Source organism: Mchenga conophoros, linkage group LG23 (genome assembly GCF_057382185.1).
Source record: "Mchenga conophoros isolate Kocher_MC1m ecotype Shallow Benthic linkage group LG23, M_conophoros_male_GT1.1, whole genome shotgun sequence".
NCBI classification, from domain to species: Eukaryota; Metazoa; Chordata; class Actinopteri; order Cichliformes; family Cichlidae; genus Mchenga; species Mchenga conophoros.
In genome coordinates, this window is record NC_140547.1 from 10,955,348 (window position 1) to 11,097,848 (window position 142,501).

Genomic DNA, 142,501 nt, shown 5'->3' on the forward strand with positions numbered 1-142,501 from the left:
GTTTTAAGCATTGTGTGTTCAATTTATAATGCAGTGCATCTTTTCATTGAATCAGTTAAAAGTAGAAATGCTTGCTGTGTTTTTTGTCTTTAATGCCATTTTTGACAGTATTGCTTTTCCTTTAGATCAAGACGGAACACAGAAGCTGGGGACAATTCTTGCCTTCGCCACTGGAGCCAACACTGTTCCACCAATTGGCTTCTCTCCACAACCGTCCATTGAATTTCTTCACCAAGAGCCTGATGCACAAACCATGTCTAAACTACCCATTGCAAACACGTGCATCAATTGTTTAAAGTTACCACTTCATACCTCTTACAAAGACTTTCAGGAGAATATGGACTTTGCATTAGGTAATACACATGGTTTTGGAATAGCTTAATTCCTGGTCAGGTTAGTATGCTAATCTGAGTTTTGCACTCAGTTAAATTAATGAGTGTCGACCATTAAGTAATTCTAAGGGTGGGGGTGGGGTGGTTGTTTTGAATATCATTGCATTTTCTTTCCCAGAAATCAAACAAATGTTCAAAATGTTCCACCTAAAACACCAATTAACACACTTGAGACCAAGCTGAATTTACTTTATGTTGCCATATTTCATATTTCACCCACCTATTTTGTGATTGGAGGCTCTGTTTTTGCATTGACCTTTTAACAAATGTTCATTTGCTTCAAGTCTTTTTGCTTGTTAGGGTACCATTCTACAAGTATACAATAGTTATATATACTAACATAATTCAATAATAATTTTTTCATTGCATTAATTTATGTGCATTGTGATTATTTTTGTTTTCTAGCTTTGTACTTGTTTGTTGCTTTTATTCTCTGGTGTTCTTCAATATTGTTTATCTGACACTTCTATTCTATTTGATCAGTGATCCATGTTTGATGTATTTACTGACTGTATTAATGTTAATGTTATCAGTTTGAGTCATCTTGTTCCAAGACAATACATCTGGTGATTGTGATGACCAAAAACCTCAATAAAATGTGGTTGCACAAATTTATTTTTTCTTTTAACAAGGTGTTTTAAAACAAAACATGGTTGTAAAATCTCAACACACTCACATAATACAACTCATAAATTCTTTAAAATTGTATACAAACCGTCAACATGCATGTAAAGGTTGATAGTAGCATTCTTGAAATTTAAAGCTGTGACTAAACTTCTAATAATACTGAACTAACAACAGTCTTGGCACTGTATTCTTTTTAAGCTGCACAACCACAATTACAGTAAATGAAATTTCTCCAGAGGCCTTATTGATATTTTAGGATTGTCTCTCAAGAAAACGAACAAGGTTGCAAAATAAATCTATACCGTTATTGCCATCATCTTCAAATGGATCAAAGGTCTGTTGAAGTGTAACCATCATGGTGTCACTGATGGAAATGTTAATTGATGGAACAACGATATTATTGTTTGTCTCCAGCTCTGGCAGTGGTCTGCATTCATCAATACCAAAGTCATTTTCACAAATACCATTCATATTTGGGTTATGTATTCCTGCATCGTTGATAATGCCCCTTTGCCACAGCTGAAGAGGGGTTTGCCCTCCTTGTGTTGAAAGTCCATGGTTATTCCACTGGTTCTGAAATTCTGTGGCAGCTCTTTGAATACGTGGCAAATATATATAATGAAGACAAAATAAATGGACCTCATTAAGTGAATCTAATACACCATGCTCCTCCATAAAATTGAAAAGATTAACAAAATGATATGAGACCACTCGATTTAATTTTTAATTAAATTTAATTTGTTCCACTTTTAACAGTAATACACAAAACTCTGGACTCGGACCTCTCTCTCCCACAGTCAACACAATACCCGTCATAATCACAAACAGAGAGCAACAGAATTATCATAAATCCAGTAACTCCAAAAACATTAATAACCTCCGGCCTCTTCAAAAATATCAACATCCATTCAACTCTATTGTCAATAATCCACCAGTCTCAATCAGTATGGCACTTTTAAATGTCCGCTCTCTGTCGAACAAGTCTTTTATTATTAATGATTTAATTTTAGATAATAAACTTGACTGTTTATTTTTAACTGAAACATGGCTGGGTTCGGATGCACCAGTTGTTCTCACTGAGGCCTCCCCACCAAATTTTAATTTCTCTTTTTCTATTAGAAGTGGTAAGAGAGGTGGTGGGACTGCATCTTTAGCCAACAACACACTCACCACCAAACAAATTTTATTTGATAATTTTACCACTTTTGAATTCCACGCTATTGTTTTCAGCAGCCCTCCAGTTTTATCTGTCACAATTTATAGACCACCTAAAGACAGCGCTGCTTTTATCAAGGAATTCTCAGAATTTTTAACAAACATACATTCAAAATATAATATGATAATTTTAACCGGTGATTTTAACCTGCACATAGATAATCCTTCTGACCCTGCAACAAAAGAATTCTTAAACGTTCTTCACTGTTTGGATTTTATCCAGCACGTCACGCAGCCGACTCACAACAGAGGACACACTCTGGACCTGGTCTTCACCCATGGGCTGTCCACCAGCGTGTCCTCTGTTGTTGACTTGGCTGTCTCTGACCACTACTGTGTGTTTTTTAACATCACCGGTTTTATTCAGCGGGAGACCTCGGTGCGAACTGTGAGGAGGCGCTATCTAACCTCTGAAGTGGCTGCAAATTTTACCAGGGTTTTAGTCAAATGCCCCCCTGTGATTTTACCTGCACCCTGCGATTTGATTTTTAGTTATTTTAACAGCAAACTGAAGAAAAGCCTTGACTCCGTTGCTCCACTCACCACCAAAAAGATTAACGTAAAACATGCATCACCCTGGAGAAACGAAGAAGTCAAAAAACTCAAAAGAAATTGCAGGGCAGCAGAAAGGAGATGGAGGAAAAATAAAAATAATATCAACCATCAAATATTTTCCGAGCAACTTAAAATGTACAATAATACATTAAGGAAGTCAAGAAATTCATACTTCGCCAAAATAATCAGTATTAACAAAAATAATCCCAAGGTCCTCTTTTCCACCATAGATCATTTATTTAACCCTGATTTTAAAAGCTCCAAAAGAACCCCCACAGACTCACTCTGTGAGCAGTTTGCAGACCACTTCAGGGGAAAGATCAGCGCCATCAGATCTGATATTTTATCTAATCGCGATATGATTGTAAACACATCTGAGGGCTCGATTGTACCTGAGGAGACACTGGACAGCTTTGTCCTGGTTAATGCTGAGAACCTTCAGAAAGTTTTCTCCACAGTGAGACCCACCACATGTCTTTTAGATCCAATTCCTTCTTCACTCTTTAAAACACTTTATGGATTTTTTGAGGCTGAGCTTTTATACATGATGAATTGCTCTCTTCAGTTGGGTGTCTTCCCTGCTGCCTTTAAAACGGCGTGTGTGAGGCCCCTTCTGAAGAAGAGCAATTTGGATTGTAATGATTTTAATAACTACAGACCTGTATCCAACTTACCATTTTTAAGTAAAGTCTTAGAAAAACTTGTTTTTACTCAGATTACTGATTTTCTGAATGATAGACAGATCCTGGAGATATTCCAGTCTGGATTTAGGGAGAACCACAGCACAGAGACTGCTCTCCTAAAGGTTTTAAATGATCTTAGATGTAACTGGGACGCCCAAAAGCTCTCAGTCCTGGTGCTACTGGATCTAAGCGCAGCCTTTGATACAGTAGACCACGCTATTCTTTTAAACAGACTAAAACACATGGTGGGCCTCTCTGGTGCTGTACACAACTGGTTCACTTCCTATCTCTCTGACAGATCTTTTATGGTGAGTATGGATACATGCTCCTCTAAGATCCATAAAATGACATGTGGTGTGCCTCAAGGGTCGGTTCTAGGCCCTGTACTTTTTAATTTGTATATGTTGCCTCTCGGCAGTGTCATCAGGAGGCATGGAGTGAACTTCCACAGTTACGCTGATGACACGCAGCTGTACATCTCCGTGTCTCCTGATGACACCAAACCAATGGATGCCCTTTTTAACTGTATCTTGGATATAAGATCTTGGATGGCAGAAAACTTTTTACAGCTTAACCAGGACAAAACTGAAGTTTTAATTGTCGGTCCTGAGGCTCAGAGAGAGAAACTTTTTTCTAAATTAGAGGCATTTTCACTATGTCCTTCGCTACAAGTGAAAAACCTGGGTGTTATTTTTGACTCTGAGCTTGGTTTTATCCCACATGTTAAACATGTAACCAAAATTGGATTTTATCATCTAAAAAATATAGCCAGAGTCCGCCCTATTCTCTCTCGGGCCAACACGGAGATGCTGATGCATGCTTTTATTACCAGTCGCATTGATTACTGTAATGCCCTGCTCTCTGGTCTTCCTAAGAAGAATATTTCAACTTTACAACTCTTGCAAAACTCGGCAGCTCGTGTGCTGACGAAGACCAGAGGGCGGGACCACATTACACCGGTTTTAGAATCGCTGCCCATAATCGCTCAATTCTTTGATTTTTCACAGACCTGCCAGTGATAACACTATGCCTGTTCAGTCCTTGCCTGTAAAGCATGAAACGGGCAACACCAGTGTTTTCTAGTCCATGATCACATCTCACGCTGGATGGCATTCCAAAGTTCTGAACACCAACCATGAACAGTGACAAAACACTTGATGCCCTGTTGTTATCTAAACACGCAAGGTAGATGATGGTTCTACTGAAACCATCCACACAGCCATGGAACACCATCCTCCATCTCACAAGTTTGTGGTTTCCATCTATATGCCTATAGAAAAACGAAATAAGTATAAGTTATGTATGGGGAAACTATGACATGGTCAAGGATATGCACACGTTTGAGTAAATAAAACAATGAGTTATTTTGCTTTAGATAATCCATTTCGCTATAGACTTAGAATCAGGACTGTTTTTCTGTTAGAATTTTCTCACCATAACTGATTGGGGAAAGGAACACTGTACAGTCGTCGACGTATTGCATTGCGTCTTCTGAGGGAACGTCCAAAGGGGTCAATTTCTTGTAGACTTTGTCTTACACGCCACCTTTGGATTTGTAACCCACGTGATCTCAAGCTGCCATGCACATATCGTTCACCTGCATTTGTGGTATACTGAAGAATTTCCCTAACAACCCTGTTCAGGTTTTCATCGGATAATGTTGCATAAGTCAGTGGCTCAATGCCAAGGTCCTCTCTGTGCCTGTACAGAGTACGGGAGCTAACCCCTAAGCATGTTGCAATGCTTTGCCAGTTCATTCCAAGAGATACTAAATGAGATATTTGCTCTCTTGAAATGCTGTATCGCGGTCGACCTTGAGAGCAAGTCATGAGAGGTGGAGGTAGCAAGACAAGTCTGTTCTCAGATGTAGTTCCTTGTCTGGTTTCATAAGCAGTCAGTAAAAAAATTAGCCATCCATTTAAGGACTGTAATGTATTCACTGCTTCTCTATTTCTTGTATCGTCAACAAATCTTGAGTGTATTTATGCAAGGGTAAAGGATAAACACTGGGATTGTATGTATATATAGGAGTACAAATATATATGTGTTGAAAGGTAAAGGGTATGTATATATATGTATGACTAGAAAGGGCTGCACCTGCAAGGAGAATAAATATATGTCAGCATAAAAATATGTAGCATTAAGAAAAATAGAATACATGTGTGTGAAAGGAAGATTAATGGATTTATGTGAGAGTGAATATACATGGATATGAAATAAGAATAAAGGTGTGCGAGATGACAATATATGTATGTGAGAGTGAAAATATATGTATGTATGTGAGAGTGACAATACATGTGCCTGAAAGAAGAATATATGTATGTGAGAGTGACAATACATGTGCCTGAAAGAAGAATATATGTATGTGAGAGTGAAAGTATATGTGTGTGAAAGAAGAAAATATATATGTGAGAGTGAAAGTATATGTGTGTGAAAGAAGAAAATATGTATGTGAGAGTGAAAGTATAAATTTTGGCTTGTACGGCCCCTCATAAGTTTGCCTAAAGATTTTGGAAGTTGTGCGGGTAGTTTACCCACAGCCATTTCAATGACGTTTTCTAAAATGGCAAAAATGTTGACCTGCTTTGTTGCTGTGCCTGTCTTTAAGGCGACCATGTTGTTCAGCCTAACAAGAAACTGAATTATAAAGTTTCTTTCTTTAGTTTCTTGTGTCCTTTGCCCTGGACTGGGGATCTGTTCTTCAGACGTTTCAGCAGGACTGGTCTGATTTTCCCAAACAACAGAACCCTTTATCCGTTTCTCCTTTACCTTATTGATCTCTGATATTAAAATTCTTGTGACATTTTCTGCAAATGTTGACTGACGAAATACAATCAAAAATCGTAGCAAGTCCTTGGAGTTGTACATCTTCTGCAGTCCATGGAAAACAGACTTAACCACCCTGTTTATAGATGTTGGCAGTTCTGCAGGTAATTTTCCTGCAGTTTTTTCTGTGACTGTTTTGATGAGTGAAAACATGTCGATGGGTTTTATGACTAATTTAGTTTTTGTTGCAATGGTGTTTGAAAGCTTTACAACAAACTGAACGATAAAGTTTTTTTCATCCATTTCTCGTCTCTCTGCCTGTGTACGGGTCATAAAGACGGATTTGAAGAGAAGTGTCTGCATCTCCTCTTCAGATATTTCTATGGGCCTGGTTTCCTGTGGACTGTCTGCTTTAAAGGAATCCATTTGAGTTTTTTTCTGTGCTGTTCTCTGATCCCGTTACTAGTGTCTGTAATAACTTTTGTTTCTAATGTCTCTGCAAAGCAAACCGTCGGTGTTGAATTGTGCTATACAAATAAACTTGCCTTGCCTCCGCCCCTATTTATGAGCTGGTAGGACCAGATCAAAGCTGAAAATGTATCACGTGACACCGACGTCTGCTCTGGAGTGTGATGTCACTGGAGAGGGTGTAGCGACTGTTTTTATGTGTTGTCATTAGCAACAAGGACGGTAAAACCATCGTGTACGCTTGTTTATTTCCCTTTCACAATAAAGCTCAAGATCCTGTTGAGACTTTTCAAAATAAACTGAATGACGTGAAAGAGTGTTTACGGATGAGTATGGGCTCAAATTGTGGTCATAAATATGTTGTACTTGTAAAAAAGATTTGTATGTGTAAAAAAGATTTGTGTGTGGACTTAGCCAAAAAGTACATGTGAAACTGGAACCGGCAACCTTCCGATTACAAGGCGAACTCCCAACTCTTGAACCACGACCGCCCCACAAATAAATATCAAAATATTTATGACCACAATTTGAGCCCATAGATGAGAGCAAAAAAGAGCCGCCAGGTGCTAAAAATAAACCTTAGACTCAAACGTTAGAACAGGCCTTTCCCCGCAGCACGCCGTTGAATAAATACTCACGAAGAAAACGGCGGCCGTTACAACTTATGTATTGTTTCATGCATCGGTTAAAACACTCAACTCCAGGTACACGATGCCCAGCTGAGTCGAGCTGCCCGAGATTCACAGAATTTACAGAAAATGTTACATTTTTGTGATTTCTATCGTTATCGGGGCTATCCGGTTGTTCAGTGATGACGCGACGAATCCTACTTCCGGGTCTAAAGTAGTCTGCGTTTAATATGGCTTTTGTGTTGTTAACATGTTTAATGTTATGTATTTTCTTCTATTTAATCTCAAAAAGCTCCTAAAACAGTCAGTGATCCCTGTTGACCTCCCTCGGCTTTTATTACCGCTAATCATTTATTTAAGCTCAGTTTTTAAAACCTTAGGATGTAACTACAGCCCAGCCCATGCAGCAGTATATGAATGACTAACCTCGTATTGTGGATGGATTATCTCAGTTGTTCTCCTGGCTGAAGTTTGGTCCTTTTACAGCATCCTGCCATGCGATTACATTTGTTCCTGACCACCGAGAACACTCACGTTAACTTTTATCGAGTGGAAAAAAAGTTAGCTTGTTTATATTATGCTAACATAGCTGTGTCGCTAGCGGTCACGTAGCACATCATTATATACCAGCTAGCCCAACTTCAGTAACCCTACAAACGTCACTGCTGTCTTCATTTATGCTGGAAGTGATAGCAGAGCTGTACGTTTTAATTTGTTTCCAAAACCCCGCAGTCAGGACATGCTATATTGTATTTAGATAGAAGCTAGCGAGCTAACCCCCTGCTAACTTCTAACTCCGTTAAATGTCATAAATTCCGTTTTCATGGATGCCTGGATGTTAAACTCAATTGTTACACCTGGTAGAGCAGAACGCTGATCATTTTATTAAAGATGAAAGACTTTAGACAGTTTTTCAACTCTCAGTAATGCTATAGTGATCGTTTGATATATGGACCTGCAGCGGAGTTTAGACCCAGACACGGCTAGTGACGTCAGACTGAACAACCGGATAGATGCTTATATTGGGATATGTTAGTGATGGGTCGTTCGCGAACGAAATGGCTCTTAGAGCCGATCTTTGACGTGAACGATGCGAGCCGGCTCCTTATTGCGAGCCGGCACGTGGGTTTTTTTTTTTTTCTCTCACTCTCTCGCACTTTTTTCCACTTCACTCTGCACGGGAGCCTTGTGCTTTACGCTGGGCAGAGGGGGGAGGGGCGGTAGTTACACTCAGTAGCACAGGAACAGAGCCAGAGGGAAAGGAGAGAGAAAGAGAGCCAGGGACAACAACGTCACATTAGAAAGGTATAGTAATCATTCACAACTATTTTCAGTTGCAGATGATAAAGGATTCAGAAAGTTTATTCATGCAGGCCCATATGACAGAGAATATGCATGTTCTTTTTGTTTTCATATTATAATTTATATTTAATTGTGTTGTGGTTTGCAGTGTTTTGTGTTGTTTTCACTTTAAATTTGTAAAAGGAAAAAGCTGAAAATTTAAATAGTTAAAAGTTGAAATGTGAATAGTTGATTTTTGTATTATATGATTTATTTATTACATTTTATGTGGAGTGAATAAATAAAAGTATATTTACAGTGGCCCCTAGAGACAAAGCACATACAAACTTCAAATCACGTACGAACTCTGAAGCATGTACAAACTTCAAATCACGTACGAACTCTGAAGCATGTACAAACTCCAAAACACGTAAAAACACGTACAAACTCCGAAGCACATAAAAATTCCGAAGCACATAAAAACTCAAAACACGTACAAAAGACAACAGAAGTGCTCCAGGATGCTGGGCGCAGTGTTGAGCTTTTGTTATCTTGTGGCTACACAAGCCAGCAAGTACCAACGACCGGATTTGGTGTGTGGTAGTAACAGGTAAATGAACTTTCTTTTTAAATTATTTGAATATATATGAGTGCCTGTGTATAAATACACAAACAACACACATATGCTTTCAATTGTGTAATTTAAGTGATCTAGTAGCTCTGATTTGGAAGTTCAGTTCATGCTAGAAATGTGTTTTGGAGTTTGTACGTGTTTTGTCTCTAGGGGCCACCGCATATATTTTTATATAAACATATATAAATAAAACCACTTTTTTTTTTTTACGTTAGTAATTCCTTTTGTGCATAATTTTATATTATTGTTAATAATAAATGAATTAAAGCAACAAAACAACCTGAAGAGCCGGTTCGGAGCCGAAAGAGCCGGCACTTTTTAGCGAGCCAAACCGAAAGAGCCGGATCTCTAAAAAGAGCCAGAAATCCCATCACTAGGATATGTGATTTTGGTCACATCGCACATCCCTACTCTGAGGTCATAGCAAATTAAAACAAATGAAATATTTCACTGGAGCTTTAGATCCCTCTCTGTCCACAACAGAGGAAAAACAAGGCACCAGTGAAGGATCACTCTGCTGTGCTCTGGTCATATTCAAGCTCTGATTAATGTCCTCAGGAATCATTTCAGGGACGTCACATGTGGAGATTTTTTACAGAATCAATGGGTGACACGAAAGAGTCGTCTTCATCAAGCATAGCCATAAACGACCCCAACAAATCCACAATCTCACCCATTTTACGAGCCTGAGCACGAGTAATTGCGCACGCAGGAAACATCTCTGAAGCAGTGGAGCCTGAGTCAGCAGCAAGGGCAGGAACATCAACAACTTCTGGCGGGGGAAAAACATGCCCACCAGCTAGATCATTACGAAGAATGAAGGAAACTCCTTCGATTGGTAATCGCTGGCACACGGCGACTTTAACGTAGCCCGACACTAACAGCGAATGCACGTGTACCATATGCAGAGGGGCTTTGGTGACACTCATTTTTATTCCCCACACTACTATGTTGGAACCACAGGATGTTTTTTCAGACAAAGGCAGCACAGATTCTAGTAAGAATGAGTGGTACGCACCCGTATCTCTAAGAACCGTGACTGGCACTTTATCATTTTCTTCACCCGTCAATGAAACAAAGCCGCATGACACAACTGCGGATCAATGTCAGTTTTCGGGTTTTGTTCAGCCTCCGCGTGCACCTTTGGCTAGCAAGCGGTTTTAATCAAACCCACGCCTGCGGGGAATTTAGTGCCCCTCGCTTCTTTTCTTTTTAATACTGGACACGCAGCAATCAAATGTCCTGAGTCGTGACAATAAAAACATTCTCGACCGTTTGATCTAGCAATGAACGCTGATACATTTTTACGCACTGCTCGTGGTGACTTTTTTCGTTCAGAGAAATTTTCCTGAAACGAATTCTGTGCACAGAACACACTTTTGTGCGTTAAAACAAACTCGTCAGCCAGGAGTGCCGCGTTAGTGAGAGACGACACCTTTTGTTCGTTTAAATAAGTCACGATGCGTTCCGGCAAACACTTTTTAAACTCCTCCAGCAAAATAAGAGTTTAACTCTTCCACGGTTTTAACTTTACATGAACAACACCATTTCTCAAACAACACATTCTTTTCTCGCGCAAACTCAACAAAAGTCTGGTTAGCAGTTTTATTAAGATTCCTAAATTTCTGCCGATATGCTTCAGGGACAAGTTCACACGCCTGCAGCACAGTTTTCTTAAGAGTTTCATAATCTAAACTCTGCTCAATAGACAGGCTTGAACACACTTCTTGGGCTTTTTCCACAAGCTTACATTGGAGTACGAGGGACCAAAACTCTTTCGGCCACTACCTATAACTATAACTAAACTAAAACACAAGCGGTTCATTAAAAGACATGAGGTTTTTTTTTTAAACTTTATTATTGCTCAGTAATAAGACAAAAGTATTTATTACCTGAGTACGAGATTCATAAAAATACACCATAGCCATGCATTAGTTTAGTTTGTTTATTTTTAGCAAATGCATTTTGCAATTTAGAATAAATCTGCATTCATGTGCAAAATGTAGCATTTCCCAATGAGATTGAGAACATGCAGTGCCCTCACAGAAAGGGCCAAACAATTTCAACAACAGTGAGAGGTTCTGAATCGAGGTGTTTTAAATTGTAAGGTAAAAACCTTACAAAATTAAAGCTCCAACCCAAACAATCCCCCACGAGCAAGCACTTGGCAACAGTGGGGAGGAAAAACTCCCTTTCAACAGGAAGAAACCTCCAGCAGAACCAGGCTCAGAGAGGGTCAGCCATCTGCCGCGACCTGTTTGGATGGGGCTGATGCGAGACAGAACCAACACTGTAGGATTTTAAAATTGTTGAAATCTTGTGAATTGTATATATCATAGTCGAAATCATAGCCTGATTTCGACTATGATTTTGTAGGGAAACAATGTTTTCAGAAATTTCCCAAAAGAACAACAGTTCCTAGTGGTGTTTGAAGAGGATTGTTCAGATGAATTGTTGTTATTCTCCTTAACAACAAAAACCTTAATCCTCTTCTCCTTCATCCTGTTCACTTCAGATATCAACATTCTTGCTACATTATCTTCAAAGTTTAACTGCCTGAATTCCATGGCAGTCTGTACCATCATTTTAGACTTATATGTCTTCTTTAGACTCTTATAAACGGCTCTAACAAGTTTGTCTAAAGATTTTGGAAGTTGTGCGGGTAGTTTACCCACAGCCATTTCAATGACGTTTTCTAAAATGGCAAAAATGTTGACCTGCTTTGTTGCTGTGCCTGTCTTTAAGGTGATCATGTTGTTCAGCCTAACAAGAAACTGAATTATAAAGTTTCTTTCTTTAGTTTCTTGTGTCCTTTGCCCTGGACTGGGGATCTGTTCTTCAGACGTTTCAGCAGGACTGGTTTGATTTTCCCAAACAACAGAACCCTTTATCCTTTTCTCCTTTACCTTATTGATCTCTGATATTAAAATTCTTGTGACATTTTCTTCAAATGTTGACTGACGAAATACAATCAAAAATTGTAGCAAGTCCTTGGAGTTGTACATCTTCTGCAGTCCATGGAAAACAGACTTAACCACCCTGTTTATAGATGTTGGCAGTTCTGCAGGTAATTTTCCTGCAGTTTTTTCTGTGACTGTTTTGATGAGTGAAAACATGTCGATGGGTTTTATGACTAATTTAGTTTTTGTTGTAATGGTGTTTGAAAGCTTTACAACAAACTGAACGATAAAGTTTTTTTCATCCATTTCTCGTCTCTTTGCCTGTGTACGGGTCATAAAGACGGATTTGAAGAGAAGTGTCTGCATCTCCTCTTCAGATATTTCTATGGGCCTGGTTTCCTGTGGACAGTCTCCTTTAAAGGAATCCATTTGAGTTTTTTCTGTGCTGTTCTCTGATCCCGTTACTAGTGTCTGTAATAACTTTTGTTTCTAATGTCTCTGCAAAGCAAACCCTCGGTGTTGAATTGTGCTATACAAATAAACTTGCCTTGCCTCCGCCCCTATTTATGAGCTGGTAGGACCAGATCAAAGCTGAAAATGTATCACGTGACACCGACGTCTGCTCTGGAGTGTGATGTCACTGGAGAGGGTGTAGCGACTGTTTTTAGGTGTTGTCGTTAGCAACAAGGACGGTAAAACCATCGTGTCTGCTTGTTTATTTCCCTTTCACAATAAAGCTCAAGATCCTGTTGAGACTTTTCAACAGTGGCGTGTCTAGAAAATTTTTGTTGGGGGGGCCAGGTAGGGGCACAGATTTGGAGAAGCGTGGCAGATGTAATTGGCAGATAATGTTAAAAACAATTCTACCAACCGTTAACCATAATTCAATAACCCTATAAACCTAATAACCGAATGCACTTTTAACTCTTATTAGAATGAGATTTTAACCACTACGGTGCAAAGTTTTTAGATACTGCGTTGATAAAGTACAAGAGATACAATCAGTCAGTGTTTATTCAGTATTCAAGGACATCAATATTTGCATAGTATTTTTACTGACATGTAGTGCACATATGTTTTGGGCAAAAACATTTTTAACATACAATTGGCAATGTCAATGCAAAACCAATGCCTGTTAAAAAAAAGAAGATAATCTTCTCACAAACTGGTGTTTGATTTTGAAACAGGAAAAAAGTGGGGAAACAACTGAAAAGACTAACATTTGAATAAAACCTGAAAGCAAGTAAATACTTTATATGCTGCCTCATGGTAAACTTTGGTAATATTGATGTATAAAGAACAGCACTGGCTGATGATGAAATACAGTCAGCTGGCACGGTGACACTGCCAGTATTAACCTGCAGGGCTGGACTGGGACAAAAAATCGGGCATTTTGACTACAGACCGGCCCACCAGGTATTAAAGCCATAAACCCTTTGAATGAAAACAAATGTTGCTGTGACAGTGATGTACAGTCTTTTTGGTATATGTATGATTTCTATACATTTTACGTCAGATAAAAACTTTGTTCGCAAGATTCAGATAATTATTTAATAAAAGCTAAATATTTGAATTGGGAATAAAAAAGAAAAGTATTTCTTTGTGCCCCCCTCTCCCTGTTAATGCCCTACCTGGGCCCCTCGCAACACTTTGCTAGACCCGCTCCTGCACAGTTACCAGCTGTCAGCTACTTAGAAAAGGATCCTGGTGTTATTTGTCTCTCAGAAACAGTTCATAACTTCAACTCATTCATGTCACCTAAAAGGTAAAGCTGTTTCTCCATCACCTGTTCAGCTCCTGGTTTCATCTTCATGTTTCCCTCTCACCAGATAACCAAACAGATATCATGACCACCAGCTTTACGGTTGATACTAGAAATTAATATTAAATAAATTCTAACAACAGCTGATCAAGCTTAAACATGCTGCTGTTGTTTAGCGCGACATCCGCTGGTTTCCTGTTTCTGGCGCAAAGTGGGCGATAAACAAACAAGAGAGATGATCAGCTGATCATTGATCAGTTTCATGATTGAAGTAGCAATAGAAGAGGCAGCTGTAAAGACAGAATAACTCCAGCTTTGTGTCTTTTTCCATCCTAGCTGAAGTACGGGACAAACTGTGTCTCTTCTCAGCTCAATACGAAACGCGTAATATTTTCTCTAAATGAGGGACCATTGCATTTTTTAAGGAGCTGTTGGCAACTCTACTAACTAAACTTATGAATAAAATAAAGTTCACTATCAGTAACATAGCAACCGAACAGCTGTATAAACTCATCATGCTAGCTCACGCAGTACGAGTTATTGTAACTGACTGTAAAAACTCAGCACAACGAAAATAAACTCCACCTAAACTTGGTTTATATCTGACCCAGATAGACTGCAGGTCATAACTTCTTACCTGAAGTTCAGTTCACCTGACACTCGGACCGGCAGCCGCCTCGGGTCTCTCCTCCTGCCTCACCTTCCCTCATCCACCTGTTGCCTCTGTGGAAGCTCCGCCATAGCCACCACCTCTCATTGTTCATGCCATTACAAAAAAAAAAAAAAAAAAGTCATCAGCCCACCATGCAAACGTCCAATGGCTAGTCCAGCTATGTTAACTTGTTAATCTTTCGCAGAAAAAATGTTTTCTGCGGTGCCGTCTTTCGTGCTTGGCTCTCCTACCTTTGCTAACATGATGAGCATAGTGCAGAAGCCGGTGCTGCATTCACTTACCCTCGGATATCTGAGCTTCACTGTGAAACCATAATCGTACATTTGATATTTCATTAAATTTTATTGTTTTAGCTTCGGGGTGGCACCTGGGGTGGCCAGTCTGGTTGGAGGGGTGGCCTGTGCCCCCCCAGGCCACCCCGCTGGACACACCACTGCTTTTCAAAATAAACTGAATGACGTGAAAGAGTGTTTACGGATGAGTATGGGCTCAAATTGTGGTCATAAATATGTTGTACTTGTAAAAAAGATTTGTATGTGTAAAAAAGATTTGTGTGTGGACTTAGCCAAGAAGTACATGTGAAACTCGAACAGGCAATCTTCCGATTACAAGGCGAACTCCCAACTCTTGAACCACGACCGCCCCACAAATAAATAACAAAATATTTATGACCACAATTTGAGCCCATAGATGAGAGCAAAAAAGAGCCGCCAGGTGCTAAAAATAAACCTTAGACTCAAACGTTAGAACAGGCCTTTCCCCGCAGCACGCCGTTGAATAAATACTCACGAAGAAAACGGCAGCCGTTACAACTTATGTATCGTTTCATGCATTGGTTAAAACACTCACTCTATTTATAGAGTTGCTAATTGTTTTTCATTATTGCAGGCCAACCAGCCTATGCAATGGATGGCACAAATCCTGACTGGGTTCCAATGCTACATATGGGGCACTATGAAATCCCTGCTTCAAACTACACGCTACATAGCATACCACTATGCCAATCAGATTAGTTCTTCCATGTGAGGGTGAAGAGGTGACCCTTTTGGATAAGATAGTGAAGGTTTCTGCGTTTTGGTGAATGAGTGAGTGGTAGTAAAACCAGGGGAAAATGCTCTTGTTAAATACTCTTAAAAGTCTTGTGCTGTGTATGTACTTATAAGTTTTCAAAAGAGACAGGAAATTACAGAACGCTAATAGTGCGTGATATTATTTAAATGTTGTCATGATTTTATGTGAACATTTTGTCATTTGTAAACTATACATTGATTCTACATTGTAACTGATGTGATATTCTACAAAGTGGTTTTAATTAAAAGGCAAAAATAATTTTGTTTCTTTATTCAACTTTTTGAACAGTGTTACTTAGTAAGCACATATACAGTAAATGCAAATTATTTACATGGCAATGCGCTTCAGACACAAATGTAGACCCCCTAAATAAAACATTATGGGTTATTCAGAACAGAACTATGCTTGGAGAAATTCTTGCTTTTCAAGGCACTCAAAGCGCTTTACAATACCACTATTCATTCACTCTCACATTCACACACTGGTGGAGGCAGCTACAGTTGTAGCCACAGCTGCCCTGGGGCAGACTGACAGAAGCGAGGCTGCCCCTCTGGCCAACACCAGTAGGCGGTAGGGTAAAGTGTCTTGCCCAAGGACACAACGACCCGGACAGAGAGCCCACGGATCGAACCGGCGACCTTCCGGTTACAGATGCGATTCCCAACCCCCTGAGCCACAGTCGCGTTATTTATATTTCTTCATACATTTCTTCATACATTCTTATATTGTGCAGTGTTGGGTAAGTTAGTTTAAAATAGTAACTTAGTTACATTACTAGTTACTTCTCTCAAAAGTAACTCAGTTACTTCAAGTTACTCGTTACTTTCAAAGTAACTAGTTACTAGGGAAAGTAACTTTGGTTTTACTCAGAATTTTCTTGTTAATGTGTTGCTTCCATAACTTTGCCAGTCTTCTAGCTTGCTTACTTGCCACAAGTGCACTGTGCCACCTACCAATAGAAAGAAAAAGATAATGTGCATATTTCCACGAGAGAAATCCCACGCCTGGACCGTCATTGACTGCTGCCATGATTCTAGCCTACATCACAGCGTCATGTGCGCCTTTTACATCCAACACAAAATCTGCAGTCGTGGTGCTTTCGATTGTACTCAGAACTCGGAAATTCTGCCTTCTGAATAGGAAGATGTAGGTAACACCAGACTGCAGATGAGCTGCATACAGGGCTGGACTGGGACAAAAAAATCGTCCTGGGCATTTTGACTAGAGACTGGCCCACCATTATAGGAAAAATCATAAAGCCTTTGAATGAAAACAAACGCTGTTGTTATAGTGATGTACACTGTTTTGATGGTATATATGCATCAATCTATCAATCGTTTGTTGTAAGATTCAGATAATTATTTTTTAAAAGCTAGACATTTTAAATGAGAATAAGAAAGAAAAGTATTTCTTTGTGCCCACCTCTCCCTGTTAATGCCCTACCTGGCCCACCTGGCAACACTTTGCTAGACCCGCCCCTGCACAGTTACCAGCTGTCAGCTACCTAAAAAAGGATCCTGGGGTTATTTGTCTCTCAGAAACAGTTCATAACTTCCCTTCAACTCATTCATGTCACCTAAAAGGTTAACCTGTTTCTCCATCACCTGTTCAGCTCTGATGATCCAGTAAGGACATCTCCTGGTTTCATCTTCATGTTTCCCTCTCACCAGATAACCAAACCATATCATGACCAGCAGCTTTTTTGCAGCTGTGGCTCCAGCAAACATCAGCTGATACTAGAAATTAATATTAAATAAATTCTAACAATAGCTGATCAAGCTTAAACGTGCTGCTGTTGTTTAGTGCAACATCCGCTGGTTTCCTCTTTCGGCGCAAAGTGAGCGATAAACTCCGTGATAGCCACCACACGAAGTAACGAGTAACGACCCTATCTAAATCCCAGTAACAAGTAATGCGTTCCTAGTTTTGGCATAATAACTAGTTACCGTGCTCGTTACCACAATAATAACGTAGTTACTGTAACGCGTTACTTAATAACGCGTTAGTCCCAACACTGATATTGTGTATTTTGTTGTATAGTTATTTTATTTTCAACTTTAATTTATATATTTTATCTTATTCTTTCCCAGTTTAATTTACCCTTCATTCTAATTTGTGTTGTACAGTTATTTCCTTTTTAACCTTAATTTATATTTTATTCCTTCCTAGTTAAATTTACCCTTTTTAATTTTTCATATTTATTTCCTATCTTATTCATAGCCTTTTCCTTTTTTGTTTTCCTTAGGTCACGAGCAGTTGTCCAAGCATTTCACTACATATCGTACTGTGTATGACTGTGTACGTGACAAATAAAATTTGAATTTGAATTTGATTTGAATTTAGCAGGTGGAATTTTTCTTTTCTGAGGATGGCTTCTTTTACCTGTCACTACAGATGGTCTGTTTGTGTTTTGATTGAGAGCCTTTTTCGGGGCAGCTGAAGAGAAGTCTGTCTTATGGCCAACCTCTGACTGTATCATGGTCATATTGCCCAGCAAAACCCAGTATGCGTATGCAGGTTCATCTGTAACCGTCCTTGTGCCACGGATCAACACTGTTGCTTCTACATTAAACAGAAGAGGGGTGACATGGCTGCAGGCATCCGCGACTCCGGGCACACAGGTGCAGTGGGCGGTTTCAACCTTCCCTGTGATGCTCACAATGACCCATGCCTGCAATGCTGGTTCATTCAGTGCCGTGCACCTGAAACACACACAAAGTTAATTTAAAGACAATACATGTAATTTAAAAAAAATCTTTTTATGTATTTGTTAAGAAATATATTCTAAAACACTTCTTCAGTAAAGACTCAGAGAAGAGAAACACACAGAACTTCTTGCTAGCAAGGGCAGCCTCCAGACTGAGAGACTCGCGCTGAGAAACTGCCCCGGTCTTTTATTTATACTTCAGTGGGTGCTTGTGTGTGTGTGTGTGTGTGTGTGTGTGTGGGGTCAGAGTGTGACCCCATAAAGACTTCCCTAAACCTGCTGGTCTCGAAGTCCAGCAGTTCATCAAACCAAAAGGCACTTAGACTAAAACAGATATAGCTACGTTAATCCTACCGTAAAACAATAAGACAAGGTACGACCTCTCCCATGCTCCTAGGATGTGGGGGTGAACACCCTAGAATGTTACAGACCTCCTAGGATGAGACATTCTTTCAATATGCCACCAACCATATACTTCTACACACAAATAATTACATGCAGCATTCTACCATATGCAAACTTATATCATTAAAAGATTATACTGACTACTAAGTACAATTTTCCTATTAACAGTATCCATCTATAGAATGTTGCATGTTATATTCTAAATCTGCCTGTTTTGTTTTTGTTTTTTTAATCTGCCAGCAAAAAATGAACCTAAATTATGTAATGCAAGGATGTAATCACTTTCAAGAGGGAGAAAGCATAAAGTTCGACTTTAAGTGACAAATATGAATCACTTAATATGATAAGGAGATTCTGCAGGTCATTAATCAATGTATAAAACAAAAAAAGAATGTATTTTAGTGACACAGGACATAAACACGGAAGCAAGATGTATAATTAGGATTATTTATAATAAATATGAATTAATGATTGCAATTTCTTTAACCATAGAGAATGACTAAATGCTTCAGGACAATGTCACATCAATGCACTGAACTCACTATGTTATCCATCTAACAGAGCCTCCACATGTTCTCACTGTAATTTCCCCCTCATTAATGAATTGATGCTTGCACTAATCTGAAAATACGGGGGAAATTAAATGCATTTTACTTGCAGTACTCAAGCTGACTTACCTTTGTTTGAATGACGGCGTATTGACTAAATCCTCCTTCTCTGGTGCTGTTTTGTAGCAGTGTATACACCTGAGACTGTCACCTGTCTGTCTGTCCTGCACTTTCTCTCTGTTTCTTTCTCTCTGATTGTGGAATAAAAGTATGAACATGTATTTATAAGTTACACTTGTGTTTGAATCCTGCAGCTTATCACACATTTGATTTCCATGTGTGACAACAGCAAGTGTCCCGAGTGAGGACAGACTGAGGGACCCACTGCTGCACATCATCTGTGAGGCTTTGCACCCCTGATGATCCACCAGGACAAACTCAGCAGTGTGTGAGGAAGAGGAGGAGGAAGAGCCCGCAGCAGCTGACAGATGAAGAGAATAGACAGACTGTTCCCTGTTTGTGAAGGACTGCTAGAAAAGTTTAAACTAACTGTCTGTCCTGAATCAGTCTTATTAGGCAATGTTCCCATAATTTTATCATTCAAGTGTTTTCAGTGTGGGAGAAAGTACTCAGGGCTCTGAATTGGGATACAGCCTGTTTGCTTTGATTCGTGGCCTGCCATGTACAGATCATTAAAAAAGCTGATGTATAAAATCACATATAAAAGCAAGTGGAAACCTACAACAGCGCAAGTTATTAGTAAGTTACTACATCTTTCTTCAAAAATAGATAAACAGACCAAATTTATTCTCCACATGAGATGGTATTATAGTCCGTGTGCAGATGGGTGACTGCACTCCAGAGGAGATCCTACCTTTTATACAAACTGCTGTTTACATTCTTTATTGTGCTGGTCTCTAAAATCTATATAAAACACAAACCTGACTTCAGTCTTTCTTTCCCTGCTTTGTCTCAGTCTGGCGTGAACAAGCAGATGCAATCAAGTTTTAATTCACTGCACAGTCTCAGTGTTTCTGGCCACCATCCATTAAGCTGTGCTTGCATGAAGCTCACCATGTTTATTAACCGAGGCGATTGATTGAGAGATCATTTATTTCAAGCATATACGTACATACATACAAAATAGAGCATATATACGAAAAGGAAAATACTGTCCTGTAGTACAACCAGTGTTCAAAAAGCAGTGGGAAGAAGTAACACACGTGTTACCACCGCCTTCACATATTTATAGCTCAGTCATGTAATTGTGCAGCTGCTTCCAAATGTTGTATAACCATGAGAATTTATTACATTGGACTGCATGAAAACCATACCTTTATACATTGATTTAAATTTCTGAATATATTTGTCTTGTCAATTAATTTTAAATTTAAATGTAAAAATTATTTTCAATAAAGACACTAATGTGTTTGTCTTATAGAGGTTTAAGTTGCAGAGAAATGCCGTTACTGTTTGTTCAACTATTGCAGGACAACCACTGTTTAAGTGAAAAGATAAATGTTATGACATTAAATTTTAATGCACATGTGGTAAAACATATTTTTGTTGTAAATCTACACCAACTACCGAGTGAAAGGGTTTTCTGTACTCATTCATGTGCTTTCTATTATTTTATGCATCGCCTTTCTATGGCCACATAAGCCTCTAATTTTGGAGATTTTTAATCCAAGTTTTTACCCATTATAATTATTTAATTACCCTTTTCAGTAAATGAATCATTTAAAGTCCAGTTTGTTTCTCAGTTTCGTGTATCTGGTTTAGTCACACATGTGGAAATGTTCTTGCGTCTCTCATTATTTTTGTAATAATCAGGAAGTGCAGATTGCTGTCACCATTTCCTCTGTCTGATGTGAATCTGCAGTTTATCACCGGAAGGTTTCTCTCGCTGTTTGAGCTGTTTTTTTCTTTTTAAGTAAAAGGACACATACATTACACAATTTGATGACCACAGTTGAGTCCATGTTGATTTTTAAATGCACCTCATGTTGTTTGAAGATTGAAGGATTCCAGCGATTACTATTTTCATTGTTGACAGTTAGTTTCCTGATCAGTTGAGCTTTGTTTTGTGTTTAACTTAATAAACAATGACAAAAAAATGCTCGGAACCAAAGCCTCTGTAATGTTCTCCAGCCGTCTAAAACCCAAAAATATTCCCTTTGCTGTAATCTGTGGAAAATCACATATCTGACAAACTATCAAATGTTCTGTTCATCAGAACAGCTGATTTAATTTCTGTTAATTACCATGTATTATTAGACTAATCAGCATCTCTAACACAAATATGATGTTCCTTAGAAACAGGAATGATGGTTACTGTATCGGTTGTCGGAGAATGTAACTTTCCCTTATGTTCTTTGATGGAGTCTCTGTGGTCAGGTATCTTAGTATAACCCTGAATTGTTGAGCCATCTGGGTTTGGTATGCCGGCGGATATCACCCCATATGCCTTTCCATCTTCACAGACTAATGGACCACCAGCGTCTCCCTGGAAGTATTCAGTATTTACACAGTATTTAGTGATTGCTTTGGAAGAGAATTTCCGTTGTTGACCAAAGTTTTTTTCTCGATGTTAGTGTACAAAAATACACTTACCTGACCAGGTTCTCTCTCACCCTCAGAGCAGTACATGTTTGTGTTAGCACACAGCTCATTGTCAGTCAGGGTCACATTTACTTCCAGGAGTTTGACAGACATATATTTGCTGTTTTCTGTGCTTCCCCAACCAGAAATGACACATGCTTTTGGCAGAGATCCATCATCACGGTCAGCAAGAGCGATGGGTTTCACTTTGTCGTTCAACTTTGCCTTGGTGCTCAACTTAAGGAAGAGAGAGAGAAAACCCTTTAAAAGATATTAGCACTGTTAACTACAGTCTGTTTTAGTGCTGTATTCAGTTGGGCTCAATTTCAGTAAATCGAAGAGGGAAAAAAGTAAAATAAAAATCAGTATGTACAGGATTTCAGTACAACTTGAATGAACAGAGCAACAGCCAAAAAAAAAGAGAAAAAAATTTGGAGATTCTGAAAAAAAGACTAAATTAGAGCAATATGGTGAACTTCAAAAGTACAATCATATTTGTTATATATATACATACCTTAAGAAGCATCATATCATTTTTAATATTAACTGGATCGTAGCCTTTCATTGGAAATACATTTCTCCCAGGCACATTAACATGCTGTACACCATTCTGATCATGATAATTATGAAGTCCCAGAAAAACTTTGTAGGACCTAAAAAAAAAAAAAAAAAAAAAAGTGTATTATTTGTTTGATAAAAATAATGAGTTTTTGGTCTTGTGTTCACAAGATAAAATATTTTTGGGTCATTTTATCTAATAACCATGAAGCTGCATAAAAACAGATTTCCTCCTCTCAATATGTGACTTGACTTTAATCTTGAGATTACAGATTCCACAGGAGGCCCCTAAACACTAAACAGGTAAAAAAAAACAAAAAACATAACAGTGTGTTAGACTCACTCGGCTTGGCAGTGTGTAGCAGTCATCACAAAATCTTCATTGAGAAGGAAGCCAGCACAGTGGGCTCTTTGACCACCTGCGCTGTTCATCTGCAAAAGCACCATGTAAGGTCTGCTGTGAGGCACAGCCTCGTGACCTCCAATGATCGCATGGCCTGAGACAAAAGTGAAATAAAGTATATACATACAAAATCAAATGTGTGCGTAAAATATGTAAAGATCTTTACCTTGTTGATGAAAGCTCAGTACCAGTGTCAGTAATGTCAGTTTATAGTAAATAATCATGGTGCGATCACAGTCGAGAGTTCAGCTGAGATACTGAAGAGAAATAATAATCTCTGATCATTTTCACCCTGAAATGTTTCCTATATATTTGTGCTATTTGCATACGCATGCTCAGTGATGTGGCTTTGAACCACATTCTTAAGGAAGGTAAATATCGCCTTACTATTTTACATGAAAAATGTCTAAAAATATGATCCTGTGAACTCATTAACGTCACTCCTAAGTCCATTGAGTTTGCACCAAATTGTTTTTATGGTAAATTAAATTTCATTTTAAACAATAAAATGTTAAAATGAATTTAAATTCCGTTTAAATTCCAGGATTCAATAAAGCATCACCATCTGACAAATTCAAGCCTTAATTTATTTTGATAATATTTTGACTCTTGCGGGATTCCAACTAACGTGTGCTGTCATGAGCACCTTTCTCTATAGCGACCAGAAAAACAGTTTACATGTAAAAACAAAGAGAGTAAATCACACCTCATAAACAAGTACAAAGAAATTCAGGAAGATCTTGATGCACGTGACGGGACCGAACTGAACTGGAAACAGACAAACAGAATCAAAAATGACAAAGACGATGAACTGGAGGAAACTCAGGACTTAAATACTCAGGATGATGATGATGATTATAAACAAAGGTCAGGAGAAAAAAGGAGAGCCTGTATTAAGCTTCAAGCCCACAAAAGGCCAGAACATCTAATAATAACAATTAATGGAAATAATGTGTCCCTCTCAGTGACTGTGAGGACTGCTGCTGGCTGAATGACTGTGATTGTTTACACCTGTGTTTGCCGAGTGTCTCGGACAATTTGCGGTTTGATTGTTATTTATACTCATTTTAGGGTTTTTATTACTGTATTCTTCTTTTTTTATTTTTTTTTTATTTTTTTTACTGATTATTACACTACAGAATACAATAATCAATCAAGAATATTTTGTTTCAGCCTGTGTGTTTCTGTAGATACTTTGAGAAATCACAATGAAATCTTCTTGAATTTTAAATCTTCAATAAGGCAGAGACAGCAATAAGACTGAGAATTGCAAATACAGGAGAGAGAGAGTCGACATTACCGCTGACGGCCAACAGAGAAGAGAGCGTGCAGTAATGCAGAGAGTAGGCAAAGGACAGGAGAAAGAAGGGAAAACCTGTGTCAAGGATCAATGTAGTTTGCAGAGGTCAGAAAAGAAAAAAGCGAGAACCTCTATGCCTTTACTTTTTCACTTTTACTTAAATAAAGTATAATAAGTACTTCTACTTTTACTGTAGTATTTTTTAACACTAGTATCTGTACTTTTTCTTAAGTACAGAATGTCTGTACATGTTAACTCGCCCAGTGTCTGTCTTCAACATTCCTGTGGTGTAGCGAGATAACTTAGATAACTTATGGTGCTCAGCTCAGCCAACGTATTGACAGTTAACCACGTCACACAGTGAACAAGCCTTTTAATCATTTTGTTGTTATTATATTGAAATCTTTACTAAAAGCAACAAACTCAGCTGATTTCAGAATGCTTATGTCAATGTAGAAAAAACAATGAGACTTAGCATTTTTAGCAGATACAGTTTTGACTTGCTATACTGCCACGAAGAGAGCATGGGAACCTTTTGATTAGAGTGCACCCAGCTGCTGCTGACTACGATAAACCCTCGACCTCTGACATCTGATATAATTTCTCTTTGTGGTTCCTTATCTTCTCTTGCATGTCACTACAGGGAGTGCAGAATTATTAGGCAAGTTGTATTTTTGAGGAATAACTTTATTATTGAACAACAACCATGTTGTCAATGAATCCAAAAAACTCATTAATATCAAAGCTGAATGTTTTTGGAAATAGTTTTTAGTTTGTTTTTAGTTTTAGCTATTTTAGGGGGATATCTGTGTGTGCAGGTGACTATTACTGTGCATAATTATTAGGCAACTTAACAAAAAACAAATATATACCCATTTCAATTATTTATTTTTACCAGTGAAACCAATATAACATCTCCACATTCACAAATATACATTTCTGACATTCAAAAACAAAACAAAAACAAATCAGCGACCAATATAGCCACCTTTCTTTGCAAGGACACTCAAAAGCCTGCCATCCATGGATTCTGTCAGTGTTTTGATCTGTTCACCATCAACATTGCGTGCAGCAGCAACCACAGCCTCCCAGACACTGTTCAGAGAGGTGTACTGTTTTCCCTCCTTGTAAATCTCACATTTGATGATGGACCACAGGTTCTCAATGGGGTTCAGATCAGGTGAACAAGGTGGCCATGTCATTAGCATTATTACTGCATTTATTACTTCCAGGCTGGACTACTGTAATTCATTATTATCAGGATGTCCAAAAAACTCACTGAAAAGCCTTCAGCTAATCCAAAATGCTGCAGCAAGAGTCCTGACAGGGACTAGAAAGAGAGAGCATATTTCTCCTGTTTTGGCTTCCCTTCATTGGCTTCCTGTTAAATCCAGAATTGAATTCAAAATCCTGCTCCTCACATACAAGGTCTTAAATAATCAGGCCCCATCTTATCTTAATGACCTTGTAGTACCATATCACCCTATTAGAGCGCTCCGCTCTCGCTCTGCAGGCCTACTTGTTGTTCCTAGAGTATTTAAAAGTAGAATGGGAGGGAGAGCCTTCAGTTTTCAGGCCCCTCTTCTGTGGAACCAGCTTCCAGTTTGGATTCGGGAGACAGACACTATCTCTACTTTTAAGATTAGGCTTAAAACTTTCCTTTTTTCTAAAGCATATAGTTAGGGCTGGACCAGGTGACCCTGAATCCTCCCTTTGTTATGCTGCAATAGATGTAGGCTGCCGGGGGATTCCCATGATGCATTGAGTTTTTCCTTTCCAGTCACCTTTCTCACTCACTATGTATTAATAGACCTCTCTGCATTGAATCATATCTGTTATTAACCTCTGTCTCTCTTCCACAGCATGTCTTTATCCTGTCTTCCTTCTCTCACCCCAACCGGTCGCAGCAGATGGCCGCCCCTCCCTGAGCCTGGTTCTGCCGGAGGTTTCTTCCTGTTAAAAGGGAGTTTTTCCTTCCCACTGTCGCCAAAGTGCTTGCTCATAGGGGGTCATATGATTGTTGGGTTTTTCTCTGTATCTATGAAGCGCCTTGAGGCGACTTTTGTTGTGATTTGGCGCTATATAAATAAAATTGAATTGAATTGAATTGAATTAGTTTTTCTTCTTTTATACCCTTTCTTGCCAGCCACGCTGTGGAGTACTTGGACGCGTGTGATGGAGCATTGTCCTGCATGAAAATCATGTTTTTCTTGAAGGATGCAGACTTCTTCCTGTACCACTGCTTGAAGAAGGTGTCTTCCAGAAACTGGCAGTAGGACTGGGAGTTGAGCTTGACTCCATCCTCAACCTGAAAAGGCCCCACAAGCTCATCTTTGATGATACCAGCCCAAACCAGTACTCCACCTCCACCTTGCTGGCGTCTGAGTCGGACTGGAGCTCTCTGCCCTTTACCAATCCAGCCACGGGCCCATCCATCTGGCCCATCAAGACTCACTCTCATTTCATCAGTCCATAAAACCTTAGAAAAATCAGTCTTGAGATATTTCTTGGCCCAGTCTTGACGTTTCAGCTTGTGTGTCTTGTTCAGTGGTGGTCGTCTTTCAGCCTTTCTTACCTTGGCCATGTCTCTGAGTATTGCACACCTTGTGCTTTTGGGCACTCCAGTGATGTTGCAGCTCTGAAATATGGCCAAACTGGTGGCAAGTGGCATCTTGGCAGCTGCACGCTTGACTTTTCTCAGTTCATGGGCAGTTATTTGGCGCCTTGGTTTTTCCACATGCTTCTTGCGACCCTGTTGACTATTTTGAATGAAACGCTTGATTGTTCGATGATCACGCTTCAGAAGCTTTGCAATTTTGAGACTGCTGCATCCCTCTGCAAGATATCTCACTATTTTTGACTTTTCTGAGCCTGTCAAGTCCTTCTTTTGACCCATTTTGCCAAAGGAAAGGACGTTGCCTAATAATTATGCACACCTGATATAGGGTGTTGATGTCATTAGACCACACCCCTTCTCATTACAGAGATGCACATCCCCTAATATGCTTAATTGGTAGTAGGCTTTCGAGCCTATACAGCTTGGAGTAAGACAAGATGCATGAAGAGGATGATGTGGACAAAATACTCATTTGCCTAATAATTCTGCACTCCCTGTAGTGTACTCGAGCCAGCTTCAGTGAAGCACCTCTGCAAACATCCCTGCACTGAAGAGCATAACACCAGGAAGCCTTTGTTACACTGATCCACTGTTTATCACAGCAGTTTTACAGAAAACCATGTCTTCTGTAGATATTTGTAAAAATATTACATTCCCACTAAACACTGGACATCGGGTAGACGTGCAGATCATGTCTGTCTTGAGTCTGTTGGTCTTAAAACTTGAAATTTGGACTGGGTAATATTTTTGGACGTCATGTGGACATCTATGACAGGTGCAGGAAATGTACATAATTAATACATTTGTTTATTTACAAATATTAAGCTTGTTGTTATCAATATGATATATATGAATACAGATATTTATAAACAAACCTGATTTATTATGTGTTAGCCTGCTGAGCACTCTGCACACCTCCACACATAACTGTTTCTGTCCTCCACCCTCTGGAAACACGGGACTACAGAGCCTCTAGAAGCAGTATAAAATCAACATCTATAATGAGTTGGAGTTTGACTCTGAAAAGACGTGAACAATGACCATATTTGGACTATAAATAGCCCGTGCATGGAGGCCCTAATGATGTCAACACTAGAAGTTTAATAGGCGATGAAATAAAGATCACGTCTATGTCGGCTCATGGTTGGATGTCCAGAATTGGTTAGGGCCTTTGTCTGAGCACAAAAAGAAGTGCTCATTAGTCCATCTGGAGTCATAATTGTCAGCCTGTACAGAATTTCCATAACCTGTATGGACTTTTTCATCTATTTTTATTACTTTTGGATTATTATAAATTTTTGGGGGCTCTATGTGTGTGTGTGTGTGTGTGTGTGTGTGTGTGTGTGTGTGTGTGTGTGTGTGTGTGTGTGAATCTGAGTCGCAACAGAGATGATCAGAAATGACAGAGTCAGATTGTGCAAAGTACGTGACTGAAGCAAAGAACTGATTTATATCGCACTTTCAGAACAACTCCCAGCTGAAGACAAAGTGCTGTACACTTGACCTGCCAAATATGATACATTGAATAAGTAAAAAAAATTAATACAAAAATAGAAATACTTCAGTATTACTGTAGTAATACAAGCAGTACAAATGTAAGAATGCAAAGTTATCCGTGGCTTATTGCTGAGTCTTTTTTTTTTAATGGTGTGTTATAAAAAAGTGAACATTTTCCATTATTCTTTAGACTCTGTTCAATTTAAATTGAAAAAGTAAATACAAACAGTCACAAAGAAGTCATTATACAAATGATTCTAATTAATGCTGAACAGAGAAATGTATAAACAGGTACGAAAGGTTTATTTTTAGACAATATGAGATAAAACAACATTAGAGGATCTTATTTTCTCATTAGATTGAAGAATCTCTTTAAAACATATGAAGACGGAACAATAATGACATAAAATATTAAATTCACTGAACAAAATTCAGATTTCAGACGTCTGCAGATATGAAATCAGTTGTAAAGCCCCAGAACTATCCAAAAAAGTAATGCAGCAAGAGATTATTAATTTAATTGTTAGTAAACCTGAGAATCAATGCTTTATTTTAGATTATAGATTTTTTCTTAATTTTGCATTAAGACGTGGTACTTCTTAGATTGTTCTCATTTCTGCAACTTCCACATTAACTGACTAATCAGCAGGTCTAATACAAACATGATGCTGTGTTTCAGTGGATTCAGGAATTTTAGTGAATCTAATGATGTCTGGGCCACCTGAGTGTGGAGTAACTGCACTGGATATCACACCGTATGCCTTTCCATCTTCACAGACCAATGGACCACCAGCATCTCCCTGGAAGTAAATATTCAGCATGTGAAGCAGTGATGCTTCAAAAGTGAGTTAACTGAACGAAGTCAGTTCACTTTATTTTATAAAGATGTACATACCACACTTGGACCAGTGTCTCCCTGAGAGCAGTAGAAGTTTTCCATGGCGCAGTTCTTATTGTCAACCAGTGTTATGCTAGTTTCCATGAGTGTGGGAGACAAATATTTATTATTCCTGTCTGTTCGTCCCCAGCCAGAGAGTATACATGATTTTGGCAAAGTACCATCATCATGACTCGCCAGAGGAATAAGCTTCACATTCTCACTGAACTTTGCCTTGGAGCTCAACTGGAGGAAAAAACAAACAAATAAAATAAAATTAAAAATGTAAACTGAACTTTTTTTTTCAAACTCGAATTCAAGGGAGCATTTAAAAATAATAATGTGGGACTCAATATTTTCATTATATTGTACTTTCTGTGCAGGGATACTCTTACCTTCAGAAGCATTACATCATTTTTTAAAGAGGTTTGGTTGAAGTTTTTATGTGGAAATGGTTGTTCCGCAGATATGCGCTGTATTTCGCTATTACTATTCACATTGTGAACTCCTAGTAAGGCAGTGTAAGACCTGAAATGACACAAAATTATGTGAAATAATCATCTAAGAATACAATGATTAGTGTTTCTGTGAGAATGTAGAACTCCTGCACCTACAGAGACTATTTATTCATGTATTTAAACTTTCAGTGCATCAGTCTAAAAAAACATCATAGAAAAATATGAAGTTACTTAAACTCACTCGGCTTGGCAGTGTGCAGCAGTCATCACAAAATCCTCATTGAGAAGGAAGCCAGCACAGTGGGCTCTTTGACCACCTGCGCTGTTCATCTGCAAAAGCACCATGTAAGGTCTGCTGTGAGGCACAGCCTCGTGACCTCCAATGATCGCATGGCCTGAGACAAAAGTGAAATAAAGTATATACATACAAAATCAAATGTGTGCGTAAAATATGTAAAGATCTTTACCTTGTTGATGAAAGCTCAGTACCAGTGTCAGTAATGTCAGTTTATAGTAAATAATCATGGTGCGATCACAGTCGAGAGTTCAGCTGAGATACTGAAGAGAAATAATAATCTCTGATCATTTTCACCCTGAAATGTTTCCTATATATTTGTGCTATTTGCATACGCATGCTCAGTGATGTGGCTTTGAACCACATTCTTAAGGAAGGTAAATATCGCCTTACTATTTTACATGAAAAATGTCTAAAAATATGATCCTGTGAACTCATTAACGTCACTCCTAAGTCCATTGAGTTTGCACCAAATTGTTTTTATGGTAAATTAAATTTCATTTTAAACAATAAAATGTTAAAATGAATTTAAATTCAGTTTAAATTCCAGGATTCAATAAAGCATCACCATCTGACAAATTCAAGCCTTAATTTATTTTGATAATATTTTGACTCTTGCGGGATTCCAACTAATGTGTGCTGTCATGAGCACCTTTCTCTATAGCGACCAGAAAAACAGTTTACATGTAAAAACAAAGAGAGTAAATCATACCTCATAAACAAGTACAAAGAAATTCAGGAAGATCTTGATGCACGTGACGGGACCGAACTGAACTGGAAACAGACAAACAGAATCAAAAATGACAAAGACGATGAACTGGAGGAAACTCAGGACTTAAATACACAGGATGATGATGATGATTATAAACAAAGGTCAGGAGAAAAAAGGAGAGCCTGTATTAAGCTTCAAGCCCACAAAAGGCCAGAACATCTAATAATAACAATTAATGGAAATAATGTGTCCCTCTCAGTGACTGTGAGGACTGCTGCTGGCTGAATGACTGTGATTGTTTACACCTGTGTTTGCCGAGTGTCTCGGACAATTTGCGGTTTGATTGTTATTTATACTCATTTTAGGGTTTTTATTACTGTATTCTTCTTTTTTTATTTTTTATTTATTTTTTTTACTGATTATTACACTACAGAATACAATAATCAATCAAGAATATTTTGTTTCAGCCTGTGTGTTTCTGTAGATACTTTGAGAAATCACAATTAAACCTTCTTGAATTTTAAATCTTCAATAAGGCAGAGACAGCAATAAGACTGAGAATTGCAAATACAGGAGAGAGAGAGTCGACATTACCGCTGACGGCCAACAGAGAAGAGAGCGTGCAGTAATGCAGAGAGTAGGCAAAGGACAGGAGAAAGAAGGGAAAACCTGTGTCAAGGATCAATGTCGTTTGCAGAGGTCAGAAAAGAGAAAAGCGAGAACCTCTATGCTGGAGCTTGGAAAGAAAAGCGTCTGGACTTCTTTAAGTTGCTTGAAGACATTTCACCTCTCATTGAGAAGCTTCCTCAGTTCTTCAGTTCTAGCTGAAGAACTGAGGAAGCTTCTCGGATGAGAGGACGAGAGGTGAAATGTCTTCAAGCAACTTAAAGAAGTCCAGACGCTTTTCTTTCCAAGCTCCTTAGACTACAATGAGCTGGATGACTGAGAACCTTCACAGACTCTGTACTTTTTCCCTTTTACGTGAACAAAGTACTTCTACTTTTACTGTAGTATTTTTTAACACTAGTATCTGTACTTTTTCTTAAGTACAGAATGTCTGTACATGTTAACTCGCCTAGTGTCTGCAGTAAACAGCAATGTCTTCAACATTCCTGTGGTGTAGCGAGATAACTTAGATAACTTATGGTGCTCAGCTCAGCCAACGTATTGACAGTTAACCACGTCACACAGTGAACAAGCCTTTTAATCATTTTGTTGTTATTATATTGAAATCTTTACTAAAAGCAACAAACTCGGCTGATTTCAGAATGCTTATGTCAATGTAGAAAAAACAATGAGACTTAGCATTTTTAGCAGATACAGTTTTGACTTGCTATACTGCCACGAAGAGAGCATGGGAACCTTTTGATGAGAGTGCACCCAGCTGCTGCTGACTACGATAAACCCTCGACCTCTGATATAATTTCTCTTTGTGGTTCCTTATCTTCTCTTGCATGTCACTAGTGTACTCGAGCCAGCTTCAGTGAAGCACCTCTGCAAACATCCCTGCACTGAAGAGCATAACACCAGGAAGCCTTTGTTACACTGATCCACTGTTTATCACAGCAGTTTTACAGAAAACCAGGTTTTCTGTAGATATTTGTAAAAATATTACATTCCCACTAAACACTGGACGTCGGGTAGACGTGCAGATCATGTCTGTCTTGAGTCTGTTGGTCTTAAAACTTGAACTTTGGACTGAGTAATATTTTTGGATGTCATGTGGACATCTATGACAGGTGCAGGAAATGTACATGATTAATACATTTGTTTATTTACAAACATTGATTGATTGATTGGTAATTTATTTCAACATGTGAACAATATACAAGTACATTTAGAAAAGAAAATAAGAGAGAAAAAAATACTATACAAATTACATACAAAAACCCCCCCAAAAAACCCCGTTCTGATTAATTTACATGTTGAAAGGGAGTGGGAAGAAGTAAACACTTATTTAATCCCACCCCTTTGCCATAAATTATCAGTTAATATTTAGTCAGCTTCCTTACTGATATAATTTGTAATAAAAATAGTGAACAGATTACTGATATATTATATACTATAATATCACATCATGAGTTTTATGTTTGTTTTTAAATAGAGACATTCACTTAATTTAAATATTTTCCTTTAACATTAACATTGTTGTTATAAATATGATATATATGAATACAGATATTTATAAACAAACCTGATTTATTATGTGTTAGCCTGCTGAGCACTCTGCACACCTTCACACATAACTGTTTCTGTCCTCCACCCTCTGGAAACACGGGACTACAGAGCCTCTAGAAGCAGTATAAAATCAACATCTATAATGAGTTGGAGTTTGACTCTGAAAAGACGTGAACAATGACCATATTTGGACTATAAATAGCCCGTGCATGGAGGCCCTAATGATGTCAACGCTAGAAGTTTAATAGGCGATGAAATAAAGATGACGTCTATGTCGGCTCATGGTTGGATGACCAAATTGTGGACCTAGTTTGGATGTCCAGAATTGGTTAGGGCCTTTGCACAAAAAGAAGTGCTCATTAGTCCATCTGGAGTCATATATGTCAGCCTGTACAGAATTTCCATAACCTGTATGGACTTTTTCATCTATTTTTATTACTTTTGGATTATTATAAATTTTTGGGGGCTCTATGTGTGTGTGTGTGTGTGTGTGTGTGTGTGTGTGTGTGTGTGTGTGTGTGTGTGTGTGTGTGTGTGTGTGTGTGTGAATCTGAGTCGCAACAGAGATGATCAGAAATGACAGAGTCAGATTGTGCAAAGTACGTGACTGAAGCAAGGAATTTATTTATATCGCACTTTCAGAACAACTCCCAGCTGAAGACAAAGTGCTGTACACTTGACCTGCCAAAAATGATACATTGAATAAGTAAAAAAAATTAAGATAAAGGTTTCTTTTTAGACAATATGAGATAAAACAACGTTAGAGGATCTTATTTTCTCATTAGATTGAAGAATCTCTTTAATACATATGAAGACGGAACAATAATGACATATAATATTAAATCTACTGAACAAAATTCAGATTTCAGACGTCTGCAGATATGAAATCAGTTGTAAAGCCCCAGAACTATCCAAAAACTGTAGAAAGTAATGGAACAAGAGATTATTAATTTAATTGTTAGTAAACCTGAGAATCAATGCTTTATTTTAGATTATAGATTTTTTCTTAATTTTGCATTAAGACGTGGTACTTCTTAGATTGTTCTCATTTCTGCAACTTCCACATTAACTGACTAATCAGCAGGTCTAATACAAACATGATGCTGTGTTTCAGTGGATTCAGGAATTTTAGTGAATCTAATGATGTCTGGGCCACCTGAGTGTGGAGTAACTGCACTGGATATCACACCGTATGCCTTTCCATCTTCACAGACCAATGGACCACCAGCATCTCCCTGGAAGTAAATATTCAGCATGTGAAGCAGTGATGCTTCAAAAGTGAGTTAACTGAACGAAGTCAGTTCACTGTATTTTATAAAGATGTACGTACCTCGCTTGGAGCAGTGTCTCCCTGAGAGCAGTAGAAGTTTTCCATGGCGCAGTTCTTATTGTCAACCAGTGTTATGCTAGTTTCCATGAGTGTGGGAGACATATATTTATTATTCCTGTCTGTTCGTCCCCAGCCAGAGAGTATACATGATTTTGGCAAAGTACCATCATCATGACTCGCCAGAGGAATAGGCTTCACATTCTCACTGAACTTTGCCTTGGAGCTCAACTGGAGGAAAAACAAACAAATAAAATAAAATTAAAAATGTAAACTGAACTTTTTTTTCAAACTCGAATTCAAGGGAGCATCTAAAAATAATAATGTGGGACTCAATTTTCATTATATTGTACTTTCTGTGCAGGTATACTCTTACCTTCAGAAGCATTACATCATTTTTTAAAGAGGTTTGGTTGAAGTGTTTATGTGGAAATGGTTGTTCCGCAGATATGCGCTGTATTTCGCTATTACTATTCACATTGTGAACTCCTAGTAAGGCAGTGTAAGACCTGAAATGACACAAAATTATGCCAAAAAAATCATCTAAGAATACAATGATTAGTGTTTCTGTGAGAATGTAGAACTCGTGCACCTACAGAGACTATTTATTCATGCATTTAAATTTTCAGTGCATCAGTCTAGAAAAACATCATAGAAGAACATGAAGTTACTTAAACTCACTCGGCTTGGCAGTGTGCAGCAGTCATCACAAAATCCTCATTGAGAAGGAAGCCAGCACAGTGGGCTCTTTGACCATCTAACATGTGCCTCTGCAAAAGCACCATGTATGGTCTGCTATGTGGCACAGCCTCATGGCCTCCAAGGATTGTATAAACTGGAAATATACATACATAATTTGCTATATTATCATTATATTCAGTAAAGTAAAACTGCAGAAAATGTAACTTACCATGACGATCAAGGGTCAGCACAAATATCAGTGTTGCCAGGTTACAGTGGATGAACATGATAGGTTCCCAGTGATAGGTCTGAAAAGAAGTGACACACATCTGCTGTGAAGCTGCAATATGTTTGTGCGATATGCACACGTGTGGTTTTTCACAACATGCTGATTATGATCAGAAAAAGAGAAACTGTGGAGTGAACTGAAACATCAACACACACGACAAACTGAAGTTCTACATTCTCACAGAAACACTAATCATTGTATTCTTAGATGATTTTTTTGGCATAATTTTGTGTCATTTCAGGTCTTAAAAAAAAAGAGTGATTCTGACCTCAAGTCTAAACTTTAACCAATATCAAGGAGCTGAGACTGTGAACTGTGATGTTTAGTGTGTGTTGGCTCCCCTGCACGTGTTGCATACTTTATTTTAAAAATTCCACAATGTCAGAATAAATTGTTAAATTTTGTCATTGTTGTTCTTAAATATGTAAACCGTGACTTAAACTGCATGATTAGATATTCGTCTGTTCCTCGCCTACACATCTATGATTCTGGGGGAGGTAATTAGCTGCAGCTGTTTAACTGCAGGCACATCCCATGTGAGAGTCTGGGTTCCTCGTCTTCTGAGGGATGTCCACCCCCTGGCATTTAGGGGCTCGCGTATGCTTGCACATGGTGAACCATTAGAGTTAAGCCGTATATGCGTGTGGGGAGATGACCTTTGGATAACCAGGAAATGTGGTTAAACAGTTGTAAGCATATTGTGTTCCGCCGGTTCCGTCGTTGTTTTGCTTTCTTCTTGAGTGATGAGTCTCTGAACTAGCGGGTCTGCTGAAGCGCAGATCCAACACACAACACATGCTCAGTGGATAATGAGACTTCTATAGGCCCAGTACAGGACTAGTAATGATAGCTCCTGTTGTCACAGCCCACAGTTTGCTTTTATATATGATACAGCTATAAAAGCGTTTGCGAAGAGGAAGAGAAAAAGTGCTAATGGGTGATATTTTCAGACCAGAAATGAAACTAGATAAAAAGGCTGACTTGCCCATCTATTAAAAGCCTAGAAGAACTGCCAGATACACTTTATGACTAAAACTACATTGCACTGATAAATATTAGCTGCAACTTTGCACTGTGATACAGACACACTTAGACACTGGAAGAAGAGACATGTTTGAACTGGCCTAACACATTTTAAAGTCCTAAAACTTATCTTCAAATTAGTTGCACTTATAAGACTAGATGTGCTCCCTACGATCCCGGGGCGATCGCGGCTGAAGAGTTGGCAGTTTGTCTTGTAATTGGAAGGTTGCCAGTTCGAGCCCCGGCTCTGACAGTCTCGGTTGTTGTGTCCTTGGGCAAGACACTTCATCCCTTACCTACTGGTGGTGGTCAGAGGGCCTGGTGGTACCAGTGTCCGCCAGCCTCGCCTGTCAATGTGTCCCAGGGCAGCTGTGGCTACAATGTAGCTTGCCATCACCAGTGTCTGAATGGGTGGATGACTGAATGTAGTGTAAAGCGCTTTGGGGTCCTTAGGGACTAAGTAAAGCGCTATACAAATACAGGCCATTTACTCAAATCAACAACTGATATGAAACGATGCAGATGAAGTGCAGACTCTCAGCTTTAGAAAAAGATTGCATAATAATTTGAGGAACGAAAGATTTTTAACACAATCCCTTCATTTCAAGGGCTCAAAGTAATCGGACAAATTAAATAACCAAAAAAAAAAGGTTCATTTCTAATGTTGGTTGAAAACCCTTTGCTAGGTTTGCTGACAGCCTGAAGTCTTGAACTCATGGACATCACCAGACGCTGGCTTTCTTCCTTTTAATGCTCTACCAGCCTTTACTGCAGCAGCTTTCAGTTCCTGTGTGTTTGTGGGTCTTTATGTCCAAGGTTTAGTCTTCAACAAGTGATATGCTCAGTTGGGATAACTGACTTGGTCATTCAAGAATATTCTGCTTCTTTGCTTTCATAAACTCCTGGGTTGCTTTGGGTCAGTGTCCATCTGTATTATGTCCAATCTATCCTATCTGTTCTTGAGGCTTATGAGTGACTTACACTGTAACAGCCACTATGGTGTGGTGTCCCATTAAGACACCCAAGTCGAGGGTTGATGGTGTCATCAGTTTGTGCCACTGCTCTCTCTCTCTCTCTCTGTGATTGTGTGGACATGTGCTTGCACGCTAGTGCATGAGGAGGGACGGATTTTATGTTTTACCTCTCCAGACACCTTTGTTTGCAACATTATGGGTTGTACGAACACTGTGCGCTATGTTTGTTAAGCTGCAGCCGTTCAACCGGGCTTATATGGTTGATGAAGAGAAGGTATATTAAAGAACACACTGTGGAATTCCCAACGCCAGCGTGAGTGTGTATTTTTTTGGCTACCCTGCTAAGTGTTTTGCTGCCTCCTCTCAACCACTAAACGCAACCCGATGTTACAACACCTTGCAGTGAACCCTCTGTATTTACTTTCATTGAGTCTTCTCTTTATGGTAGACTTGGATATCGATACTCCTACCATGGAAATGATTCTGAGATCTTCCACCAATGTCGCCTTCCTTGGACGTCCAGGTCTTTTTGCATTGCTCAGTTCACCAGTGCTTTCTTTCTTTCTTTCTTTCTTTCTTTCTTTCTTTCTTTCTTTCTCAGGGTGTACCAAACCGTAGAATTTGCCACTCCTAATATTGTAGCAATTTCTGTTTTTGTTTTTTTCTGTTTTGGCAGCCTAACGATGGCTTGTTTCACCTGCATGGAGAGCTCCTTTGACCACATGTTGTCTGATCACAGCAAAATTTTCCAAATGCGCCACGCATCAAATCAACTTCAGGCCTTTTATTTGCTTAATTGATAATGCCATAACAAAGGAATTCCCCACCGGGAGTCCTGGAGTCAATTGTCCAATTACTTTTGCTTCTTTTAAAAAGACTGAAAGCTGAGAGTCTACACATCATATCCATGTCCATATAACTATAATTGGAATATGTTTCAGTGAACAATTAAAAAACAAAACTTGTGTTAGTGTCCAAATATATATGGATCTAACAGTATATCTCCTATCACATCTGCCTGGCACATGTTGGGTTGACGTGTTCATCAGAGTAAGCCACAACCAGTAACTACTGCCCAGCTGCACTCATCCAAGCATGGAGAAACTGTAGATACATGAAACTCAAAAGTATTACTGTATTTATTTGTTCTGCAAAATGTGTAACAACATGAAACAGAAGTATAACTTTAGGAACAGATCATGTACAGATCCAATATCTGATTAAAAAACTCTGATCAGCTGGCGATATAAATCTATAGTTAATCAAATGTGATTTACTGAAAAGTTATTTTATTTGAAAATAATCTCTTGTCGTCATTTTTTTAAATCTTTGAGTGTTGCACGCGAATGTCTTGGAAATACAGCAACTGTACATTTAGCATGTTTGATGAGCAAATAAGCCAGTAGCAGGGGTGTCATTTTCTAAGTGCCAAACAAGTAGTGATGAGAGGGAAATGGTGACAGAGATGGTTAAAGAACATTTTACTCTTGAGTAAATAAGCTATTTAGCTAAGAGTCTTGAGGATGAAGCAGTTTCTTTCATCTTTGTCATTGAGAGCAGCATTCTGGCACATGTACACCACAAGTCTTTGATTTTCCGGTCTGAGCTGGAAGTGCAGCTTGTCGCTAACTAAGCGACAGAGCCTTCTACTGGACACTACTCATAAGTATACAACTTATACCAATAAACAAAAACGGACCTTTACACCTCTGAACCTGAGGTGAAGAGAGAACTGTGGGGTTTTCAGTAGTGAGAGTGAAATGATTTGCCTTCAGTAGGTTGGATTTAGTGCCAATAAGGATTTCAGTTTAAACCTCACTGAGCTTCAAAATTAGCACTGAACCAGGATTTTAATTTAGATAAGCATTCTGTAAGAGAAGAAGGTGGGAGGGAGGTATCAGGCCTGCAGGAGAGCTATAACTGGATGTCATCGGCAAAACAGTGAAAGTGAAGATCAAATTTACTGAAAAAATGGTATCAAGAGGGAGGATGTATAATATGAAGAGAAGAGGGCCTAAGACTGAAACTTAGGGTACACCAGAAGTGACTGGCAATAGACAAGAGCGGAATGATTTAAGTTGAATAAACTGGGAGCAAAAGATCATTAGTGACTTTAAGTAAAATTGTATATAAAACGGTATATACATATATATATTAGGGGTGCAACAATACTCGTATCGATATTGATACGATAAAGTGCTTTCGGTTCGGTACGCATATGTATCGAACAATACAAAATTTTTTAATTTATTTTATCAACTTTTCTTCTGACGATGCTGTCTGTGTTGAGCGCTCAGTGGATCTGCGTTCGACTACTCCGCCTAGGCAAATAATAAAAAATAAAAAAAAGGGTTGTTTACCTGTTACTACCACACACCAAATCCAGTCATTGGTACTTCCTGGCTTGTGTAGCCACTAGGTAACAAAAGCTCAACACTGCGCCCAGCATCCTGGAGCACTTCTGTTGTCTTTTGTACGTATTTTGAAGTTTGTACATGCTTTGTCTGTAGGGGCCACCGTAAATATATTTTTATTTATTGACTCCACATAAAACGTAATAAATAAATCATATAATACAAAAACCAACTATTCACATTTCAACTTTTAAATATTTAAATTTCAGCTTTTTCCTTTTAAACAAATTTAAAGTGAAACAACACAAAACACTGCAAACCACAACACAATTAAATATAAATTAAAATATGGAAAACAAAAAGAAAAAAAAAGAACGCCCAGATCTTTAATTAAGGGAAAGTTGGCATTTAGAAATATTAATATCACACTCAACTGACCGTGTTTTATTTTCCCATTGCACTGATGGGTGGACAGTTCTCAGGTGCCTGTGCATGTTGTTTGAGGAGCCGGCTCTATATGATATCCTTTTCTTGCAGACTCTACACTCTGCCTTTGTTTTGTCAATAAGATTGAAATGTATGAGGTGCCGTAAGGGACATTATTACTGAAACGCTCTCACACACACTTATAAAATGTGTTCAATGTGCTGCCCATTGTGTTGGATTGTCAATGCAACCCTCTTCTCCCACTCTTCACACACTGATAGCAAGACCACAGGAGAAATGCCAGCACAGGCATCCAGTATCCGTAGTTTCAGGTGCTGCACATCTCGTATCTTCATACCATAGACAATTGCCTTCAGATGACCCCAAAGATAAAAGTCTAAGGGGATCAGATCGGGAGACCTTGGGGGCCATTCAACTGGCCCACTACGACCAATCCACTTTCCAGGAAACTTTTCATCTAGGAATGCTCGGACCTGGCACCCTGGCACCCTGTTACTGCGTTCACCAGATATCAACACAATTTCGATCCGCTCCTCATGTGTTAACCTCTTCGACATGTCAATGGCTGTGAACAAAGAGAAACTTGTAAATAACTCATGAAAGAATAAAGTCACGTTGAAACCAAGCACACCATTGTTTTTCTTGTGACATTACCAATAAGTTTGATGTGTCACATGATCCTCTTCCTATTGAAAAAACAAAAGTTGTATCCAAGATGGCCGACTTCTAAATGGCCACCATGGTCACCACCCATCTTGAGGAGTTTGCCCCCTCACGTATACTAATGTGCCACAAACAGGACTTTAATATCACCAACCATTCCCATGTTATTACGGTGTATCCATATAAATGGCCCACTTTGTACTATTTGTGGTTGGAGCTTTAGTCAGTTTTGATTTGGTGTCTATTAAAATAAATTCTGTTTTATTGCCATTAAGTTTAAGAAAGTTGTGAGTAAACCAGGGATGGAAACAGAGACTCTGTGGAAAAACGCCACGCTCACCCGGACCATGACAGGTTACATATTCCATATGTAATAATTATAATAATAATACATTTTATTTATAGGCCCCTTTAAGATCCTCAAGTTCATCCTATAATAGTCTCTGTGCATCTCCACACCTGCTGGCAATTGGGCCGTACATACTTAAGACCAGCACTCGCCACTACTCTCCGCCAAGCTTCAGTTTAACTACAGTTAGTGCTGGTGATCACAGAGCTGACTGCGAAAGAGTATTTTTGTTCTTAGAGAGATTAATCTTGTGCTTTCAACCCATAGTCATTACCTCTGCTGGCCAAACTCACCATCATCTGGACGCTGGTCGGTACAAGACAGCTCAGCGCACCTGGCTGCCCATCTGTTACAGCACCCATGTAGCCCACCACCTGGAATCAGCGCCGGTTCACCTCTTTCCCCCTCTCGTGCGTATAAGCCTCAACCTGCCAAGTAAGACAAGATCCGTTTATACATTTTCGTCATGGCTCCTTGGACACCGCTTTTAACTCTGTCCTCCTGTCGTTCTAGTTCCCTGTGACACCTTGCTGGATCACCTGTTCCAAGGCCCTTGAACATTGCCCCCTGCCACTGAATTATTCTAGTTGCCCAAGTGTTTCGTGTTGTTCATAGTTACTTGTGTACTCACAGTCTGAATCGTTATTAGTTGTTCTTGTAAAAAGAGTTCTGTTTCTCATGCTCACTTGTGCCTCCGTGTGTGGTCTGCATTTCGACACTTTTGCCCAGGTCGGCCCGGCTGTGACATAACCGAATGGAGAGATAGTCTCGATATGTTAGAGAACATAATTAACCCTTAGTGAAACCACATATAAGTTATGGTAACTGGTAAATATTTATGTTCAATATGTTGTGTTATATTTTTATCAGTTTTAGGTTTTGTGCAACTGTGTAAACCATCAGTAAAACCACATATTAATCATGGTTCTGTATCTAATAATCACAGTTTTTAAAAAAAATTTGTCTCAGTATCATGTGTAAGAAGAGCTGGAGACAGTTCTTATCTCCCTGCATTCCTCCAGACACACACAGCTGTCAGCTGAGATCAGCTCCAGTCCTCCCACAGCCTTGAACTGGATAAGTGGCTTAGAAAGTGGATGGACATGTGGATGTTATTATTAGCATTATGGCTAAATAAAAATATTTTATATGATAATAAAAGAAAAATATTAATGGCAAATCAACATCTATTTTAGCTGTGATGGATTTTCACTGTGTTCACGAAAGAAGTCGCATTGAAGTGTTTATGTGGAAATGCTTATGCCACATAAGTGAACTTCATCACTCAAATGTACACCGTGAGCTCCTATTTAGACTGAATAAGACCTGAAATGACAAAAATATATGTGAAAAACTCCCATGATTACAGATTACTGTTTCTGTGACACAGTTGTATCCACAAAACAAATCTATCAGCCATAATAGTTGACATCAACACGACACATATTTTTTCATGCATTTTGAACATTTCAGTGCGTCATGGTTGATTTTATTATGTATGATAAATTAGGTCAGGACCATCACACTTTGTGGCATCATTGGTCCACAGCCTGAGTGGGCAGCAGTCGTCACAAAATTCTCATTCAGAAGGAAAACACCACAAAACTTTTTTCATCTTCTTCATTTTTCTTTTTCATTTTTCTCTCTTGAAGCACTGTGTATGGCTTGCTGTGGGATTTAGCCTCATGACCATCAAAGATTTTCCCTGAGTTAACGACAAGAAGAAAAGAAAATGCCAGTTAAACAGATCCATCCTCATTCATCGTCTGTGAAATGGTGTAAAATGCAACACGTACATGCAACAGTGTAAAACACATTATGTAATAAAAAAAGTTACAGTGATAAAAACATCATTATACTTACCTTGATCACCCAGAGTCAGCACTAGTGTGAGTATGGTCAGTTACAGTGGATAGATGGTGAGTTCAGCTGAAGAGCAGTGGCACAAGTCACGCACACTTTCTGTCTTTAAATTCTTCCTGCAATCAGAGAGAGCAGGACAGCAGATCAGTGTTTACACATACTGTAATTCAATATCATCATGTCGTATGGCTGTAGGACACTAATTATTTTTCACAGCATGTGAAGTGATCATATTTAAGTTAAAGGAAATTGTGACTGTGAACAGTTTCTTTCTAGTTTCTAAACGCACACACTTCCATTAGATTTAAAGCTCTTGAACAAAAAAAAGAGCCATGGTCTTGCCTAGGATGCAATCTCTCCACAGGGAGGCAGTGCTGTCTTTATATTTGTGTTCATTCATGCCTGAAACGGAGGACAGCACATACACAGCGAGAGAACGCAACACTTTGTAAAAATATATTACAGAGCAAATTTAAACACAAATGTTCTCATGTTTATGTTATATAAAGGGAATTAATCAAAGGTTTCTGAAATTTGAACCTTACATCACTAACCTCATCCAGTCTTGGGGAAAACTAAGATCAATTGTATTGGCTCATTGTGGGGAAAAGAATTACAGGTCATGGTCATTTCTGTTGAGAGCTCCAGTAAATTTTCTTAGTGTACAGGCTGTGATCAGCTGACCTGCTGCTCTTTGTGGATGTACACAACTGAATTTAACCAGATGTCAGCAGATGTTTCACAGCTATCTTGGTTGATTTCCATCCTCTACACTGACCAGGGGTCTTAAACTCGCACCCGGGGGCCACTTGCAGCACATGTCAGCCCGTATATTGACGTGAAGAAATGTAATGCAATTTGACCTTTGAAGTGACTGTTTTTTGTCACTCCCGATCCTTTGATTCTGACCTGGTAGGACACACACGACTCGAGACAGAATACTTCACTTCCCATGTTCCTTTTTATTTACCCATGCGCATGGGGAGATGTGCACAGCACAAAGCCTCCTGCAAATCTGAAGGGTACTCCTTCAGCCTGTTAGATTTATACTCTAAGTCACACAATACATTTAAACACTTTGATCTCCCCCCACATGTGACTGTGATCATCGAATCCATATACTTCATCCCATGACCATTGACATGTGCAGCTGTCTTGTCTCTTACCTACATATATCCTGGCTCCAAATTCCTCCTGCTATTCTCAGACATGAAAAATGTCAGATTGCCCTGTTTCTTTCCTCCTCCTTATTTCCTACTTAAGGACAGGTCAGAGAGTGGTCACAGTGCAGATACATATGGACAATTTCTGGCACCTCTCTTCATACATTGTCTACCCCCACAGTTTCACATGAGCCATAGTTTCACATGATTTCACCCCCATGCTCAAACTATTCATCTTCTGCTGCATTTCTGCAAACAGAGCCCTCTCATCTTTATCATGCAAGCCCTATATATTTAATTATTTGTGCGTCTCCAAAAATTAATTTCTGTCCACTTTAAGACTGAGGAGAACATCACTAGCTTGATACCTGCAGGCCTGACAACAAGAGGTGTATCACTCCTCCGGTTTTCCACCTGGACTTAGTATTAACACTGCAATCTGCCTTTGGTGGCTTTTTGGCAGCACCTGTGACATTCAGCAGTCACATCATTGTTCTGACACACAAAACAAAACTATCCACTACACTAAACACTAACTACACATTAACTGTACACTCCAAACACACTAAACGTCACAAATCTCTCACATCTCAAAACTCGCTCTCTTTCGCTTTCTCACTGCCATCACTCCTAAAACGTTCCCCTCTTCCTAAGCAACCAAATCGCACATGTTGCCATATAATTTTTGGTTGGTCCACATGATACATTTTTCCACCAATACAAATGGGGTGTTTTTTGTTTTGTTTTTGTTTTGGTCGTAAGCAGAGAGTGCTTGCTACTGCTGTTCTTAGACAGTAAATGTGATGATAGTATTCAGGAAAAAAACAGTTTTTTAATCATGACTCTGGTTTTACGTGGCCTTTCAACACAATTTAAGAAACTGGTATATAGCTTCTTGTTACTGTCATCTTGAAGTAGTCATGTGATTGGTTTACCACAACTACTTTAGTCTTTCTCAGCCAATCAGCAGCATGATTGTTTTGCCCCCCTAGTTCCTGGCAAGCCAAACCAATGAAGAAGAAGATAGCGCCACTTCTAACGGTCCAGACTCCACTCAGCAAGGAAGCCCAGCAGCACCCTGCACTGAACCAACAACCTTCTCTTTCAATGTAAGTATATCATTAGACTTGAAACGTATATCAGCTTTAACCATAGTTTATATCAGCTTTAACCTGGCATTTTCTTGTTAGTAATGGTAACTGCGTTGTAACGATAGAAATAGTAATTAGTTAGATTACTTGTTACTGAAAAAAGTAACGCCTTTAGTAACGCCGTTACTCCAATCACTGGATGTGACATCTTATGAGACCATTATTTCATTTGCCTCCATAATGACGTCTCTCACCTTCTCAACAAATTCCAAGGTGTTGTGATTGCAGCCATTGCCCAACTCTCTGTGAATGGTACTCATAGCCATTGATCAGTGGTTGTTGATCAATTATCATGTCATCTTTCATATTAATGATTAAGGAACTGACCTCACAGCCCATTGTTTATTCAGTGGGCTGGTGGGAAATTTATAGACACCAAATTGAGATGCAATATATTGTCCACTTTTGAGCATTTTTTCACTTTAATTTGTTGATGCTGTTTTGACTGGATGCAGAATGAGAAATACAATATGTTCTGGTTGAAGGGGGTGTAATTTTTAACTAGAGTCTGAATATGTTTTGCGAAACCTTATATACCAACATCAGAAACATAAATATGGATCATGTCAGAAGCAAAGACTTTCCGCATTTTAGGAGGACAAAATTATACAAACACTATGAGTCAAGGAATTCTGCTGGATGCAAAAGTTAAAAACAGAAATGTTTAAAATAAACATTCATGTGTTTATTTCAGGAACATCCTGACATTTATTACTGTAAAGACAGATGGCCAAAATCAAGTGCATATATCCATCAAGCAAGATGTTCAAGTTTCGAGAAAGACCTAAATTATGATGATGATACATAAGACTTGTTTGTTGTTTACCTGTAAATAATTTTCAAAATTTACACATTTTTCTATTTTATTATTCAGAGCTTAGAAAACATTTATCAATAATATAAATCTCTTTGACTCTACAGTCAAATAATTGTGTCAAAAAACTGAACTGATTGTAATTCTAATAAGATGACTGATGGGAACAATGTTTTTCAAATGAAAAGTAACAATAAACTTTATATTCCTTACATAATTACAACATGCTGTTCCAAATGACCACTCAATCTTTTCATACCAGAACCAAAACTATCTGAAAAGCATTAAATTAAATAAACAGACTAAATTTATATACAATTATATATGGATAGTCCATAAATGTACTGCAGCAGTGCCAGTTTACCTTTACAGTTTTTCTTACTGTCTCTTCCTACATGTTCTTTTACAAGTTGATTTTTAACAGCAACACATTGGCGGTTAACCACATTTCATTTCAGTTTTTTGGCTCACTTGTTGCATTTTTAATGTCTCCTTCCTAGTTTTCATATTTAATATCATATGCAATTGGTCCGTTAATTGCAAATCCAAGGTAGAAAGACACTTTTTCTGTGCTGAAGCCACTTCTGATTCCACTTATGCGAGCTGGACGCACTGGAATCTTCTGTTTACCATAGTTTGCATACACGTCTTCTTGCTCAATGGTTCCACTAACCCTATGTAGGCGGCTGATGATTGCTTTTTTCTTAAATATGTCTCCGTTCCTCCAAAGTTGTGCCAAGGTGTCACGAGAAATCTTTGGCAGAAAGCTCTCATCTAGTGTGGGTTTGGAGACAAGCCTCTTTAGTCCTTCCTCTTTTGTTAAATAAAAGTAAGCAATGGTGCTTCTCTTGTGCAATAACTTGGACAGGTGTTTGTGGGAGGACTTTCGAATAGCTGTCACATATTTCCCGATTTCTGTGTTTTCCTCAGTAGGACTGGGCCAGAATAACAGCAGAGCCAGATAATAAGCATCTGGGAGATGATGATATAGTCCTATATCCTGCAGAGTTTCTAAAAGGAGAGCAGAAAGGAATCTGTAACTCTTGACATGTTTAGATTTTGGTTTCAGATGACAAAGTACAATGTTTGATATGATGTAATTAATTTTCATTTGTACGTTTTTTTGGCTGACAGCTTTGTGCAGAAATGCGTAGCATTCTGTGATCTTCTCCATCTCTTCAGCAGACTTGTCCAAATGTTGAAGTATTCCTGAGAAAGTGTCTGCTTGGTTCTTTTCAAGAAACACTTTGCGTTCCTCGATATCCAATTTCAAATTGAGGTTGGACTTGTTTTCTTTTTCTTTCTTCATTTCTTCTGGTGTTGTACAGAAAAGCTGCACATACTTCTTAAAATGTTCAGAGACTGTTCTATGATTCAATGCATCAAATTCAGAGTTCACTTTTATGTAGGCAAAGTAACAGTCAAGAAAATCAAATATCTCTTTGACTTCAGATTTCAGTTTGACAAGAAACCTCTCATGCTCGTTGATGATCTCAACACATCTGTTGTTGATCTCATTGTCCTCTTTGTGAACACTTGTCATCCTAATTTTTCCTCTAAGAAAGCTCTGGAGGTACTTTTTCTTAATTGGGTTGTGTTCCCAAAAGAAAGGCAACTTGCTCAGTATGTCAAAGACCAAGAAAGCCATTTCTAGCATGCTCACATACCCATAAACATTATATGACGTTCTGGGGTAGTCCTCTGAGTTATCATCAGCTGTTTCTTCTTGTGGTTCGTCTGCAAGCTCTGCCAGCTCTTGGGCTCTTTGGAAAGCTTTCATACCATTAATGGCTATTTTAATGTTTGTGTGCAAGTCTTCTGGGTTGTGTGATTTCTCCTGCTTTTCTTTGTCCATGTTATACTTTAAATTGCTTTTGTAAATTTGTCCAATTGTGTCAAAGTTGTAAGGATTTTCTTTAATGTCTTTGGCTTTTTCTGCCCACTTCAGAGCCTCTGGGTAGTCACGCTCATTGATGTACAAATATCTCGCCAGTGCCTGAGGAATAGATGCACTTGTCACAAATCTGGATGAGGCTTTCACAAAGATTTCTTGGACGGTTTGTTTCCCCTGCTGGTTATGGATTTTGTGTATGAGAGGAGAAAATTGTTCTCTCTCATCTCCATCTTTCTTACGTTGCCTTTCAATCAACATTCGTTTAATTGAGAGCATCAGTCGGTGTTTAATGACTCCAGCACTGAAGAACAGATCATAATGGAGCATGTGCATAGTGATATCACTGACTTTTTTGTAGCAGCTTGTCTCCAACTCAGCCAGACAGGCAGATGCTATGGTATGATGAAGTATTCTGAGTCCTTTGTATCCACCCCATTCTTCAACTCTGTCTATGATGAGAAAGTTTGAATACCGATTCATTTTTTCCAAAACACTGTCCTCTGTCCAGCGAATCATTTTCATCCCAAAAAAATCCTCACAGAGAGAGAGAGATATTTCTGATTCTTCCACGTAAGTGTTCAGTAAAGCTAGAAAGGCAAACAGCTGGGACTCCTTTGTGCTGAAATCAAAATTCTCCATTGTGTTATGTGCAAGGCCATTAATATATGTTTTATCAAAGTTTCTCTTCAATATCATGAAGCTATAAAAGTTTTCAGGTTTTTCATGAGTTTCTTCAAGCTCTTTGAGTTTCTTTTCAAAATCTTTCTGCTCTTGTGGGGTCAAAGAAGCAGTTATGAACTGATTCTGTGTTTGATTGTGCTGTCTGTATTGCTCCCTTGGACTATGGGAACGAACACAGTTAAGGATGATAACTTTGCAGTTTGGTGGATCACCCAAACTTAGATTTAAGTTTTCATCTACTGCTATTTTACGTATGCGGGTTACAAGGTCATAAGGTTTCTCAGTCTCTTTTGAATCATCAACTAAGAGCAGAACTGGAGACGGTTTGTCACTTTCAAGTTTCATTAGTTTAATAACTTGGATGGCAACTTCTGTTTTGGGTATGGAGTTGTCTTTCAGCACGGCACATCTGAATTCATGACGGAGGTCCCACATCACATGCATTGCTAAGGTGGTGGCGCCACAGCCAGGATGGTGAAACAGGTTGAGCAGAACACACATGTCGTTTGAATCTCTCCACTGAGATCTGATCAGCTTCATCACATTCTCATACTTGTCTCTCTTGATAAATGGCTTCTCTTTGTCTTTGTCACAGAAGTAGAAGTTCCACCATTTCACTTTGCCACCTCTGTAGAATTCTTCTTCAACACTGATTCTAAATTCATGAAACTCTGAACTGTTTTCATCATTATATACGCTTTCACATTGGTTCGTACACAGAACATCTAGAGCTGTCAATAAATCTTCATCCTTCTGTGTTAGGACAACAGTACTGGAACCAGAAGAGGGAAGTAGCCGTACAGGTGACTGACTGAATGGTCCCATCTTCATTATGGTGCCATTGATCTCACTCAGGGTTAGTTCATTTATGGACAAATGCTCAATGTCAAAGTCACACTTCTCCTTGATCAGCTCCCTCCATTTCAGATATGTGCTCTGAGACTCACATACGCTGATGATGTTTTCCTCCTTTATGTGCTTTATGAATGCCTTGTAGATATCAAAGACTGGGTCTTTCTCAGTGTCCACAGGTGAAAGTAGGAGGAAGATGATCAGATATCTTCCATGGAGGAGAACTTCAGGGTTGCAGATGAATGAAACTACCTGTTCTACATCTTTACAGGATTTCCTGAGCCAGTTCTTATAATCCAGCTCCAAGTTTGAGTCACTGTTCAAGTTCAGGCCATTACAGAACACCCAGCTGGTCTGTTTGTAGAGGTTGAGGTTCTTTGTCACTGACTCAGTCTGTCCTTGAAATTGTGGTGGTGTATGCAGGTTGGCCCACCTTAACTCTCTGTATGAGTGACACAATCCACCTGAGGCAGCAGAATTGGGGTCAAAGTCTAACACGCAGAACAGTTTCAACTTCGTCAGAAACTGAAGATAATCTAGTTGTTCTGGATTGCTCTTGTTTACAACAACAACAAATTTGTCATAGTTATCAAGTGAGTTTCCACCACAACTTAACAAAGTCTTCAGCTTTTCTCCCTGGTTTGCTTCTTTCCTCACAGATTCTTTTGATAGAGTCATCTGCATCAGCTGACCTGTATGAACAGAAAAATAAATCAAAGTAAAAAGAAAGTGTTAGAGTGTATGTTAAATGTTGCCATTGTGGTACTTAAATTTGTAAACCTTGTCCTACATGGCATGTTTAGATATTTTTCTGTTCCTCCACTGTCTCTAGGTGGGGGATGCAATAGCTACAAGTGTTTAACTGCAGGCACATTGCATGTGAGGTTCTAGGTGTCCTTTTTTAGTAAGGATGTTTTCTTCCTGCCCTTTATGGCCTCACCTATGCTTGTGTATGGTGAACCTTTAAAGGAATTAATCCATATACAGGATGAGGGGAGATGGCCCTTTGTGATCAGCAGGAAGTCACACACACACACTCGCACATTCTCTCTCACACACACTCGCACATTCTCTCTCTCTCTCTCTCTCACACACACACACACACACACACACACACACACACACACACACACACACACACACACAGTGCCTTAATTTTATGATGCACCACAGGTTTTTTTTGGTTTTTTACAATGGGTGGTGCTTGTATTCACTGAATAAAAGGCTGCAGGGAAAGCGTTTTCTTTGAAGTTGGCTGAGAAACAGGTGAAGAGCGTTCAGCTCCAAGAGCCTGGTTCTAACCAGACTTCCCTTGCAAGTTAAAATGGATCGCTGTTTATCTTGCTTTGTTTATAGGTGATAAGTCTCTGAACCAGCAGGACCTGCAAGCGCAGACCCAAAAGAAAGCATAAACAGGATCACTCTGAAGGTTAACAGTTCAGCTTGATGTATTTTATATATTATTGTGATTTTCATAAAATCATAAGAGAAATAAAAATTAACGATATCTGTCACTCAAAACTTTGAATTTTCCAGTATATAGAATACAAGTATGTCCTGACAAGTACTTTCTATGGTAATTTAAACTGGGGCTGCAACAATTCAATGAGTAATTTGAATAATTTTATTATTAAAAATAAGACAAATTATTTGATTTTAAAGTTTCCTTTTAATGCGCAGCTCTGTAGTGCTCAGTTGTCACCATGTAAATGCGAGTGTTTCACCCATATTTGGAACTTAAAATAGACCTGCAGTGGAAACGTATCTAGGAGCAAAGTGTGAACAGAAAGTAGGACAACATTAAGCAGCCATCAGTTTTTAATCAAAAACACTGATGACTCAATAACAGCACCAAAGGGTCAACTTGGGAAAATAAATCTGTTCTGAATTTATTTTGGCCTTCAGACAATAATTCTGATTGCTACATTGCTGGACATAACAGACAACCAGAAATCCTGGATGACCACATAGGTGCGCTCACAGCTGACAGCCTGAGATGTGGCTTTCAGGACAGGGGATCAGAGTGCTCCTTGCTGGGCCAGGTCTGCACTCTAATAAAGGAATAAAGGCTGCAAAATGCACTTATGCAGAGAGAATCCAGGGACACCTCTGTGAGACAGGAAATACCAAGCGAATGTGACAGGGAGTAAAGGCACTGACAAATTACAAACCTAGACAGGGGGTCAAGAATGATGAGACTACTTCACCAGTGTGTGAATGTGTGTGTGAATGGGTGGATGACTGGTTGTGTAAAGCACGTTGGGGTCCTTAGGGACTAGTAAAAGCGCTATACAAATACAGGCCATTTACCATTTACTTTCCCAGACAGGCTGAATAACTAGTTTATTTTGCGACACCATGAAACAAACAATAGCGTAATATGAAACAGTAGACATTTTCATACCGTCATCCAACATATATTGTTATAGTACTTCTACAGGAGTGCAGTTGGTTATACTCTAAACCACATCCCAAAGCTCTCAGGAATTTATAGCTTATACCTAAGTTGCACATTTTATTATTTGAATGCATTCTTACTAGGAACAGGCTTCAGCCACTACATAACCATGAAATGAAGAGTTAGTTGATTCTTACTTACTTATTCTTTCTTCCAGCTGACAGGCAAGTTTCAGCTGATTTATCTCTTTTAGAGTTTGTATTGCGACCTGTGGAGCTTCCTTGCTTCCATAGTGGTCAGTCATTAATTTAGCAATATCCATGCTGTCCTTATCCTCCAGTTTACTCTGACAAATAGGTTTACGTTTGGATTCAGTGTGTAATCTTAAACGAAAAATAAATGTTTTAAGATCCACTTTCAAAAGGTCATCAAGGATGTTCTTGATCTCCACAGTAATCCTGGATGCATCGGGTGACACTGTGGTCTGCTGGAAGAAAGCAATATTTAAGAATCCAACAGCTTTATTGATTTTTATTTTTTCATTTTCATTTGTATAAAGCTATATTAATATGTATATAATATTTGATGTAGTGTGGTGTATAAATAATAACAGAAACTTTACCACAACAGTTCCTTTGTTCCAGACCCCTGTGTTCTGTGGCTTTGGTTGTTGAATTTCTTTTTTCTCTGAAGTTTTATCAAATGGTAACTGAATCTGTTTGGAGTCTTTTTCCACTATCCCATCTCTTTTGGATTCAGTGTTTTCATATGATTCTGGACGGTTTATTTCTTTGGCCTGAGCATTTCCTGGTTCAGTGGGTTTGGCAGCTTCTTTTTGGTCTGTAATAGGTTGCAGAGTTGGCTCCGGTTTCTGGTTCAGTTGTTTGAGTGCTGAAATAATTCTTACAGCAGGACCACCTTTTACATCTAGATCCACTAAATCTTGCTTCCTGAAGCAAACAAGGCAATCTCCAGACACATCTTCCTCTTGGAGTCGTTCTGCATATTTTCTGTATACATTCACATGCTGCTCTAACCACTGGCTCACCTGCTCTTTGGTCCATTTTTCCACATATTCTGGGAACTCTGATTGATGCTTACATGCTTTTTTCAGACTTTCCAGATAAGCTGTGATTTTCACAGCAGGACCGTGTTTTATTCCCAAGTCCAAAATGTCTGTTTTATTGAAGGAAACTAAACATGCCCCCGACACTTCCTCTTCAGTAAATCTGTCTGCACAACTCTGTTGAACTTTGACCTCTGCCGTCAGCCACTGGTGAACATCCTCTGTGGTCCACTTTTCAATCAGAGGTGGTTTTCTTGTTGTTGACTGGTTCATTTTGGATCACCTAAATTTGAGAAAAAAAACCACATCATCTCTATGTGTCCATATTTCACTCCTTCATGGCTCAATATTCCACCCGTTCCAGCCTGCAGCAATTATTTATCTTTTATCCAAGTACAGTCTGTTAGCTGCTACGTTAATAATAATAATAAAAAATGGCTGATGTGGCTATCAGATAACTAATAATAATTAAATGGCAAATATTAATGTGTGCACTGGCTATTCTTTTTTACTTTGTCTTTACATATTATTTAGAATGTTAGTTTGTTTTAATAGCTTTCTCTTAAACATGTGGGTTGAGAGAGTTTTTGTTCTCCTTGTTGCCATGGAACTGTTACTTTTATTGAGGAATTGGACCTCAGTGCAGCAGCTACACAATGCAGGTGTTCTTTAATCCAGAGATCAGCTGATTAGCCTGGTCCTGGCTGGCTTGTCAGCCAGACTGATGGACTGACTGATGGATGTAGAGGTGAGGGACACAGGAGGAGAAAGAGGGAGAGTGTGAGACAGCGGAGGCTTGAAGAGAGAAGGTACAAACAAACGAATAGTTATGTCTATAACTTCTGTTCCCTGAAGGAGAGGAACGAGGTTCAGCACATAAGTATGGGACATATATACACGCAGAACAGAGCAGCCACCGAACCAGAATTGGACCACCACATCCTTAGTGAGTGGTAGACCCAGCAGAAAGGACAGTTTGAGCCAAGGGAGGCTGTAATGTCCAACCGATAACACCGCACAAAAGTGTGCGGTGATGCCCAACTAGCTGCCGCATAAATCTGACAACACAAATGATGTTGTGCAGTGTAGATGATATAAGTTGCCATGCCTTTGCCATTTGATTTTGAGGAACATTGTTTCTGAAGTATTCCACAATCTTTGTACACACTCTCTGGGGAGAGTCTCTGCCCATCTTTAATTCTGAGAGACTCTGCCTCTCCAAGACATTCCTTTTATAGCTAATCACATTACAGACCTGATATCAATTAATTTCAATTACTTGCTAAATGTTCTTCCAACTGAATCTTTTTAACTTTGTTGCTTTTTCAACCATCTGTAGGAAGCATAAAATTAGGAAATTTCTCAGTTTAAACATGTTATTTTATCTATGTTCTAGTGTGAATAAAATATTGGCTCATATGATTTGAAAGTCTTAGTTTTCATTTTGTTAAAATTTAAAGAATGTCTCAACTTTTCTGGAATTTGGGTTGTACACTATAAAATTTGTCTCTGTGCAAAAGTTTGCAATTAATCAAGCCCCACAAATTAAACGACAAGAAGACCACAGTGCATTGAAACAGGAACAGGAAGTAATACGATGCTGCAGTAATGCTGTCTATTTGCCTCAGAAGTCCAAGGTTGGAGCTGGGAGTGCCATCACTCGAGTTGATAATGTTCCAACAGTAAAGCTGGAAAAGCAAGGTTTAACTACCACATGAAAACCATACCCTCCACTGAGTGTTGTACCCTTCTGTCCTGTTGTGTACCAGTATAAATACTGTGCCTTTTCAGTGGTTCAGGGTCGGCTTATCTTATCTATCTTTCTTTTAATTTTTACCACACATTTATGTTTTATCTTTTATACTACAAAGATATGCATTGATAGTAGAATTATACACACTGACACTAACAGACAGAGAGAATTTGTAGGGGGGGGTTCTAATACCTGCAAGAAAACAAAGCTATAAATATGGCGTGTTTGTTAGAGGGAAGCATCCCCCCCCCTGGTGTCTCATAATAAAAGTGTTTACTGCTTGGGTGTGGCATTCTTGTCTCTCCAGTCCCTTTAAAGACAGCTTAAAAACTGAGTTGAAATTCTAACTGTGTGATAATAAATTTTCAAGATTTAAACTTTGAGCATATTCGTCTTCTCTCTCATACAAAGAACCCAACAATAGTCTGGTCAGTGCTCAGCATATGGCTCATTTAGTGAGTTTTATCTTGGATTGTAATGTTGGAGTTGTAGGGGCTTCTTGGACTTTTTAGATTGGAAGTCCGACCTAAGGGAGTATTTTCAACAAGCACTCTTGAGTGTACTTGGCTGAGATTAATGTTAAACTTCATAATTGGATTTTTTCGTTTACTTTAATGTCTTACTGGAGCTGTCGGTATATTTTTAATTGAATATTTAGTTTGAACCTTAGTTCAGGTTAGTATATTTTGTAGAAATGTGTTATACTAGTTTTAAAAAAAAATCTCAGATTTGATTAAAACTAACTTCGAAGATTTTTTTAATCCAGGGAGAAAAGCAAGAGCATTTTCATCATTTTTGGACCAGCAATGAATCAAGCTCATTATGAATAAACCTGTTCCCTGTTAGCAGTTAACCATTTCACAAACTGCGCAAATCTTTTAATTCACTTGTCATGTTTTTGTTATCAATATATTTTACAAACATGGTTATACAGAATATGATGCTGGACATTAAACAGAATTTAGTATTTAAAATGGGTTCAAACGTAAACATCTAGCAGTAATATCGATCTATACAATAAAGATGAAATTTTCGTGCAGAGTATTTTACTTTTTGTTCATTTATTTATAATTTTCCAGTTATACAGTTTTATATGTAGTGGGGCGTTTTCAAAGTGTTTTATTGCTTCTTTTACTAAAGGAATGGTTCTAAAAAAAATCCTCCACCACTCCTCATTACTAATAGGAAATATTTTTTTGCAATACAGTATATTTATTTAACAATACAAGTAGTACAAGTAATATTATTTAATTATTCTTCAGCCAGGAATGAATACAGAAAGGTGAAGATATGGATGTTGAAGGATCCTCTCTGCTTGCCTTTCTGTAAAAGTCACTGAACACCAAGGGATTAAATTATGTATTTTTTTAATACTTCTTAAAACGTATCATAAATACAGACTGTCTATTGTAATTTTCAGAATTGTAAAAGATAAAAATAAAATCATTTTCAAATCTGAACGCTTTGTTTGTGTTCAACAAGCAGAATGAGCTGCATGCATGCATGTCGTTATTAAAACAGGTGAAGTCTGTCTTTCAGTCATGTAGGGACTGCTGTTGCTCAACAGTATTATGCTTGACACTATGAGACACTATGAAACACATCACATAAATATTAGGGGTGGGGGAAAAAATCGATACTGTGTAGTATCGTGATATTTTGTTTTCTAATAATGTATCGATACAGGGACAGCAGAAATCGATATTTTATTACAAAAAAAGTTTTTGTGGACTGGAACATGCTCTGACTTCAGAGCATGTTGGTCAGCTCTTTTTTCTGAGCAAGAATCCTGACATTCCTTCACTGTCCAAATGTGTTTAACTTGTTTTTTGGCAGCAATAAACATGACAGTTTACTTATTTTAATTTAAGACATGTTTTATTTAATTTAATTTAATTAAGTTTAAAACTTTTTTATTTAATGTAAAATTATATTTTGTTTTAATTTACTTTCAAATTCTTCAGTTGCTGAATCGGCTGCATAGTTTTCATAAATTGCATAGTTCAGAATAGCTATAATTGTACCAGATGGTTGCATTCAGTTAAGTTGGACTAGACTGTAATACAAACCGTTCAGTTTGTCAACAATAAAACTGACTGAAATGAGAGAAAGACTGAGTGCGAGACTTTGATATTAGATAAAATGAATATTGATAAAGTTTACCTTTATGTACAGAATCTGAATATCGCAAAATATTTTTTAAAATTGCAATAATATCGTATCGTGCGTTAAGTATTGTGATAATATCGTATCGTGGGATGTATGTTGATTCCCACCTCTAATAAATATCTGGATGTTGGAAGACAATTAATAAAGGTCATGAATAAGACTAAAGATATGGAGGTGTTCTTTAGATCTACAGATGAAATTCATATAATTGTAGTTGGCAGCTTTAGAATTAAAATATAGTTTCTACATCAGAAACCTATTTCAGTATAGTAGTTTCCAGTTCTTAACCAGTTCTAAGTTGACAATGTAAATTAATGCACAAGTCAGTCTAGAGTAAACTGAAATTTTCCCAAATTGTTTTGCCAAAGTCCTTAGAATACATTTTTTTTAAATAAAAACAAGCAAGCAAGCAAGCAAACAAACAAACAAAGGAAAAAACAAACAAAGAAAAACCCGTGGGAATTAGATTTATCGAGCAGCCATTGTAAAAGGGTAGTGAGTAAAGAAAAAACTGGAGCTGAGCTGTGTTCTCGGAAACTGAAAGTGAACTGGGCAAGTTCGAACTTGTTTGCACCAAGTTTGCATATACAAATGACTAAATGTAGCCTACTTGGTATTGAAAAACTCCCCAAGTGAACAATATTTCGGTGTTGAATTACCGTTTCAGTGTGTTTAAAGACTTTCCTTTGGAATCTAATATAAGAAACTTTGGAAGTTCAGCTGTATGTCGGATCTGGCTGGAATGCTGCTGTCAGCATAAGATTTGCACAGCCCCTCCCTAATAATAAGACAATCCGTCGAGTCGTAGCTCGGTTTAAAGTTAAAGAGCACACGCTCACATTAAAAACGATACTTTTAACAATTTCTAAACATTAAAACTTTGCACAATCATATCTACTAACTCATTCTTGAATGATTCTCTTTGCCTCTACTTAAACATTTAGCCGATTTACAGGAACATAGAAAAAAGAAAAAAATTCATAAACAAAATTCTCACCTCAGGCTTCGTTTTGGCAGTCGACTTAGTGAATATGAAATATGATGGCGTCTACTGTGTGCACAAATATAGGTGCACGGTCATTATAACGGAGGTACTATGTAGCCTACATTCTGTTTTCCTTCAAATGGTCAAAGCGTCTGCGTGAAAGAGCTTCCTTTCACAGGAAGTCATGTGAGGTGCAGTTTCAAATCATAGTCGCACCCACCCACAGGTGGTTTAACATGGTTTTGTTTTAGCAATGTGTGTGCGCATTTTGGTCTGCGTGGAAATAAATGTGTACATGTTGAAATCCATTTGTGTGTAACCAGATTTGTAAATGTGTCAAATCTGTGAGCATGCGTAGATATTAATGGCTGAAAAGTCTTAAATCTTAGCCTGAAAACACACTGCGTTCCAAATTATTATGTAAATAATATAGTTGATACAAATGGCAGTCTGTATAATTTTCAAGTCATCAGCCATTAGAGCACAATTCAAATTGCATTATTCAAAACCTCCCAATGATATCTACGTTTTTGCAAAAAAGAAAAAAAAAACTCAAAATGCACTGTTCCAAATTATTATGCACAACAGAGTTTAAAAACATTTTATTGGTTGTAAAGAATTGAAAGCTGTTATTTCTTGAATTTGCTGCATTAGGGTGGCCATACTTACTGAAACCAAACGCTATTTAAATCAAAAACATCTTAACAGGTCAAATTACATGCTAATATAGGACCCCTTCTTTGATATAAACTTCACATTTCTTGCACCCATTGAATTTGTGAATATTTAAAAAGTTTATGCTTGAATTTCTTTGTAAGATGTCCGAATAGCCTCCCACAACTGCTGTTTGGATGTGAACTGCCTCATAGATCTTTTTCTTGAGGATGCTCCACAGGTTCTTAATAAGGGTAAGGTCAGGGGAAGATGGGGGCCACAGCATTAGTTTTTCTCCCATAGCAGCCAATGGCACCGAGGTATTCTTTCCAGCATGAGATGGTGCATTGTCATGCATGAAGATAATTTTGCTACAGAATGCACACTTCCTTTTGTACCATAAATAAAGTGTTCAGTCAGAAACTCTATATAATTGACCATTTTTACACCTTCCAGGACCCAAAAGGGGCCTAGCAGCTCTCTCCCCGTGATTCCAGCCCAGAACATGACTCCCCCACCTCCTTGCTGATGTTGCACTCAAGTTGGGACATGGTTGCCATCCACTACTCATCAGTGAACAAGACTGTTTGAAAATTAATCTTGATGCATTTCTGGGCCCACTGCAACTGCTTCTGCTTGTGGGTATTGGTTAGGGATGGCTGAATGGCAGGTTTATGCACAACTGCAAGCCTCTGAAGGATCTTACACCGCGACTTCAAATACACTATAAAGTCTAATTAGTTCCCAGAACTAGTAATGTTTACTTAAGATAACTATGTTAGAACAACTTATTCATTGCAAGTATACAGTACCAAGAATAATTTGACTGACTGTGTCATACTAATTGTTTACCCACTGATTAAAATTTCAAGTTCTACTAAATTAAAAATCAATTTGTGGTAACTTAATGTGATTAAAAAACAGTTTTATTATCCTTGAAATGTCTAGTACAACGCTTATACTAATGTTATACTGTATGCAAGTATGATTCAAAAATAATAATTAACAACACTTCCTGTAATGGTATTAAAATCAGCCCAACTTTTATTTTCAAATGCAAAAAAGTATATCAGCAAACATACTGGACTCTGCTGAACAACAAACAATTACATTGCCATCATTGTAATAATATTACAATGAAAAAAAGTCTCAGATTTAGTTATTCTGAATCCAAGTTTAGGCTTTCCACAACTTTGTTTTGCAAGTTACATTACTTATATAATCAGTATAAATGTATTTATTGTCTTTGGATCAAACAAAACATTTGTTTTGCGTTCAAACACAGAAGCTTGGTATGTTGTAATATTTTAAGGATTGCTTGGTTCCAGGCCTGGTATTACTGCCTGAATGACTGTCATGGATTTAGGTGTTCCACATGCAAGTGCAGAAGAAAGTCTTTAACATTGTCCCAACTACCCTTAGGTACAGTGGCAGTGGATGTGGATTAGAGATGTAATGGCCTTAAAAGTGCAGGTGACCATCCTCACTGACCATACTATCTGTGACGGAGGACTCATCTGTCCTGGTGGTCCACAAGCAAACAATCATATTTTTTAGAAAACCAACTTATTTCCTTTCTTAACAATTTTTTTTCCTGCATTTGCTATAGAACAGACCTCAATTTAGACAATCTCAGGCTCCCTCCCCACCGGAAAGGTGACACTCAATGTCCCACTTGTCAGTCTGGATAGCCCTGACCACCGACACACAATAATGTCATGAAAACAAGTTTTTTAAAAAGGGATATGCAAACATGGACAATAATTTTTCATTGTGATGATCTGCAGAAGCAAATTTCCCTGTTCAAAAACTTGCAGACTTCACTATATACAGTGTAGACAATGTGGACCCTCTAAACTAAGTTTGTGAGATATAATCTTTTAAGAAATTCAGACCAAACTGTTGTCGTATTTACTTACACAGCATGTCTTATAGAATTGACTGGCGTGAACAGCAACAACATAGAGCAGTCATATCTCAAGTCTAATAACAGAAGAGAGGAAAGGATCAGTAAAGAAACAACTTCCCAAACCAAAGCACAAATGAAACAATAAGTAAAACAGGTTGATCTAAAGTATGATTAAAGTTCAGCCTGATTAATATAAATGCCACTGACAATTACTTATATATTGGAAAATCAAAATACTATAATCAATATAATGTTATACTCATAAGACCAAACATTTTAGTGCATAATCACCTGTCACTGCCATTTAAAACCCTAAATTGAAGTATCTCATATGCATGTGTGTTAATTACTTCAAGCTGTCCTGCTTACATTCAGAAGTATTAGGTGTTTATTCTCTGCCCCTGTGTTTTCTATTTGTATATGTGTATCTATGCCTGTGGTGCTTACATCACTGCTGCAATACCCGTGCACAGGATTTAGTGAGCTCCATTGTCAGAAACAGAAAAATCTGTCACAGGGTACCCATCTTTCAGCCCCGTTTAAAACATCCGTCTCTCTTACCGTTTACTACCAAAAGCAGATCACCCACAGAACTTTACCATAGCACTGGTGTACTATATGATTATGAAATCATGCTATTTTAATTACATGGTTACCTGACCCTTAAAATAAGGTAAAATGTGTTAAAAGTATAGTTTTTGTTTATCTTCCTAAAGATGCTTATTAAAGCTTTTATTTCTTATAATTGCAAGTCCTTATTCGCTTGTCTACAACATCACTGGTCATGTAGAATTGAACTCATTTTTCTTTAAAGAATTTTTAACTGCTGTCTTGCAAACTTCAAAGGAAAGACGAAATACTTGTGGAACAGTCACTAAGGGATCATTGTGTTGTGTTCATCCATGTGTCCAGTTTTTGTATTGCTTTTTGTTTTTTGGTTGATGCATTAGGTGGGTTGCTCAGTTTTGTTTTACTAAATGTTTGAGCTCATACACGTGTTTTAAACAAGTTGTATGTACATTTAACTCGGTACTACTTGGACTCAATGGGTATTTATGTATTATCATCTGGCTCGCCTTTTTCCTAGGACCAGTCCTGTATTTGCATTTGGGCCCTTTTTTCTGAAACGCCATCTACGCTTGCTAATCCACATAATGACAGGTAAACACACCTGTCGGGCTTAAGATCACAAACACACGTTTGTATTATGACTTCAAGTAGCTGTATTCCTCAAAGTTAAAGTGTACTTTACGATGTCAGTCTTAGTTTTACTGTTTTTTAGCTAACTTTATTTTTACTTTGATTTGGGGTTTTTTCACTGTTGTATATATATATCTATATATGTATATATAGATATATATATGTAGAGAGAGAGAGAGAGATAGATATAGATATATATACATATATATCTATATATATGTGCCACATATATGTGGCACTTTTTTCAAACGTAACGCACAGCAGTGCAGGAAAAAACGCAATGCAAATTCATCTCCGACTGGTTAGAGAAGTGTTTGTGCTGCTCAAGGACATTTAGTCCACTGCATTGAAATGGAGCTGTGACCCTCTGAGGTGATCAGGCTGAGTCCATTGTCTGATTATATTAACAGTAAACTTAAGTAATGAGATTGTTGCATTTGGCGCCTTTTTAAAAAGGTTATCAGACTAACTAAATAACTAATAAAACAACGAATCAAATACGGTGATAAATGTGTGGACTACTGGGGATAAAAAGGCGAGAAAGAAGAAACAGTTCTCCTGTGCGTCCTTTCACATTATCCAAGCATATGTTAAGCTTAACACTGCATGTACTCCCACTCATTTAAGCTCATATTCTAGCTAAGAGTTATTTTTATTAGTGGTTATTCCAATTTCTAAACTGCAGGATTCCAAAAATCTGAGGATTTATTATAGTTTTTATAGTCAGTGATATTAAGGGAGGTCAATGATTGCCTTTTTTGTCTGCTTTATTTCTGATTTCTTTCCAAATGAAAACAAGAAGTTGGAGATGAAATATGAAATGTCTTTAAATGTTTTATTACTGAAGGACAAACTGAAGCATGGAGTGAGCATAACAGGAAGAACACGTGTGTGTTTACAAATAAAATAATGACTTTATTGATACCACAGCCCTGAGTCATCACGCTGCATTCATGTCTTGTGGGAAAAATCATTATTTCACAGTTGAAAGCTACAAGGAGGGGAATTTCATCGGACCCATGAAGGTGCCATGATTGTAGTTTTTCTGGACTCTTTGTCCAAAACTGACCTGAAATCTGATTCTCAGAGCATATTAGTTCCCACAAGAAGTGAATGTAGCACTGTTGTAACCAATCACAGAGAGGAAAAGGACACAGCAGAAACATGACCAATCAGTAGGCGTTTCACTTTTATGGGGTGTAGCCTAGTTGATGATTTTGTGGTAGGGGTTGAGGGGGAGGGAGGAGGTGAAAGCTCTGATGTCGGTGATGAGCGTGGTGTCCTGAAGAGATGGCGACGAGGTCGGCACAAATGTCAGCTCGCTCACTTCACCGTAGGCCGAGGACGAGGTAGCAGAATCTGGGCTGCAGGCGGTGCTCTGATCACCTTCCTCCACGCCGAAGCCGACCACCTGAGTGCAAACAGGAACAGGAAGGAAAATAAAGAGTGTGACTTTAACAACTCAACTTTACTGAAACAGCTTGTTTCTTACAAACGCAGCTCAGAGAGAAATACTGCTTCCTGTTTACTCACATGCACGCTGAGCTTCCTGCTGCTGTTGTTTCTGTGCTCCAGGAACCAGGAGACCAGCTCCTGTTGGGTGAACGTCTTCAGAACCTCAATCTGCAACGCAAACCACAGTCGGTCATCAACTGGGACCAGAACCAGCAACACAGCCTCTCAGCATCAAATTCCCGGGACAAACTCGCAATAGATCCATCCATCCCTTTCCTTTCTCCAGTTCAGAGTTTCAGGGAAGGAGGAGCCCATCCCAGCTGTAAGAGTGAGTGGTCGGTAGGCCATTCACCAGCACTGGCACGGTCACTGGCTGGTTTGGTTAAACCTGAGCCTGTAGAACGTGCTGAGAGAAAACTTCATAGCATGACTTCTGGTAAGATTCACATTCATCCATCTCAACTTAGCTGGGATAGGCTCCACCTCCACTGCAACCCTGAATTACATAAACAGAAAAGAGACTAGGTGGATGGATGGGTGGATGTTGGTAAAGTAACATGCAGATGCAGAAACATGAGCGTCACCTCCTTGTTGAGCCGGTCGAAGACGTACTGCTGCGTGACCACCTCGAACCAGTTGCGGTCCACCTCCTCCCCCAGGTGTGCGTCCTCGCACTCCTTCAGCTTGATGAGCGCCGTCACCTGAGTCCCAAAGGCCTCGTCGCTCAGACCCGACAGACACTCACCGAAACTCACCAGGAACTCCTCGATCTTTGCCTCGACGAACTCGGAGCTGTGAGGAGGACCAATAGAAGCATTAAACTGGCTCACCTGAAAACCTCAGCTAAATTCACACAGGTATCCTCACCTGAATTTTGTGGCTTGAGTTTCCACGGTGACGGAGAATCCAAGCACACCTGACGTGTTCCTGCAGGTGGGGTACACCTGGTACCTGGAAGTCAGAGGTCAGCAAGTTAAAAACTCAGTGATGATGTGGGGAGTTCTGCGTTTTAGCGCCCCCTGCTGTTTCTTTGAATGTAAAAGCAGCTCACACTCCAGTCTGTGTGACACAGATATGAACACGTGATCGTTTGTTATTAAAGGTTTCTGATTTTATTCAGCTGACGTTAAGGTGGGATCTCCTTTCCTGTTGGCTCAGGGTGGAGAGTTGTTCGCTGATGGAGGTTCTCATTATCAGTGATTGTGTTGCTATGGAAACCTGTTTCAGGAAACCTGCTTTATCAACATGATGATTATTATTATTAACCTTTATTTAACCAGGAAAAGTCCCATTGAGATTAAAAACCTCTTTTTCAAGGGAGTCCTGGCCAAGAGGCGACAACATGTTGAAATTACAAAGCTACATACATATTATAAATAACAATTACATTTTAAAAACATTTTTCTCTGGCTCTCTCAATCTGGACTTAAAAGCATTTAATGAAATAAGATCTGCTATCTTCCAGTCTTTTTGCATCATGCGCCATGTGAAAGGGGCAGCATAAGTAAAAGCCCTCTTTCCCAGTTCAGTTCTTGCAAATGGAACATTGAGCAAAAAAAGATCGCTTGAACGCAGGCTGTAAGAAACAGTACTCCTCCGTGTGAGCAGATCGCAAATGTAGGTGGGCATTTGTCCAAGCAGGGCCTTATAAATAAAGATGCACCAGTGAACAAACCTCCTGGAGGACAACGAAGGCCATCCCACTCGAGCGTACAGATCACAACAATGGGTCAAGGCCCATTGATGCTGTGGTTTGAATCAGTGTGACAGTTAACCGGAAGAACACTCACCCCAGCGTCTCCTTCGTCCTCAGGAAGTCGAAGCAGGGCTCCTCCATGTGCATCTGTGAACACACACATAAACTTCAAACAGGAAGCTGTAATGAGTTCACTTCCTGTAGTTTCAGTCAGAATACGTACCAGTGAACAGGTGTTAGCTTGATAAAATTAATGTGTATGAGGTGTGATCTAAAAGCTTCATCACTTCACCCAGATTTAAAAACCCCACTTGCTTAAACCTGGATGATCTTTCCTTGAAGGCGGTCTCTTCTGAACCTTTTAAATATCTTCCTGTTAGTCCTGTGCTGACCGCCCCTTCCTCACCAGAGCAGAGGCTCGTGTTTGCTCTGCGAACGTGTTTGAGGTCAAATCACAGGGTGAGTGGTCAGAGCAGGTGTACAGGGAGACGACCTTAGAGGGGTGATCGTCCATCTTTACATCGGCTACAGGTTCTTATGGGTGGAGTCACAGAACTTTGTGAACCTGAACGATCTGGATTTATTCAATTTGCTTCTAAATGTTAAACTTGTGTTCAGTGTTTGAGGCGACACTCACCACCATCAGCTCCATGAGAGCGTGCTCTCTGAGCTTCTTCAGCCCGGACTGCAACACACACACACACACACACACACACACACACACACACACACACACACACACACACACACACACACACAGAATTAAAGCCCAGCAGGAAGCAGCTGGTTGTGATTGAAGGTGATACTATCAGGAGACCGCTGCTGGCTTCATGCCCCAAATTACAGTTTTTTACAGACGCTAGGACACATTTCTCAATACTTAGGTCACTTTTGCAAAACTCTTCACACAATCCTCCTAACTGACCCTCAGCTTGGCAAAGCAGTTCATTCCACATTCAAAATGCACTACAACTACCAAAACACTTCATTCAGGTCTCAAATAAAAACATTCCTCCAGAACACTAGCAAAGGTTGACAGCCGACAAACACACTTTGTCACCCACAAAACAATGACCTAAAAAACACTAACAACATGTAGCATTACACAGTGTTTTCCTGTGTAAAACAAGGACACATCTCTGTTTATAATTTCAATATATGTTACTGGAATGAATCAGACATCATGCAGAATTCGTTAATATTTGTTTATGTATTTTTATTTTTTTGCACTAAGTAATCCCAAAATACAAGAATTTGTATACACACCATCCACTGATACACATACAATAGTAATGCTAATCTTCTCCATTTCTGGCTGGGTCCATGTTTACATCACAAAACAAACCTATTCAGCAGTTATCTCCTTTTGTAATGAAATTGAAGGAGTAACAACTGTGTAGATGTTCATCTACAATGAGAATCAGCTGTGGCTGGTTAAACTGCATTTTTAGATTTAAAATATGTTTCAATAAAATATTGCTGTTGAATTTTGCTGTCTTATTCAGTTTTGCATTATGTTATTGTTTTGAAGTTTAACAGTTTTGAAAACAGTATGTAAGTACATGCAAAATGTCCTGTCCGTACAAAGGTTTTTGGCAGTTGTTGTGTCTGAGTGAGAAAATAATTCATGAAATTTGAGAGATGTAGTCATTGAATGCATTTTGTGCCAAAACAATGATAACTGATCCTCAGTTTAGCCCACATAGACTTCTGTTGTGCTCACTGTGTGAGGAGTTTTGCAAAAGCGACCTAAGTATTGAGAAATGTGTCCTAGCGTCTGTAAAAAACTGTAAAATAGAGGATGCTGTAAAGCAACTTGTGGCGCTGTGATGTCCCCGATACTCGCACTAAGGCATTTTACTGAAATAAAACCATAAAAATATAAAAAATAGAATTATATCTGTTGTCTTGAGCTCTTCTATCAAAACCAGGATGAACATCATGAAATTTACAGTTTTGTTCATTCTGGACGAGCTTGAGAGTGCCCCCTATTGGACAAAGCGGGAATCAGCAGTTCTGTGGTGTTGTGTTTTTTGTTTTTTTTACCTGGTAGTAGACGGTGACCTCAGAGTTGGCGTCTCCTTTGTTGAGAGATTTCACTTTGCAGAGATGATGTTTCAGCGGCAGCTCCACCACCCGGAACAGCACGGGGACGTCTGCAGGCAGCGGCTGGAACTGCAGCTTCCTGCACACAGGTTGGTGTGACATCAGAGCAGAAAGCTGAACTCTTCCCTGAATCTGTAAAACCTCGCTGACGTCATTTAGAGGACTGAAGATGTCTCTGTGAACTGATGAACAGCAGCAGATACTCACTCAGTGAAGTAGCGCAGAAACTCTTTGGACTCCTGTGGGAGGAAATGACATCATCAGTGAGCTTAGACCTTCAACCTGAACTAAATATTCTTCTACTTGATTCTGATCTGCACATCGGTGGCGTTTCAACACACCTCGATCTTTGTAACCTGTTGCGGTTGAAGACACAATCAGGACTTAGAGAAGCAGAGATTCTAGAGTTTAAAAAAAAATAAACTTCCTAGAGAAAACAGCATTTTCTGTACTTCCTGTTTCTTCTTCTTGTATAGCAGCGCCGCTGTGGAGGTTTTATCTGTTTTGATGCATATTGTTTAGGAGGAACTCAGTCCCAGGATACACGCTGACAGACTTTACCTTTAACCTCAGCTCTGTGTGCGTGTTTGTCTATGTGAACCATGTTTATACATACTTGTGAGGACCAAAAATTGGAATGCTACTATACTTGTGGGGACCAACAGCCCTTTTGAGGACAAAATGCCCTTTCCCCATGAGTTTGAAGGCATTTTTCAGACTCTAAATGTGGTTTTAGTGTCAGAGTTACAGTTGGGTTATGGTTAAATTTAGGTTTAAGCTGAGGATTAGTCATTCATTTTTCATGGTTAGGGTAACCGGCTAGGGAAAGTATTATGTCAATTAGGCTACGTTCACACTGCAGGCGAAAGCACATCAAATCCGCTTTTTTTGACCCTATGCGACCCATATCCGATCATGGTATGACAGTGTGAACGGCACAAATCCGATATTTTCAAATCCGATCTGGCTCACTTTCGTATGTGGTACTGATACATATCCGATGTTTTAGAAAGCGACTGCTGTTTGAATGGTGAAGTCGCATTAAATCCGTCTTTTACGTCACTGACACAAGACAGACGCCAATTATCAGCGCCGGAGAAGCGCCCAAGAAGACATCGCGAACGCTTCCTGGCCATCCCGTGTAGATGTCAGTGAAACTGCTGGGAAGACAACGTTGGAGAAACGTGAACATTTTATTTGTACTGAATAATCTGCAGATTCTGACAGAAATCACCAACTATCCTTTGAAGCACCGCTCCTCTAACAGCAATAAGGATAATTATTAGGTTATCTACATTATTATTATGTAAATAACAAAATAACTTAAAGCAAAAAAATTGGGAAACGTGAAGTCCGAAGTCTTTATATTAAGGGCCATCTGTCAAACAATACTGTTTGCTCTGGGTCTAAACAGAGCGCGTTGTGTGTGACGTCTTCTTTTGCGCATGCGGGCCGCTTTGAGCGTTCACACTTGAGAGCGTTTGCTGTCGCATTTTATTTGTAGTGTGAACAAGCAGACAAAATAATCGGATTTGATCAAAAAATCGGATTTGAGCATTAAGACCTGCAGTGTGAACGTAGCCTTAGATGTCCTCACTATATGAAAACAAGTCTGTGTGTGTGTGTGTCTCACCGCACTAGTGAAGTTTCCCTGCACCAGCCCCTCAGCATAAAGCTCCGCCTTCAGCCCTCTGACGAAGGTCATGAGGTCGTCGACAGTGAGACCTTTTGAGACTGCGCGATACTTCTGGATGACGGACCAGCGGCAGTGCTCGAGGATCAGCAGACGGATGTCTCTGCAGAGGAAACACCACACTGATCACATCCACCTACAGCTTCGCTTTAGACGGAGTCTCTCTCCGGAAATGCTCAGTTTGGGAGCCGATACTGATCAAACCCTCAGAAATACAGAGGAAATACACACAGTTACAGCAAGACTGCAGACAACACCCCGAGGCTTTCATTATTATATCTGGAGACTTTAATCATGCCACACTGGATTCTACTCTGGCTGCTTTTCACCAGTTTGTGAATTGTCCCACACGGAGCAACAGGACAATTGACCTACTGTATGCCAATGTGAGAGATGCATACAGAGCCACCCCCTTCCCCCCACTAGGGAAGTCAGACCACAACCTGGTTTACCTACAGCCACAATACACACCCCTCGTCCAAAGGCAGCCTGTCACAACACGCTTAATCAGGAGATGGACCCCAGAAAAGGAGGATGCTCTGAGAGACTGCTATGACACCACAGACTGGGATGTGCTTCTGAGCCCACATGGTGAGGACATAGAGGGGGCGACACACTGTCTGACAGACTACCTCAACTTTTGTGTGGACACGGTCGCCCCTGCTAAGACGGTACGGTGTTATCCTAATAACAAACTGTGGGTAAAACAGGAAGTCAAGGCTGTCCTCAACAGGAAGAAGAAGGCTTTCAGGAGCAAAGTGAAGGAGGAGATGAAAGCAGCACAGCGGGAGGTGGAAAGCTACAGCATGCCCAGGACCCACTACAGTTCGCATACAAGGCGGATGTCGGAGTGGAGGATGCCATCCTGTACCTCCTACATAGAGCCCACTCACACCTGGATGGGGGAAAAGGCATGGTCAGGATCCTGTTTCTTGACTTTTCCAGTGCCTTTAATACCATCCGGCCCTGTCTGCTCCAGGAGAAACTAAACAGGATGGAGGTGGAGACCCCTGTCTGGTCGCTTGGATCTCCGACTACCTCACTGACAGACCACAGTACGTCAGGCTGAAGGACATCACGTCTGACACAGTGGTCAGCAGCGCAGGAGCACCACAGGGAACTGTGCTGTCCCCTCTTCTCTTCACCCTGTACACCTCTGACTTCTGCTACAACTCTGAATTATGCTATATTCAGAAGTTTGCAGACGACACAGCCATCATGGGGTGTATCTGGGATGATCAGGAAGAGGAGTACAGAAGTCTGGTGAGGAACTTTGTCACATGGAGTCACACAAACCACCTGCAACTCAACACCTCGAAGACTAAGGAACTGGTTGTGGACTTCGGGAGGTCCAGAGAAGGTCCACTGCCGGTTCAGATAGAGGGGGAGGAGGTGGAGGTGGTCAACAAGTACAAGTACCTCGGGCTGTGGGTGGACAACAAACTGGACTGGTCATGCAACACAGAGCACCTGTATAAAAAAGCCCAAAGCCGACTGTATTTCCTCAGGAGGCTGAGGTCTTTTAACATCTGCAGGAAGCTCCTGAGGATGTTTTACCAGTCGGTGGTTGCTGGAGTACTTTTCTATGCTGTGGTGTGCTGGGGGAGCAGCACAGCAAAGGAGTACATGCCCAGCCTGGAAAAACTAATCAGGAAGGCTGGCTCTGTGGTCGGCATGAAGCTGGACACTCTGGTGACAGTGGCAGAGAAAAGGACACTAAAAAAAAAACCTGCTGGACATTATGGACAATGCTGGGCATCCTCTGCACACCTGTTCAGTGACAGGTTGCTTCTCCCAAAGACAAGAACCAACAGACTTAAAAACTCCTTTGTCCCACACGCCATCAGACTGTTTAACTCCTCTCTGGAGGGCAGAGGGAGGGGAAACAGGAGGACAAAGGAGGGGGGAACAACTAAGCTGTAGTGCCTTTTCACTGTGAAATACTTTTTGTTAATAACCAACGGTGCAATAGACTTCAATACTTGAAATGTGCAATTCCCTTGTATTCTTATTCCTATTTATTCCTTTTGTATACTCTTTATTTATATATGTCTCTGTATTTATATGGTATTCTGCTCACATTCTGTAACTTTGGTGCTCTGTTGGTGCTGTGCTATTTGGAAACCGAATTTCCCAGAGGAATCCACCTGAGGGATTAATAAAGTTCTATCTTATCTTATCTTCTTAAATGTACGAGCCCACATACTGACATCAGTGAGCACGGGGCAGAGAACATGAACACAGCTTGATGGAAATCACTGGGAATCGTTTATTTGATGGAAAAGTTTCTGATTAGCTTATTAAAATGTGACACGATTTGCTGTTAAAACAGAACAGAACTGGTTCAGGAGCAGCTGTGCCTCAGAAGGTCATCCACTAATCACTGGTTCAACCCCTCGCTCCTCTAGATACTGAACTCAAAAGGCCTGTGTGGACGTACTTGCCCAGCCTGTCCGGCTTGATGAGGATATTGAAGTAGGTCTTCTTCAGCTGCTCTGAGAACATGGTGAAGACGCTCTGCTCGGTGCTGAAGTCTCCCAGCTGATCCACGATCAGCTGTAGCAGCAGCTGGAAGGAAAACAAAGCAGCTGAAATGATGTTTAACACTCCGACTCGCAGATATCAAACCAACTTCATTATTGTGTGCTTTCATCTTTAACTAACAGATACCCCCACAGTCAAGTAGCATCGAACTACTCTCAGCAAAAGCCCACAACAAAAAAGCTGATGAGACCTGCATAGAGCACTCACCCATGTGTTTTGTAGAGACTTTTATCTTTTGGAGATTATTTTTTTCTCTGTGTTATTGTAGGTCTCTATACTACAATATAGAACGTGTTGAGGCGACTGTTGTTGTGATTAGGCGCTGTATAAATAAAATTGAATTGAATTATCAGAGAGACCGGCACTCACAGTTCCTGAAGTTTGTGAGAATTCAGTGACACGAAGACGGTGGGATTTTATTTTATGGGGCAACCCTTCAGTAGTTTATCACATGTGACTGGTGATGATTGAAGTTTAAGTTAATTTAGAAAAAGCTTTAGTATAAATGCCTAAATAAGTACCTGCTCATCTGCAGGACACTTCCTGCAATCTTTGGTTTTCAGAATAAAGAAGATAAAAGCCGAGATGGAGACTGTCAGAGCTGCAAGTGCTGACTCTGCAGGTTCATGCAGAGCAGGAATAACCTTCATACCAAAATGTGTGTGTCTGAGTGTCTGTGTGTTTCCTCACAGGCAGTTTGTGGTTGAAGCCTTTCAGCCGGATCATCAGTCCGTGCTCTCCGGCCACCAGTTTGTACTCCAGCTGAGCCACGTCGGCCTCGTAGGCCGGCTCTGCCAGGTTATGAGCCAGGATGTTCACGAAGAGGTCGAAGAGAACCAGGCTGAGGAGGAGGAGAAGAGAGAGAGTTACCTTCATCATCATAATCATCATCGTGATCATCTCAGAATGTGAATGAACTGCTAGATCTGAATTCTCTACGTGTCCGTTTGAACCACGTCAGACCGAGCGCAACTCTCACTCTGAGCTGTGATCGCCACGCTCTGCTCACCTCTCTGTTCAGAACTCAGTGACTGCATCGACAGATTTAGAGACTTTAGTGAGGCTCAGCCCACTCTCCATCTGTGCCGCTCAAATTTAACAAATGCTGAATATGTAGCACACAAAGCTATGTTTGTGTCAGTCACTGTTTCCAGGTAACACTGTGCTGCACTGCAGGTGGATCTAATATGTTCAGGTGTGTCGGTGGCTCTTACTTCTCTGGGCTCTTCTGGATCATCGGGGAGATCAGGTGGAAGCGAATGTAGGCTGAAATAAAAACACATCAGTGATTATTTATCCAAACAGATTCTGATACAGCTGACTGTTTCCAGCTGTTATTGTCTTGCTGATTCGTGTTTTGTGTAACTGTAGGTATAAATACAGTTTTTAATTGAGTTGACATCACACCGCATCACTCTTATTTGGATAAAGTGTAATGACATCAAGTGTCCACAAGACACTGCTGTTCCACCTGCTTCCTATCAGACATGTCCTGATAAAATTGAGCTTTAATGCCTGAGCAGTTTTCAGGTGGATAGTTTAAACTGGTCTGTCTGATTAAACCAGTATAGATCTTATTTATGGTTTAAACTTGGACTGAAACACTGACTGAAAGTTTTTACTCTGCAGGTCGTCATCTTTGTGCTCAGTGCCTGAAGATGCTGCAGACTCAGCAGAGGTCAGACTAGCACATTAACTCCTCTAACTCTGCCGCACTCGCTCACTGTCAGATACAGACTATAAATAAAGGTGGAAGCATTTCCTTAAACAGCAACCCTTTCTAATGTCCAGGAGGGGGCGACTCCTCTGGTTGTAAAAAGAAGTCTGTCTGGACAGAAGTCTATAAGGAAGTGACCCTCCTGCTCAGCTGCCTCTGAGCTCAGGAAAGTCTGTCCTGATAAGTTTCTGGTGTTAGGTCTAAATCACTAAAACACAAACTTCATTTTGGTCCCGTTAGAGTCGCAAAAGACCAGGCAGCAGGAGAGGATTCCGGGCGGGGCTAAACCGTGATGGCTTTTTTGTCTTACATGAAGGTAAACGTGAGATTATTTGGTTCTGAATTGTTGGTTGGTCCAAACTTTGGTTTCCCTTTTCTGGTTCAGCTCCATCAGTAGACCTGGCCGGCCCAGCTCACCTTTGGGGATCTTGAACTTGTTGTCCTTCTTGTACCACAGACAGCCGCGCTCGCTGTTCACAATCCTCACAGGATACTCTGTGTCCGGACAGTCAGACGTTTTCAAGGTGAAATCCGTTGCTGCAGAAGCGACAAAAAACCCAGAAGATTGAGTTTATTGGTTGTCAGTAATGATGCTGTGATGACTGAAACACTGAAACGTACTGATGTACAGCTTTACGCTGTGATGTTACAGGATGTAGAAATTGGTTTTTTTTGTTATTTAAATTCTTAAATCCTGACTGATTTCAGATCTAAACTTCTCCGAAGGCTGGAAACTTGTTCCCGGCTTTGCTGTAGGAGTCTAAGATGCACATCTGAACTTTTCAGCCTTCAGCTGATCCTAAATCAGCTTGATGTGGACTCAGCCTGAGCTGCTATTCATCATCTGAAGCTGCCAAATGCGTTCACACTGACCGATGAATTTGTTCTCAGCAGGCAGGTGGAGTTCAGGGTTGAGTTCGAAGTCTCCAGCCCAGCGCTCAGCCCACTCCTCTGGGATATCTGACGAGACAAAACAAACACACCCACATTTAGCGACAAACAGGAAGCAGTCACAGGGTCAGACTGTCACCGCCGAGGACCCCCTGAAACTTTAAACTCTGCGCTAACTTCACACCACTTAATTCTGATTGCCTTGTCTGGTCACTTCCTGTTTCCTGTGAAGACTTTGCAGTAATGGCGATGATGAAGACATTTGTGAACAAAGAAGCAGGTTTAACGGCAGATTTCTTCAGTCATCTTTATTATGATGAAGAAACAGGAGTGCTGCAGTTTGCATGTTCCTCCTCTCACAGCCCAAACACAAGCATGTTTGGTTCACAGCCGAATCAGCTGTACATGAAAACATAAACAGCTGATTTGCATTTAGTGTAAATTACACTGGATCTGGCTTTTTTTAAATTTTGAGTTATCAGGCTGCTGTACGTTTATTATTACGTTATTTATTATTTTAAATTTGAGACATTTACACAAACAGGTAGGACTCAAAGTCGCCTTCACAGCTTTACTCTGTTTCAAAGCAGACATTTACTCCATAAATGATTTAAAATCGCATGTATCAGTAATGTCGACACAACAAATTTTGCAGCTTCATGCACACAAACATTTTTTGTTATTTTGTTCAACTGTTTGCTGAAAAACTAAACTAAACAGTCGTTTTACCTCAGACCTCCACGTTCTCGAAGGTGAAGTTTGATGTTACTATAGTAGCGTATAAAAATGGTCTGTGTGAGTTAAGTGATGAAAATAATAAGCGCTTCATGCCCTCCCAACACGACGACCTCCCCCTGCCTCAGGGTTAGGGTTAGCTTTTAGCTACGCGCTCCTTGGTGCAGACTAACAGAGTAACTGTGCTGTGGTTAAAGCGTCGTACCCTCCACGCTGTAGCAGGTACCGAACCATTTCTCTTTGAGGAGGCAGCAGCCTTCGTTTTCCGGCGACAGCAGCAGCAGATTCGCTCTGTCGGGTTTCAGCAGGGACAGAGCGGCGTTGATCACCTGACAACACAAACAGTTCACTGAGAGCGTAAACTCTACACAGGACAGATTACTGCACTGATTCTGGATCAAGATCCGGATCACGGTGATGCTCACCTGGGGGTCGTACTCGAACATGAGCTGGTCTCCGGTCAGGAAGTCCTGTTTGGGAAACAGCTGCATGTTCTCGCAGATGTTCTCCACAAACTCGATGGGATCCGTCTGCCCAACACAATTGGAAGTGAGCATTTCACAGAGAAAGACAGTAAAGAGTGAAGCTCATCATGAGGAGTTACACAACGCTTGGCTCTATCGTTTCTGTCCTACTCTGTCTCTGCTGTCCCTGACGAAGCGCCTTCTCCTCCTCTGAGTGTCTACCTTCAGCCTCTGCTCTCCTCCCTGAGCTCACATCACTTCAGCCTGACTGTGTGTCTGTGGTGCAATACCTCTACCTGTTCCTGGTAGTGGAACTCGTTGGCTTCGATCTTCTGAATTTCCTCATAGATCCTGAAAAATAAAGAAAGCAGAAACAGAGGATTTCATTCAGACAAAGAAAAAGAAATAAAAGCAGATAAAATAAAATAATCTCAGAGCTCGGTGACTTCGTCCCAGATTAACGCTTAAAAAGATTTTTTTCCTGGACGTCATTTTTCACAAAGTTTGATGACATCATAGCTTCCTCAACAAGTGTCTGGCTCCTCCCACCAGAAGTGCCATGTCCCCTCATCACATAACATCTGACTTCAGTGTGTGATAAGAACTCTGCCCTTCACTGAAGTTCTGTTTAAGCATCTTTTACAGAAGAAAATTAACAATAAATCGATCCAATTACAGTGCTTTTCATTACAGATGGGATTCTCTGATTGGATGTGGTACTGCAGACTGTGTGTCTGTTAGTGTTAGTTTATCTAATGAGTGTTAGTTAGATTAAAGCCGTTCCACAGTTTTATTCTCAGACTTCAAAATAATCCTTCCTTATGTTAAACTGGGTCTAGCCCTGCGGTTCATCCTGTCTGAAAAGTGATGCTTTAGCTCCTCCCACTCCAATACAACTTTCTTCTGATTGGACAGCTTCTGAAAGCCTGCAGAGGGGCTGGAGCTTGTTAGCACAACCCACTCATCTGGCCAGTGTGAAAGTTCTAAAAAACAAACTGAACCTGAACCTCCTCAGATCCATCTGAACACGCCAGAGTCTGAACCTGCAGCAGAAACTGTAGATCTTCTCTCATTTCTGAGCGTGCCGTGTCTGAAAGAAATCTGTGACACGGTGATGTCAGTTCACCGAGGTAACGAGCAATCTGAGCTGCTGGCTCACAGAGACTACTACACATACACTGACCTCGTTATTACTACGGTTTAATATGAACATCCAGCACTGCAACAGCAGATACAAAGGAGCAAAACATGTATGATGCCTGTATGGTGTATCGGAATGTGAGCATGTGCAGCTGAGTCTCTAAACTCTAAATAGACAACTTAGGTTAAGTGATGTGTAGAAGAAAGATCTCCTGTCCAGTGTGGGTGTGGTTTTCAGTGAGAGGATGCCTCTTCCTCACTAAATGCTGTAGCAACACGCCGCACGAGGACGAGGGAACAGTAAGTTCAAACTATCAGACGCTCATGGATCATTGCATGGATCATCTCAGCATGCTGCTCACAATGATACAGAAACTTACATGGAGATAAAAGAGGAACGACACAAACATGTTTTTAGATTTAAAGATGAGTGACGGTGGACGCTGAGTGGATGGTGTGCGGTGGCGTGATCATACATAAATACAATGTCAGCAACAACACACCTGATTTTCAACAGAAGAATGGTGTAATGGAGACATCTGCTGAGCTCTCACTTTTCAACCAAACGTGACAGATTTTAGCTTCTACATCTGAGCCAATCAGATGTCAATTAGAGCTCTAATCAACAGGAAGCTGCTCAGAGGGAAAACAGGAAGTCACAGCTGGAATTGGGCTAAATTCACACCTTTGGAACAGCTTGCAAAGATGACTTATAGTCTTTCAACAACAACATAAATCCTAAATAGAATTGTTTTTAAATGATGATGACCAGATTTGACCTAGAAAGCATTGTCTATGGACGTCTGCAGCTGAGATGGGAATTAGGTTTTTAAGCCTGACCTCTGCTGGGGGCCCAGAGTCTGCAGCATCTTCAGATACTGGAACACAAAGTGGACGACCTGCAGAGAGAACAGCAGCACGGTGAGGCCCCAAACCTAAGCTTTTACATCAGCAAACACATTTTTGTGTGTGTGTGAGCATTAGGGCTGCCACAAGCGATTATTTTGATAGTCGACTAGTCACCGATTATTTTTGCGATTAGTCGACTAATCAGATCATCATCCATTGGACGTAAAACGTACAGCTTATTGCACCAGCAGCATCTGCTCTTATATAACTATCATTAGCTTACAGCTTTAAGTGTTTAAGGTCTGTGCTAACTAAAAATAAAGACAAGATGATAGTTTATTAAATTTTAATGAAATTTGCAGATTGTTTCGGTGAAGTTTAATAAACTCCTTGCTATCTAAAATATAACAGGACACTGGAGTAAATTCTGGAGCATCTCACACTTCTGATAATCAGTTGTCTGCTTGACGTTTATTCAGCTGTGTAAAAACTATAACTTTAATCTCAGCCAAACCGATTTACTCAGGAACAAATAAAATACTAAAAAAAAGCCAAACAATAACATTGTTAAGTTATCTAAGTGACTTATATATATTTAACCTGAGTAGCGAAAGACGGCGGTGGGTTTGAAAACGATCTGCCGGGAGTCCGGTGTTCTCACGGCTCTAGTGAGCCTTGCCCCCGGCTCGCTATCGAGCTAGTGGGTAACAGACGTCTCCGAAAACGTCGGAGCGCTTTTGAAAATATTTGGTGTCTTGATAAACTGAGCAGATATTTGAGGTTTACACAGCTACATTCTCGCCTGAAAATATGTTAAACGTTTATTTTGTAACCCAGAAAGAATAATAAGAGTAAAATTAAAACTAGCAAGCTGCCGCCATTGTTGGAAACTGAGCTGGGCTGCGCTATGAATTCTGGGACACAGTTTCTTCTTCTTCTTCGGGGTTTAACGGCAGCTGGCATCCTTGTACATGCAGTGCTGCCATCTTCTGTTTCAGTCCGTTATTACACTCTTAAATCCTGCTACTTATTTCTGCGTCTTTTGGGATCTTACAAAGCTTCAAACGACGCGTCGACTATTAAATCAGTCGTCGACGATTTTGATAGTCGACGTAATCGTGACTAGTCGACTAATCGTGGCAGCCCTAGTGAGCATGTACTCATATCTTTGTGGCAACCAAAAATTAGAAGTTTAATATCTTTTAAGTTTTTTAAGTTTGAAGGCATTTTTGAGACTCAAAATGTGGTTTTAGTGTCAGGGTTACAGTTAGGTTATGGTTGTGGTTACGGTAAGGGGCTAGGGAAAGCAAGATATGAAAACCCAACATGTATGTATGTGTGTGTACCTGGTAGAAGTTCTGGTAGCCCTGATCAGTGAGAGTGATGGAGATGGAGAAGATTGAGTAGGTGGTGTTCTGGTCAAAGCCGGTCTCACTATTTCCTCCAAACAGAGCCAGAGCCCAGCATCTGCGCGCACACACACACACACACACACACACACACACACACACACACACACACACACACACACACACACACACACACACACACACACACTTATAAACACAGAACACACACACAGGGCAGTGCCTTCCTTCATTCACACGTCTGTTTTCATGACTCACTTCTTCCTGAGCAGCGACAGGATGCTGCCCGTCCCTTCATGTCCGATGAGCCAGGAGATGTAATGAAGAGGCTTCACTCTGACACAGGAACACAAACAAACGTGTTCACACACTCAGCTGTGAACATTTCAAATGACCGAGCCGCAATCCACATACACACAAACATCAGACCGGACGTTCAACACTACAAGCTTTGTGTGACGGCGGTCTGCGATGATGTGAGGATAAAGCATTTAAGAGTTCAGTGATGTCAAAGCGAGTGAGTGGTCATCGTGTTTTCTGAGTATTTCCTGATTGAGAACACGTCTGAATTGGTCTATTTCCTGATGCACAAGGAAAACTTTCAGATTCATTCAGGAGAGTAAACAGCTTCAAACTGAGGATTCGTCTTACTGATGGTGACTATGATGTTAGACAACAGCCACGTGCACTAGCCAGGCTGCGTGTTACGATCAAAATGGTGATCAGTGATTGCTGTGCAATGAAATCTGAGTGCGAGCTGACTGAGACTCCTGCTCTTTAACTTGTGATACATCCCAGCCAGCTGCGCTGAACAGTCGAGGGTTAAAGGTCAGAAAGTGACTCACCTGTAATGCTTCCCCTGTGGCGGGACGGCCCAGCTGATGGTCAGAGCATGAACCTTCCTCACAGGCACCACTGCAACACACAAGCAGTCTTCATCAATCCCAATTTCTCACTGAAACATCATTACTATCAGAGTTTCAGGACGTCTCCATGGAAACAATGTGGGAGGAAACCGAATGGCTTCACTTCCTGGAACTCTGCTGTCAGGTGATGGAAGACTGGCCAGTCAGAGAGGGGAAGTGTTATCTAAGTGTTATAGTCTTATTGGCCCGAGAGATTGACATTAGTGATTACAGATTGATTCTGATAAACTGTATTGATCAGGCAGTGGGTCTCCTCCTGACTGTGAGGTGTTTAGATTTAGATTCAGATTTCTGCCTCTCTCAGTTTTACTAAGGACGACCTGATGCTGAGCCACAGGTGATAAACCAGGTGCTACAACAGGGACAGGAAACACACCTGGAAGCAGCAGGTGCTCATGCTCCATATTCATAACCAAAGGATTGCTGCTAATAATAACAACAACATGACATAAAAATCAATAATCAGTATGAGTCACCTCTGTAGAGTTTGTTAAAGGCCGGCGTGTCAAACGGTTGCTGCAGGTGAGAGAAGTCAGGTCGAGGTTCACCGCTGGAAACAAACACAGGCACGTTGACGTAATTTCCATTACTGATCCATCTGATCAGCACTCTGTCCAGTAATCAATATCAATAAATATCAAACCTCTTCACTTTAAACAGATCAGGTAAGAAGCTGATCAACAGGTTTAACTGATGAAAGAACTCATCATTTATTCATTTAAAGATTCTGATGATCACTGTTTATTAATTCTACACAGAACAAAGTTCAGGGTTTCTACAGCAACACGTGATTGGATGCAGACATGTGACATCACCTAAATATTTGTGTGTGTGTGTCTGTGTGTGTCTTACTTGTTGGGCACCCTGATGAAGATCTCCCTCACCCACTCCTCCAGCGTGTCCAGAGTCTCTGAAGAACACAAACACTGTGATCCAGCTGTTACAGAGCTCGTTTCTATCCGCAGTTTCAGTTTAAAGCTGAACTTTACTCTATAAATAAACAGCGTTCAGTCCAGTCTGTTGGCACTTTGTGTTTTTGCTGCTTTCTGTGACACATTAGGAATAAACAGGTGCAAGGCTGAACTCAGCTCATCAGCAGGACAAGTCCTGCCCACAGACTCAGAGTGAAAACACGTGACAGACCGGCATGGTGGCGGTTCTACTGTTACCTTTGGACTGAACAGTGAGTGTCATGTACTGAGCTGAGTAATATCTCCTCCAGAAGTCCCTGAGCCGCTCGTAGGAGTTGATCTGCTTCTCTCGGGGCTCGTGCTTTAATGTCTGAGCGTTACCTGACAGGAACAAAACGACACCTGTTAAACACAAAAATCTGTCCACAACCAACAAGTGTGTGCAGGTCTGCCTGGGCAGGAAACACAATGCAGCAGGTGCAGCAAAAGAACTGAAAACAGACCGAGCAGATTACAGGCTATGAGCCCAAGCCCACTGATTTAGACATCTGTTAAAAACGTGTTACTACACCTTCATGAAACGTTCCCTGTTACTGAGCCCTGATCAGACTGAACCATCAAACAAAGCCAGTGGAGTCAGCGTGTGTGTGTGTGTGTGTGTGTGTGTGTGTGTGTGTGTGTGTGTTCTCACCCCAGCAGAACTTGCTCATCGGGTGTCCCGGTTTGGCCAGACTCCCAAACAGCATCTCCTTCCGGTGGGAGTCGGACGGCCTCGCCAGCTGAAACTCTGAGTATCAGAGGACAGGAAGTGACATCACAGAGGGAGATGTAAAGAGAGGGAGGAGAAGACCGCGAGAGGGCGCCGTAATGTATGGCAGATTTTAATATTTAAACATGTTTGGACTCACCGCTGTCGACAGCCTCCACCTCTCTGTCGACGGCGTCCTCGATCATCAGAGGACAGATGAAGAACTGAGCCCACCTGAAACGCAGACAGGACGTCAGAGCCACAGCTGGTGTGTCAGCTGAGACTGAGAAAGGCAGCAATATGTGTAGTTTAAATATTGTGTCCAACAGTTTGTCTGGTAGGAGAGCTCAGTGTGTTATAGGACAGTTTAAGCTCATGACACTAATGTGTGTGATTTTTACAACGACCAGGCGGCAAGAGTGTAACAGTTAAGCTGCTTTTCCTCCTTTTTGTAAACGGCGACCCTCTTCATTTGAAATGTTAACATTTGTCCCTGAATGTTAAGGAAATGTCTGCCAAGCAGAGGACATGGGAAACAAATAAGCTGACGACACTGCAAAAAAACAATTTTCAAGAAAGTAAAAAACCTTGGTTATGGACTTTTTTTCTATTCTATTCATATTCTTAACAAGCAAGTTTTGCATAAGAACATTAAGCTCAATCTAGAAAAAAATGTCTAGCTTTTTCTCAATAAGATATTTCAGCTCATTTCCAGCTTTATTTACCAGTTACAGGGTACACTGCAAACACAGCTTTGCTTGAAATAAGCCAAATATTCTTAAATCTGACAAAATTGTTTTGTTTTGACAAAAAAAAAAAATCTGCCAATGGGGAAAGCAAATGTTGCTCCTTAAAATTAGCAAATTAATCTAACCGTACTCTTTAAATAAGAAAAATAATCTTATTCTGGAAGAACGAGACAACTTTTCAATTTAAGAACTGTATTTGACAGCTGAGAGCGGCCGGCCTGGATTTGAGCAACCGCTGCTGGCAGATTTTTCTTCTCAAAACAACACAATTTTGTCAGATTTAAGAGTATTTGGCTTATTTCAAATAGAGCTGTTTTTGGCAGTGTACACACAGAGAAAGCAGAATGTGGGAACTTTTTAACAGTTTCTGATATTTCTGAACCACAAATACATGTCGGGAAACAGTGGGTATAACAGCTTCTCCATCCTCCAGATCGCTCGTGTCCTCAGCCGTCCGTCTGTCCGCTGCTCTAAAAACAGCCTCAGGACAATGTTACCTCACAGCGTCTGCAGTGAACAGCTGACCTCCCATCAGAGGTCCAGATGGCCCAAAGAGCTTCCGTCCGCTCGCAGCGAGGGCGCTGCCTTCACACGCCTGAAAGCTCACAGCGGATCCCACGAACAGCAGGTAACAGGAAACCCGAGGAGCTCACCTGTCGAGCGCATCTCTGAAATGCTTCCTCTGCACATCGAACTGAAAGATGGTCCGCTCGCAGTCTGTGGAGGCGTTGTCACTGCCGCCGTGCTTCTTCAGGAAGGCGTCGAAGCCGTTCTCCGCCGGGTATTTCTCACTGCCCATGAACACCACTGAGGGGGAGGAGGAGGAAGAAGCACAGAGCGGTCAGAGCATGTCTCTGCTGGCCAATCACAAGTTGCCAGCAGCTCCTGGCAACTTGTGACCCAATCCTGGGTTTAAACTACGTAATCGTCTGTAGGTCCAGCAGGTTAACGTGTTAACGTTCAGATGTTTGAGGCTCCTCACGGTGATGTCTGGATTATTTCAGGCTGCTGGTGAAAGCAGCTACGTGGGAAATACCACTTAAAAAGTCAGTGCCGCGTCACCACGCGTCAGAACAACCTGTAAGAGTCAGACTGTGCTGATTTGTGCACCCAGATGTTCCCTTTGCAGCAGGAAGTCTTTAGCTTTTTAAACATTTCTCATAGTGAGGACTTCCTGATGAGCTTTTGGAGGCTCGGATCGAAGCCACACAGGCTGAACTGACCACGTTTACAGCTTCTTTTTCCAGCAGTACTCATACAAGTGAAAAAAAGCATGTTTCTAATATTTTGGCAGCATTTTAATATTAAAGTTTCTCCAGTGATTTCAGTAAATTCATGTTATTTACTCATAACTTACAACAGGTACTGCTAACAGAGGCAAGTTTGCATTTGCATTTTAGCTTCTGAAATAAAGTCTCTTTGTGCTGCATCATCAGGATTCTCCTGAGGCGGTGAGGCGGGGTTTAGTGACACTGTTTAAGGGATAGCTGGAGCTGCACGATTCAACAATGAAAGCACGTGGAGGAAAGTGAGGACTTTGCAATCCCTTCTGAAAACATGGATGTTTAATTTGATTCCAGCTGTTGGCTGGACTCCTCCTTGTCTCGTTGGCTGTGAGGGCCAACGCAGCTGTATTCATGTGAGTGAGGCGAGGTGTACGATTGCTTCGTGTTTGGTGTGAGCACACCGTGAGAGTGGGTAGATTTGGGTGGGTAGGTTTGACGCTGGAAACAGACACCTGATGATGACTGTTCATTGACTTTAACATCTCAATAATAAAGCTTTATTCTAATTAAAACCATGGATGATCGTTTGTAAGACAAGCTCAGGTGATGTTTGCGATGACGTTCACACTCACTGTGCTCCAGGAAGTGTGCGAGGCCGGGCAGCTCATCAGGGTCACTGAAACTCCCCACACCAATGCACAGAGCTGCTGCAGCCTGAAAACACATAAGGGTCACTGCCGGTGGATCTGTCACAGAGAGCTGACGTAGTTAAACTGTTTTTGTTCAGAGACACTCCAAGGAAGAGGATGAGCCTTCATCACCCATCCTCCACACACCCACCTGCTTCTCAGAGCTCTTCTTCTTCTTCACTGGGTTCTCCTCTTCCAGCTCTTCAAAGTCGCTGTCCTGCTCTTCCTCTGCTCTGTCCCCTTCTTCCTCCTCTGAGCCCTCACCTGAGTCCCCTTCATCTTCTTCCCCGCCCTCCTCCTCTTCCTGCTCTTCCTCCTGCTCTGCCGACTCTCCATCGCCTCCCTCCCCGTCGGCCCCACTGAAGTCGGAAATGAGGAGTGCTCGGAGGCCGTTGCTCAGCTCGATGTATCTGCAGGAGACCAGAAGAGTTTATACAGTGAACGCTCAAGTAACGTCACACCTGGATCTCAGGTAACAACTTTAAACACTGACGTTCCTGTCAGAGAGGCGTCAGACTAAACTGAGAGAAACAAAGTGCAAAGCCTGAAAGAAATGCAGAAACGAACACTAATTTTCTGAAATGAAAAATAAAATGAACCTTCAGGAGGACCTTACAAAAATAACAGCCTGGGGGGGGGGGGCAAAACAAAGTATTTCTAACAGTTCACTGGCTGGAACACTTTTGTTTCAACCAATCACAGGTAGGAGTTCACTTGTGAAGCAAACACCTGAAATGTGAAATGGAGGTCTGTGGGGTTAAACTGTCAGTTGGACTCAGCAGTTTTCTGGTTGCATTTGAACCCTCATCATGGGTTGAATAAATGCTTGTGTCACTCACCTGTATCTCTTTGGGTCACTAGGTGATTTGACGATCTCTGGGTCTCCCTGGTCGTCTACAGTGGCTCTTTCCTCCCCGTCTCCAGCAGCCACCTGAGCCCTGGCGCCCTCTGGGGGTGGAGGCTCACCTTGGTCTGGCGCAGATGCTGGACTGGCAGCACCAGCACCACTCGATTTGCTGGTCTGAGGCATTTTGGAGAGTCCTCTACAGTGAGACACACACATTAACAAGTTATCAATGACTAATTCACTGGAAATAAATGTATCAGCGCTGACTGTGATAATCGGCATAAACTGGTCACTTTTCTTTAGGACAGCGTGGGAGAAACATGAATCCAGACTGTGCAGATTTTATTTAATCATGGATGTTATTGGAATCACTTCATACATAAAACTAAACTCCTAATTTACAGAAAGAATCAGCATCAAGTAGCCAATAATAAAATACTATATATAGATTAAATGAATGCCGAATTGAAGAACAACGCCTCCTGCTTTGAAAAGTACCTCGGGTTTTATTTCAGCAAGTAAGGGTTTTCGGTAAAAGGTAAATATCAGATTTTATGAGGGAATTTTGGTGACTCGGCATCGTCTCTCGCGAGAACAACGTTGAACGTTAACAAGGATTTAAATTGAGCGGAAGCTCATGTGAAATCCAGTTTATTTAACTGCTAGCTTCCCCGTTATGAAACTAGCGGAGGCACTAACGGGTTGACCGAGGCAGCAAACTCCATATAACCGCCGACGGCGTCTCCGCAAACACACCGAGCTCTGTGAGCTTCAGGTGGAGGCTCTGCCGGCTCGTTTCACAGCTAATAAATTCAATATACTTTAATCCTAGCGGTTAGCGGACTGCTAGCTACTCCAGATACTCGGAAGTAGCGTCAGCCAGCCGCCCGGGCTGGGTAGGTGGAGGCTGTGTGTCCGTCAGCTGGGAGCAGCTTCACTTGGACTCCAACATACGGACGATAGGAGCCGTTTTTACCTGCCAGGAGGAATAAAACACTCACCTTCGTCTTTGAAGCCGCCGAAGTTTAAGAGAAGTAGCCCGGTACTACCCAGCTGGTCAAAACAAGGCCTCTGATTGGCTGAGGTCACGTTAATCACAGAAGACTGGCCGTCTGATTGGTTGCCACTAATCGAGCTGTAAAGCTTGTGCGAGAAACATGCTGGGGAAGGGGGTACCGGTAGTAATATAATAATTAATAAATTATAGATGCCTCCTGTTTGTCACAGTCTCGGTTATTGTTGTCATTAAAATAAAGAAACGTTTGTTTTCTTAAGTAAAAAGTTGCATCGTTTGGGCTGACTGTATTTTGATTTGATTTGATTTTTTTAACCCTGCGAAAATCCACAGTTAAGCTGTTACAGCAGCCAAAACAATAATGCAGATAATAACTACCACGTGTGGTGGTTATTACTGCTGCTTCACAGCAAGAAGGTCATGGGTTCAAATCCATGATGTTTCTGAGGTTGTTCTGTGTGGTTACATGTCATGTCCGGGTACTCTAGCTTTGTCCCCATAGTATGAAGTTGATGATTAATAATTAGACTTGAATGGTTTTCTGTCTCTCTGTTAGACCTGCCACAGGCTGGTGAGCTGTCCAGCGTATACCCTGCCTCTCGCCCTATGTCAGCTTGAATACGCTGCTTCTCCAGCAGAACTCATTGACTGATAGAACATGTCCATCATTTTGCTACACACAGTGAAGGATCTTGGCTTCCCTAGGAAACAGAGCCTGCTTGTCTCCTTCTTATGTCATCCCTCCAGTTCAGCCTGTTGTTGATGTAAACACTCAGATACTTCTCCAACACACACTCACACCCATCCCAATCTTCGTTCTGAAGCTGACCACCATCTCTCTGCTTTTATTCACATTCTGTACAGTCCTCCTGGACATCACTGATATCCAACCTCTGCAGAACCACCAGAGTTCTTCTGTAGGTGTTGTGACCCATGAGAGGATTATGAAGTGAACAGGAGTGATACAGCAGACCCCTGTGGAGCAAATCGCACAGAGGTTCGACACAACTTTCAGAACTGTTTGCAGATTTATGTAATTTTTAAAAGATTCTCTGGTGACGACTGCGTACGTATGTATTCTACCAAAGAAAAGCGACACGCATTCTGATTAAAGATTGTGATTTTTATTATACTAAATCTGATCTATAATATACAAACATTCACAATATTTTGTACAATCACTTTGTGCTTCTCCCCGAACAGGAGCAAACCATAAGACAACAAGTTTACAGGAACTCTCTAAGAATTAGTCCATGGTTACACTGCAGAAAAATAAACTCAACACCAGGATCAGATCTACCTCTATCATTTACAAAGTCACTTAGAAAATAATCATATGAAGACGATGTCCATGTTATTGTAAGTTCTTATCCATATGAAGACACACGGCAGGGAGTTACACACCAACGTGCGCTGTGGTTGCTATACAACAGTTTGGCAGGATATAAGTTTATCAGAATATTTAAGAACAAATGTTTCTTCAAGTCTTCCATGAACAAACGCACTGGATCTCAAAATATCACAAGAACCCGTACAACTGAACACGCGATAAATATCATGATACTCAACACGAACACACACGCACACACACACACTCATGTAGGAAACACTGCAAACACGGCGGCTGTGCGACTACACCTGCTAAAGGGGGCGAGAGACGTGCTCTCCTCACTCATCAGTTCCACTCACGTGTGTGCGTGACTAAAAATCAGTCTCCGTGTGGCCTTGGCGGCACGGTCGCCGGTGCAAAAGCTGATTGCCACCATGAAGCAGGGCTGCAGCGCTCAGTGTGGCCCGGGCCAGGGGCTCTGATCCTGATCTCCTTTCCTGTCTTTGTTCTTCTGTGATTTTGGAAAAAAGCAGACATGGAAGTCAAACCAAAACTACAGCGAGCACGCACTCCAGCACTGGCCAGAGGCAAGACCCTGGATGCTTTTTACTCTTCTATGACTCGTGAACTCTGACTCAGCTTCTAGCAAAGTGCAATTCAAACAGGTTCACTTCACACCTGAAGGTTGATGATTAGTGTGAATGCAAACACGACTCTTTCCACTCTCATTTTCCATCTCAGATTGTTTCATAATAACACCAAAAGAGCTCCGAGCATGTCTCCATTTGTCTGGAACAGAATTTGTATGTGAACTAAGCCCTTATGAGCACGCTCACACCACCAAAGGGAGTGGATGATCATTCAGCTATGACGGTCAGATAGTCGTCAGTTAACCTCAGAAACAAACCTCCTGCATGTCGGTTACTTTGGAGTTCCTGTTGCTGTTTGCAGCTTCCATTAATGTGAGTCCGCTGGCTTGATCCTGAACCAGAAAAACTGTGTGTTGGTGCTGGAAGGTTTGACTGCTGCAGCTCTGGGTTGTGTCGTCAGGTCTCAGTGGCTTTAAATAACTCCAGTCTTCTTAACTCGTGCTCTGTTTCTCTGTAATTAAAGCTCAGAGGTCAGAGAGGTGAATCCAGAGCTTCGGTCCCACAGGAAGGACAGCGTTTCAGTTTAAAGCATATCTCATTCGGGGTCATCACTGATTCTCTGCCGTGTATTTAAAGAATCTCACGGCTCTGTGAAGGCAGGAACTCTGCATCTCACTTCTGAGCGCAGCCTTACATTACAGCAAAATGCACCTGAACTCAGGCTTCAGCAGCCACACCCACACCGGGCTTTAGAAATAAAAATGGCTCTGAGGCCTCTGATTCCTTGGAAGTCTTGGACCCCATTGGTCCATTCAGAAATCCTTCCACACCTTCACAACACAATGGAAACAGCTGGTACAGGGGCAGACGTTTTGGGGCTTCCTGTCAATGAGAAGAAACACTGACTGAAGGCTGGAACAGTGAAGATCTGAAGGACTGCTTCATCAGACAGAAACAGGAAGGTTGTATAAGCTATGAAGGACATGCAAAGAGAGCTGAAAGTCAAGCAGCATCACGTTAAGTCCTGCAGAACATCAAACTGAGGGCAGCTGTTGGAGGCTGCAGATTAGAGAGGACAGAGATAACAAACAGGGATTGTTTGTGCTCCTGCACACGCTCACATCAGACTTATATTTGTTCTGTTTGTTGTTAATAATCTTCCCGATGCAGACAATTTGAGTCAGAGTTCAGAGTTTTTTTTTTAGTGGATGGTTTGCACATGCTCAAAGAGCATCTGTGTATCTCAGTTTGGTTTTCACAGAGTGAGCAGAGAAAATATCTTCACCTCTGGGATTTAGCATCACTGAAACCAAGACTGAAATCATCATACAAACATCCATAAAATCACAATGCAGTTTCAGCTTCATTTCACACCTGGTTACAGGTGTCATCAATACTCACAGCTGTTCATCCGATATGACTCTTGAAAGTAATGATTTAATCTGAGGTTTTACAGATCAGAACTCCCAATGGAGGTTTTTTCTTGGATGTAAACTTATGTGTTGTCTCAGTAATACTTTGTTTTAACACCATTTCAAGTGTTTTCCTTCTCATTGAAGTTTCTGTAGTTATCTTAAGACCCTGTTCAACCACCAGGGAGTGCTGTCTCTTCACCTCTGACCCGGCTCCTCTGACCCGAGCGACTGGACTGCAGCCCTGTCAGAGTTGTGCGTTGGTGGTGCAGCCTTAAAGCGTCTGTCTGAGTAAGGCCAGTAAGAGTTTGTGGGCTATAGGCATGTTATATCAGAGGAACTAATGCTAGCTGTAGAGAAGCAGCATGAGTGATGACTCAGAGGAGGACTGTAAACACATGAGCAGCTGTGGCGTTGTGCTACACTTTGAGAGGAAAGGCAGTGCTGTGCTGACCTGTGACCCTGCTGACATCACACTCCAACTAAATGGGCATTTGGCGTGTTTGAGACACTAAACTTGACCCGCAGTGTTACTCAGTTAGAGGCCTGCTGCCTCACTACACGTGTCATTACAGCACGGAGCAAGCAGGTGTCAATCATCGCGTCTAATCTCAGGCAGAGTAAGAAGATTCACCCTCGGTGTCTCGGTCAACATCACAGTGCTGCAATCAAAGAGAGCATCTTCAGGGTAACAAAGAGAAGCCGGACGGCATCTTTGTGATGCATGCGAATGAAGCACACTTCTTAAGGGGTGTCCACACAGGAAGTGATTCACTCATCTTGCATCATTTTAATGGCAGCTGGATTATGGCTGTTCCTGGCTGTGGTTGCTTAGGTAGCCCTCTAATGTATTTACCACCCCCTGATATGTCAGTCAGAGGTGTCCTTCACTCCACTGGTAGTTGCTTTAACCGCTCACCTTTAAGTTAAGGAAAGTTTAACTCAAGAGCCACCGACTTTGTAGTGGTTATTTCTCTGTGAAGAAGTCTGCACTACAGAGTGGCACGCAACGGCTTGCAGAAAAAAGCCTTTTACTAGTGTTAACAATCATCTGCAGTTTGGTCTCTGCAGCAGCTGGACTGGATGGATCCTATTGTCACTCTGACCTGCAGTGGTTTCCTGCTGGATGTTTCACATCTGTGCAGCATTCTGGATCAGCTTCTGTTGGATTCGACTTTCATGCTTGCAAGAAGTTGAGTCTGTGGTTACCAGCTGTGCAGCTTTTTAGACATTAATTGTTTCCACCTTGAAGTCACACCAGCACAGAAAATGCGCAGATCTAATCATCCTGTTGGAAACTCCTTCAGTGCATTTGTTTCTTGGCGGAAACAGTCCACTCTCCACCCCTGACTCACAAATTCCCCCCACTTACCAAAAGTCTTCCTCACAGTCCTGACCTCTGACTCCTCACTCCACAGTAAAAGGCCTCTACTTCACACACATGAATGTCAGCATTTCACAGTTAACTATGAAATAAACCGTGCACGCTCATCATCAGATGCTAATTATCCATGCGACAGCTAAGAGAACGAACCGGAAGTACCTGATGTCACTTTTTCAGCCTGTCTGTAACTGTGTCACTTTCTAGTATAATCAAGGCTTTGTTCTTTTTTTTTGTTTCTGCATAAGAGAAAAATCTTTGAAAACAGTCACTGGTCACAGTGATATCACCACCAGCAGCACAATAACCTTTTCAAGCACGCCAAATCCGCATTAGCATGGAGTACGCTGACAGCTAAAGGGCCTCCCACGGACACTTGGGATGGTAAAAGTGGTTATATAGATGTTAGTTAGCAGGGCCTGGAGAAGGCGTAGTAATGGATGGCCGCTCACAAACATGAAGCAGAGCGAGTGTGCAGAGGAATGTTACAATAGATAATCTATATATTTTTTTTTCTTTTTCTTATTTTGAGAGCTTGGGGTATGACAGACGATCAGCAGCACTTCTGAGGTAGCTGGGCAGGTTTGTCGGTCAGTCTGGTGGTCTTGGAACCAGGAGCTGCCGGCGCCTCTACGTCCACACGCTCTGACATCTTCACACAGATGATGTCCACCAAGCGCTCGAACACCTGCCGCACATTGATGTTCTCTTTGGCGCTTGCCTCGTAGTACTCGAAGCCTGCAGGAGGAAGCAGAAGAGCTTTACTTAAAAACCACTGCAGCAACATTTAGAGGCGTCGGACTCAGTGGATCACATTAGACTAGTGATAAACGAAATGCTCCTTTATGCTGATGATGCCATGTTGTATAGCTCATAAACAAAGTGCTTTTAAACTCAGTGGAAATGACATTGTCCTAGTGTTTTACATGTCTGAATTCTCTGAATTTTCTGTTGGATTTTATTATTATAGCATTTTGAAGTTAGTTTGTGGTAATGCAGATGTGTTTTCATGGATATTTGTTTTAGTTTTTAGGTCGTACTTAGTTTCAGTTCACACTTTCAGTAGTGTTTCATTATTTCTGTGTTTCTGGTTCTGTTGGGTTTTACTTCCTGTCTGTTGATTGTCTTGAATATGTTTAACTGTGGCTTATTTCCCCCTTCGTCTAGTGTGTGTAAACAGTCCTGTCTCCCTCTGTGTTCTTGTCAGATTAGGTTTTTATCTGTGCTTTGTGTTGTGCTGCCCTGCATCTCCATGGGTTTTCTTTGGATTGCAAAATTTTGGATATTCCAACAAATAAAGGCTTTCTTTCCACTACCTTCCTTGGTGTTCTGGATTTGGACCCTTTCCAACACCTCCACCTTCCAATTTATGCAGGAAAACAACTTTCTCATGGGTTTATTTCTTTAATTTAATGAATGAAACATAAAATCTCCTTTCCTTTCCATGCTGATGACAATGCATTGTATTGCTCAGATGGGGTGGCTGTAGCTCAGGAGGTAAAGCAGGTCATCTACTAATCAGAAGGTTGGTGGCTTGATTCCTGACTGCTCCAGTTGGCATCTTGGGCAAGACACTAACCTCATCATGCTGTCTGATGCATCAACCTGAGTTTGACTGTTCAATAGAAAACATTTATGTCATGGTCTCCGTGCCTGCCCGGCCGGCCCCACAAGGCTACATTTGCCGTTTTGGTTCTCTCTCTCTCTCTCTCTCTCCCTCTCTGCCTGGGCGGGGCTCACTGTGGGCTCCCGCCCTTGGCCCACACACCTGACAACAATCACCTGTCATCACCGGGAGCACTATTTGAGGCTGGAACACAGATCCTCTCGTCGCTGGATGATTGTACTGCTGACGTTAGTGTTTCTTGCAGCTCCTGCGAACTCGTGCTTAGTAATTTGAGATTCGTGATTAGTTTGTGACTTCCCTTCTCTTCTGCTTCAGACCTTCCTCCCCGGACCTGTGACCTCCCTGCCGTGTGTGAGTGTGAGAGAGCTACCCTGTGATTCCCTGGAGTTTTGGATTCCCCTCACTGTATATACTGTGCACTGGTGCTGTAAATAAACTGTCTTTTGGAGGCGTCTAAACGCTCTGCGCCTGAGTTCCTACAACCGGATTTTGACAATTTAAGCACATAGCTTTGAGTGCTCTGCAAGAGTAGAAAAGGGCTATATATGAAAGATCATTTAGATATGTTTTTACTAAGTACATTCTTGAATATTAATGCAAGAGGAAAGACAAAAAACCCTGAGAATGAGATGGAGGTGCTTACTGGAAAAGAACCAGAAGAGTTTTCTTCTTTTAAGCTGAGTATTTTCACTTCTAGCTTTAGTAAGATAGATGCTGTTTATATTGAACTTTAACTGTTTATATTGTCTGTTTGCTTTATGAAAACTGTTGCCATTCAGCTACGTGTCAATGTCTGCTCTAGTTTTAAAAATGAAAGGGAATACACTCCATATTTGATACCAGAGAGATCCTTAATATAATAAAGCTTAAAGTTTGGAGAGCGAACATTGGTTCATGTAAGAGCTGTCAGACAGACATGAGGTCCTCCTCATTTCTATTTGAGTAGGTTTTTCCCGTGTCATGGAAATTATTTTCTGTTTTTTTTTTTTTTTTTTTTTTTTTTTTTATAAATCAGACTGTGTGAGAAGCAGACACTTGAACAGACGCTCGTTTAGCTGATGTGGAGAATCTGATTCACTCTCTTTCTCAGGCTACATGAAAGGTGAGTTAAACAGTTAATAGAGCTGCAGCAAGGCTCAGTTTCAGCTCAATTATCTGCATTAGGACAGAAAGCATGAAGAGTGAAGCATCTCATCCCATATTTGTGTGTTTAAGGTGTTTCAGGCTTTCGGCTCAGTGTCAGCACAGCTCTCTGATGGACTGACCTCAGAGCAGCTTTGAATACACGTGACCTGAACAGAGGGCCCTGAATAACACCTGAGCTCGTCTAAAAACATTGGGAGTGAAGTCTGATGTCAGTAAAGTACAGACATGATAATGTTTATTTCTATTTTTCTGCATGTTCATTATTGATCATATGTAAAATTAGGCCGAAAAAGTTTGAAGGTGTTTTCATGAGTGTGCTTTAACTAATAATAATTTTCAGGCTAAACACCATCAAACAAAGGAAAAATCAATGCTGGCGCTCTGAATCACAGTTATTCATTTCTTTGTTCTGCAGTCAGCACACGGTGTGTGAAAATGAATTCACGTAGGGTGGTGCATTAATAAAATCTATCAACAATAAAGTGCAATGCTGCTTTTACTGGAATAAAAAGCTACTCGCCCTGTCAGTGCTGAGAGCCGCAGCTTTTACCTGCTTTCATATTCTTGTTCTTCGTGTTCTTGTGCATAAAGAAAAATTAAAGCTAAACTGAGTACTTTCTAAATGTTCAGACCAAGAAAAAGCAAAAATAAAATGAACTTATAATCAGATTTCCTCCAACAGGTATAATTTAAAGAAAGTTCTTCGGCAGACAGGGCTCACCTGGTGAAAACACACCTGTTTGCAGAAACCATCCCTGTTAGTCTGAAGGCTCCTCCTGCACTGCCTTCATGCTCAGGTGTTTGCAGGTAAATGTTAGATAATATGAGGAAGGGGAGGGATTTTAATCACATGTATTTTAATCACACTATGGGTTTTTCTACTTTTTTACTACATCATACATACTACATGTCCCATGAGCCTCAGCACAGAGCTGCTGAAGGAAGAGATGAGCCATCCCTTTTTCTTTGAATAGTTAAACTAAATAAGCTCATATAATTTTCTCTTTAGGTTCCTTTTTGGGGCCCTGAGGCAGTGTTTCTCTCACTGCAACCATCTCAACTAATGAAGAAGAAACGTTTCTTCTGCTGTCTGTACCACCTGAGGTGAAAGAGAGCTGAGTCTCACCTAGCTGATCAGCCAGGTGTTTTCCCTTCTCAGGGGGTACCACTCTCTCCTCGTCCATGTCGCACTTGTTGCCCACCATGATCACCTGGGCGTTATCCCACGAGTACGTCTTAATCTGCGTGGCCCTGCAAACACACAGCAACATGACCTGAGCTGAGTTTCACTTTCTGAGCTGAATCACAGGCTTCCAGCCAATCACCTACCAGTCCTGGACGGCGTTGAAGGATTCCTCGTTGGTGATGTCATACATGAGAATGAAGCCCATGGCACCGCGGTAGTAGGCTGTGGTGATGGTGCGATAACGCTCCTGACCGGCCGTGTCCTGAAAACAAACACACAGCTAGTCACATGACCAGAGATGGGCACGCGTTAGTGTAATCTGATTACTTTTTTTTTGCGAGAATGTCTCATGACAGTGACGTAAGCGAGTGCGACGTTCGTGACAACAGCTGTGTGCAGATCAACAAGGGATCATATATGGAGTGCGGGAGAGAGTATGAGCGTGCAGCGTTTAAAGCATGGAGGTACTGACCTTACTTTGAGTTTGATTTCGTAAAAAGTGACAAAAACATTAGTGTCCGTTGTGCGTGGGAAGAAAACTTCCCCTTATTAGCAAAAAAACCCCTAAACTTCCAAGCAAGCACCGAGTGCGCTACGACGTAATGGGAAATTCACAGAGAAACTCGCGGATTCTTCCACTGACCGCTGCGGCACACCTACACCAGGGTAAACCTCCGCCTACCCCACTCCTGCTTTACAGGTGAAAATAGAGCAACAGGACCGCTGAGTCTTTGATTTTATTTATTTTCTGCTGTGTTTTACTTGCATCTATTTGAAAGAGTGAGTGTAAACACAAAAAAATATTTTATTTTATGTGCTGGAATGTGCAGAAAATAGGTTTAAATATTAAACAAATTTCTTCCAGTCAGAGAATGTTGCATATAATTACATTTTTGCTTGATGCATAAAGTTAAAAGATTAAAACTAATAAAACAAGTTTTAAAAAGATACTTTTCCATTTGATTACATTTTGTGTGATGGATTATGTAGAAAGAGTAGAATTGGGCTGAAATATCTATCGCTTCATCACCTATTCAGGTTGTAAATCATGTTTTTAAAAAGTAACTAAGTAACTAAGTAATTAATTACTTTTGAAAATAAGTAATCAGTAAAGTAACGGGATTACTTTTTGGGGAAGTAATCAGTAATTAGTTACTGATTACTTTTTTCAAGTAACTTGACCAACACTGCACATGACTGTGCCAGCTGCAAACAGACTTTAACTAATCAGCAGCCTCCAAGTACTAAAAGCTGCAGTTCTTCCAACGTCCAGCAGAGGCTCCAGCAGTGAGTCAGCCCCTTCAGACTCCGATGTTAAAGGTTTACAGCAAAAATAAACATATTTACAGCTCGATACACAAGCTTGTCTGGTCTCTATCGATAATTTCCCCCTTTATAACAACAGTATGGGGGGAGTGGTTTTAGCACTCGCCTGGAAAGTTTGCATTATTAGAGGCGTGGCCTCTTTGACTGACAGGTAAATGGTGACACAAGTGGCTGTAGCTGCTACCAGTCAATACCTCTGGACCCTGTTTGTGCTGTTAGAGCCTTTTTAATGACATTATGTGACCAATAATATGGCTGCTGTGAGGTTACTGTACTAACAGACCATCTAGAAAGTGAAATTCTAGGTATCTGTGTCTGTGTGATGTACCCATACAGTCTGTAGATGCATACTGATAACAAGAGCGTTAGCTGATAACTTAGCATTCCAGCCTCTCGTCTGAATATGATCTGGAAACAATCAAAAAAAAAAAAAAAAACAGCACGGTGAAAGCCGAAAGTAAACTCCAAAACTTCCAGACTTCGTGGCTGCATCCATATTTAAGGTCCACTCTATGAATCTACCATGATGAAGCCATCAGTGCTGAAGCTCCAGAAATAAAGCTGTAAAAATGTCTGTAAATCTGCAGGAGAAGAAAAAGAGAGGAAGACGCTGGATTGAGACACAGCGGGGAAAAACTCCTGAAACAAACATCCTCACAAATACATAAACTACACAGCAGGTTCATTATAGATAATTTGTTTGGAACCTAAAATATGAGTGTGTTGATTCAGCTTAAGTGTTTCTTTAGACACCTGCTGGGTTTCTGCAGAAGCTCAAAGGCTTGAAAGAACAACTTCTGAAGAGTAAAGGGTGATGAATAAAAAGTTCGTTTTTAATATTTAAGCAAAACAGTCATTCAGCTAACGGCATCAGCATCCCTCCCTGTGCTAATGTATATGTGTCAGTGCTGCTTTAATAACTCTGACTTGTGATATGACAGATTGAATACACATCATTACTGTGGAAACTGAAGACGATCAATAAAAATGATCTAAGAAAGCACCAGAGACTCTTTCAGCTAGTCTCAGGCCATTGATCTCTGCAACAAGCAGCCGGGCCACAGTGTGACTTTCACGCCACCGTCCTCCACCACTTCATCCTCCGTATCACTACAGCTGCCCCGAGTCACTCTGCTAATTTTAGCTCTGACTCAACACTTCCTGATTCTGCCTTTATCCGGAGAGACACAGCGAGAGCTCGTATACGATTAATTAATTCAGACTGTGGAGTGTGTGTGTGTGTTTATGATGGAGGATGATCAGCCTCAAAAATATGCAGACAGCTGAAACACTCTCCTACTTCCTACTCCTGTATGACACTAACAGAGCCAAAAAGTCCAAAATAAATATCACGTTTTATTCCATAAGACCTGAGGCCATAAACTCATCAGAGGTTTGCACTGAGCTCGGCTGAGCGGGAGGATCAATCTCCTCTTAAACTTCTATCCAATCACACTTTTGACAACCAGAGGTGTCGCCCGTAGTGACTACATGTGTCTGTAAGCAGAGCCAGTGATCTAAAATCTGTGTTAACATGTTGAAGTTAACAGCCATAAACTACACCTCCCATGATGCTTTGGTCATAGCTCTCCATCCAACAGTTTGTGTTCAGTCTATTTTTACTCACAACGATGCTTTCAGTTTGAATCAGCTGGCTCTGATTGGCTCCAATTATGTCAACAACATACACACACACACACACACACATGCATGCACACAAACACCTTCTGGGCCCTTTGTCTCCCGCCAGGTCTCAACCTCTCCACCCTGAGAGCTCCTTTTAATTGCCACTAAAGTCAACACAGTAACGGAGTGTGTGTGTGTGTGTGTGTGCCTGTGTGTGTGAGCGTAAAGGGCCGCTGCCATGGCAACAACATCACCACTGATAAAAGGAGCTGTGAGTGTGTTTTTGCTGCAAGCAGAGCTCAGTCTGCTGATCCACTTTAAACGCATGCAGCTGATCATTACTGCGCTTTATGAAGACGTGCGCTCTGTCACAGCACGTTCAACATTACAGCTGACGTCACAGAATTGTAACGTTTCGTCGCAGTGTATTAAAGCAGCGAGAGCAGAGACATTAAAGGACGAGGAGACACATCACTGAACCCTCTGAGAGATTCAGCATCAGCAAAGATGGAGGCACAAGTTTAACCTGCAGGGAAAAGATGCTTTTTAAACTTTAATTTAAAGGAATAAACAGACAATTTTACAAAAACTGCCCGAATGGAACAAGTAAAGGCTAAATCCACATCAATCAAGCCAATCAAATAAAAAACAGAGCAGGAAGCATCAGTGCGATCTGCAGCGGCTAAACATTCGATCAAACCTTAGATCAGCGTTGGGCTGTCAAATGAACATCAGATGATGTCTGTGGTCAGTTTGTGGAAGGTTTTTGATTGTTTTGGTGTAGTATGCATGAAAGATGTGGTCTGATCTCGACTTAATGTGAGATCATTCTATTCATGCAGTTTTTATTTATGGACATGAAAGTAAAAATTAAAAAAAAAAAAAAAAAGTTAATTTCAGTAATTCTTCACAATAACTGCTCCAGTTCAATTCAGTTTTATTCAGACAGCACCAATTCAGAGCAACAATTGTCCCATGATGCTTCATAGTGTAAGATAAAGAGAAAACACCAACAATCAGACGATCCCCTGTGTGAGCAGGACGTGGCAACAGGAGGAAGAAAGAACTCCCTTTGAACAGGAAGTTAAATCACATAAGATTTGATCAGGCAAGTGCTTTAAGGTGTTTCCGAATTTCTGCTGATTGGTGAAAAGTGCATCTTCAAGCACTTTGGCTCTGCAGCTCAACATCTAAACCACATGGAGTATTTCCAGTATTTAGAATGGGTCCGCTCAGTCAGCATCCTCCTGACCCATCAGGACAGCGTGTTCTGCCATACCACAAAACCTCACCAGGAACAGGATGAGGAACATGGTGCGTCCATGGAGCTGGCCCGACCTCCAGACTTCCCCAATGGCTGCAGGTGAGCAGACATCCATTTCCCCAACAACATTTTCAGCTGAAAGATCTCTCTTAGAAAACCTTTCATCCTTGTTAACAGCTCACTTGGTGCTGTGTCAGCTGAGATGCTCAGCATTGTAAGAGGGGCTGATTGGCTCACAAACTGTGACTTTCTCTATGGTTCATCTTCACTTTTGCACAGAGATGTATCTAAAAAAAGGAGAGACCTTGGAGAAAATGTGTCACTCTTCCAGCGACTGTATCTGAGCGGGTAACCTGAGGTTAACTTTGTATTTGGTGAGCTCAGACAACCTTCAGAGGAAGCTCATTTCTGCTGCCTGTATACTCAGTCTGCCATCACTGCCCACAGCTCTTGGTCATATGTGGGGTAGGAGTGTGTAAGTTTGCTCACTTACAAATAAATGAACTGTCTCTATTTTTTATGATAGTTTCATTTTAATGGACAGAGACAGAATATTATTTGAAAATCCAGAAATTGACATTACATAAACGTTATAAATACATCTGTATGTTCATTGAGGGAAACAAGTATTTGATGCTCTGCGAACCAGCCAGAACCTCCTACAGACTGGCTGTTTGCCATGTGGCGAACAGATTACAATCAATCAATCAATCAAAAACTCAGTGACCATCAATCAGTCTAAGTCTGGAGCTTCATGCGAGATCTTGCCTCATGCGATGAGGATAATCATAGGAAAAGTAGTGGATCAGCCCAGAACTCCATGGGATGAGCTTCATAATGTTATCGTGTTACACTGTAATGGATTGGAATCTTCAAGGAGGCTCATGTTCAGGCCCATCTTAAGTTTACCAGTGAACACTTAAATCAGTGAGAGAAGGCTTGGGAGAAAGACCTGTGGTCAGATGAAACCAAAATCGGTCTCCTGCTGAGGTTAGAGGAAGAGAAATGCTGAGTACGACTCAAAGAATAGCATCCCCACAGTCAGGCACAGAGGTGGAAACATTATGCTTTGGGCTGTTTTTCTGCTGAGGGTACATGATGAGGGGGCCGATGTATGACGCCAAACTAGAACCAGAACCTCCTTCCCTCAGCCTGATCACTGAAGATGGGTCAAGGATGGGACTTCCAGCATGAGAATGACTCAAAACATATCGCCAAGGCAACAAAGGAGTGGCTAAAAAAGAAGCAAATCCTGTGAAGCTACTAAGGCTTTGAGTTGGCAACTTGAGAAGTGAGCAAACCTAATGACCAACAACAAGAAACATCTTACTGCTCTGATCGCCAACAAGGCAACAAGACATGCAAGTCAGTTTATAATTTTTATGTAATGTGTTTTTTTTGGTTGATATTCATCTCTCATCATTAAAATGAAACCACCATAAAAAACAGAGACTCTTCATTTCAACTGGGATCAAATCATTATTCCCCCTTTAAACTTTTCTGTAAACCAGCTCCGCTTCAGCATTCATCGTCACCACGACACACCGATAAGAAGCTTGCATTAAGTCCGAGGTCCGACTGACACATTGGTGCATCTCATGCTTTTATCATCCCTTTTAAACAACATCCTGAGATACTGAAGCAGCTGTGTGTTACGTCCCTGAATGACCATCAGTGTTGAGCCCTGAGTCTGTATGAGGGAAAGAGGTTATTGTTTGGTACCAACTTTTTAAAGGGCTGTTACAGAATCCAGGTAATGTTGCATCACCTTTCACCGTCTCAGCCTTACCTGCATGGACCCTACCACCTGCCCAGGTAAGGATGATGCAAATGAGACAAAATATAAACAAAGAGAAGTTCCTGCTGACTCCTCACTGCTAATTGACGCTACCATCGCATTCCCTGACTAACAAAAGAGCCACACAAAAAAACAGACACACAAACACAGAGTTTAAACTGATAATCTGATGATCAATAATTAATTTTATGACTAAAACATTTTGTGGTTGCAAAACCACTTCTTCCTAACAGAGGGGCTGGTTCTGAGGCCTGACACCAATGCAGGTGTCCTCTGACGTCAAAGCGAACCAGGTTTAACATCTAACCACCAGCCTTACAACTTCTTTCTATTATTTTTTACTTTATAGCTAAAAAAAAAAAAAAAGAATATCACAGAGGCAGAGACTGAAGACATCAATGCAACAAGACACCATGTGCATAATTTGTGACATCAGCATCTGTTTCCACAAGCCAGTTCGTCTCCGGCATCTCAGACAAGCAAACCGTCCTCACCCAGATCTGCAGCTTGATCCTCTTGTCGTTGCGATACACCGTTTTCACTTTGAAGTCAATGCCCACGGTGCTGACGAAGGAGTTGCTGAAGGAGTCGTCGGCGTAGCGGAACAGGAAGGACGTCTTCCCCACGCTGCTGTTGCCGATGATCAGCAGCTTGAACATGTAGTCGAAGTTCTGGTCAGAGCCATCCCGCTGGCCGAAACGCTGGTCTGCCTTTGCCATCTGAAGATTTGAAAAGGACAAAAACACAAGAATCAGCAACATGAATATTCATCCAGACTGAGAGCTTCTTTTAAGTCTCACCTGAGATTGCAGAGTTTACATTTGCTTGTGTAACAGTCTGAGCATGTCAGTGGTATAAAAGCTCTTTTACTTTGATGGGATCAGTTGGGATGGGAAGAATCTGTCTGCTTACAGTGTTGTCACTCAGTATTCCAAACTCTCTTGATTATTTAGACCCATGAATGTATAGAAAAAGGGTAAAGAAAATCCTTTGAAGGTGATTAAACATTTAGTGAAGAGAACACCTGAACAGCAGACGTCTGTGGTCGCCTAAAACTCACTCTCATGGTGCCTGAACCTCGTACAGGTCTGATGCACTGCTGGTTTCAGTGGTGTTTCTGAGGTGGGATTTCATGGTGGCATGAGCGTCGTTTTAACCTAGTGTAACCAGTCAACTTCACCACCAACAACATCAAGCGACTGCCTCACTGGTGAGTCCATAACGTGCAGACAAAGGAAACGTAGAATAACCAACACTGACTTCATGTTTTATTTAGTACAACCTAAAACAAGTGGCTGAGCAGATAAAACACACAGAGGTCAGAGATCTCATAGACTTCTACAGGACCGAAGTCTGTTTGCAGCCACAGCTCTCGCCCCCTGGTGGCCATTAAAAAGAAGGCAGCTTTAAGGCATTTTCCACACCGGCTTCATTTTTCACACCTGAAGGTGCGTTAGTCTTTTCTACGGCCTGTGGGTGTTTTCTGCACGGCATCCAGTATCTGACGCGGTGCAATGTAAATCGTAAATAAATCGTCAAAGCTGTGCAGATGATTCCAGGTGTTTGATTTGTAGGTGTGGTTGAAGGAGCTGAATAAAAAAGGACGTTCTGGGTGCAAACATCAAGCAGATCCATCAGGAGAGGACACATCACAGCTTGGTCCATTCAGAGGTCAAAGGTCTGGAAGTTACATCACAACATGAGGAAGCACTGTGTGTAGCGTGAAGAGAAGAACTGCAGGTGCAGAGGGTTCAGCCTGAGCTGGTAATATCCATCAGGTGAAGCTGAACCCGAGCCATCCCGTGCCGCTTCCATTAGCGCATGTCATAATGCAATATGATTGTTACCCCCAAAACAACCACTAGTGGAGAGCATACTGTAGATAATGTAACTGAGTACATTTACTCAAGTACTTTACTTAAATACAGTCTTAATGTACTTAATGTACTTATCCTTGAAGTATTTCTGATCTCAGCCACTTTAATTATTTTGGATGTTGTACTTTGTTTCTTCTTCTTCTGTAGATTTAAAATATAAATTAATTAACACATTAAAGGTGCAACATTAAAGTCATAAACACATTAAAGAAGCAACAATTGGTGGTTTAATGAATCAATAATCACCATAGTGATTTTATACTGGCTGTAGGTGTGAATGGTTGTCTCTCTCTCTCTCTGTTAACCTTGTGATACCTGTGCAGGCGTGCCCGCCTGTCACCCTATGACAGCTGGGACAGACTTATCAGCTGGATAAGAAAATTAATCAATTTTATTTTATTTCTATAGCACCAAATCACAACAACAGTCACCTCGTTGTATGGGGTACAATGACTAACACAGATGCTGCAGAGGCCAATGGAAATAGTCGCGTTTTCGCTTCTTTGGATAAAAATGATTGAAAAGTATAACGAACAAAAGAGGTTTAAACTTCATGAAGTATCATGTAAAACGTGTGTGAAGGCACGGGACCAATCAGGGACCACAGAATCACACCCAGCAGGTCTGAGCTCACGTGCTGCTCTCCTGATCAGAAGCATCATACCAGAGAGGATTATCTGATCATCACCAGGTTAACATCAGCACGCTTATTATCGCTAAATGAAAGGTGAAGTTGATGAAGGTGCTGTTTGATAATCAGAATGAGCAGCCATCCCTCCAATAGGGCCTCCGCAGGGAGGAGAAGCCACGGAGCAGCCTGAATCCCCGCAGACCAGCTGCACCTCTGACTTCATCATCACCATCATCACCATCATCCCACATGGACGTCATCAAGCTTCAGCGTCGAAAAATACAAACCATCGATTAGAGAAGGATCGAAGCCATCGATCACCGACGATGATGTGAAGATGATGATGATGAGGCTGGAGGAAAATCGCAGAGATGCACGAGCCCCGGTGTCGCACCGGTGCAGGTGTGACCGACGTTTCTGGATCAGTGTGTGTGTGTCCGTATGTGTGTGTGTGTGTGTGTCCGTGTGTGTCACCTCTGCTGGGCGGATCGGACGCTCTCTCGGTGTCTCGGTGTGCAGATAAAATCTGTGTGTTCTCAGCAGTGGCTCCTGTGCTGGGGAGAGGAGGAGGCGCGTGCAGACCGGATGTTTGCTGTGAAACGATCTGAAGAGTCTGAATCTGTCCGCGCGCAGCTGTTTCACGCACGGCGGCAGGATGACATGCTGCACACAACTCCTGCTGCTCCTCACGCGCCAGCAGCGGCTCTTCCACGGTCAACGAGCGGCTCCGTGCGCGCGCAGGCGGCTCCTCTTCAACCAATCACAGCGCGCCGCTCCGCAGACGCTGCGCGCGATGACTCATAACAACGGAGGAGGCTGAAGGAGCGCGAGGACAGCAGCCTGTTGGAACTACTGCACCATCATCATCTTCATCCTCTTCATCACCATTGTCTTCATTCTCATCATCTTCATCACATCATCATCTCATCATCATCACATGATTTTCATGATCTTCGTCATCATCATTATTTTCATAATCTTCATCACATGATCATATTATCATCTTCCTCATCATCACATCATCATCATCATCTTTATCACCATTATTTTCATCATCAGTATTTTCATCATCTTCATCCCATCATCATCTTCAGCATCAGCATCATCATCCTCAGCAGCAGCAGGCAGACACACTTGCAGATTCACACTGTGAGAAACTTCAGCTGAGGGATCTGATCGGTTCATGCATGTGCAGGAAACACATGCAGATGGTGCAGTGCTGTAAGAACAGGTGGAGCAGCAGGGGGCGGGGCTGGCATTTTAAAAAGAGACACAATTTACACAATGACTGAAACTAGCTCACTGAATAAACAAGTAGAACAAGTAGAAAGATATGTGCTGCCCCAACACTCACAGAGCAGAGCTGTTGCAGCCCGTCTGCAGGGCATCTGCCTTGTAGCGCAGCCTCTGCAGTCGAGACCACGCAGTTACAACAGACCTACAACCATGCAGGCATCTGCACAGAGCCCCACAAAACTGACCTCACACACCTCGCAGAAACTATATTTTTCAGCACATTTGTTTCCTTCTACATATCATTGCCTCGGTCTTTATATGAATCTGTGCGCTCTTTAAACATTTACATTATGACACAAACTATAAGGATCTGCAATGATCCAACATTTGAAACAGAACAGGTGAAAATGCTCACCTGCCTGATGCCTGCAGAGAAACCACTGTAGAACCTGACAGTGTACCTGATGGAAACTTTATTTCATTCAAAAGCTTTCCCCGTGATTTCAGCCTTGCTTAGAGTGTATATCCAGTAGATGGCGCTGTGACTCAATTTATTCACTCAGTGTCTGGGAGCTGGTGTTGTGACAAAAAGTGTTGTAAATGACTTTTTGGCATATAATCTGCCAAAGCTTTGCCAAACATATGAGTGATGAAGGATATAAAGTAACTTTGAGGCAGAAAGGACATTCCTGTCCTGTCAGTTTTTGGCAAAAGTGACTTTTACCCTTTGAATTAAATTTTTGTTTTTATGTCTTTTCATATAAAGGATGTAGCCAACAGGGCAGCAGAAATCGCAACAAACATAACATTGCTGTTTGATAAAGATATTTGAAGTGGCCAAATCAGGTTTTAAGACCATGCAAGTGAACTGCTGTTATAAAAAAAAAAAATATATATATATATATATATATATATATATATATATATATATATACATAGCTCCTAACCTAGAAACTGCTTCTCAGTTTTTCAGTGCGTGACAAGTGTGTATGAGTCACTGTCAAGAACTCACCAAAACTCTGAAGCCAGGACTCAAACTAATGATCCAATCCAGACACAGGAGCCTGGCAGAGGCCAATCACTGCACTCCACCTGTCACTGCATCACACACACACACACACACACACACACACACACACACACACACACACACACACACACACACACACACAGAGTTAGGAGGAGCAGCAGATACTGGCTCTTGTTGTGGTTCAGTCAATGGCAGATGTGTCAGACAGTGTCTGTCGCTATAAATGTATCCAGTTCACTTGTTTTATTGAACAGTCTGTGTGAGAGCAGCTGCAGCACAGAGAAAAAGAAACCTGACTGAAGCTCAGCTCTTTATTTTTGACTCCAAACTTTACCTGCTTGATATTGAGCTGCATTGTTATTGATTTATTTTTAAATCATGTACAGCTCCTCAGGCTCTCCAGCCTCTCACTGCTGACCTTACTCGACCTTTTTATTCTAACTTTCATTATTTAAAGTGCGTGCCACATACTCGACTATCGTGATGCCGATGTCATCACTTCCTGTTCATATTCAGCGTGATCACATGTGAAGAGGAAACTCATAAAACACTAAAGCTTTCATCACAGAGAAGAATGTAAACATCAGACAGACACCGGGGAATCATTTTCAAAGAGTTTATTAAAGCACAGAGATAACCATGAAGCTATAATCAATAACCCCTCACCGATTTACAGATCAATACAATCATCTTTCATTAAAAATTCATTTTTGTAGCTCAGATGATCAGAATACGATTAGATTCTAAGCTTTACGTGATAATTCACTGCATAAGAGAAACAGCCTGATTAAAAACAAAACAAAACAACAACAATTTTCGAAAAGCAGACGAGTTTCTCTTCAGTCTTTAAAGCTGCACTAATCACTCAAGCCTTTCAGCCTCTTTTGCAGTTTCGGTTCTGCAGACATTCACTGCCTGACTTCAAATTTAAAGACCAATTTTGATGCTTTTCTTTATTAAACATGGGAGAAAATGAACATCAGACCAGACAAAAACCTTTATCCACCAATCACATCGCAGAGGCTGATAAATTTAATCCTATTCTACTTATATAGCGCCAAATCACAACAACCGTCACCTCGAGGTTAAAGCAATCATTGCAGCTTTAAACGAGAGAAACCCTGCAGGTTCTCGCGGTTACTGTCAAAGAAGGGACAACATAATAGACCTATGACACCAAACCACAGAAAAAGCAAAGAGCAGATAAATTTAAAAGAGGAAATCAAACCATGTTTACACCAGCTGGCCTGATTTTTACATCAATGTTTATACAATATAAGAATCTAAGTCCAGGAGCCCTGACACAGAAAACCAGACAAACTGCATGTCTTTGTGTGCAACATGAAAACCATCAGCATATATATACATATATATTTATTATATTATAGTAATATATATGATTAAAATCTCCCAACTTCCACAGCGGAAGACCAGTCAGAGCAGCTGAAACACAGCTTGTGTCTCTGCTGCTGACTTGAAAACTTTATGTGATACTTCAGAAAATAAATAGAAGTATCTGCTTCATCGCGTTTCCTCGTTTATAAACCATGGCTCTGCGTCCTACGCGGCGATATGTAACAGACTGTCGGGTTTATAACGTTTAGTAGGATTCGGCATTCGAAGCCTGTTGTTGGCTCCAGGAGCCAAAAGCCCCGATGCACCAAGCCGAGCCCTGTTCCACCTGGACGTCCAGAGGATCGGATCTTAAAGGAAACTAAAGAGTGATTTCATGAACATTGCAGAGCTCCTGTGACATTCATGTGGGATTTAAGCAGAGGCCAGATTCTCCATGAAGCTTTTTTCTCTGATGTGGGCAGCGTGGGTTTCAGGGTCGTTTGAGGTCAGCTTGGTGTGTCGGGGCACTGAATGTGGTTACGAACGTCAGGTGAATAACACACGGAGGTCCATATACCAGGAGGAGTAAGACAGGACGGAAAAAACGCCGGTCGTAACACCCGCTTCTTTTTTGGAAGCTTTTTTTTTTTTAACGTTCAGACGACATCTCCGAACTAGAAGCTTCATGAGGAGATGTCAGTCTGGATCATCAGGTGTGAGCTGTGCTGTGAACACAATCACGGGGCACCTGCACCTGCGGTGTGCATCAGCACAATTATACTGTGAAGTTGGGATGTTGGTGATGGTTTGGACACAGTGGGACTGACAGCGTGAACATTCAAGTATAAATGAAGTCATCACGAGTAACATGATGCTGCACATAGTGAGTAAACGCGTCACGTACGGCCCACTGGGCTACAGAGCTTACAGACATGCAGCTTTACGTTGTAACCTGAAGAGCCAGACCTGAAGCTGCTCCAGGATCTGTTTCACTAAGAAAACCATCTCTGTGCAGAACCTCAGACTGGATCTCCTGGCTCGTTTTAACACGTGAACATAAACTATCGGGACCCGAAGGGCACCTTTAACCCCAAACACTGGATAAACAAAGGAAGAGTCCACTGTCGTGTGTGTTTGGATCGGCAGTAAAACTGGTGCGGGCAGGATATACAGAAATTTTCAGTGAGAAAAACGAGAAATTAATTTCTATCCTGACGGCATTAAAATGAATTCATGGCCAGTTTCTGTTACGTTTCTATAAGAACTGCTCAAGGCGGGAACGTCTGCTGGTGCAGCAGGTGGGTGATTGAGGTGGGGGTGGGGTTTGGATGACCTGTGAGGAACTGAAGAAGCGGTTAACCCTGTAATGCCAAATGTGTCACGTGCAACATGACTTTGAGGCCTCTACATTCATCAGCGTGATTTTTTTCCTGTGTAACCGTGATAAACCGAACAATACGTTTGTAACATTTTTGTGCAGTTGCTTATAAAGTAAAAGTCATAAACAAACTGATAGTAAATAAAAACAAGTCTGTCAGGTTTAATTAAAGATTAAAAAATGTGAATGTTTGTAGTAATTATTTCATGATCCAGGCTTTACAGGGTTAACAGCTTCTCTCTGATTAACACGGGGATGTCGACGCTGCGTTGATGGACAGGAAGTGAAGTCACAGCTGGCTGCTCGCTCAGATTCATCTGTGATCGTTCCCTGTTTAGAAGCTCTGTTTATCCTGAGGGTACCTGTGTAGCCCTGACCTCTGGTCGGACTGAAGCTACGAAATCAACGAACTTATTGCTAAAAAGCAAAAAAAAAGCAAAAAAAAAAAAAAGGGGGGTTTTTTGTTATTTTTTTTTAAACAGCTGGATCTGTTTGGGGCTCCTGGACTAAAACAAAACGTTTATCTTTACATCTGGCTCCATCATCATTTTAAACATATATATATTTAAAGAGAATATCTAATAATACACTGAATGTTTATTTAACAGTCAATTATTATTATTATTATCATTATTATTATTGTTTTTATTATTGTTGATGATGGAGCCGTGCAATGGGTTTGTTTGCAGTGTTTAAACAGTTTGAGCTGGAGTGTAAAGAGCAGTTGGGGTCGTCACAGAACGTTTTTTCTTATAGAAGCGCCAAAGCATGGCAACAATGATGAAGATGACAGATGACAGAAGGCTAACAGCGATGATGGCTCCGGTTGTCCACTCCGGCTTGTCTGGGTGGGTGGGGTTTGCTGAGGAGACAAAAACATGAGGGCATTCTCAGTATCATTATTATTTTCACAGCTCGAACAGAAACATCCTGCTGGATGGTGATGGTGTGGTCCAGATGATGAGGCGCTGATCTGACTCCCTGACAGAAACAGAATTTTTTTTAAAGTCTTACTTCCGTTTCTACAGAGCGCCGCAGAGTCCATAGAGGCGAAAAATATTTCAAATGAGCATGTGCTGAAAGCAGAGCGCTCTGATGAGGCCGTAGGAAGGACAAGAAGAATTTGTTTAGTGTTTGTTAATGAGGCAAATTTAATTGAAGGTGGACTGTCAAGAATTAGCGATTAAACAGAACGTAGAGAACAGTCTGGACCTGTTTTCATTCAGCTCTGCTGGGAGGAGCTTATGTATGAAATGACCCAGGGATGCTGAGATATAACCCTCAGCCTGCTCTGCTGTTAGCTTTTTACTAAGACTTAAACAACCTGCCCAGGAAAGACGTCCTGTATGTGCCCGTGCTCCTAAACCAAAGTCATGTGGCACAGCTGAAAGTGAACGGGCGGCACAAACCTTCAGGAAAAAGTTTTTAAGATCATCGATTTAAACTGAGTGAAGAAACGTGCAAAAGTTTGATATCTGTGGCTTCTCCTGTCTGCTCTCCTCAGATATGAACAGTTTAGTCTTCGATGTTAAACTGACACTAAACTGTTATTAATGCAAACTAACCAGTTAGATTCTACAGGGAGTACATATGTCAAGTAATCCATTACTTTAAAGAAACAGTCTCCAGGTGTTCCTCTGAGCTGAGGCGGTGTGGCGTTTACTGACACTCTGTGAGGCTGCAGTTCATGTCAGAGCAGAGTGAGGAGACTTGAACACCCCAACCTGTTCAGGAAACATGTGACTTACGGGAAGGTGAAGCAGGGTCCAGGTGAGAACTGCAGTTCACTAGAAGAGAAAAAGAAATGTGGTGAATGAAACAGCGGATGATGGAAAGCATTTCCTGTCTGCTGGAAAAACGAACAAACAAAAAACAAAAAAACTTTTAAGCTGAGTGTGGGAACACCTGTATGAATTAATTATTAATTACTCTTTAGAGCTCTCACCTGCGCATTCGATCTCCTGCAGCATCTGAGGGAAAAAAAAGTTGAGGTCAGAGCTAAAAATAGTTTTCTGAGAGCATACAAAGAACAGGAAACAGTCGCTCTGTCAAACTGTGGAGATGATCTGATTTTTCTGGTAATATCTCCTCTGACTGAGAAACTGAAGAAACAGTATGCTCACATTTGCAACCTGTTAATCAATGTGTAACCCCGCCCCATTTCCTCACGTTCTTCTGCTCCTTTTTTGCTTTTAACAGCTCCATAATCTCAAAAATAACATGTTTAAATTTCCTGTCATAAAGTTAAACAAACAAACAAAATAAAAACAGATCAGATACAGAGATGCACAGTTTGTTTTTCAGTCAGTGACACAGAAGTGTTCAGTGTTCAGCTGCATGCACTGAAATGTAAATCTGTGTTTTGAAATGATGAACTCCGTTTCTGTAAAGTTAAAATATCACCGTTAAACTTTGCACACTGATAGTTCAGGACTGAGCTCAGCAGTGGAAGATTTTAGTCTTTTTGTAATAAAACCACAGAAAAAAAGGTCTGAATCTGAGCAAGAAGCTTGTTTTTACCCCAGAGCACTCCAGGATGTAGCGCAGGGGACGACAGTCAGCCAGGATGATGGAGTTGTCCGTCAGACTGTGGACAAAGACTTCATGAAAGCGTGAGCCTCGTGCCATGACAGTTTTCTGCAAAAGAAACAAAATACTTGATTATTACCGTCCATCCTTCCACTGCTGCTTACGCAGGTGACGGAGGCAGCAGTCTAACAGAGACTCTCAGACCTCCCTTTCTCAGAAACCTCTGAAAACATCAACGCATTCCCACACCATCCTGCAGACATAATCCCCAGCCAGGAGATGTCCTGGACAGACACTAAACCACCCTAGCTGGCTGACTCAGGTAACACTTATTGCTGACCTTTCATAACTGTCTCAGAATCGCTCTTCGTCTGGCCCCTCACCCAGGACCAATTTGCCTTGGGAGACCCTAACAGGGGCTAAATGCCCCCGACAACATAGCTCCTGGGATCACACAGGCACACAAACCCCTCCACCACGATAAGGTGGCGATTCACGGAGGGGGTTATTGTAATTCTTCAGCAGCTAATCAAGGTTGAAATGATTGATCACCAGAACACAGAGGTAGACTCTCTCAACTTTCATCTAGCACCAGCAACAGGTCAAATTTTGTTGCTCCGGGATTTAGAAAGTGCATTTGGTTTGAACAGAGACACAGGCTGATGTTACAAACACAGTTAAAGGCAATAAGAAGATCTTCAGCTGGACTGTAAGCACTCAGTGTTAGGACCTGAATGCAGTATGGTCCAGTGGGTCATTCTGTGTTTTTGAGTGAAGAGTTCACAGACTAAACATTACTGACTGGAGGTGACAAATGATTCCACATCTTCCACGGCGAGGTTTACTTTTTGTTTCATTTTTCACGCTGTTGCCACTAAATGTTGTTATTGTAACTGTGTTGTTTCCATAATCGAGTTTAAAAAGTGAAAACGTTACTTTACTGCTGTGTAACATTTGCCTGAACCCTCCGAGTTTCAGGTTTCACAGAACGACGAGAAATGAAACGAAAAACAAAAGAGCAAAGACACACACACACACGCGCGCGCACGCACGCACACACACACTCTATGCAATGCCGTCAGCCACAACTTTACAACCACACGAAGCTTCCAGCTTTCACTGAGAGGTTGATAAAGCAAAGAATGTTAATAACTTTGTGACTGAGTTACATCAGAGCTGCAGACCAAGAAAACAAACAAATTCTTCTGCTCTGCTTCTTCCGCTTCACCTCACGGGGAAAGTCCAGTGGAAATCTGGGGAAAGTCCTCCTGCTATTGTTCCCTTTTTAAAACTCTGTTCATCAACTTTATACGTAGATTCACCGAGTCCTAGCATCCAAGGGGAAGGTCAAAAAGCTTCCAAAACATACAGAATAGATTTGTGGATGAAACACAAAATAGATGCCACAATAGAGAAAATAAGCAATAGATGAGAAATAAAAATGAAAAAAGCTACAACTCTCTGTATATAAGGGCACCAAAAGTAAAGAGATTTGTGTTTGGTTGATTATTTTTGCTGTAACAATGCTTGTTGGCACCTGGCACCTCTTCCTCGTGCAGGTCAGTGGCCTGGTCACACACTGCTGTGGGATGGATCCCATTCATCAACTAGCGTTTGTCAGCCAGTGTGGTTGTGTTGGCCACTCTGGCACAAAAGGCTGATCCCACAAGCGTTCAGTGAGGTTGAATGCATTCACACATACAGCCAATTTATAATCGGCAGTTAAACTAACCCATTAACCCGTCTTTTGACTGAGCCGGGCGACTCCTTTTTCCCTACAGCGCATTGCGCCACAGCCTGTGAAAGTCGCTTTGATGATTTATGATGTAATACAGCAGTCAAACCTGCTTCCTGTCTGATTACCTCACCCTCAGCCTCTGTCAGACATTCTCAAACATTCCTGATAATCTGCCTGAGATCAGACCCACTGCTGTCATGTTTCAGTGTGTTCACAAACAGGCGTTTAGCATTTGATCAGCAATTCTCTGGGAATTGCTGATCGAATTCTCTGGGAGGATTGGGAGGAAGTCTCAAAGAGATGCCGTCTTTGAGACGCGGTCTCTTTGAGACGCGGTCTCTTTGAGATGCGGTCTCAAAGAGACTGAAGTCAGACTCTGACTTCAGTCCTTCTGCCTGCAGAGTATCTCTTACTTGTCTGCATCACACAAACACAGAATCTGGTTTCCTGTTTAGCTTCAGTCTGACTTAAATGACACAAACGTGACGGATTTACTGCCACAAATCAAAGAAAACTGGTTTCAGTTTCAAAGACACCTGATTCTGTGAAAACACCACAAACCTCCACCTCAGAGCTTCCTGCTGGCTCACAGCATCACTGGCACTGATGCTCTGTTTCATGATCACTAAAATCAACTTTTCACTCAGCCAGCCGATTTTTGCTTTGTCTGAGAATCAAAAGAAACACTTAAGCAATTGAGGAAGGCCACACCCAAAACATGGCAGCTGAGGCATTAGGAAGTATAACTGGAAGGACTAGATTTGATACCCATTCAGGTATTTATGTATGGCAGGATCTGACATTGCACTCAGTGAGCATTCTGAAAACGAGCTACAGACATAACAACGAGCCTGAATGTACCTGAAGATGTGTCCTCTAGGAGCAAACATGCTGTTCTTCTCTTAGCCTTTATCAATTAATTTATTATTCACCTGTGCTATGTGAGCCCCGCCCTTCACTGCTGCTAGTCACCTAGCAGCCAAGTCACCTTGAGCGCCTGTGATCACTCGGGTTTACATTCCCTGTCTGTTTATGGATTTCTCTGAGGTGCACAGCCAGTCCAATGACCCGCCCAATGTTTGAAGTGTCCAGAGTTCTCCAAACAAGGAAGTTAAAAGAACAAAATCTATGATGTAATCGTGGTGTTGATCAATAGCAGCAGGTTGTGAAAGTGAAATGTGTAATTGCTTGTGATTTGCTGATCTAACTCTGAGAGCATGTGTGCAGCAGTAACAGCAATGGCATCATGCTGAGTGTGGTGGACTCACGTTCTGATCCTCCCAGCAGGTGCTGCAGCTGGATGAACTGGGCCCGTGTGGCAGCTGGAACAGGACCGACCCATTAGAGAGCCGTGTGGAGTTACAGGTTAGACTTGATGGAGACTCTGCTGCAGAAGGCTGAAGACCAGGCAGCAGCACGAGGGCGAAAACTGAAAGTGAACAAACGGCACGGTCACACAACTTCAAAACTCTGACACTGGACCAGTCTAACACCTAAAGATGGTCTCAGAGCTACGACGGCAGTTTGTTGCTGTATAAAGCAGCAGCAAAAGTGGAACGACTGGATCTTTTCCAGATGTTTATATCTAAAGCCAGCTGTCAAATTTATAGCAGTGCTCTGATACTACATTTTAAACTGTAGGGGCACACTAATAGAGCCCTGTGGGGATCCATACTGTGTTTAAGGTCTTCGATTTGATTACCAGAACATTTCTAAAAGCTGAGCTTCAATTAAATTTTAGTTCTATAGCACCAAATCACAACCTCAGTCGCCTCAAAGTGTTTAATATATGTAAAGACCCTACAATAACACAGAGAAACACCCCCTATGAGCAAACACTTAGTAACAGTGGGAAGGAAAAACTCCCAACATTTGCTCTGTAAGTTATAACGATCATAAAGGTTCAAAACAGTCTGATAGCTGAGGCCCAAAGAAAAAATGCTGTTTATGATGCATTACTTCAGAGGGGTGGTTTACAGAGGTTTAACCCTTTAAGCGAGAGGCACGAGAGGCAGGGTACACCTGGACAGGTTGGCATTCGATCGCAAAGGTAACCATTCACTCCTGCAGCCAATTTAAAAATCACCAATTACCTTATTAACCCATCTTTGGCCCGAGTTGGAGAGAATCCACAGACACGGGGAGAACACGTAAATGCTGCACAGCTGTGAGGCGACAGTGCTAACCACTGTGACACCTGTATTTGTCATTTTTACTTTACCGATTCAGTGCTTTGTCTCGGCGACGTTTCAACTCAGTAAGTAACCGACTGCTAGCTGTCTGCTAGCTTCACCTGAACTGGACCTCCTGACCGTGTTTGTGCTGTTGGAGCATTTTAAAGAGATTATCTGTCCATTAATATGTCTGGAGTGAGGTTACTGTATTAACACACTGAGAAGTCTGAGTTCCAGCTTTTCTGAGTGAAATTCTGGGATTTATCCCGGATGTGACTGAACTCTGATAAGCAGGTATCTGTGTTTGTGTGATGCTCCCATAACGTCGGTAAGTGCAGACTGATAACCGGCATAGGTAGTATTAAAAGATAACTTAGTGTTCCACCCTCTCACCCAAATATGGTCACTTCTGGTCACTGACAAGCCAACAGGGTGGCGGCCAAAACACCATCTCTGCTGTTCCTCCGGACGAGTTTCAAAGATTTTTTCATCACTGGGAAAGTCCAGTGAGAAATGCCTACAAAGTCCTTGTGCTGCTGTTGTAACAAACATGAGCCTTCATTCATTCAGCTGTTTCTCTGCTGTGAGTGTGAGGACACTCCCACTGACATACTTTCACCTGTACACTGCAAGCCACGCCGCCTTGCCACTGTTAGATTCTAACCATGAAGGCGAATGCCTTTGGAAGAGTTCCTCCTCCTCTTCCTGATGTGTTCGTGTGTTGCTATGAAACACACTCCAGCAAGCTGCCTGACGTTAAAACTGTGTCAGAGTTTAAAGTGTGCCAGCCTCGGCGAGCCTTCTGCTTTTTATCACAGCATGTCCTGACAGAAGGAAACGTACAGAGTGAAAATCCCCAAACAACAGCTCACAACAAACACGTTTCCATGGAAACATCCATCAGAGCTGGATGTTTCCATGGACTGTTCAGCTGACTGAACAGTCTGTGGTTCAAAGTTTTTCAGGCTGTGAAAGTCACTCTCATGTTTTTATGATGCAATACAACCATCAAACTTTCTTTCTTCGTCAGTGAAACCTCCGACTTCAGCCTGTTAGTCAGTCCTCCTCCTGAAAACATTCCTGATAACTTGTTTGTGGGTTTTACAGGAATCTTAAACCACTGCAGGATCTCACTTCACTTACATCTGTTAAAAAACAGATTCCCGTTGCTGGTTCCTCTCAGCAATGGGAAAACAAGTCCAAGAGACTCTTATCTGAATCTGATGTTTCCTGACCAGCTCCAGTCTGACAGTCTGACAGTCTGACGTAATGACACAAACACAATGGATTTACTGACACAGATGCAACCTCAGAGCCAGGATGGGACTAACAGACTCAAACGAGCATAGTTAAAGGAAAACTCGTCTGCTTTCAGGTTCTGAAGCTGATCCTGTGAATACACCACAAACCTCCACCTGTTATCCTCTTTACCAACAGAAACACTCAGGAAAGCAAACAGGTGAATCTGAAGCAGCTAAACACATTAATACATCACAGTTCAGGTGACCTCGTGTTTCACTCTATTTGGGATTCCCAAAAGGTTGATTGTTTTCATCTGGACGTGATGTTTTCAGTGAGAGAAACATTTCGTCACTCATCTAGGTGACTTCTTCAGTCTCAGCTGAATGAAACGTTTCTTCAGATGTAATTTAAAAAGGTCAACGTGTGAATCTCGCAGGTTGTGCAGTTAGAAAGAGAACATCCGATGAGCTCATCCAGCATGAAGCAGTGGAAAGAGGAAGTTTCAAAACACACTTAAGACTCAACCATCATGATGCGTACAAACTACCCTTAAACATGAAGAAAATACTCTGAAACAACAAAGATGAGACCATTTCTCATCTAAATGTTTAGGCTACGTTCTAATTTGCAGAGGTCAACATGTGACAGGAAACAAGGCTCACAAACGGCTTGTAACAAACTTTAGCTTCCATTCATGATCAGATTCACGCGATCAGTCCCAAATGAAACCACATCAAACATCAGAGACTATCAGCAACCAACACGAAGACAAGTGCCTCCAACCAGAGCAGATCCAACCGTGTTTGGATCTGCTCTCTCTGACACTCGTGCCCTGCGCTCGGAGTGACGTCAGCTGCTCTGATGGCTGTTTGTTTGTCTTTTTTCCCCCTTCAATTGAGCTGAGCTAGTTTCATTACTGCAGCGTGGATTTGAAACTCCACCCAACAAAAAGTCCCCCAACAGCCCAGCCGGATCTCTGACTTTCCCTTCACGTTCACTGTTTTTGTGCAGACCGATGATCTGTAGGTCAAAGGGCAGGCTGCTGTTTCCACGCTCCACCTGTTCTTACTTGCAGGTGAGACTCCATCAAAGGGAAATCAGCACTGCAGAGTTCTTTAAATATGTCAATGTCACAGATTTAAAGAAAGTTGTCACAGGTTCTTCTTGGTCATTCGCCTGTTTCAATCACATTCACCCTTCAGGCAAACAGACACAGGGCTCGGGAATATAAAACGGTAACCAAAGGAATGCGCTGTTCATAATAATTTAGCGGGTCAAGATAACAGGACTGGTCATCCGTGTCAAATTGTCCCATTATTCAGGCTGATTAATCAGTTTGCGCATTTATTTGAAGGATGGAGACCGTCTGCCTCCCCTCACAGGAAGCCAACAAACAGGATTGTTTGAGGAGAAGCAAGAAACACCTCCTCTGAGCACCTCCAGGAAATCACTTCACATTAACTAAATCACAGCTGCGTGTGCAGAAGGACTGAAAACACTGAAGCCATCATTAAAAATATGATGTCTGTTACTTTGTTTTTATTTACTGAGCGCAGCTGGCACTGTAATATGCTGTAACTACAAGAGTGACGTCATTATTACTCGTGATCTTGTTGGCGCATTATAAAGCAACAAGTTATTTATGATGGATTCAATTCCAGCAGTCATTTTTTGGTAAATACCGGAAATCCCTTTTTGACTTTTTGGCACAGCACCGGCTATCGGAGTGCGTCAAAGTGTGTCCGCTGTGTTCACCTGTTGCAGGTGAGACAGAAACCCTGACTGTGACTGTTCACAGAAGAAATAAAGCGAAGGAGGAAAATTTGAAACAAAGATCACACACAGAGACCGTCAGAGGGACAGACAACTCACCGTACACGGAGACAATCATGATGTTCATGCTGGGAGAAATGTTGGCAGCGGAGGGTAAACGCACCAAGCACTGAGTCTGTTTGCTTTTATGTTTGCTTTTACGTCAGAAAGCCCCGCCCTCCATTGCTTCTCCCCACCCTCCCTTTTTGACGCCATCTGTCGGTGGTCGCTATCATTACACTACTTTTACGTCTCACAAACGTAATAATAATAATAATAATAATAATAATAATAATAATAATAATAATAAAAAATTGCGAGTTTAGACCTTTTCTGGGGGACCTCTAAATTCCATCATAGCATCCCTTAAATATCTCCAGTAATCCTAATAATAATAATACTATCCTAATGTCAAATTTAGCCAACTTGTCTTTTGGAGATGGTAAATGAATGAAAACAGGCTTAAACACACAGAGTTCTTCATGTCAGAATGTCACAGTGCACTTGTTAATATAGACTAGAGCAAATTCTCATGCTGGAATATCACGAGTTATCAGCCCAGGAGCTGATGAGCATTATGGTTATAGTTTCATGATCTGTTTACAGCACATTTATAGGTAGTGACAGAACCAGGGTTTTCTTTCTACATGAATTTAAAGCCGTTACCTATCAGCAGCAGCTCAATTACAATGTTGCAATAATTTCTGCTACATTATTACATTTACTATTTGCGTGACAGCACAGAGCTTGAGAGGTAACAGTGGACATGTAGTCAGAAGCACAGTTATAATGCCAAGGTACCTTGTGCTTTGTCCACATTCACTGATGGTGATCATTTCACATAACAAAGCAGCGATTTGCACTGTTATCAAATGTGGATCTCCAACCTGCTCTAATAAGAACTCAGATTATTTTTGTTATTATCATTTTTGTGTGATTGTTAGAGCATAGAATGAGTGAGGAGGATGCAGAGATCATACAAAAGTGGGAAGACCAGGTGAGCAAATTTGCAGGTAGGGAAGAAAAACCATAACTGTCTGGGTAATTTAAAAAAAAAAAATAGATTTACACCCATTTCACAGATGCATTGTGTGTTTTTATCATGGACATTCTAAATAGTATTGATATGAACTGATATGCATTTAACAGAACTGACAGGACTATAAACATGCTTGAACAGGAATGATCCTTCTGATCTTTGCTGTGTCTGCACGCCCACATTACCTGGTAATGGTCATCATTTAAAAGGTGCTGCTCAGTAACCAAACATCGTTGTGTTATTTTGTCCTAAATATACAAACCTGTCTCATCTTTGATCAGCTCAGAAAGCTGGACTACTGGATGCTTGTGGATGACATATATATATATGTATATAGAATTTAAGAGGAAGGGGTGGAGGACATGATAGAAACAGACCTATTAGTGAACCAGGCTGGAATAAACTGAGTGTTGCTCCTGTTTCTTTCAATCTGAAATCATGTGTTGGGGTAAGTTTAATGCACTCAGAGCTGATCAGTGTCTTTAAACTGAGCTGCAGATAAAACAAACAACATTACAAAACAGTGTTGTGAGCAAAAATAAATGGATTTAATGAAACTCACTGATTATATTGGTCATTGTTGGACCCTAAATTGTTCAACATATATATCAATGACGTGTATTGTGCCCAACAAATTATACTTTTTCCATTATGCTAATATTTTTCATTCCCAAATTTATTGGATGAGATGAATACTAAAATGAATAACTGTCATAACTGTGGAGCGGTGAGGAGTGTGGACCCAAATGCAGGCACTAATGATTAACTGTGAGTGAGTTTTATTTTTACTGGAAAGAGAAATGCAAACAAAAGCAGGGCATGGCAGTGACTTAAACTAACAAAACCTAAACTGGGAGAAGCTACAAAAGAATAATACAAAGGAACAAAAAGCCTGTGACTAGAAACCTGAGACAGGGAAACACGGAACATGAAGACCAGTGAGGAGAAACATGCAACCTGGAACATGGAGAAATACAACAGGAGACATGCAGTAGAAATGCACACAGAGTGACACACAACTAAGACAACAACATACGGAGACAAATAAGGAGACTGGAACTAAACCTTCACTAGAGTCATGACACCAGGAACACAGGGGAGGCACAGAAACAGAACAGAAACCTCAACCAGGAACTATAAATGTAATACAGAAAACAATAATTCAAAGAGTATAACTTAAACCAAAAAACACTGGCTCACAGACCCAGTACTGCGACAATAACAGCACGCTTTAGCTTGATTGATGAGCTTTCTTGGGGTAATAACAGATGAGAGACTTAGTTGAAAAACACTTGTTAATGAGGTATTCATCCCAAAATATCAAGAAGCATTCCAATACTGTCAAAGGAAGCTAACAGCAGTGGCTAATATTTCCTTTACACCACCTTATTAGAATAACGGGAGCATCCACATGGTGCATCAGCAAACAGTCAACCTTAAATACAGGAAACGGATCACTGTAGGTCAAAGACACAAGACCACAGGAGTGGTTTGCTCAGGAGCCACACTCCAATGTAATTTACTTTCCATTCCAGTAGGTGGTGCATCACTACACAACATGTAAGGTGGAGCTGAACAACAAGACAACACTTGTATAGAATTGTATAACATAAAAAACAGTGATCAGTTTTTTATGATACCTTAATCATCTTATGGTACCATATCACACTCATTAGAGCACTTCACTGTCACACTGCAGGCTTACTTGTTGCTCCTAGAGTATTTAAAAGTAGAATGGGAGGGAGAGCCTTCAGTTTTCAGGGGAACCAGCTTCCAGTTTGGATTTAGGAGACAGACGCTGTCTCTACTTATACGATTAGGCTTTAAACGTTCCTTTTTGCTAAAGCATATAGCTAGTTTTGGATCAGGTGACCCTGAATCCTCCGCTTGCTGGGGAATTCCCATGATGCATTGAATGTTTCTTCTTCACTCTGTGTGTTTATACATCTCTCTGCATTTAACTCCTTGGTGCCTGAAATATGATGTATTTGTTAGAAAAGTACATTTCTTTGAAAATGGAGATATTATTGAACCATTTGACAAATTTGTCTAAAAAATTAATTACATTTTAATTTCAATCATATTTACTATGTTTGCCCTTTAACAAAATTGTTTAAAAATGTATTGTGTAATTTATTAAGGTTTTCCCTGGGGAAAATTATATCAAATATGTTACACTAGGTGTTAAGAGATTTAATTTACGAAATCAGTAGAATATGTCAGAAACTCCACAGACAAAAACAACTGTGTTTTTGGGATTTTCATGGACTTTTATCGGACAGTTTATTGGATGTGATTTTTTGTTGAGAGAGAAGAAAATTATACTTTTTGTGTTTCTGTGCTTGGAGTGAAAGGAACGGTCTGAGTGTAAAGCTCCTCAAGATGAGGTACAACTATATAGTTTTAATGAGATATAAAGAAGAGAAAAAGATCAATGATGAAGATGAAGAGAGAGCTGAGTATAAAAGCAAAGCTTTCAGTGCACCAGCTGATCTGCATCCCCAGCCTCACTTATGGTCACAAGCTCTGAAAGAATGAGATCTTGGATACAAGTGATGGAGTTTTCTCCGAGGCGGGGCTGGCCTCTCTCTCAGAGAGGGAGTGCAGAGTTCAGTCATTCAAGAGGAGCTCAAAGTAGAGCTACTACACAGCAAAAAGAGCCGGTTGAGGTGGTTCTGGCATCTGCCTAGGATGCCTTCTTTTAGGCGAGGTGTCTTAGACATGTCCCACTGGGAGGAGTCCCCAGTGCGGACATGATGGCGAGCTTACAACCCCTGAATGGCCTGGGAACGCCGGTGTGAGTTGGAGGAGATGGCTGGAAAGCTGGAAGTCTGGGCTTCCAGATAAGCAGAAGGAAATGGAAAGATGGATGAACTGATGAATGGATGGATGTCTGTCTTCAGTTAGTTACTACTTCATACTTATTGTAACTGTCCCTGAGACAGTTAAAATAAAGTTGTTTATTTCATATGTTTCTGTGATAGATTCATGCTTAATTTAGTTCATTTATTTGTTGGAAAGAACACAAAATGTATTGGATAAGATTATAAACGTGCAGCATTGATTGAACTTGAACTGGTTACAAAATAAGGGTTTGTTAAAGATGTAAAGTTTGTTTGAGGTAGAGTTTGTAATGGTCACATGACCAGAGTTTGGCTGAGAGCACAACCCTGGCATTGTGGGTCAGAACTAGCATGGAGCTACAGATGCTGCTACAGCCACAACATTAATGTTATTCTGCATGTGGTCCAAGAGGCACACAAGGTATGGTTTTCATGTATATTGTTTATAAAATGCTGCATACATGTACAGGACATTTTCAGTAATATCTATTATTTTGCATTTTTTCTGTTCTGCTGGCTCAAGACTGTTTATGGACACTAACATGAGAGACTTTGATAAGATAAAAGATATTTATGTTGTAAACTTTGTGTTTTCTTCACTTTTCACAGTGTTTGAAGACAATAAGAGAGAGAGAGAGAATGTTTTTTTTTTCGAAGACATCAGTATGATGCGTGGCCATTCTTTGTTGGACCCCTGTAGTTACACTTATTCCGAGTTTTAATTGACATTCCAAAACTGGAGGCACTTGCTTTGATGTGTGCATGTAATCATGAAGCTCTAAAAACAAGATAATGTGACAATATTTTGTATTTTATGTACCTTATGTTTGCTAATGTGTAATTAGCAGCATACTTATAGTTGTTGTTGAGGTTTATAACAATAAAGATAATTAAAAACTGATAACTTATAGCAAAGTGGTGGGATTAAATAGGCATGCACTTCTTCCCACTCCTTATTGATATGTAAACTGAATCTGTTGGTGTCCGATTTGGGTTCTTTCTGTCTGCTTTCATAACAGCTGGGGTTATTTAATCATGTGTGATATCACTTATGTGTGCTATGGTTTATGCAGCGAAAACATGTTTACAGATGTGTAACGATGTGCAGCCATCAGCATGTTTTTATCTGGAGTTTGGTGAATGTCTATCAACAAACATTTCTTTGAATTCGGTGATGGATCACACGAAGCAGTTTCCTGCTTCACCTCTAGCATCACGTAGTCTCTCTTATCAATCTACTGCCATACAAATTCTCTTGATGTCTGTTTGCATCATTTACACAACACACTCCCCACTCACTTTAAAATAAAGTGTGTAACTGTGCATGTGCTGGAATATACATATGTATATATGCTGCACGCAGAACACTACATAGGTACATTTATGTTTGTTTCATTTATATTATTTAAGTGTACATGACTCAGCAAACTTTGAGAAGACTGTGGCTGGTGATAATCATCTGTTGTTTTCTGAAGATGACAATAAAACAGAACAGAGTGTATAATTTTTATATTGGGTGGAGAAATAAATACGTTTTATTATTTTGAGCTATTTAAATTAATTTCTAATGCATCTGCAAAGTGACCTTTGTTTGGTGAAGTAAATGTTGTTGTATTTGTATTGTAGGTCTACACTAATATAGTTATACATGAATATTATCTGAGTATATATCATTTGGAAGAATTTATTATTTAAATGTACAGTACATGTTCAAAATAAATGAGGAAGTCACAGGTTTAATGCTGCGGTATATTTTTATTTTCATTTTTGGTTATGCTAACAGAGAATCAGAAATCCTGACATTTCAATAATATACAAGCCAAACTGTCAGTGAATTCTTTACTCCTCATATTTTCTGGATTTCACAATCCCGTCAATCCACTGACGGTATTTTGAGATGTCTGTATAGATGTTGGGTTTATTGGGGTAACTGCAGTTTTCGTTATAGTTGAAAGAAACAACGCCAACAGCCAACCCGTCGCACAGCAGAGGACCACCAGAATCTCCCTGTGAGGAGGAAGAATTTTAATTTACCAGCTTTTATTCAGTTTTTTATATATTTGAAACCATGAGCCAGTTTACACTGAAAGGACAGAAAACATACCTGACAGAATCCTTTGGTTGTTTCATATCCACCTGCACAGATAACATTGGCAGGAAGACGAGGCCATAGTTCCTTACAGACCCTTGGGTTAATGACAGACACGTTCACCACCCTCAGCTCATCAACAGGTTTACCACGAGTTTTAGTTTTTCCCCATCCAGCCACCTGACACACTTGGTTTTCTTTTAGGTTTATTTCAACATTTGGAATTTGAATTATTTCTACTCCGTGGCCCAGTTTAACTTTCTCAGACAGCTGGAGACACAACATGAAGTAAAAAATATATCTGTTCTTATGATAGTTCTTTAGATATAATCTGAATAATAAAACCACATAGAATAATCCTTTAATTGTCCCACAAGGGGAAATTACACAACATGTAAACTGTTGTGAACATGAACATGTACTTACTTTAATCAGCATGATGTCATTACCCAGTCCAACCTGTTGATAATTTTCATGGATGATTTTGTTTTCAATCTTTATTTTTTGATGATTGCCGTTCTTGAGATTGTGGTTGCCGAGAACAACGTATGTGGGGTTGCTGAAGGAGTGATCAATGAATAAATCAACACATTTTTTAAATGCATTTCAGTGACATGAGTCAGAGATTACAGGAAAAGATGTCTGATTACTCACTCTTTATTACAGTGTGCAGCCGAGACTACAAAGTCTTCAGTGATGAGAAATCCTCCACAAACATGGTGACCGTTGTTGTTCTGCACAGAGGCCATGTACTGCATCGAGTTCTCTGGGGCTTTTTCACCATCTATGATATCACTTCCATGTGCTGAAAAAAGGAAACCAAAATGAAGTTACTGTTCCATTAAACAATTGGAGTATAATAACAAAGACTTGCAGTTCTTACCAAGTCGCCCGAGGCATGCCAGAACATGGACAAACAGAAATTTCTGCAGACCCAGCATGTTGCCAGCACAAAGGTGAAGTTCTGTTTGTAGGAGTGTCGAGGTGAACCTTTTATACGTCAGTTTGCTTCATCGCCAAATAAGATTATAATCCTTCAAATTTGGCTTTCAGCCACATCCTTTACTCAGCGCAAGATTGAAACTGGTGTTATCATCATGTTCATCAGCTTATCAGTGTGAAACACACAAATCATGTTTAGTTGTCGTTATTTTAACTCCATTTGCTGCTCACTTTTATTCATGTATTTAAGAGCCTTTGGGCCTCCTGATCATGTGTGATTATAAATCACTTTTAATGGGTGAAACCTCGTCTGTAACACTGAGATTCTTCTCTGTGGAAATCACACTTGGTCAGATTGAATGAGTGGCTGTTTTTGTAGTTCACACTCATTTCTGACTTACTTCTTTGCTGTCTTTCAGTCTCGTTATGAGGACCTGCTTCTCCTCACTGTGACAATAAATCAGGTAAATCTGAAAACTAAAACCTTTCCCTTGTAGTCAGTTCACTCATCTTCACTCTCTTCACTCCTGATCATCTCAACAAATGAAAACATTTTTTCTTTTCGTAATCGAGTCGGCTGCGTTACTAACACTGTCACAGACTGCCGGCCTGTCCATCATGCACTTCACCTTTCACCCTCACCCGGTTTTCAAGATTTTATTTTTAAAAATCACAATCAATGTGATTGTCTGTCCTTGTGTGTTGGCCCTGCGACAGACTGGCGACCTGTCCAGGGTGTACCCCGCCTCTCGCCCTATGACAGCTGGGATTGGCTCCAGCACCCCCCGCGACCCTGAAAAGGATAAGCAGAAGCGAATGGATGGATGGACAATCAAAACATTTGAAAAATAAGAAAAAAAAAATCAGGAAACGTGGGTATAGGTAGACCCAGCTGTTCCCCTCCCTGCTCGTCCACAGGTTAAGGGGGCTCAGAAGAATGAGGAAGGTTACATCAGGAAGGACATACAGCATAAAATATTTGCATAATCAAACACATGGACCAAAAAAATTCCACACAGCTCGGCTGACGCCCAGATTGAGGCATGAAACTTGTGCAGACAGTCTGACAGTCACCAGGCTCAGACACCGTCCTCGTTCACACACCTCAAACTTCAACAAACACCCATATGAAAGACCTTAAAGATTTCATTCAACACTCAAACATTAAAATATAATAAAAAACGGTAAAATAAATAAATAAATGAAACCACATAAATAAAACCAGAATTTCTGTTCATGTTTTGTGCAGATATTTAGAAAGTCCTGACAGCTCCCACAATGTGAATAACAAAACAAGATTTTGATAAAAATGTTATATTATGATATATTATATGATAATATAACCTCCACGTGTGGACAAAAACGTTCCAGATAAACAGGCCAGGATGAGCTGTGTGTGTCAGTGATCTGTCAGCCAGACCATATGGACCAGGACCAGTATGGACCAGGTAGCAGACCCAACACACAGGAAGTTCAATGGTTTCAGTGATTTATTTATCACGTGGGTCGTTGCAGGCAGAGTGAGCAGTGAATGGTGCACAATTGCACCATTCACCTGCTAAACCTACGTTCCTCACAGCTGACAGAAAGGAGCTGCAGCGTGTTTTCTGAAACACACAGCTTTGTGTCTGACAGCCTTATATTTCTGAACCATCCATGCCGGGGTCACACCCCCACTTTAGTTTTATTTGGATAAAGACTTTTATATACTTTGAGCTCCTTTGATGAACTCAGTTTTTTTCCTATTGAGCTCTTTAGGGTGATTTTCAGCCTGATGAACTCTTTGATTTAGTTAGCTTTTATTTAATTGAGCTCTACTTTATAGAAGCTACTCTGTTGGAGGGAGGGGTTAATACCTTGGCTGCTGTAACACAGGACTTTCTAAACTTTTATGATAAGTAAAAAAATTGTTATTTGTATGTTTTTAGACTTCAGAGCCATGAAAAAAAGTTTATTGAGTTCATTAAAGAGGCCTGAGCTGGGATCAGTGTGCCGGGGTGTGGGCGGGGTGGGGCTTTTGTTTTGTTCTTCCTCCTTACACACCTTTGGAGCAGGAGTTGCAAATTCGATTCCCACCCGGTATCCAGGAGCGGTCCTGGTTAGACCCCCCCCTACTAAAACCAAGCCCTGAAATGGCGCGGCAACGTCTGCAGCCTGTCCCAACTCAGACACAAAAGCATTTCACTACATGAAATTGTTTACGTGATTGTTTATGTGACGAATAAAAGGTTATTTGATTTTGTCTCCCAGGTGGATGTGTGGGCAGGTCGTGTCTACCAGGCCTGCCTTGTACACCTGAGAGCTACCTATTCATCAGTGAGTATTTATGCTTGGCCGTGCCTCCGGTTTGCAGCCAGATCCTCATCTTCATTGCTACTCAATTCAATTCAATTCAATTTTATTTATATAGCGCCAAATCACAACAAAAGTCGCCTCAAGGCGCTTCATAGTTACAGAGAAAAACCCAACAATCATATGACCCCCTATGAGCAAGCACTTTGGCGACAGTGAGAAGGAAAAACTCCCTTTTAACAGGAAGAAACCTCCAGCAGAACCAGGCTCAGGGAGGGGCGGCCATCTGCTGCGACCGGTTGGGGTGAGAGAAGGAAGACAGGATAATAGACATGCTGTGGAAGAGAGACAGAGGTTAATAACAGATATGATTCAATGCAGAGAGGTCTATTAACACATTGTGAGTGAGAAAGGTGACTGGAAAGGAAAAACTCAATGCATCATGGGAATCCCCCGGCAGCCTATGTCTATTGCAACATAACTAAGGGAGGATTCAGGGTCACCTGGTCCAGCCCTAACTATATGCTTTAGCAAAAAGGAAAGTTTTAAGCCTAATCTTAAAAGTAGAGATAGTGTCTGTCTCCCGAATCCAAACTGGAAGCTGGTTCCACAGAAGAGGGGCCTGAAAACTGAAGGCTCTCCCTCCCATTCTACTTTTAAATACTCTAGGAACAACAAGTAGGCCTGCAGAGCGAGAGCGAAGTGCTCTAATAGGGTGATATGGTACTACAAGGTCATTAAGATAAGATGGGGCCTGATTATTTAAGACCTTGTATGTGAGGAGCAGGATTTTAAATTCTGGATTTAACAGGAAGCCAATGAAGGGAAGAACAGGATAAATATGCTCTCTCTTTCTAGTCCCTGTCAGTACTCTTGCTGCAGCATTTTGGATTAGCTGAAGGCTTTTCAGTGAGTTTTTTGGACATCCTGATAATAATGAATTACAGTAGTCCAGCCTGGAAGTAATAAATGCATGAACTAGTTTTTCAGCGTCACTCTGAGACAGGATATTTCTAATTTTAGAGATGTTGCGCAAATGGAAGAACGCAGTCTTACATATTTGTTTAATATGTGCGTTGAAGGACATGTCCTGGTCAAAAATGACTCCAAGGTTCCTCACAGCGTTACTGGAGGCCAAGGTAATGCCATCCAGAGTAAGAATCTGGTTAGATACCATATTTCTAAGCTTTTCAGGGCCGAGTACAATAACCTCAGTTTTATCTGAATTAAGAAGCAAAAAGTTAGCGGCCATCCAGGTCTTTATGTCTTTAAGAAATTCCTGCAGTTTAACTAATTGGTGTGTATTATCTGGCTTCATGGACAGATAGAGCTGGGTGTCATCTGCATAGCAGTGAAAATGTATACTATGTCTTCTGATGATACTGCCTAAGGGAAGCATTTATAATGTAAACAGTATTGGTCCTAGCACTGAACCCTGTGGAACTCCATAATTAACCTCAGTGTGTGAAGAGGACTCTCCATTTACATGCACAAATTGGAGTCTATTAGATAGATATGATACAAACCACTGCAGTGCAGTACCTGTAATACCTACAGCATGTTCTAACCGCTCTAATAGGATATTATGGTCAACAGTATCGAACGCTGCACTAAGGTCTAGCAGGACAAGCACAGAGATGAGTCCACTGTCAAAGGCCATAAGAAGATCATTTGTAACCTTCACTAAAGCTGTTTCTGTGCTGTGATGAGCTCTGAAACCTGACTGAAACTCTTCAAATAAGCCATTCCGCTGCAGATGATCTGTTAGCTGTTTGACAACTACTCTTTCAAGAGTTTTTGATATTAAAGGAAGGTTGGAGATTGGCCTATAATTAGCTAAGACTGCTGGGTCTAGAGATGGCTTTTTGAGTAAAGGTTTAACTACAGCCAGCTTGAAGGCCTGTGGTACATAGCCGATTATTAGAGATAGGTTGATCATATTTAAGATCGAAGAATTAATTAATGGCAGGACTTCTTTGAGCAGTTTTGTAGGAATGGGGTCTAAAAGACACGTTGATGGTTTGGAGGAAGTAATTATTGAAGTTAACTCAGAAAGATCAATTGGAGAAAAAGAGTCTAACTTAACATCAATGCTAATAAGAGTAGCTGTAGATAATATTACATCTGTGGGATGATTATTGGTAATTTTTTCTCTAATGATAAAAATTTTATTTGTGAAGAAGTTCATGAAGTCATTACTAGTTAACGTTAAAGGGATGGTTGGCTCAAAAGAGCTTCTATGCCATATGTTAAAACAAGATCTAGAGTGTGATTAATCTGTGATATCAGCATGGCTGGTTTTGTACACAGGCAATATTCACAGCCCTCCCTTTTTTTCTCCGTATCCTGCAGATGATGTTCCTGCAGCCTCCGACTAACTCCTCCAGTGACTTAGAGATGGAACAGCTAAGATACTGCACAAGAGGGGCTCAGAACACTGCTACACTCCTCCACATTAAAAGGAATCAGTGGAGATGAAACCTGTTCTATTTCAGTTATGTAACTGTGGCTATGGTTAACAGAAGATCACGTACACACACTGATCTTCAGGAAATGTGCTTTAGAGATATCGCATGCATAAATGCATTCTGTGCCGTGTAGTTTGAGCCTGATTACGCTACAGAAAACTTTATTCAACCATCCCGCTTCATTCTACTGTAGTTGCTGAACAGACCACAGTACTGTGCAGAAGTGTTGAGCCACTCCTCTTCTTTAAATATTTCAATTAGTGGGTCGCTCAAGACTTTTGCACAGTAGTGTATGTATCGGATATAGAAAGGCAGTACCTTCTAAAGTGTTTGCACGGAAAGATTCTTTACTGTGGAAATACTCGACACAGCCAAAATAACACAAGCTGAACCACACAAACCACATTTTTCAGATCGAATGATGCTGACAACCATGCTGTTTCAGTCTTGGCATGATGTATAGAGCACTTTGAGTACTCGCTATATAAGTGCTATATAAGAATCAGTCCATTTACCATTTATGGAAATTTTTTGAGCTAAATGTTAAAACAATGATGATTGTCGGTTGGTGGTTTTTGATGTTACCAAATTTAAATTCCTGAGTAGAGGTGTGGAGATGAAACATTCCTAATGCTCAGGAATGTTTACATTCAGACTGCACAAAAAAGCTTCTTTATTTTTGCTTTTTTATTTTTGTAAGCCAGATGAAAAAGAGCAACCAGCTGTTTTTGGACAGTTTTATAATTTTAGATATTGTGATCACAGATCACGTTTTACAATACATGCACAATGTAATTCAGCAGTATTTGCGGCAGCACTGAGATTCAAAAGTGCATCTCAGACAATCAGCCTGTGTGTTTCAGGTTCAGCCTGATCAGTATGTAACAGTTTACTTGTGTCACTCTGTATCTCTGCAGATCTGCCAGGAGGAGGTACTTAAAGATCAGTTACACATTACTCAGAGCTACGCTATTTTTATCTAGTTTATCTTCCTGAACATTAAAGCAAAAAACAAAAGTAGTTAAAGTTGCTTGTGTTTTTACCCAGTGAGAATAAATGGGCATGAATTTTATTTTTCAGACTTTTCAGAGGAGAAATATTCTTAGGGTTGCATGGAAATCAAATCTTTTTTATACCCCCTAACACACACACACACACACACACACACACACACACACACACACACACACACACACACACACACAGGCGTTACATATACTTAAAATGATTCAAATGCAGTAAGAATACATGCTTCATATAAATATAGTCTATAACTTGTTTATTTTCTGTAGCCCAGAAAATTAAACATTTCAATTCACATAAGACATGTCAATTTTATTTTATATACTGTATAGCCTGTATAATAAATAAATATGTTGCCAAATAAATATAAAAACCAGAAAGCTGCACAAAACAGGACAGTTAATTTACAAACACAAGTCTAACTTAAGTTTCACACTTTTTTGTTAGAACAAATCAAATTGTTAGTTAAATTTACACAAAATGTCAGAAAGCTGCAGTGTCATGGACAAAAATTTCAACCTAATTTTTCATGATTTCTTGGTTAACCCTGTTAGGACATTCCCAAAACTTTCCCCTCTTCCTAAACAACCAAATCCCACGTGTTGCCTTTTTAAAAAATGTTCTTTGACATGGCACATTTTTCCACCAATAGGAAAGAGGTAGCTTCATTTCCCTTTCTTTACTGGTGAGTCATTTAGCCTGGCTGAACCTTCTCAAAAGGCTGGAGATGCACAGACATGTCAACTCTCATATCATCACTCGTGTTGTACTGTAAATACTTCAACCACAAATATATACCACATTTTTTAACTGGCAACCAAACAAACACGTCTTTGAACTGAGGGAGAAAACAGAGACCACAGAGAAGGACCCCCCCATCCAAAACCTTCTTTATTAAAGAGAAAGTTCTTACCATAGGACTACCACTTTCTCCGACAAAACACTAAATCTACTTGTTCCTCACTACAGCAGCAACTACACAAAAACATTATCACCAAACACTGCCCCCTAATGGTGAAGATCTTTATTTAATTTAGCTAAATCTGATTACAAGAAGAACCTTTACGGAACAAACACTGATGCTGTTGCAATGTATTATACATATTTACAAATACATATTTAAAAGCAGTGCACAATGATGTAAAGATTTATTGCTTTTTGTTTTATTTGAATTGAACCAATGTTTGAAGTATGTTTTCTCTTTCATAAATAAAATCATTTATATAATAAAATAATGAATAATTGTGGGTAAAAGCTCATCTAATGCTGGAACTGAACATTTGACCCCCTGACCCATCCCTGGCTTAGTTCCTACCCTTTGTGGTCAAACACAACTACACATCAATGTTGTTGTTGTTGTTGTAAACAAAGTGTTTAGATTGACATGGAAAAAGAGTAACCAGCTGTTTTTAAGAGTCTTTTAGTTTTAGATATTAAGGATAACAATCAAGTCTAACAACATAGATCACAATCCAGTCCAATAATATTCTCTAAACTTTGCATTTCTTTTTGTTGAGAATGGGTTTGACCCATAAAAGTAGTTTTGATATGTCTCTATAGATGTTGGGCACATCCAGATACTCATAAATTCTGCGAGGAGGAAATATTACATTTGATTTTGTTTTACTGAGGTGTACCTCAGTAAAGTTAGCTATGTTGCCACCACTACAGATTGTTAGACAGCACACCAGTAAAGTTTAATACGGGGCACGACTCATTGGATAGATGAGGAGATCTGCTGCCCTTGCTTGCTAGAGGTTAAAAGGGTCCCACACCTTTCATGTCCTAGCTGGTGCTTTCTCTTTTTGTTTTGTTTTTTCATTTCTCCAAAATCATTTTATTACTGGTCCTTGATGACATTCATTGTCAATACAGAATAAGGGGGAAAGTGGTAAGAACTACAACAGACAGTGGCTGAAACTTTATTAAAGCATTCAGTGTGTTTGGTGAACAAAGTGAACCTGAGGAAGGGGAGTCGGAGTCAGATCAAAGCTCTTCTGAAGAGACCAAAGCTGACAACCTCGACACATTCACCATCCTGGGGCAAGATGGCGGTCTTGAGTACCAGCCTCCCTCCACATCAAACAAACCACATCACAACACTGGCCTGCCTGCCTCAGCTGCCTGTGAGCGTCTCTTTAGCTGTACTGGACTACTGTTCACTGCAAAGCGAGCAAGGATAAACTACTAACTTTGAAAATCAACTGCTCCTCAAAATTAACAAGAAATCCAAAGAATGACAGTGGAGGATGAACACAAAGGAACTCTAATCTAAAGGTACAGTAGGGCAGGGTCAATAAAAGAAAATAATTTTTTTTATAACAGCTGCAGTATGGTTCATTTGAAAATTTTTAAGTTCATTTGACTTGTTCTATGATTTGCAGGTTAGAACACAATCTCATATGAAAGAATTACATAGTTTTGTCTTGAAAACGTGATACCTAAGAGTTTGGTTTTATTTGGGTCATTCAGGGAAAGTCACAGCACTTGTGACCATCACCCAGTTGAACTGCTATTGCACTTTAATTTGTTTTTCTTTTAATTAAAAAACAACTACTTTGAGATTTGTATTCCATTGTAGGGCTGGGTATCGTCACTGATTTCTAGAATCGATTCAATTCCGATTCACAAGGTCCCAAATCGATTCGATCCACGATTCGATTTAATTCGATTCGATTCGATTTACATCTGGGAAATTTTGACAGTCAGAAGTATAATTCAGATCAGTACATTTACATATTTTTGTATCTATAAAAAGGAAGCTGACACTCGCAAGACTTTATCCAAGGTGTGAGCATCACAGCAGATGCCTTTGTGTCAAAGTAGCTGAGGATAAAACACAGAAAAACATGAAGGTTTTCCTGGCCTGGGATTTTATAAAAATATTCTGCAGTACATCAAAAACGAAAGAAAACCATTAATCAACTTATGAACATTACTTCTGACGTTACAGTGGTTTTATTAGACACACGGCTAAGCATTTTGCATTTTGAATAATATTAAAAAGTTTAAATTTGTTCAGTATTGAACAGCAGAAATGAGGTTTTCTTTTCGGAAGAATGTAAAAGGGAAAAAAACAGCGGCCGACAGCGCTGTAAACAACAGTAGACTTGTGCGTAACAAGCAAGCGAATAATGAAGAAAGCGAAACTGTTCGAGAGAGGGGGGGGGGGGGGGGAGGGAGAGAGGGAGAGAGAGAGAGCTGCGCATCGCAATGGAAGCAAAACAGTAAAAGAGTGAATTCATGACGATGTTTATGTGAAGCGTTTGGATCTTCTTTTGCTGCTGGTTCGGTCAATATTGTTTGGAGAGAGATCAAACTAACAGCTTTAGAATCAGCGCATAAAGGGCGTGAACACAAAGCGCGGACCCGGATCAGCGAGCTGTCGGCTTTCAGCCCCGACTGTGAGAAAGGCGACATCTAACTGATTCTGATCCGCGGGTCGCGCTGTGTGTTTAAGTCTATGTGCAGAATCCCTGTACCTGCTCTCATTTACTGTTTGGTGGTTCTTGAAATTTTGTGAGATGTCACCAGAGATTCTGGCATTTCGGACAAAATAAATTTATATTAAAAAATCGATTCAGGATTTTAATGAATCGATTTTACGTTATCCAAGCCAGAATCGATTTTAATCGATGAATCGATTATAAAAACCCACCCCTATTCCATTGTCCTCCTGCTGTCAAAAAAAAACCTATTTAACCTTTGCTCCGAGTACATTTTAAATCAGCTACTTTTTATATTTACTCGAGTACATTTTTAGACAGGTAATTTTACTTGTACTTTAGTAAAATTTCATCAAAGTAATATTACTTTTACTTCAGTAGAATATTTTAATTCTCTTTCAACCTCTGTTCATATCCAGGAATAAGAGCTGTGTTTTTTGGGTTAAAGTCCTGCCTGTAAATCTGCATTGGGGTTGACTCCTGCCGGCTTCACAGACAATTTATGACTCTTTTGGGTTGAATAGAGCTTCTCATATCAATACAATTTAATTATAATGTAGTTGGTAGAATTTGGAGGTTTGGACTCTTTTGTATACATATACTGTGTAATATTATATACTTATTTGCCTTTGTGTTGAGATTAAGAGTCGATGCTCTACACTCGCAGTTACGAAACTATTACTGCTGTTGGTAAAACTGCACATACACTCACAGAGCTTTTCATCTGTTGAATTATCATTCATTCAGCGTCTCCAGCATTAATGTGAATTTATTATTCATTATCTTCATCCTCATAAATCTGTACTCCAGCTGTAGTAAGATATAGTGTACATAAATGAAATCTAGTGCGTTGCTGTTTGAGCCTCATTTCCCTGCTTCGGCTACAGCTTCTTCATCGCCCGGCCCGGCTTCGGCTTCTGCTTCTTCATCGCCCAGTCCGGCTTCGGCTTCTGCTTCTTCATCGCCCGGTCCGGCTTTGGCTTCTGCTTCAGCATCGCCCGGTCCGGCTTCGGCTTCTGCTTCAGCATCGCCTGGTCCGGCTTCGGCTTCTGCTTTAGCATCGCCTGGTCCAGCCTTCATGTCTGCACCCTCGTCTGGTCCAGCTTCATCTTCTGCTTCAGCATCGCCTGGTCCAGCCTTCGTGTCTGCATCCTTGTCTGGTCCAGCCTTCGTGCCCGCATCCTCGGCCACAGCATCCTCATCTTCACCCACTGCACCTGGTCCAGCCTCCGCTTCAGCGTCTTCATCAGCTTCGCCTGGTCCAGCTTCAGCATCCTCATCAGCCTCGCCTGGTCCAGCTTCAGCTTCGGCGTCCTCATCAGCCTCGCCTGGTCCAGCTTCAGCTTCGGCGTCCTCATCAGCCTCGCCTGGTCCAGCCTTCGTGTCTGCATCCTCGTCTGGTCCAGCCTTCGTGTCTGCATCATCGTCTCCGCCTGCTGCGGTCCCGGCTTCCGTGCCCTCAGCCTCGCCTGGCCCAGCCTCGTTTGGGTCTGGAGCTAAACGGCTGTTTTCTGGACCGCTGGCTGGGCTACTGGCCGGGCGCCGTTGCCTGACTGGCCGCCGTTGCCTGAGCGGCCGCCGTTGCCTTCCGCACGGCCGGCCCCCGGACCCTCTTCGCCTGAGCGGCCGCCGTTGCCTTCCTCACGGCCGGCCCCCTGAACCTTTTGTGCGCCTCCACGGCCTTCTTCGTGGCCGGCCTCCTGAACGGTCCCATCCTGGCCTCCTGTGTTATCGGGCCCCTGGCCGGCCACCTGAACTGTGTTTTGGACTCTGCTCCCCTGTGAGTTTTTTTTTTTTTGTGAACGTTTGTTTGGGACTCTGGGGCCTCCGTTTGGTCGTGGCCCGGTCCCTCCATCCTGGGCCCCCTGCCGCCCGCCTGGGTCTGGTGGTGTGTTTTTGTGGCTGTCAGGGGCCAGCCCTTGAGGGGGGGGGGGGGGGGGGGGGGGGGGGTACTGTCATGGTCCTGCGGCCATGACTGAGTGACTTTGTGTTTGTGTCCCTTATTGTTATTATTCTCTTTATTATTCATGGGCTGTTTTGGGATGGTTTGTGTTTTGGGATTTTAGATACTGGGTTCTGGGTTTGTGCTCCCTCTGTTGGTCCCTGGTGTTAGTGTTCCCCTGTCTCGTCAGGTTAATCAGGTCCAGCTGTTTCCCCCACCTGTGTGTGATTTCCCAGTGTCTCTTTGTGTACTTATAGTGTGTGATTTCCTCTGCTCCTCGTCGCGTCGTCTGTGTTCATACCTGGTGTAATCCCCTGCGTGCTCTCCCTGCTGTTCTCCCTTCATGCTCAGGTTTGCTATTTCTTTGTGTAGTTTCTCCCAGTTAGTTCATCCTTAGTTCTGTTTTACCATCCCCACTTTATATTTGATATTATCAATAAATCACCCTCACACCTGAATAAGTGCTGCGTTTTGAGTCCTCCTTCCACTCTCCACACGGCCGCTGCCCCGGACCGTGACAACCACAACCATGAATGGCAAGAAATACAAATATGTAGTAGAGACAGTTCATACTAAAACATTTTTTTTAAATCCTTTTGTCTGACTAAAAGTTCTAAGTAAAGAAGAAAGATATTTTGTAGCAATCTTAAAATCTTTAGCATGCCCTTTCCCTCTGAGTTTACAAGGTGGTTAGAGATGAACACTAAAAAGGACTAACAGCCCAAATAACAGGATGTAACAGCGTTTTTGAGCTGTAATGATGCACTGCCTGCTGGAACTCTTTTAGCAGACACAGTGGAAAAATATTGGAAAACTGGGAAGTGTAGAAACTAAAGATATGTAATCAAAAATATCTGTGGCTCTCTCATAAAAAAATGGAATTTATTACCATGTACTCCACAACGTTAGTTGGCCTTGTAGCAGTGAAGTGCTATAATTTGAATGCTGACGCAGTGCTGATGTTTGAGTAATTTCTGTGCAGCTACACTGACTCATTTAGTGACAGCAGATTACAGTTTGTCTATATCAGTTTTTCCTTTACAGGCACAGCTGCTGCTCATTGAGGAGCCACGCCCAGTTAGTTTTAGGTTTGTGTCTTATCACTTTGTGTTTACACACCTCTCTGCATTCAATCAGTACTTAGTATTAATCTCGCTCTCTTCTTCAGCGTGTCTCTGTCCTGTCTTCCTCCATTCACCCCCAACCAGACAGCCCCCCTCCTCCCTGAGCCTGGTTCTGTTGGAGGTTTCTTCCTGTTAAAAGAGAGTTTTCCTTCTCACTGTCACTAAGTGCTTGCCCATCGAGGGTCATCTGATTGTCTCAATTATTGTACAGTCTTCACCATGAGGTGTTTATTGTTATGATTTGTTGCTATAAAAAATGTAATTGAATTGAATTTGGACTGTGGGAGAAAAACCAGAGCACCCAGAGGTCTGGCATAAGTCTCATTATCATGCAGACACGGCCAGAGCAAGATGTTTAGTTGTTGTCTGCTTTTCTACCACTAGAAGGCGCCATTTCAACATTTCATGCTGCTGAAACTAAAATACTGTCTTTGAGACCCATCTGATAGCAGACAGTTGCAGTGCCGGGTGCTCGGCTCATGATGAGGTGATTTCTTTTGTCCCAGGTTCTGTCTGTTTTTGTGTTTTTTCTTACAGGTGCAGATCCTTTGCACTTTTCTATCTGTGCGCTATCCCTTTATTATGTTTTCCCTTTTATTCTTCCCATTTCTTTTTTTGTGTCCCGTTTGGATCTTTAGCTATCAGAATTGTTGTCTTAAGGCCAAGAAAGATGCCAAACGGATTTATTTTACCAAGTGGATCATCATGGCCTTGCCATATTGGTCCATTTGATTGACCTTTATTATAATTATGTATTTATTTTACAAATGGGACAGACATGACTGGGGGATAGGACAGGGAGAAAGAATGAAAGAAAGAGAGGGAGAGAAAGAAAACCAGAGGGGAGAAGAGACGGTGAGAAGGGGGGGAAGAAAGAAAGAAAAACAAACAAAACACCTGGATCACCTGTATGGAGAAAAAAAAACAGAAGAGAAAGCCAACAAAAAAAAGAGCAACATAATAAATACAGCACCATCACAATAAACTAGCTAGCAGTAGATAACAGTAGATACTAAATATTAAACGATATTGTGCAGCACGCAAGATAGACAGCGCACAATGTGCTTTGAGGCAGCAGCCAAGAAAGGTGTAGTCCGTGTCTGTGAACACCCGTGTGCACACCTGTGTGGATCAACATGCTTGTATTCCAAAGGTTTCTCCATGTAACGATCTGCTAGGGAGTGTGGGGAGCCATAGCCCCGTCCCCCAGGGCATGAAGCAGGTATGGAGGAGATCCAGGCCCCAGATATCCAGAGGCCCCAGAGTACGAGGACCCGAGGAGGACCACCAAAAGAGGGGGAACCGTGCCACCCTGGGTGGCATGGTTCCTTCCCATTTCTTTTTCTTTCTTTTTCCTCCTGCCTGTCAGCTTATACACATCACACAGACTGCAATAAAGGAAATAACACTAATGAAATGAGTAAATAAACAGACAAAAAGACAAAAGATAAAGTTTCCTTTATTGTCGCTATACTTAGACTACAGTGGTATATAACCTGATTCTGTGAAACAATTTAAAAATTTTGCCTGTCAGCTACTATGTTGTACTGTTGATATTGGTCACATGGGGTGGGAAACACCTTTGATACTTTTATTACTTTTATTTACTGATTTATTTTTATCTTCTTTTTCAATTATATATTTATTTTGTTTATTGATTTCATTGTATGCTTAATGTATGGTTTTTAACTGCTATCTCTGTTTTATTATTGGAAAGCACTTTGGTCAACTTTGTTGTTTTTAAAGTGCTATATAAATAAAGTTGGATTGGATTGGATTGGATTTAGACCCACATGATTGTTGCTGCATGCCCTCCTGGGGTAACACTGAGTGTGGTCACTCCCACTCTCACCGACTCACACCGATTGTGTTACTTTAGTCATGTGGGAACAGCAAACTGTAGCAGTGATCATATGACAGAATTATTCTCTTTAGAATTTTAGTTGTTATATTTTAGGGCAAATTTTTTACCTTCTCACGACAATATTACAGATGAAATTTGGACTGCGAGATATTTTTATTTCTGTTTTTGGTTCCTCCGATGAAGCAATCGCCAGCACCGTGTTTACATTTTAATAGATTAGATTAGATTAGATTAGATAGAACTTTATTAATCCCTCGGGTGGGTTCCTCTGGGAAATTCGATTTCCAAAAAAGCACAGCACCGACAGAAGTTACAGAGTTGCAGAATATTATATATATATATATATATATATATATATATATATATATATATATATATATATATATATATATATACACACACACACACACACACACACACACACACACACACATATATATAAATACAGAGACAATATAAATAAAATATACGAAGGGGATAAATAGAATAAATAGGAATAAAAAATAAAAATACAAGTGAATTGCACATTTCAAGTAAGAAATGTAATAATGTAATGAAATGTAATAAAGTAATAATACAAAACCAAAACTTTATGGGTTTTGTTTATCACTATTTGGGTTTTTTAGAATTGAGTTGATCCACAGGCGGTATTTTGAGATGTCTGTAAAAACGTTGGGTACATCAGGATAGTCACAGTTTCTTTTTTTGCTGAAGGAAACGACACCAACAGCGATTCCTTTGCATATCAGCGGGCTGCCTGAATCACCCTGTGAGGAGGAGGAAGACTTTTGAGTTGTCTTTTTAAGTTTCAGTTTTCGATAACAGGCCAAATTACAACGTCAGTGATTGGACGGGAAACATACCTGACAGAACCCTTTGTCTGTGCCATAACCACCTGCGCAGATTACATTAGCAGGAAGACCAGGCCACAGTTCCTTACACACCTTTATGTTGATGACAGGCACATCCACCACTCTCAGCTCATTAACAGTTTCACCAGCAGTTATAGTTTTCCCCCATCCAGACACCTGACACACTTCATTTTTTCTCAGTTGTACTTTAGCAGATGGCAGTGGAATTATTTTTACTCTCTTGTTTAGTTGAACTTTCCTGGAAAGCTGGAGACAGTTAGCATTAGAAATGCTCGCACTGTTATGCAGTGTAAATAATTAGATCACAAAATGATATCACCTTAAACCTTTAATGTTTCAGTATTAGTTTAGTTCATACTTACTTTAAGGAGCATGATGTCATCACCGTGCCAAGCCGTTTGATAAAAGTTGGGCTTGAATTTCTTTTTAATTGTTATTTTTTCTTGATGGGACTTCTCGAGATTGTGAGTGGCGAGAACAACGTGCGTGGGATTTCTGGAACAGTAATCTTTGTAATCAATACACTTTCTAAATCTGTTTTAAATGCTGTCAGTCACATTCTGCCACTGAAAAAGAATAATGACTTACTCTTTGGCACAGTGTGCAGCAGTGAGCACAAAGTCTGCAGTGATGAGAAATCCTCCACATACATGACGGGTGCTGCTCTGCATTGAGGCCATGTACAGCAATGAGTTCTCTGGAGCCTTTTTACCCTTTATGATGTCACTCCCATGTCCTCCAAAGAGGAAAATAAAACAAGTTGATGCTCCCATCAGATAGTCACAGAATGATAATCGATGATTAATTCTTACCAGCTTGTGTGAGACATGTGAAGACATGGAAGAACAGAAGTTTCTGCAGAGCGTGCATGATGCCATCAAAACACCACATGTGTCATGTTGACCCTTTTTATGCTGCAGCTTGCTTCAATGACTAACCACATCCTGTAAGGTAAGCTACACATACATAGATAATCTTTCATTATCAATATGAAACACATTTATAATTTTGCGTGTGTGTGTATATATTTATTTTAGTGTCCAACACATATATTCACATTATTTTTCTTTCGTTATCACCATTTGAGGCTCAATTTCAGATCAACTTTTGTGATTTAAGACTTTTCAGCTTCCTGATTCGGTTCATTGGGCACCTTTTTGGGCCTCCTTTTTTTCTGAAATAGAAATAAATTGACTTAAACATCTTTAAGTCAATTTAAAAACATTCGTTAGGGTTTTCATTTCCTTGTTTGTGATATGAGATTATTATACTATCTTATGCCACCTTATACTTCTAATCAAAGAATTGTTGAGTCATTATACGGCTATAGGCCACATTATGCCTTGGATTAAAGATTGTGAAATCATTACACTGTTTTATGATGCTGCTGATTTATAAGAAATACTGTTTTCAGAGAATCATGGCCTTATTTGTCTGATTAGAAAGAACAGAACATACTGCACAGGAAGCCAAGGTCATAACTGAGGCTCACTGAAAGAGAAAGAATGTGGATGTTTAGGTTTTATGACCTTGGAGGGGGCTGAAGCTATAAGAATGTGAGAAACGTTCAGACACTTCGAGATCTGGTGGACACCCTCCTGTCCACAACTCCCGTCCGGACGATTATGCTCAAAGTGTTGTATGGAAGAATGAGAATTGTATGGAATAAAGAGATCGCTGATTGAGCATTTATACACCGAGTGTTGTTCTTCCTTCAGCCCAAAGATCAAAGAATTGGGATATTTAACAGTGACTATAAGGAGAAACTACACTAATTGAAAAAACAAACAAACACTTTTTTTTTCCAGAATAAGTTTGTTAAATTTCGGATACTGATCCAGTTACAGTAAATAAGCTGACTTTTCTTTTTTCATTGATGTAAGAGGAGTGATGAGACTGATATGGAAAAAGAGAAACAAGTAATAAAACACTTTAAGTGTCTGTCTGTGGTTTCCAACCGCCTCTCTCAGTTTTGTTCCACATTTCCTGTGTTTGCATCTAAATGTCTGAAAATTGACACATTGGCTTGACACCATGAACTGGGTCGCTGAAACCACAGTGTCTAGCTACACAGACATATTAAACATATCTGTTTAACTACTACCAGGGGTGAAACATGATCGAATTAGTACAAATAAACAAAATCACTTTAATAAATAAATAAGGATTGTTTTTAATTTAATTATCGGAGTGATAAATCAGAGGAAAAACTAAAACTAAAAATCAATTAAAGGGGATCACTTATTATCCCACTTATGATTAAAGTGTTCTTCTGACATTATTTATCTTCTTTTGTTAAATCAGTTACCTGCTGCCAGTAGGTGTGTCTATGTTTCGGATACGTATACTGTGTAATTTTATATACTTACAGTGGGGCAAAAAAGTATTTAGTCAGCCACCGATTGTGCAAGTTCCCCCACTTAAAAGGATGACAGAGGTCAGTAATTTGCACCAGAGGTACACTTCAACTGTGAGAGACAGAATGTGAAAAAAAAATCCATGAATCCACATGGTAGGATTTGTAAAGAATTTATTTGTAAATCAGGGTGGAAAATAAGTATTTGGTCAATAACAAAAATACAACTCAATACTTTGTAACATAACCTTTGTTGGCAATAACAGAGGTCAAACGTTTACTATAGGTCTTTACCAGGTTTGCACACACAGTAGCTGGTATTTTGGCCCATTCCTCCATGCAGATCTTCTCGAGAGCAGTGATGTTTTGGGGCTGTCGCCGAGCAACACGGACTTTCAACTCCCGCCACAGATTTTCTATGGGGTTGAGGTCTGGAGACTGGCTAGGCCACTCCAGGACTTTCAAATGCTTCTTACGGAGCCACTCCTTTGTTGCCCGGGCGGTGTGTTTTGGATCATTGTCATGTTGGAAGACCCAGCCTCGTTTCATCTTCAAAGTTCTCACTGATGGAAGGAGGTTTTGGCTCAAAATCTCACGATACATGGCCCCATTCATTCTGTCCTTAACACGGATCAGTCGTCCTGTCCCCTTGGCAGAAAAACAGCCCCATAGCATGATGTTTCCACCCCCATGCTTCACAGTAGGTATGGTGTTCTTGGGATGCAACTCAGTATTCGTCTTCCTCCAAACACGACGAGTTGAGTTTATACCAAAAAGTTCTACTTTGGTTTCATCTGACCACATGACATTCTCCCAATCCTCTGCTGTATCATCCATGTGCTCTCTGGCAAACTTCAGACGGGCCTGGACATGCACTGGCTTCAGCAGCGGAACACGTCTGGCACTGCGGGATTTGATTCCCTGCCGTTGTAGTGTGTTACTGATGGTGACCTTTGTTACTTTGGTCCCAGCTCTCTGCAGGTCATTCACCAGGTCCCCCCGTGTGGTTCTGGGATCTTTGCTCACCTTTCTCATGATCATTTTGACCCCACGGGATGAGATCTTGCGTGGAGCCCCAGATCGAGGGAGATTATCAGTGGTCTTGTATGTCTTCCATTTTCTGATGATTGCTCCCACAGTTGATTTTTTCACACCAAGCTGCTTGCCTATAGTAGATTCACTCTTCCCAGTCTGGTGCAGGTCTACAATACTTTTCCTGGTGTCCTTCGAAAGCTCTTTGGTCTTGGCCATTGCTGAGTTTGGAGTCTGACTATTTGAGGCTGTGGACAGGTGT

The 142,501-nt window shown here is 40.7% G+C and overlaps 10 protein-coding genes across 14 annotated transcripts in view; 1 reads left to right on the plus strand and 9 right to left on the minus strand.

Annotated features, from left to right (window-relative positions):
* Positions 1–462, plus strand: part of LOC146546736 (uncharacterized) — a 5,591-nt gene extending 5,129 nt beyond the window's left edge. Inside the window, exon 10 of the mRNA XM_085265579.1 lies at positions 126–462. Coding sequence (XP_085121705.1) covers positions 126–382 — 257 coding nt within the window. The 3' untranslated portion in view covers positions 383–462. The remainder of the gene's footprint in view (positions 1–125) is intronic.
* Positions 463–21,594: 21,132 nt separating this feature from the next.
* Positions 21,595–23,148, minus strand: LOC146546737 (granzyme B-like). The gene is made up of 5 exons (XM_085263890.1): positions 23,045–23,148; positions 22,819–22,972; positions 22,432–22,570; positions 21,930–22,154; positions 21,595–21,822 (listed from the first exon to the last, which is right to left on the minus strand). The coding sequence occupies exons 1-5, from the start codon at positions 23,100–23,102 to the stop codon at positions 21,595–21,597; spliced, it is 804 nt and encodes a 267-aa protein (XP_085120016.1). The 5' UTR covers positions 23,103–23,148.
* A 5,125-nt stretch (positions 23,149–28,273) lies between these two features.
* LOC146546738 (mast cell protease 2-like) lies at positions 28,274–30,198 on the minus strand. Its single transcript, XM_085264817.1, has 5 exons — positions 30,095–30,198; positions 29,869–30,022; positions 29,565–29,697; positions 29,188–29,415; positions 28,274–29,092 (listed from the first exon to the last, which is right to left on the minus strand). The coding sequence occupies exons 1-5, from the start codon at positions 30,150–30,152 to the stop codon at positions 28,931–28,933; spliced, it is 735 nt and encodes a 244-aa protein (XP_085120943.1). The 5' UTR covers positions 30,153–30,198; the 3' UTR covers positions 28,274–28,930.
* Positions 30,199–33,691: 3,493 nt separating this feature from the next.
* Positions 33,692–35,123, minus strand: LOC146546739 (granzyme G-like). Its single transcript, XM_085264866.1, has 5 exons — positions 35,050–35,123; positions 34,821–34,974; positions 34,516–34,648; positions 34,143–34,370; positions 33,692–34,047 (listed from the first exon to the last, which is right to left on the minus strand). The coding sequence occupies exons 1-5, from the start codon at positions 35,105–35,107 to the stop codon at positions 33,886–33,888; spliced, it is 735 nt and encodes a 244-aa protein (XP_085120992.1). The 5' UTR covers positions 35,108–35,123; the 3' UTR covers positions 33,692–33,885.
* Positions 35,124–45,583: 10,460 nt separating this feature from the next.
* Positions 45,584–57,856, minus strand: LOC146546740 (sterile alpha motif domain-containing protein 9). Of its 3 annotated transcripts, XM_085265547.1 has the most exons (5): positions 57,721–57,856; positions 52,358–53,084; positions 51,937–52,222; positions 47,028–50,029; positions 46,758–46,921 (listed from the first exon to the last, which is right to left on the minus strand). In XM_085265547.1, exons 2-5 carry the CDS (start codon positions 53,072–53,074, stop codon positions 46,904–46,906), a joined length of 4,023 nt encoding a protein of 1,340 aa, XP_085121673.1. In that variant the 5' UTR covers positions 53,075–53,084; positions 57,721–57,856; the 3' UTR covers positions 46,758–46,903. The 3 variants fall into 3 exon arrangements, with proteins under 3 accessions (XP_085121672.1, XP_085121671.1, XP_085121673.1); XM_085265546.1 differs by having other exon boundaries at positions 45,584–50,029; positions 51,937–52,219; XM_085265545.1 differs by having other exon boundaries at positions 45,584–50,029.
* A 4,436-nt stretch (positions 57,857–62,292) lies between these two features.
* LOC146546741 (nardilysin-like) lies at positions 62,293–85,380 on the minus strand. Its single transcript, XM_085264507.1, has 31 exons — positions 85,226–85,380; positions 84,217–84,420; positions 83,529–83,787; positions 83,321–83,402; positions 82,116–82,269; positions 80,874–80,947; positions 80,657–80,752; positions 80,224–80,346; positions 79,907–79,964; positions 79,531–79,604; positions 78,974–79,043; positions 78,387–78,464; positions 78,108–78,228; positions 76,753–76,811; positions 75,069–75,123; positions 74,734–74,838; positions 74,514–74,637; positions 73,556–73,642; positions 73,100–73,219; positions 72,180–72,231; positions 71,656–71,806; positions 70,862–70,989; positions 68,362–68,524; positions 66,936–66,967; positions 66,669–66,807; positions 65,260–65,307; positions 64,717–64,769; positions 63,794–63,877; positions 63,511–63,718; positions 63,005–63,094; positions 62,293–62,882 (listed from the first exon to the last, which is right to left on the minus strand). Exons 2-31 carry the CDS (start codon positions 84,405–84,407, stop codon positions 62,676–62,678), a joined length of 3,285 nt encoding a protein of 1,094 aa, XP_085120633.1. The 5' UTR covers positions 84,408–84,420; positions 85,226–85,380; the 3' UTR covers positions 62,293–62,675.
* A 961-nt stretch (positions 85,381–86,341) lies between these two features.
* Positions 86,342–103,645, minus strand: rab3b (RAB3B, member RAS oncogene family). The gene is made up of 5 exons (XM_085263896.1): positions 102,908–103,645; positions 100,420–100,644; positions 94,055–94,173; positions 93,852–93,976; positions 86,342–90,690 (listed from the first exon to the last, which is right to left on the minus strand). Exons 2-5 carry the CDS (start codon positions 100,642–100,644, stop codon positions 90,506–90,508), a joined length of 654 nt encoding a protein of 217 aa, XP_085120022.1. The 5' UTR covers positions 102,908–103,645; the 3' UTR covers positions 86,342–90,505.
* A 1,656-nt stretch (positions 103,646–105,301) lies between these two features.
* On the minus strand, positions 105,302–117,048 carry LOC146546743 (uncharacterized). The gene is made up of 6 exons (XM_085265748.1): positions 116,968–117,048; positions 112,948–113,108; positions 109,933–110,049; positions 109,358–109,382; positions 109,161–109,199; positions 105,302–108,274 (listed from the first exon to the last, which is right to left on the minus strand). Exons 1-6 carry the CDS (start codon positions 116,993–116,995, stop codon positions 108,105–108,107), a joined length of 540 nt encoding a protein of 179 aa, XP_085121874.1. The 5' UTR covers positions 116,996–117,048; the 3' UTR covers positions 105,302–108,104.
* A 5,488-nt stretch (positions 117,049–122,536) lies between these two features.
* Positions 122,537–123,882, minus strand: LOC146546744 (trypsin-3-like). Its single transcript, XM_085264432.1, has 5 exons — positions 123,762–123,882; positions 123,533–123,683; positions 123,305–123,437; positions 122,894–123,148; positions 122,537–122,796 (listed from the first exon to the last, which is right to left on the minus strand). Exons 1-5 carry the CDS (start codon positions 123,817–123,819, stop codon positions 122,629–122,631), a joined length of 765 nt encoding a protein of 254 aa, XP_085120558.1. The 5' UTR covers positions 123,820–123,882; the 3' UTR covers positions 122,537–122,628.
* A 7,211-nt stretch (positions 123,883–131,093) lies between these two features.
* Positions 131,094–139,721, minus strand: LOC146546745 (granzyme A-like). 3 transcript variants are annotated; one of them, XM_085264389.1, is made up of 5 exons: positions 139,440–139,576; positions 139,214–139,346; positions 138,843–139,097; positions 138,639–138,746; positions 131,094–131,153 (listed from the first exon to the last, which is right to left on the minus strand). In XM_085264389.1, exons 1-5 carry the CDS (start codon positions 139,529–139,531, stop codon positions 131,094–131,096), a joined length of 648 nt encoding a protein of 215 aa, XP_085120515.1. In that variant the 5' UTR covers positions 139,532–139,576. The 3 variants fall into 3 exon arrangements, with proteins under 3 accessions (XP_085120515.1, XP_085120514.1, XP_085120513.1); XM_085264388.1 differs by lacking the exon at positions 131,094–131,153 and adding an exon at positions 139,664–139,721 and having other exon boundaries at positions 138,570–138,746; positions 139,440–139,587; XM_085264387.1 differs by lacking the exon at positions 131,094–131,153 and having other exon boundaries at positions 138,570–138,746; positions 139,440–139,721.
* Positions 139,722–142,501: the final 2,780 nt, after the last annotated feature.

Bases quoted from the DNA above. Each gene is read 5' to 3' on its own strand.
- LOC146546737 (XM_085263890.1), bottom strand. From the start codon at position 23,102: ATGATTATTTACTATAAACTGACATTACTGACACTGGTACTGAGCTTT. The intron at 22,571-22,818 runs GTGAGTCTAACA...TTTTTTTTTTAG, and splicing joins GCTACACACTGCCAAGCCGA to GTCCTACAAAGTTTTTCTGG. The intron at 21,823-21,929 runs GTAAGTGTATTT...GAATACTTCCAG, and splicing joins GTGAGAGAGAACCTGGTCAG to GGAGACGCTGGTGGTCCATT.
- LOC146546738 (XM_085264817.1), bottom strand. From the start codon at position 30,152: ATGATTATTTACTATAAACTGACATTACTGACACTGGTACTGAGCTTT. The intron at 30,023-30,094 runs GTAAAGATCTTT...CTTTTGTCTCAG, and splicing joins ACTGAGCTTTCATCAACAAG to GCCATGCGATCATTGGAGGT. The intron at 29,698-29,868 runs GTGAGTTTAAGT...GTGTCATTTCAG, and splicing joins GCTGCACACTGCCAAGCCGA to GTCTTACACTGCCTTACTAG.
- LOC146546739 (XM_085264866.1), bottom strand. From the start codon at position 35,107: ATGTTCATCCACTGTAACCTGGCAACACTGATATTTGTGCTGACCCTT. The intron at 34,649-34,820 runs GTGAGTTTAAGT...GTGTCATTTCAG, and splicing joins GCTGCACACTGCCAAGCCGA to GTCTTACACTGCCTTACTAG. The intron at 34,048-34,142 runs GTACGTACATCT...ATTTACTTCCAG, and splicing joins GAGACACTGCTCCAAGCGAG to GGAGATGCTGGTGGTCCATT.
- LOC146546740 (XM_085265545.1), bottom strand. From the start codon at position 53,074: ATGAACCAGTCAACAACAAGAAAACCACCTCTGATTGAAAAGTGGACC. The intron at 52,223-52,357 runs GTAAAGTTTCTG...GCTTTCTTCCAG, and splicing joins GGAACAAAGGAACTGTTGTG to CAGACCACAGTGTCACCCGA. The intron at 50,030-51,936 runs GTAAGTAAGAAT...CTGTTCATACAG, and splicing joins TCAGCTGGAAGAAAGAATAA to GTCAGCTGATGCAGATGACT.
- LOC146546741 (XM_085264507.1), bottom strand. From the start codon at position 84,407: ATGCCTCAGACCAGCAAATCGAGTGGTGCTGGTGCTGCCAGTCCAGCA. The intron at 82,270-83,320 runs GTGAGTGTGAAC...CCTCCCCCTCAG, and splicing joins CGCACACTTCCTGGAGCACA to TGGTGTTCATGGGCAGTGAG. The intron at 70,990-71,655 runs GTGAGGAAACAC...TTTTCCTTCCAG, and splicing joins GCTTCAACCACAAACTGCCT to CTGCTGCTACAGCTGATCGT.
- rab3b (XM_085263896.1), bottom strand. From the start codon at position 100,644: ATGGCAAAGGCAGACCAGCGTTTCGGCCAGCGGGATGGCTCTGACCAG. The intron at 94,174-100,419 runs GTGAGGACGGTT...GTTTGTTTTCAG, and splicing joins GGATCAAGCTGCAGATCTGG to GACACGGCCGGTCAGGAGCG. The intron at 90,691-93,851 runs GTGAGACTCAGC...TTCCTCCTGCAG, and splicing joins ACACCTGGCTGATCAGCTAG to GCTTCGAGTACTACGAGGCA.
- LOC146546743 (XM_085265748.1), bottom strand. From the start codon at position 116,995: ATGAACATCATGATTGTCTCCGTGTACG. The intron at 109,383-109,932 runs GTAAAAACAAGC...TTTTTCCCTCAG, and splicing joins ACATCCTGGAGTGCTCTGGG to ATGCTGCAGGAGATCGAATG. The intron at 109,200-109,357 runs GTGAGAGCTCTA...TTTCTCTTCTAG, and splicing joins GCAGGAGATCGAATGCGCAG to TGAACTGCAGTTCTCACCTG.
- LOC146546744 (XM_085264432.1), bottom strand. From the start codon at position 123,819: ATGCTGGGTCTGCAGAAATTTCTGTTTGTCCATGTTCTGGCATGCCTC. The intron at 123,438-123,532 runs GTGAGTAATCAG...TCACTCCTTCAG, and splicing joins GCTGCACACTGTAATAAAGA to CAACCCCACATACGTTGTTC. The intron at 122,797-122,893 runs GTATGTTTTCTG...TCCTCCTCACAG, and splicing joins CAACCAAAGGATTCTGTCAG to GGAGATTCTGGTGGTCCTCT.
- LOC146546745 (XM_085264387.1), bottom strand. From the start codon at position 139,690: ATGTCTTCACATGTCTCACACAAGCTGGTAAGAATTAATCATCGATTA. The intron at 139,098-139,213 runs GTAAGTATGAAC...AACTGTCTCCAG, and splicing joins ATGACATCATGCTCCTTAAA to CTTTCCAGGAAAGTTCAACT. The intron at 138,747-138,842 runs GTATGTTTCCCG...TCCTCCTCACAG, and splicing joins CAGACAAAGGGTTCTGTCAG to GGTGATTCAGGCAGCCCGCT.